Genomic DNA, 132,732 nt, shown 5'->3' with positions numbered 1-132,732 from the left:
GGATGTATTTTATTGCCTCAGTCTGCTTCTGAGCGGCCGAGAACTGTTGGGCGAAGCTCTCGACCGCTCCGCCGAATAGCCCATCCTGTGATATGGGGGCGTCGAGGAAACGTGTTCGCTCGGCGTCGCGCATATCAGACAGGGTGAGCCATAAGTGTCTCTCCTGGACCACATTTGTGGACATCACCTGACCCAGGGAGCGCGCGGTCACCTTCGTCGCCCGGAGAGCGAGGTCGGTGGCGGCACGCAACTCATTGCTGAGCCCTGGATCAGCCCCTCTCTCGTGCATATCGCACAGCAACTTGGCTTGGTAAGCCTGAAGAGTTGCCATGGTATGCAAAGAAGCGGCGGCCTGCCCCGCAGCTCTATAGGACTTCGCCACCAGAGATGACGAAAACCTACAGGCCTTGGAGGGGTGCTTTGGGTCACCACGCCAGGACGAAGCGCTCTGTGGACACAGTTGCATCGCAACAGAACGTTCGACTGGGGGGACCCCAGTGTACCCATGAGCCGCGGCTCCATCGAGAGAGGTGAAGGCGGAAGAGGCCGCCAAACGTTCACGGGAAGACAACGGGGCCTTCCAGGAACGCGCGACCTCTTCATGCACCTCGGGGAAGAAAGGTATTGGAGGAGCGGCCGGACGGGTGTCCGAACGCGCCGCCCCCAAAAACCAATCATCCAACCGCGAACGCTCGGGCTGAGGCGGAGGGTTCCACTCCAGTCCAAGCGCTGCGGCGGCCCGAGAGAGCATGGCTGTCAATTCTGGGTCCGACTCGGGCAATGCTGGGACACCCGAAGGTGGCAGCACAGCCGAATCCTCATCCTCAGATGACTCCAGCCCACCTTGTGATGCGGCGATAGACATCACTTCCTCCTCCGCCGCGCCAAACGCCACAGTCGGGACAGCAGGAGCCGGCCCCGATGTAGACGCCTGAGCGCGGGCCGGGTCAAGTGCCTGAGAGGGGGGTGTGGGCCGAGGAACTAGCGTCGGAGCTTTATTCCACACCGTCACCCTCAGATCACCCTGGTCACCAGCCAAAGTGCCGCCTCCAGAGGAGACCGCAGATTGGGGGGGGACGGAGGGGACTCTCGTTCCGGCATCAGCACGGAATTCACGGAGTCTCGATCGTAGCACTGAGATGGCCAGGTTCCCGCAGAGAGAACATGAGTCATCCACGAGCGCTGCCTGAGCGTGCTGAAAGCCCAAACACGTCACACAGCGCTCGTGCCCGTCGAAAGAAAAAAGCGATCTACCGCACCCAGAAGTGCACGGACGAAACATCCTGAAAAGGACGCGTCACGTGCAAGCTCTTTTATGAGAGGAAACTTCACAGTCGATGCCGAAGCGCCCAGGGAAACACACACCAGCTGGATGCAGACCACTGCACAGATCAGCAGGCAGGAAGTATGCGATCACTGGAACGCGCCGTCACACCAACACCGACTGGAAAGCTGCTCGTCTCGAAGAAGCTGACAGAGTCTCAGAAGGCTGTAGGAGTGAAGAGGTAGGTACTCTTGGCTCCGAAAGCAGAAACATAATGCGATATTGCCTCGTACTTCCTTATATACTCACGCAGTGAGGCGGAGCTACGTATGCAAATTCCGCATGCCCCATGGCATTGGCACGCCATTGGGCGTTTTCTCAAAACTCGAAGTTGATAGGCTTCTAAGCGAAACCCCCATTCGTTAGTCACTAACGTTACGTCGTAGTGACTGAACGAAAGGGAACTGGGAACTCCATTGCTTTCAATGGGAAACCTTTGCCGGTATTCTATCGGTATGAAATCTCGCTGAAGAAGTCTCATTCAGAATACATCGCGATGTTTGGCATCAGTGCACGTGGGCCACATGTTGGTGAGTAGCCATGAATATTTGATATAAAGTATTTTCTGTCGTTATTGATCAGATTATGTTCAGTCACTGCATTATATCTTTAATTTCCACTCAGGCTTCGCTTTTCTTTGCTTTCTAAATCAACACACCTTGCTAATAGGGCGATTAAACACTGTCACGTGACGTGCTATAGACCTTTTAAACAGTTATTCATATTTAATAATAACAACTAGTGTAGTTCCAACGTGGCATTTGTAGTAGAAGCACAATAAAAACAACCTTAGTTGTAATGTGATGATTGTTGTAAATAGACAGTATCCACAACACTTACCATGCTTTTTAATGCCTTTTAATGTAAAATCCAAATATTGTGATGTAAATAGTACTTTGTCCTGTATATAATGTATCTGTTATATATTATGACTTTTTCTCTTTTTTTTTTTTTTTAACCTGAAACGACCAAAAGGGCCTTTCGGACTCAGTCAGCCCATTCTTGTTCATGGAAAAGTAATGGAGAAGACCGAAAGCAGCAACAGCAAATATTTGCAATGGTAAGTATGTGTTGGTTTGAACTCTTTATCAAGCATTTGTTGTTTCTTAAACATATTCTTACAAACCCCATGGCTCAATCAGTGAGAACATGTTCTCAAAGTCTTAATAATTCACAAGATTTAACAAACTGTCATTCATATGATACTCGTACATATTTGTACAAATACTCATACATAATCCTGCAGCTTTTACTCCGACTCCTGCCATTGGCTACAGCCTCAATTCCTGTACATATTTATCATGATTTTTGTAAATCAGTTGCGCCCCTTCTTGGAAAGCAGTCCCAGAAAGAAAAGTTTATATTAGGTCCAATGTATTCTTTAAAATGATTACAAATTGGGCCATTGGGGAGGTCTCTTCACACCTCATGACCTACCTCTGTTTGCAAGAGCGGAAATGCTCACATAACATCAGATATTCAATTATTTTGTCATCAGTTGCACTGCTGATAACGTCCTGTTTGCATGTAAATAATTTACGTGATCAAAAGATCAAGTAAATAATCAACATTTTTAAACAAATTAATATGTGCTACTAAAAATATACTTTTAATAATGGAAATGCACACCTATCAGTGAACTTGTTTCATAAATGTATTTAACATTTAATTATGCAACACTTTTTAAAGAAAGAAACAGTTATGTATGAAATCACAACTTGCATGCAATGTAATGAAATTTCCTTTCTTTCTGTTTTGCAGGATTACTTGCAGATTACTTTTATGAGCCAACCCTCACAAGAGCTACTAGTTAGTTGTAGTGAATCTTGCCGTAATCAGGTAAATAATATTTTTAGTATATCAGTATTTACTCATGAAATGCTCCCCTGAATTGTATGTAAATTCATTTTATTGTAACTGTCTTAATTTATATGTTTCAAAAACAATAGTAATTGCACATAAAGTAAGTGAGACTTTCTTGTTTTACAGCAGAGAAGAAAGACCAGACCCTTATATCGAAGCAAGCTAATCGAATTAGTCCTTTGTTTAGGGTGAGGAAGGAACATGGCCATCTTGTGCCCAAAGACGACAGAAAAGTGCGCAAGTCCATTGGTATGTCTTGTATTGATGTATTGTCTTGCTTTAATATGTAGTACAGAATTTGATGTTGATCTCTCAAAGGACAGCTGTGATCATTCTTTCTATACTCTGATAAAATACACACCATTATTCATGTCTAAATCTTTTTATAACTCCTAAAATGAGCAAATTAGTAATATTTGTTTCCCTTTTTGATACAATTATTATTAAAATGATTGCCTTTTAGCCTAAAGGCTGGAACACTTTTGGCCTTCAATTCTTAAAAATGGCACCGTCTGTTTGTCTTAGATAAAAGCAGACATGTATTGAAGGGTTAAAAAAAGCATTTAGTTGGTATAAACTCCAGGTATTTCTCTATTGTTTTGTAGACCATGGGTGGTTCTGTGTAGCTTTGGAAGATAATGAGTTGTGGCATATATTAGGAATCAAATAGTAAATGTTCTTTGAATTATGTGAAATATCTGGTTAGTTTTTTGGCTTGAAACAAGGCTTTATACTCCACAGACTAAAACACATTGCATTTGTGTTTTAAGATGGATAGCAAGAGAAGGCACACACTTCAGAAGATTCTACAGGAAAAGACTAATGTGCAGCCAAGGAGGAATACAAGAGGCAAAAACTCCAGTCTCTGAGAACTATGCATGGCCATGGGTGCTTCATAAGCATGGTAAGTCTTGTGCCTCTGTACCTATTGTATTGCCGTATTTTAACAATTTTACATTGTGCAGGGCAGGCTATCACAAGTGATGCTCTTGAAACAAGTGACAGAAGAGTATGTTGTCTTAAAAGAAATCTAGCATCACTGGCAAAGGCTAAGAAGAGACCATGCCTTTCTAAAATATATTTTTAAAGATCTGCTGTTTAAAAGGTTGCTGTTGATATGGGTAAAATATTTTTTGTCAGTACTTGGCTAATATAATGTGCTGCAATATTATATACATAATGCTTCAATGTGTATATTATATAATGTACTGACTGCGGCTTTGTAAATTTAAATTAGGAATGGGCAAATCTGGGCCTTTTGAAATGGAGAGTTTACCTCCAAGACTAATCGAGCATGCCTGGAATTTGTAACTAAAGTCTTCAGGTTTACTTATAGATAATTATAGGCAGGCAGGTGGGTTTGAGGTTGGAGCTAAATCTGCAGGACAATGGATGCTGAGGCCCAGAGTAGCCAACCACTGCTTAAATCATGCAGAACATATGCTAACCTGACTACATTAAACTTAATTTGAATTGTGTTTTTTCTTTTACTTTTAGACCAGGACTGGAGAATGCCTGACAATGGGATGTTACAACTTCTTCCTCTGGTTGAGAAAAGGCTACACCACATCAGTGACCACATCATCTGTTTATCAGTTATACACTGTAGGGTACAAGTGGGCAAACTGTTTAGAAGAAGAAGAACAGGATAGAACATGAACATGATAGAGGAAAGAGCAAGAAACCAGTCTAGCTGTGATAATGAATCATTATTTTTCAACACAATATCAAATCTGTTTTCTGTATCATAGTTGACTGGATGGGATTCTGTGGCACTCATTTGTGTGGCTTCAGCAGCTGTGAATAGATTAATATGATGTTAATGTATTTTTGAAGACCCATTTTTATTTATCTTGAATCTAATTTTTCTTTATGCTACTTTATCAACTGTATACTGTATCCTCCAATAAAGAGTTGAGTGATAAAGTATGGTGAATATTGTGTATGGTGTTTTTAAAGTAAATACACATTTTATGAGTTGATTTAGGTTATCAAAGTAATTAACAATATTATTTTACTTAAAACATAAACATTTTTCATCTGGTTATATTATATTTGGTACAACAATGCACCAAAACGTTGCATTTGCATGCTGTGACAATACGCCAGTTTTCAGTGAAATAAAGGGAAGGATTTCAAACACTTCAAGCTTAACTGACGATGATCCATGTTAATAAATCTGGTACATCTACTACTGCAATAAAAATTAAAGCATGCACATTACCGATGTCAGGTACGTGAAAATACATACAATTTTGGCAATGTCTCTTTTGTTATTTTACTTAATGGTGCATTGTCCTATATTTAATAATAATAGTGAAGTGTAAATCTAAATAGTTTTTGTTTACACTGGAAACTGGATAATGGCAAGTTGTTGTGGGTTCATCCATTATATTTATGGGTGTTTATCCATAAAAGAAAATAAATATTAATAATTATATTACATTTCTTTCAAATATTTCTGTATTTCATCAGATGGTCTCACAATACCCATCAAAACCTAATACAAGCATGATGTTAGAATAGAAAAGAGAAAATACTCTGATATTTAAATGTGACTCAAAGTTTGTTGTCCATGATGAGGAGAATAGATCTGTGTATGTTGTACTGTCCTTCCGCCCTCAGGGACCCAGTAGAGGCCCCTGGAAGGGCAAAAAAAAGCACATTTCAAATGGCTGTTACTCAAAGTCTGGTTAGCGTATCACAGAGAAAATTGGCAGGACAACTGCTTATGCTATGTTTACTAAATAATGTTGGGCACAGTTTTCAGACAGATATGGAAAGCTGGCATAAAGGTTTTCTGAAAGTGCTCACAGTAAAATATCAAATTTCAGCCTGCCCCTCATATATGTCATAAATGTTTACACAATGAACATAATTAGATATCCAGTTGTCCATTAAAGATGTCATTTACTTAACATTTATTGTCTCATTATTAAACGTTTTAAACTACATTACCCATATACCTTTGTCAGTGTATCAATGCAATGGGAAACATGGCGCTGTAGTTCATTGAAGTGTGCAGAAATGCTTAGGGTTAGGGTTGGGATCTCGGTAAAGGAGTAATTTCTCACAACATAGCGACACTTTATAGTTAACTTAACGTATTACTAACGTAACAATAACACCAAAACATACTTTGTAACATGAAACGCCGTTTTATATCGGTTAAAAGATAGTCCAATCACAGCGAGTTCTGCGATAAAGTCCTAGCCAATGACAACGCAGCAGAACAGAGGCGTCACACTTACTTGTCCATTTATGGAAAATGATGACAGATCTCATCCGGTTCCAACTGAAGGGATATCCTTAAATATTTAATATTTAGGCTGCTAAATATTTATTTCTTCTAATTAATTAATACAACTCACATTTTAAAACAAAAATCTCCTTTGTGTGGTTAAACTGATGCATAAATATCTCTCTCTCTCTCTCTCTCTCTCTCTCTCTCTCTCTCTCTCTCTATATATATATATATATATATATATATATGTGTGTGTATATATATATATATTATATACATATATTCTTTATGCCATCGTTCACCATCTGAACTCTTGGAATTAAAATAAATGTAACAAAAGCATAATGAATGCACACAATTTTGTAAGCATATTCCAATATTTAATGTCAAACAGTTTAAATACAAATGTAGCGGCCAAACTACTGCACAACAGTATCAAATAACCATGCTGCGGGACAAATAAAAGAAATGAGGTTAAACTTTATCTGAAAATATATTGGTTTCTTGCCTTTAAGAAATAAATAGGCAAAAACATTAAGAACATTTTACATTCTCAACTTTAAAACTATATAAACTATATCCTTGTGATTATTGTTCACTTCTATTGTAACTAAATGAAAGGCCAATTCAAATAGTTAATGATTATTATAAATGTTAACCATTTTCAGTAAGAAAATGCTTTAATAAAATACATTCATGTTACATTTACATTAGCAAGGTAGTGATATTATGATACCATATATTTAGTTATGGTGGACATTTACTATAGTGAATACTATCCCACTGTAATAAAAGGTTTAATGAATACATATTGATTTCAAAAGGTGTTCACTCTCACTATCTTCATTTGTTCAAACAAACACTGTTATACAAATGCATATATATGCAAATATACAAATGCAGATATATACATTGGAATATAGCATCATGAAGTCGATGGCAATAAATATGTCCTTTACTAAAACTCCTGATGAGCACTGATGCTTTTTTGATAAAGGCATAGGCAGACATCGAGTACAGTTTATGAATATTGGTTCTGCATATATCGAAGAGATCATGAAGAGGAGTGGTACTCCACGTGAAGACTTAGAGAAACTGTGACATAGCAAAGGGTGCACCTCACTGGACATATCCTACGCATGCCCAAACAACAACACCCCAAAACAGTTATGAAGTGGACACCACCAGGAAGACGCAAGAGACAGGGAAGACCAAGGAAGACATGAGACAGATGTTTCGTGAAGACCTGAAGAATGCAGGTGTTCCTTGAGAAGATGTGAAGAACGTGGCCATAGATCGAATATGTTGGAGGACACATGTTGCCCAGTGTGCCCAGGACAGGACATGATGATGATGTTGTCCATTTACGTAACTGTAGGATTTCTTTCTGTAAAAAGTGTTGCATAATTAAATGTTAAATACATTTATGAAACAAGTTCACTGATAGGTGTGCATTTCCATTATTAAAAGTATATTTTTAATAGCACATATGAATTTGTTTAAAAATGTTGATTATTCACTTAATCTTTTGATCACGTAAATTATTTACATGCAAACAGGACGTTATCAGCAGTGCAACTGATGACAAAATAATTGAATATCTGATGTTATGTGAGCATTTCCGCTCTTGCAAACAGAGGTAGGTCATGAGGTGTGAAGAGACCTCCCCAATGGCCCAATTTGTAATCATTTTAAAGAATACATTGGACCAATTATAAACTTTTCTTTCTGGGACTGCTTTCCAAGAAGGGGAGCAACTGATTTACAAAAATCATGATAAATATGTACAGGAATTGAGGCTGTAGCCAATGGCAGGAGTCGGAGTAAAAGCTGCAGGATTATGTATGAGTATTTGTACAAATATGTACGAGTATCATATGAATGACAGTTTGTTAAATCTTGTGAATTATTAAGACTTTGAGAACATGTTCTCACTGATTGAGCCATGGGGTTTGTAAGAATATGTTTAAGAAACAACAAATGCTTGATAAAGAGTTCAAACCAACACATACTTACCATTGCAAATATTTGCTGTTGCTGCTTTCGGTCTTCTCCATTACTTTTCCATGAACAAGAATGGGCTGACTGAGTCCGAAAGGCCCTTTTGGTCGTTTCAGGTTAAAAAAAAAAAAAAAGAGAAAAAGTCATAATATATAACAGATACATTATATACAGGACAAAGTACTATTTACATCACAATATTTGGATTTTACATTAAAAGGCATTAAAAAGCATGGTAAGTGTTGTGGATACTGTCTATTTACAACAATCATCACATTACAACTAAGGTTGTTTTTATTGTGCTTCTACTACAAATGCCACGTTGGAACTACACTAGTTGTTATTATTAAATATGAATAACTGTTTAAAAGGTCTATAGCACGTCACGTGACAGTGTTTAATCGCCCTATTAGCAAGGTGTGTTGATTTAGAAAGCAAAGAAAAGCGAAGCCTGAGTGGAAATTAAAGATATAATGCAGTGACTGAACATAATCTGATCAATAACGACAGAAAATACTTTATATCAAATATTCATGGCTACTCACCAACATGTGGCCCACGTGCACTGATGCCAAACATCGCGATGTATTCTGAATGAGACTTCTTCAGCGAGATTTCATACCGATAGAATACCGGCAAAGGTTTCCCATTGAAAGCAATGGAGTTCCCAGTTCGTCTATAGACTGACGCCGAGGGGTATGGCCGTGCCTGTGGCGTCTTCACTATGACGCCGGGGTGCGGAGGGAAACGCAGATCGCTTTTGGGTCTTTTCTTCACACAAATCAATCGTTTGGCCTCGGAACAGTTGGAATACTTGACATTTTTCAATAAAGTGTGCATGTTGTCTGTTATATTCTGTGTTTTATATCATATAACGCAAATGGGTAGGTTAAGGGGCGGGGTTGGGCTACTTTCAAACGTGTCTGAATAGCGTAAATACAAATCAATAAATGTAAATAAAATAATGCTGGCTGATTAAATTGAGAATCATACTCCAACATGTCATAATGGAAACATTATAACCCAATAAATAGTTACATCATGATAACATTCACATGCCCAACACGTCTGTGTATGACGCCAAAGGTGTCTCATTGGAATCACTGCAGTACCCTTAACGTCGAAAAATGCCTTTCAAGGGGTACCCTGTACGTAAAAAAGTGACGACGAGGGGTCCTGACCAAGCGTCAATATGTGACGAGTGGGAGTGAGACTGTGTTGCATTAAGGCAGCATCCTTTTAACAATTTTAATAATAATCATTTACAATCTGTTATTATTGCATCCGGTTAATGTACAAAAATACTCATGTGCAAATAGTGTGTATCTGCCTAAATAAAGTAGCATATAAATAGCCTCTATTTACACATATGGCAAAGAACTGCTACTTTTACATAGTGTAAATAGAAAAATTCGACTTAATATTTGCTCTTCTACAGTGTATAGCCTACATGACTGTAAAAAGCAAGTTTTGTGCAAACTATTTTTTATTACATTGGATCCCAGGACTGAAGCAACAGTTTGTGTAAATCCACTTGGGGTTCAGAGTATTTATTGTTTCCCACATTAATGTCACACTTGTCTAGAACAATTATGTGGTTTTGTTTCATTAATACAGTATATACTTTTTTCTTGATTTACCCCGAAAGAATGGAAGTGAAATGTGACAACATGCCCCATAGGTGGGGTACATTATAACATGACCCAATGACAGCTTAAAATGTTACCTGATATAATCAAAAAAATATACAAGACAAACTAAAATATTTTGTCAATAAAATACAATGATTCACTTTTTAAAATAAAATAATGGCATTTTTTAATCATTAAAAATATACTAATTTTTGAGTCTGACAACAAAGTCAAGTCAATTCAACTTTATTTATATAGCGCTTTTAACAATGTAGATTGTTTCAAAGCAGCTTTACAGTGTTAAACAGGAAAATAATGCAGCATAATTTTATTCAGCTGTATAGCCATTCTGGAGAAAACGCTGATGTCATCAGTTTATTTCAGTTATCACACAGTGACAGTGTGGGCTTTAGATCAATAATTAGATCAGTAATTTAGTTTAAATGGTTAATTTAGTTTATTAATTAGATTTATTTCGATGTTTAGTTGAAAAATGTAGTGTCCCCAACTGAGCAACACAAGCCAGAGGCAACAGACACATCGCTTAATACAGCTATACAGTATAGTTAAAAACATAATAATAATTAATAATGGTAACACTTTAGAATAATGGTCATTAGTTAATATTAGTTAATGTATTAACGAACATGAACTAACCATGAGCAGTACATTTGTTACTGTATTTGTTCATCTTTGTTAACGTTAGTTAATATAAATATAAATGACCATTATTCTAAAGAGTTACCTTAATAATATCTGAACATTAACTCTCAGTCATTATTCACCTTTTCTCATGGTTTCTCAAATAATTCATAAAAGTATAGAATATAATGGCATATTTCTAATAGGGGCTGATTGTAACGCAGTGTTAACACACATCCCATCGCGGCTCGTGTCTTCTGCTGTTAGATCAACATTAAAGAACATCTCAACTGTTAAATAACAGATATAAGATTAAAATATTATCTGATTTGTCTTATTTTAAATAAACACAAAAAAACAGAGATGAAAACTAAACTTAAGTAAGAAATGTACTTTTGCTATGGTTAAATACATGTTCAGTAATATCTTCCAGATATTTTTTTAATTTTGGCGCTATTTTTTCTCTAAATAATGTTGATATGGCAACTAGTAAATACACTGAGTTTCGTCATTCTGGCGTGTGTGGAAAGGGTTAAAACCCAGATAGCAATGAGTCGGCGGACCACCGGCGGTGATCCGGCGGCTGTAGAAGCGTCAGAATTGCGTAATCGCAAACACGTTTGACGGCGCACCGCCGGCGGCAGCCGCTTTTTAAAAGCGGCAGCCGGCTTCCTACCGCCTTCGTTCCGCAGGCAAACCGCCGTTCCGCCGCCTTTATACCAGAAGGCGGCCCGGCGGAGGCAAACGCTTTTTTCGAGCGATCTGCCTCCGCTTATTGTGTAATAAATAATATATATATTTATTTATTTATTATTCATATATTTGTAACATGCAGTTTATGATGGATAATAATTGAACAAACCAGATAAATTCCCATTTGGCATTTTTATTCCACATTTCAAAGTACAGTAACTGTCAATGATACAAGATAATATAAATGAAATATAAATAACAGACAATAAGCTTAAATAGGCCTATAAATAACAAAAACAAACATTTTTACTAAAGAACCTGCATGTTTCCAATTAAATTTTGGTTTAAAAAAAAACAGCCTTACAAGCAAATTATAACACTTACAATATTTGTTAATAACAAAGAGGTCAGCTCTGGGATGAAAATAATTACCATTAAATATTATATCAAATAATGAGGATATTTGGTACCAAAGAATGTGCAGGATACCAAATAAATCGAGGTATAACATCACATTTAACAAGCCATTTCTAACAATAGGATAAATGGTAATAATTTAGAGTAAACCTCTGGAGAAGAATAGAACAGTAGTAGAACAGACCATTATAACAAGCCTGACTATGGGTTCTCCGGTTTCCCCTGACCTCCAGAATGAGGCAGCGCAAATTGGCTTATCTTCAGTGATTTCTTGTGCGCCTATATAAAGGACAAACAACCTCGCCATCCCATATCTATCCAAGGAGCTGCCTTCAAGGCAGGGTCACAGGGAATAAAAAAAAAGTAATTTCCACAGTGAACAGTGTGGATTGGGTGAGTGTAGCCTGAAACTTCTGGCTTCTTTAGGGGTCTTGATGTTACTGACTGCAGGATAAAGAAAGGGTTCCAGGTGTCAGTAGTCAGCCTAGGTGTAAGAGGTCGGCTGTGGGTCCCTCTCAGCTGTGCGCGTCTTTTTCCGCCTTCACGATCAGATGTTCCTTTCAGGTAACGCATAACGTTAACCTGGACCGCCTCATCAGTGGCATCCTGGGTTGCCGGGTTCTTCCGGATGGCTCCTGTAGAAAATACAGATCTGTCATTCCATTTGAATGGCATAAGGCCACACACATCTACTTAAATATATAACAAATTTATATATATTTATATATATATTACTTTGAACAATGGTCTTCAGGAACATGTCTCTAAAACATGCTTTATCCCCTACACCCGTCACGGTTGTATTAATGGAAAGGTGATTAGAGAAGATACTCTGAAGTATTCGCCACACGGTTGTCTTTAGGTCCCTCCCACATTTGATTGCCAAAAACCGAAGCTGAAAATACAAAAAAGTGTTACAAATTACATCTCTGAAGCTTCTCATACATAAATATAAAAATGTGACAGGCTGTGGATTCAGACTGTAGAATATGCAGTGTACAATCTTAAATTTTACTTTTTAGATTACCCTACAGCATTATAAACAAAATCAGCACACTTACTGGAGCTCTTTATCCTGCCTCAAACTGTTGTCAAGCAACGCCAAATGGGTTGTCTAGGGGGAGTAACAGACCCCCTGGCAGGGATAACTCTCCAAAAGACACATTGGCACTGAAATGTTGCCGCATAGTGTCCATTTTGTTGTCCATGCTACGCACAATATCGCCAAACTCTCCAAGACGTCGCAGCATTAGTGTCTGATCTGCACCTACAGGGGTTCACAGAATAAAAGAATAAAGCAGTCAGTCCTGGTCCCTCAACTACTAAACTATGGCATTTACAACTAGGTCTACTACATGTACAGGTGGCCCCAGTGGGAATTAAACCAACAACCACAGGTGTTGTTTGCAAGTTGTACCTGATTGCCCAGTACGAGCAAACGTCGTCAACATTGTCCCAACTTGCTTCACCTGCTCATGAAGTGAGCCGCTGCCATCCGAAGCTACAAAATGAAAGGCATTTGGTAATTTTGGACCTACATCACAGTCAAAAAAGTTAAATTTAAGAAAGAGTGCATGTTCTCACCTGCTCGTGCATTGCTTTCCCTCAGGGCGTGGTTCTCATTCTGGAAATCTACATTAAAAAATATATATATATATATATAAATAAAACAACAACTAAAGGCACAATTTTCCATACTGTTTAAGTTTCCAACAGCTGCAATTTCCTGTTTGTCCATCTCAACTCCTTTCAATATTCTTCTCCTTATAGCCCAGTAACTAGACATTGTGACTAACAATTTATTTACCTTGAAAGCCGAAACGATTGTCCAACAGTAGGTCTCTTGGATGAAGATAACCGATTATGCTCTGGTCAAGGTATCTGCAAGAAAATGTGAACAAAACCGCATTGTTAACGTTAAATACAGAATATACAGTAGCTATGCTGTGGGGGGAAAAACTGGTCAGCCAAATGTGGAACAGTAAAATGTATTCATTCAGTGTAGTGATTCAAGTAAACTGCATAGTCCTCAAACATAAAAAGTACAGCAGTTCAGAGAAATAACTCATAAATCACCTTAAATGCTAGAAGAACAGTAGCAACACAGCACATGTTAGCTAACACTTGCTAAAACTGACCTAGCAGCATGCTTGTTCTGACTAACAAAATAATTTAAATAACCTATATACATCATTCTGTTTTGTTAGAAAACACCAAAAGTTAAACTTAAGTCTTTCTAGATGTAAAGCTTTGGCTAACTTACCTACAGTAGCTAGATACATTTTAACATGTAGAACATGCTTGAACTCAGTGTGTAAAAAAGGAGAAACAGCACGTGTTAGCTAACACTGTGCATTGTGCACTAGACTAGACTAGAAGCGTCCGTGTCGGAACAAACAAATTAAAACAACCTACCGGTATATACATCAAAAATGAACATAATATTGTTACACAAAAAGGAAACATGTACTTACTTAAACGCTCGTAGTCGAGGATATTTTCTGATCTCCTCTCTTCAAATACTAAAACCGTGTGATGAGCGGCCGCTGTTGGTAAATCTGTATGTTTTTCCGGTTTGTCTTCCGTCTTTTTTAGGTATACTGCCCCTCTCGGCCGGTGGAGGTACTTCTCTGTTTGGTTTGGTTTTATTTTTATTTAAATTAGTACATTTATAGACAAGTACAATACAAAAAGAACAATGAGAGAAAAATAATAAAGCATTGTGGTACAGTTCCGAATATGTAGAACAAAGAATAACAACAAATGTAACAATGTATATAAAATAAATAATAAAAATAAGAATTCTGAGATAGAAAATACTTTATAATATTAAGGCAGTCACATGAAATTGAAAAGCTTTCAGGTTTTCTGTTTTTGTAAGCTTTTTGTTTTGCGACCTCATGTTTGAAAGGGTTTCAAAGTATATTGTAAAAATCAGCTTTATAAAAGGTAATATTAGAGGGCTTCTTTTGAGTTATTCTTGTCTTATGAATGTAGAATTTTTCCTAAATAATTAATAATATATTTTTGTTTTTCAGAAAAATATGGGTTTTGAAAACAAAGTAAAATGTCATGAAGTTCTAAGTTCTAATTTTTTGTCATGTCTATTTTAAAGTCAGTCCAAAAAGAAATAGAAAAAGGGCAATACAAAAATAAAAGTGTTCAATATCCTAAAATGAACTTTCAAACTTTCTTAACCCTCCTATTATGCTAAAAAAAAAAAAAAAAAAAGTTTTACATCCATTATGGGTCAAATTGACCAACACTGTTTAAACACACTCAACATGCAAATAATCAAGTGAAAATTTAAATGTAATTTCCTAAACCTAACCTTATCATGGAATCAAGAGTCAAGAATCTGTTATAAACCCTAATGGCTTTGGAGCAAAAAAAACTAATATTTGATATAATTCACATATAGGCTAGGCTATTATGATTTTATAATCGCTTCAAATGTGAGAACTAGTTAAAATGCTGTCAGTTCCACTCTATTTCCCAACAAGCCAAACATAGCCAACGTGGCCAATCCTTGTATATCAAAGCGGCTTGCCGCCAGCCGGCCGCGGTCCATTAGGCGGAGGCAACCGCCAGAGAAAATGAAGCCGGTGGCCCGCCGAATGAAGGCTAGCCGGCCGCGGTCCATTAGGCGGAGGCAACCGCCAGAGAAAATGAAGCCGGTGGCCCGCCGAATGAAGGCTAGTCGGCCGCGGTCCATTAGGCGGAGGCAACCGCCAGAGAAAATGAAGCCGGCGGCCCGCCGAATGAAGGCTAGTCGGCCGCGGTCCATTAGGCGGAGGCAACCGCCAGAGAAAATGAAGCCGGCGGCCCGCCGAATGAAGGCTAGTCGGCCGCGGTCCATTAGGCGGAGGCAACCGCCAGAGAAAATGAAGCCGGCGGCCCGCCGAATGAAGGCTAGCCGGCCGCGGTCCATTAGGCGGAGGCAACCGCCAGAGAAAATGAAGCCGGCGGCCCGCCGAATGAAGGCTAGTCGGCCGCGGTCCATTAGGCGGAGGCAACCGCCAGAGAAAATGAAGCCGGCGGCCCGCCGAATGAAGGCTAGTCGGCCGCGGCATCTCGCAAGAAATGGGAGTGACGTATTCGGCGGCAAACGTTTCATCACCGCCAGCGGGACGCACCTATAGCCGACAGCTTAGGGCCGGCGGCAAAAAGAAGCCGTGCCGATATTTTTTGCTATCTGGGAACATGCGCGTTACAACTAACCCTGTGTTAGATTGTGCCCCGCGCTCCCCTAGAGCTTAAACATATACAGTATGTGAACTAGCATTGTCACTGGAAGCCATCAGAGGCAGAATTTAGTCACGAATAGTATCTTAGCCTTTTGTTAAATATAATTTTTTTTGTTTTTGTTTTTTTTTATCATACACGGTAATTTTATTTATTATGCATGTTTTCTATCACTATTTTAATACCTTTTCTATGTAAAGCACTTTGAATATATATGTATATATATATATATATATATATATATATATATATATATATATATATATATATATATATATATATATATATATATATATATATATATATATATATATATATATCAAGTTTCAAGTTTCAAGTTTTGTTTATTTATATAGCACATTTAAACACAGCAAACATGGCTGACCAAAGTGCTGAACAATACACAAAGAAACAAGGACATAGCCCAACATTTAAGACATAAAATCACAGTGAATTAAAAGCTATAGAGAAAAAGTAGGTTTTAAGAGAAGATTTAAAAGTGGTTACAGGTTATTTAATGATTTGAAGACAAAGAGTAGAATTTTAAAATCAATTCTGAGATGCACAGGTAACCAATGTAGTGATTTTAGAATTGGAGTTACGTGATCAAATTTACACTTTCTTTTGAGGAACTTTGCTGTGGCATTCTGTACTAATTGAAGTCGAGCAATAGAATTTTTGGACATAACAAAGTACAGAGAATTGCAGTAGTCCAAACGAGTTGTAATGAGCGCATGGATAGCAATCTCTAAGGTTTTCTCAGTAAGAGAAGATCTAATCTTAGAGAGAAGACGTAGCTGGAAAAAACAAGAGCTGATCACAGCATTTATTTGTTTGTCAAATTTGAGGTTCTGATCCCAGAAAACACCTAGATTCTTAATGCAGGGTGAAGTAAATGGAGCAAGGTAGTCCAGGTCAATGCTTCTGTTTCCAGAGTCACCCTGAGAGCCAAATACAATAACCTCTGTTTTTGATTCATTCAAAAATAAAACATTTTGAGAAAACCACAGTTTCACTTCATCTAGGCATGCAAAAAGAGATTTCAGAGTAGCATGTTTTAAAGGTAGATAAATTTGGGTATCATCCGCATAGCAGTGAAATGATACACCATGCTTTCTGAATATGGAGCCCAGAGGAAGTAAATACAGGGAAAAAAGGATGGGTGCGAGAATTGAACCCTGCAGCACTCCACAAGAGAGTTGAGCAGGCGAGGAGCAGAAATTACCCAATTTAACAGAAAAACTTCTGTTCGTTAAATACGACTTAAACCAGTTTAGGACAGTTCCCTGAATGCCCACAGAGCATTCTAGTCGTGAGAGGAGAATTTTATGGTCAACTGTACCAAAAGCCGAGGTTAGGTCTAACAATATTAGGATCACGGAGTCACCGGAGTCAGTCGCTACTAGAATATCATTAGAAACCCGCAATAATGCTGACTCAGTGCTGTGCAGAGGTTTAAAACCAGACTGAAAAGTTTCAAAAATATCATTTGAGCTAAGGAAAGATTGAAGTTGAAGAAAAACAGTTTTCTCCAAAGCTTTGGTAATAAAAGGAAGTGTCGAGATAGGTCGAAAGTTATTAAAATCCTTATTGTCAAGTGAAGGTTTCTTGAGGAGAGGTGTGACTGTGGCTTGTTTAAGAGTATCAGGGATAGTCCCGGAGCACAAGCATTTATTTATAAAGGACACCAAACATGGTCCAACGGAGTCAAAAACTTGTTTTAAAATACGGGGAGGAAGAATGTCATGAGAGCAAAAGGAAGGTTTCAAATGTTCAATAATTTCTCTGAGAGACAAAAGATAAACTTGATCAAAAACACTCCATATGGCTGAGGATCGACAGAGTTTACGTGGAACATTAACAGATGGTTGTAACGGAGATCTTAGAGAAGTGATTTTATCACAGAAAAACCTACAGAAACCTTCACATAGTGACACAGAGGGATTTGAAATCACATTAACAGGAGGATTTAGAGCAGTATTTAACACAGAAAATAAAGCTTTAGAACTATGGTGATTTTTTGCAATTAAATGAGAGAAGTACTTAGATTTTGCAGATTTCATAGCTTTCTGAAAACAATCAAAGCAGTTTCTTAGCATTTCATATGAGATTTGTAATTTGTCCCATTTCCATTTTCGCTCAGCTCTTCTACAGGCTCGCCTCAGAGAGCGGATGTTATCATTGAGCCATGGTTCAGTTTTAAGTTTTGACTTCTTTGGTTTTAGAGGAGCAGTGGTATTTAAAACCTCAGAGCAAGCAGTATTAAGCAGACCAAGATGTTGTTCAGCATCCAAGTCAGGTAAAGATGATTCCAGAGACATAGATAAATACACTTCGTTAAAGATGCTAGTGAAGTCATCATGAAACTGGGGGGAAAAGGAACGCGCCCATTGTACAGTAGGAGTAATGTTAGATCTTGATGGAGGAAAAGGCATAGAAAACAATACTGGCATATGATCTGAGATCAGAGTATCAAAAACCTGAGCATCAGTAATGGAAAAACCATGAGAAAGAACCAGGTCCAAAGTATGACCATGAGTATGCGTAGGATCTTTCACCCACTGAACCATGTTAAATGAATCCATGAGATTAAAAAACTCCATTGTTAGAGGTTTTGCCTGACAGCACACATGAATATTAAAATCCCCTAGCAGAAGAATATTATTATAATTAGTTACACATTCACCCACAAAGGCAGTAAATTAATTTATAAAATCTTTCACTAGGTGAGGGGGCCGATAGACCAGCGCTAACAGAACAGGATCATCGCATTCCAATCTCAACAGCTGTACTTCAAAGCTACTGTAGGTTGTAGACGGAACAGAACGACAGTAGCTACTGAAACTGTTTTTCAAAATTACCGCTAGCCCACCTCCGCGGCCAGAGGAGCGAGGAGAGTTAAAAAATGTGCAGCCTGTCGGAATCAAGTCAGAGAAAGGACTCAGATCACCAACCTTCGTCCAAGTTTCAGTGATGCACATAAAGTCCAAGTCGTGGGTAGTAAAAAAGTCATTTAAAAGGAATGTCTTATTATAGCGACCGAGCATTAATCAGAGCCATCCTGGAAAAAGATGCAGAGTCAGAGATAGCGGGAGGAGACACTCTGTTCAAAGAGCGAAGATTCTGAAGCGTGACTCCACCGCGGCGAACACGGAGAGGAGGGTAGCAGGGGATCGTCCAAGGAGATTCCGGGAGAATCGGTCGAAGCCAGCGAGCAGGTGGATCGAACGAACGGCAAGCAGCACAGCGGCCACCGCTTAGATTACGTGTCATAGAGACGAAGCTGGAAGCGCGCCCAGCGTGCAGCTCCATTTTCAGTTTGACAGCAACCCCTCTGCGTTCCCTTTCGAGGGAACTCGCACTGCATCGAGACGACGCTTTGGGGATGCTCCCTTAGCATCAGCGAATCTGAAACCAGAATGCCAACTAGGCCAATCCGATTGGCGTGCGTGATGACGTCATTGTGATGGCATACCCGGAAGTATAAAAGGAGAGCTGGAACGTAATGGCGGTAGTTATTGCTCTTCAGCAAGCGCTATCTGTCAAACTGTCTGTCTATTTACTGTTGTATTGTCAGTGAAAGTGTGTGTGACTGAAAAATGGAAAAATGTGAGAGTGTGAGAGAGTTCAAGCAGTGTGTGCATCCTTGCCCTCGCTACATGTCGGGCTCGGATACACACCTGCTTTGCGTGCACTGCCTGGGCGTTCAGCATGCTCAAGCGGCTCTCGAGGGAGCCGCTTGTGAGCATTGTGAGAGGCTGACGCTCAGGGTGCTCCGCTCTCCCCGTGGTTCTGGACCCGCAGTCGCTGAGGCGGCTCGGCGTCGCAGATCATGGGGCTCACAGCGGGACTTGACAGAGGGTTTCGGGACTGCTGCGGCACTTTCCTGATCCTCCTCTGACAGTTCCGAGGATCTTCCTCCCCGTGTGGAAGCCCGCTCTGCGGCTTCTTCCCCCGGGGTGGGATGTCCGGTGCTTGTTCTCTCTGGTTCCGAGGAGCCAGAGGAACTAGGCACCGAGGCGGGGGATGAAGCGGCAATTGTTTCATCGTTTCATCCACCCGCCCAAGAGGAGCTGGTCGAGGTGTTGACCCGGGCTGTGGCTAAATTAAAAATAAATTGGCCACAAGAGGCTCCGGAAATCCAGCCACCCAGTAGGCTGAATGACCGGTTCCTCTCGCACCGGGTTCAAACACCTCGCCGGGGCCTGCCTTTTTTCCCGGATCTGCACACCGAGGTTGCAGATTTGACTCTCCGCGTCACCAAGGAGACAGCCCGCGCTATCGGCCGCTCCATGGCTTCCATGGTGACTGTGGAGAGACATCTCTGGCTGAATCTGTCGGGGATAAAGGAGAAGGATAGAGCTTTTCTCCTGGACTCCCCGATCTCGCCTTATGGGTTGTTTGGAGACGCGGTTAACGCCGTCGTTTCCAGACACCAGGAGGCGAAGAGACAGTCGGCAGCCTTCCACCAGTACCTCCCTCGCCGCTCTAAGCCGGGGAAGGCTGGCCCTAGCGGGCAGCCTCAGCCGTCATCCAGCTCCTCGCACCGGAAGGTGCAAAAAGAGAGCGTCGCATCTAGAGCCCCTCCCCCGGGAGCCTGGCAACAGAGGCAACGCTCTCAGCAGCAGTCTTCAGCTCCTAAGGGTGATCTACGGAACGTCCTTCAGGCGCGGAAGGCTGCTGGGAAGAAGTCCTAGCTGCGGCAGGGCTTCAAAGAGCGGTCCCCCCCATGGAGAAACAACCGAGGTGGTAATCCCGCCGTCTATGACGCTTCGGGCCACATCGATTTCCCGCGAACGCATGCTGCACCCGCCGCCTCTGGAAAGACCTGCGGCTGGGCAGCTTGCACGTCCGCACACGGAGAACCGTTCCCAGCTACTTCCTGCCGGTCAGCCGCTTCAGGAGGTTGGGAACGGGAACCGTGCAACACCCGACGCCAGCCTCGAGAGGCTGGTTCCCTTAGTAGATTATCTCGGCGCATGGAAATGCCTTCCGAATATTTCTACATGGGTCCTGCGTACTGTAGAAAAGGGTTACAAACTGCAGTTCGGTTCTCCTCCTCCACAATTCAGGGGGTTATACTGGACAGCAGTGGTACCCGAGCAGGTTCGGGTAATGGAGCTAGAAGTAAAAACTATTTTAGCGAAGGAAGCCATAGAGCGTGTTCCTCCGCTGGAAAGAGAGTCCGGGTTCTACAGCCGGTACTTTATAGTTCCCAAAAAGGATGGAGGGTTGCGTCCGATTATAGATCTGAGGGTTTTGAATCTGTCTCTGAGGAGCTTCAGATTCAAAATGCTCACCATTCCCACGATCGTGAGTCAGATCCAGTCCGAGGACTGGTTCGTCACGATAGATCTGAAGGACGCATACTTTCATATCTCCATCCTCCCATGTCAGAGGAAGTATCTGAGGTTCGCTTTCGGGGGCGAAGCGTACCAATATCGAGTGCTTCCCTTTGGCCTAGCCCTCTCCCCACGCACATTCACGAAGTGCATGGATGCAGCCCTGGCTCCATTGAGACTTCAGGGCATCCGTGTACTGAATTATATCGACGACTGGCTCATACTGGCCCAGTCGTAAGAAGTGGCGGTCCGGCATCGAGATGTCGTTCTGAACCACATAAAGTGCCTGGGGCTGAGACTCAACACGAAAAAGAGCGTGTTGACGCCGTCCCAGAGGACAACGTTCCCCGAGGTCGTATGGGATTCGAAGACAATGCGGGCACAATTGTCTCCCGCGCGAGTCGAGACCATACTGGCGATGGTCTCAGGAATAAGGCTAGGCCACAGCATCACTGTGAAGCACTTTCAGAGAGTGCTGGGGCACATGGCAGCAGCGTCCAACATAATACCTTCTGGCCTGCTGAACATGAGACCCCTCCAGTGGTGGCTGAAAAGCAAGGGGTTTTCCCCCAGAGGGAATCCTTTCCGTATGATCAGGGTAACGCGCAAAAGCCTTCGTTCCCTAGTCATATGGAAGAAACCTTGGTTTCTGTCCCAGGGGCCAGTGTTGGGAGCGTCCTGTTGCCGGAAATCCGCTTCAACAGACGCCTCCCTCACTGGTTGGGGCGCGGTCATGGACGGCCGCTTTGCGAGGGGCCCATGGGAGGGCCGTCATTCCTCCTGGCACATAAATTGCCTGGAGATGATGGCGGTCTACAAAGCTCTCAGGAGCTTTTTCCCGGACCTCCGCGGCCAACATGTCCTGGTACGGACAGACAATACGTCTGTCGTAGCGTACATCAACCGCCAGGGGGGATTGAGGTCGCGCCCTCTTTTCAGACTGGCGCGTCAAGTCCTCCTGTGGTCCCAGGGGAAACTATTGTCCATCAGGGCGATATATGTCCCAGGGGTCCAAAATCAGGGAGCAGACATCCTGTCGAGGCAGGGGCTGAGGCCCGGGGAGTGGCGACTCCACCCAGAGGTGGTGGAGGCCATATGCAAGAGGTTCGGCCCAGTGGAAGTGGATCTGTTTGCGTCTCGAGAGACGTCCCACTGTCCTCTGTGGTTTTCCCTCACGCATCCAGCCCCATGGTTCAGACGTGGCCGAGGCTGCGTCTGTACGCATTTCCCCCGATTGCTCTGCTCCCGGGAGTCCTGGAGAGGGTCCGGCAACAGGGGATCAGTCTACTTCTGGTAGCACCCCGTTGGCCGACTCGAGTTTGGTTCTCGGATATCCCAGCTCTGCTAGCAGGTCAGCCGTGGGAGATTCCTCTGAGGAGGGATCTCCTATCTCAGGCGGCGGGTACGATATTTTACCCCCGCCCGGAGATTTGGAACCTATGGGTCTGGCCCCTGAGGGGACCAGGTACATAGAGGCTGGCCTATCGGCGGAGGTGATAGAGACCTTACTCAGTTCCAGGGCTCCGTCTACGAGGAGACTGTACAGCCTCAAGTGGAATGTATTTTCCACTTGGTGCAGGGAGCGTGAGGTGGACCCAGTTAACTGCCCAGTGGCTTCAGTGCTGGAGTTCCTCCAAGATCGCTTCTCTGCAGGGCTTACCCCGTCCACACTCAAGGTGTACATGGCTGCCATTGCGGCTTTCCACGCTCCTATGGGTGATGGGCCTCTGGGTAGGCACCATCTGGTTGTACAATTCCTCCGTGGGGCTCGGAGGATGAGGCCTGCGGCTCATTCCAGAGTTCCAACCAGGGACCTGGCAGTGGTTCTCGAAGGTTTGGCTGAGGCCCCCTTCGAGCCATTGGAGTCGGCCGAACCTGACCCTTAAGGTGGCTTTTTTCCTCACCATTACCTCTCTTAGGAGAGTGGGAGATCTCCAGGCCTTGGCGGTAACGCCAACCTGCCTGGAGTTTGCCCCGGGAGGAGTAAAAGCCATCCTACACCCTAGGCCGGGCTACGTGCCTAAGGTGCCATCAAGGGTGGTCAGGTCTTTGGTTCTGCAGGCATTTCATCCTCCGCCTCACGTGACGGCGGAAGAGGGGAGACTTCACCTACTCTGCCCGGTTAGGGCGCTCAGAGTTTATTTGGCAAAGTCTGCACAGTGGAGGAGATCGCAACAACTGTTGGTGTGTTTTGGCTCACCTAAGAAGGGATTGCCTGCGTCTACTCAGACAATCAGTAATTGGATTGTCCAGGCGATTACCATGGCCTACCAGGTGCGCAGTTTGCCTTCACCTGTGGCCGTGAGGGCTCATTCCACCAGAGGCATGGCCTCTTCGGTGGCCCTTCTTTCTGGGGTCCCCTTGCAGGATATCTGCGAGGCGGCCGGGTGGGCTACCCCACACACGTTCATCAGGTTCTATAGCCTGGATCTCCCTACGACGCCTGGTGCGAGGGTGCTCCAGTCCTAGCTGTGCCCGGTCTCCGGCTTCACACTAGGGCAGGCGCTACCCTTCGGTGTGGCCTAGTGGGTACTCGTTCCCCAAAGCGTCGTCTCGATGCAGTGCGAGTTCCCTCGAAAGGGAACTGCTTGGGTTATGTATATAACCCTTGTTCCCTGAGAAGGGGAACGAGCACTGCATCCCGACGCCACACCTCGGCGCGCCTGGAGCGCATGCTTCAGAGCAATTACTACCGCCATTACGTTCCAGCTCCCCTTTTATACTTCCGGGTATGCCGTCACAATGACGTCATCACGCACGCCAATCGGATTGGCCTAGTTGGCATTCTGGTTTCAGATTCGCTGATGCTAAGGGAGCATCCCCAAAGCGTCGTCTCGATGCAGTGCTCGTTCCCCTTCTCAGGGAACAAGGGTTATATACATAACCCGAGCAGTTTCCCGCGTCTCCTGCGGCGCTTTCTGCGGGGAGCATCATAAGGCCATTCGCGCAGATACTCTGGAATATCCCAGACTGAGTTTGGAAAGCAGTATTGTGATCCAGCCACAGAGTTTCTTTGCTCTGGGTTGTATGTGGCCACAAAAGAGTCCCGAATGTCCAGAAGTAACTGGCGATCGTAAGCCAGAAGTGAGTAGCAGTTTGACACAGATAGAAGCACATAGATTACGTAAAATAGCAGAGACGTCAGACGGCATGCCACAAACACAGGCGCCATCATGATCCATGATCCATTATATATACACTTGCAGTGCCTTGCCTTGAAGGTTTTTAAGAGAACACATACTGTAACAATGAGCAATAAGATAAGAATGTAGAAAATGAGTAATATGATAGGATGAAGTCTCAAAAAAACTTGTTCTCTCTCTCTCTCTCTCTCTCTCTCTCTCTCTCTCTCTCTCTCTATATATATATATATATATATATATATATATATATATATATATATATATATCTTTGATTACCTGTTACATGAGTCTACCAGGGCGATTAAAAAAAGTCAATGATGTCATCATACTCAGTCCAGAGAATCCACCATCATGTACGAAAAACAGCAGGTAAAGATTTAAACAATATTAAACATATTAAACAAATATATATATATATATACATACAGCTGAACACCTGTACTCTTTAAATTACAGCATTTTTACTTCACTGTTTCAGCAGCACAAAAGCATACAACATAGCTCAGCGGCTGTAATTTAAACCATGGGATTGCGATTATTTTAAATGTCAATAATGGCATTATATATTTTTTTAGATTTGACTCTTCCTACTGTTGAGAAAAGTCTTTCTACACTACAGGAAGTCTTTGGCAGTGTGATCCTTATCTTTAAGAGTCTATGTTTGGGAAGACATCAGAGAGGAAGGTGACCAAAACTTCCATGAGGGAAGAGAAAGAGTGGCCATTGTCTATTTTCCTGCACAGTTGGATAATTTGAAAAAAGATAAGTTGAAAGAAAATGCATAGTTCGGCTTCTTCAAATGAAATGGCATATTTTTTTGCAGGGCGTCCTCAGTAGCTCGCCTTTTAAAAAATAAAAATAAAATCAGAGCCAGGCAAAAAAGCAGCTGCTGCACACATTAATCCGCATTGATCCTCTTGGAAGTGGCTGTCCAATTCAGTGATTTGACGGTCTAAAATATCAATCCATAGAATGTTGAGATCAGCATATGGCTGTGGATTTGCCTAAACTACATGAAACCAGAGACTCTTTCAGTCAGGCCGGCTGTCTAACTCTGGTGCTGGTGAATTCTTTTCCATCAGTCATCCATGAACGTTAAAACTTTGGCGAAATAATTTTGCACATTTTCTTGGAACTGTACATACATGATCAGCGATAGGCAGTCAGTGACTGATATTGTGCTGCTCTATAAAGCCCTGGTATAGCAACATCACTGGTCTCAAATAATTTCCCAAATATCACCAACAGAAATACATTTTTATTGAACTTACTGAATTTGCACATTTACTGAATTTGATGCATGAGTGAAGACTGAACTTGTTTTCACAGTACGGCAGTGTTTCTAAAATTACATTAGATAATGTCAGTACTTTGCTGATGGAGCCAGATTTAGAGCTCCACCTTGTATCTGTAAATTGTTCAAGACATCTTCTGTGAGGATAACGCTCCTTCTGGATCTCTGAAACACGGGCATGCCTGTGCGAACCAGTCATGAAAGTGTGCAAAGAGTTCACAGTATCAAAAAAGTAGTGACATGGCCATATACCTTCGTTGCACCACTGTCCTTCCTTGGATGCTCTGACCCAGTCGTCTAGCCGTCACAATCTGGCCCTTGTCAAACTCGCTCAAATCCTTACTCTTGCCCATTTTTCCTGCTTCTAACACATCAACTCTGAGGACAAAATGTTCACTTGCTGCCTAATATATCCCACCCACTAACAGGAGCTGTGATGAAGATGCCGTGATATTTTTTTCACTTTAGTGAAGTTCCTAAACATAATTTTGTGAGGAGTGAACCCATCTAATCCTTCAATTAACTGCCGGAGCATTTAAGCAGCCGCTCACCTTGTTCTGGCATCAGCTGTTTTAGCCTTCCTCCAGCTCACCAACATAATTTAGGCATTTTGCCACCATACTCATCTTCCAAGCATTAGTAGTTCCACTGGGGGAGGTATAAGCTTGAGTTGAAGCTACCAAAGTCACTTAACCTTAATAGCTTAAAGATTATATGGACAAACAAACTCGTGAATTATTTGGTCTATATTTTACTAAAAACTATTTTTGTATCCTTAAATCAAGCTCACATAAGATTTGAACAAAGACTTTTTCAAAAGATAAAATTACACTTTATTTTACTAAATCAGCGTTTTCCAGAAAGATGAAATTCTGAATCACTCCAAAATATTCACAAATAACGTTCTGTACAAAGTTGTGTCCAGGTTAAATATGATTGGGTAACTTTGTTACTTTAAACAATCACGATCAGTTTGCATAAACACAATCTACTGGCAAAACAACCACGACAATAAAATCCAATGGGATTTTTTTATTTTTTATTAAGCATTATTAAGCAACACTACAGGTATTGTTCTAGAGCCCCAGAAGAGAACTGCAGTATGTTAGCGTAGCACAGAAGTTGGCATCGCATTTTCACTGTATCAGCACTTGTAAATGATCAGATTTTACAGTATTCTTCATTGGAACGCAGCATTAAATAAGAATTAAAAATGTATGAAAATGTACCCTCTTAAACACCCACATGGCAAATTTATCTCAGCTGTCATTGTTTTAAGTATACAGTATATAAAATACAATCATGTTTGTAAAGAAAAAAATGAAATATTCAATTTATTTAATTTTGATGATGAAGAGTAATTTAATAATAGGGGAAAAACAGATAACCAATCAAAAAGATTTAGGCTACGTCTACATTAATCCGGGTAGTTTTGAAAACAGAGTTTTCGTTTCAAAACGCTCTCCGTCCACACTAGCACTTTCCAAAAGTTTCGAGTATGAGGTCTCTACGGAACAAGAGTGGGCATTTCCAAATTTGTGGGTGTTTTCAAACTGATGGGTGTTTATAAATCACGCAATGAAAACGATCCTCTTCACCTGACCCCACCCCTAAACTCTACCCACACTGTGACATGAGCAAATCAGGTAACACAGTGGAAAACGGCCCTCTGTTTATGGCCACGCCCACTGGTCTGGTAACTCTTATTACTAACCTGCAGAGACCTATACTTGAAAGTTTCTCATCCACACTGAAACGTCAGTACATGCCAAATTCAACTTACTGCACATGCATAAAACCTCATACAAGCTCACTGAGATGATATAAAGTTATCACACAATTCTTCTGGCAGGATCAATATATTTAGCAAAATAAACTCCCCATTCACTGATGCGTCCAGGTCGCACTCGGTCAACCATTATGTTTGGTCTAAAACGCAACTCCATTCGTGTTTTGCTGCAGGACAGCAAATGTGACTTAACGTTGACTTGTCCTTCACCGTCTCAGTGTGGACGGAAGGCCAAAACAGAGCGAAAAAGATGCGTTTTCAAACATGGTCTTAAATTCACCAGAGATAAGATCGATACATTATATATTTTTACCCTGATTTTGAATTGGAGGGCTGTAGTAATAGCAATAGATTATGAATTCAGAGGATTCCACTCAATTGGCATATTAGTTATGTTATTTTTTTAATTATTTACTGAATAGCAATAATAATGAAATTATTAAATAACACCAGGAATTACAATGGAGCAAGATTTCTCATCTATTACTTAAAACTATTACTATGTCCAAACATCCCCTTTTTACATTTTCTTATAAAATAAATTCAAAGATCACTATTATCCGTACTTACTTACTTAATTTATTGTTTATCTCTCCAAAATGGAATTGAAGTCTGCCGTGGAGCCAAACCATCTGAACAGGGTTGATAGTAACCCCCTGTCTTCCCACATTCAGATTTGAGCTTGAGACAGACAAAACAAAACACTGTATGACATCTAGAGCATGTAACAGATTTACAATTCATTGTGTTGTGGTTGATCAGCATGCCACATGTTATACAAGCACGAACAGCTGGACATTCAATATTTGCAGCATCTTTTAAAATAATATTTGCACAATATCTCAGCAGATCCAGATCATTATTGGTACAGCCTTCATTGTCACATCGATCAGATCGAGCAATTGAACCTTTCCACTCTCTCAAACACTGCCAGCAGAACAAAAAGATTTTGCCCTTATTTACAGAACAAATGGTGCATTGCACGCTGAGATTAGACAAATCTGATCTCTCAATCAACCAGTCACAACCAGGACACTGGAAGAGACAGAAAGAGCACATGAGCTTAACCATACTGATGTTTGTAAGAATGAAACGCTTTAGGAAATATACTCACATTCTTGATGTCTACGATCTTTCTGGTTGCGTTGTTGGCAAGAGTTTCCTCAAAGTACTGCTGTTCTTCAGTTGTGAGTTTGGCTAGTTTACGCACTTCAGTGTAAGACCATTGACCGCTACACATAGGACATCTCAGCTCGGCTTTACCCTGGAATTAAAATGATAGTTCACCCAAAAATTAACAATCTGTCATAATTTCCTCAGAGCTGGCAACAAGGGGGGCATTTGTGGGCCATGACCCTTCAAACGAGTTAATGTGCAACCCCACCCTCATGTCATTCCAAATCCATTAGACTTTCGTCCATACTTGAAACATAAATGAAGATATTTTTAATGAAACCAGAGAGAATTTGGTCCCTATATTGAAAGTATAGCTAACCAAAGCTAAAAAGATAGTTCATAAAATGAATCCACAAACATTGAGCCATTAAATCCAAGTCTTGTTAAGAGAAATAATTTAGTCTATTGCTCAAATTGTATTCACAGTGCTGTATGTATGCTAAACATAAAAGCTTATCATATGTGATGTGTTCTATAAGTATATATGCATGTCGAATGTTGTTAAAATGTTGAAACAATTGACAGAACAGAATATTTGAAAATGAAAACTGCATTAATAATGAAAAACTGCTTATGATTTAAAAACTACACTTACATCAGTCAGCTGTATTCTGCAGTAGTCAGTCAGTGTCTGTGGATCAGTGACGTGACCGCAGGATAATTCAGCTCTTAAAACACCTGGATCATCATCACATGGATCTGAAGGGGAAATTATATGTATGAAACAATTCAAGAAATATCTTTTTACCATTTAAATTACCATTGCTTGTCTTGTCTTTTCTTCCATTCAAGGCCAGAGCACCATTTATTTAATTCAGTTTTTGCTTTTATTTCAACTACTATCATGGTGAGGATTAGGACTCAACAACTAACAATTTTAGGTTCCCATAATGTACAGTGCTTGCTGAGTCAAAGCAGGAAAATGGGCAAGCGTGAGGATTTGAGCGAGTTTGACAAGGGCCAGATTGTGACGGCTAGAGGACTGGGTCAGAACATCTCCAAAACTGCAGCTCTTGTGGGGTGTTCCCGGTCTACAGTGGTCAGTCTCTATCAAAAGTGCTCCAAGGAAGGACCAGTGGAGAACCGGCCACAGGGTCATGAAGGACCAGTGGAGAACCGGCCACAGGGTCATGGAGGACCAGTGGAGAACTGGCCACAGGGTTATGGAGGACCAGTGGAGAACCGGCCACAGGGTCATGGAGGACCAGTGGAGAACCGGCCACAGGGTCATGGAGGACCAGTGGAGAACCGGCCACAGGGTCATGAAGGACCAGTGGAGAACTGGCCACAGGGTTATGGAGGACCAGTGGAGAACCGGCCACAGGGTCATGGAGGACCAGTGGAGAACCGGCCACAGGGTCATGGAGGACCAGTGGAGAACCGGCCACAGGGACATGAAGGACCAGTGGAGAACCGGCCACAGGGTCATGGAGGACCAGTGGAGAACCGGCCACAGGGACATGAAGGACCAGTGGAGAACCGGCCACAGGGTCATGGAGGACCAGTGGAGAACCGGCCACAGGGTCATGGAGGACCAGTGGAGAACCGGCCACAGGGTCATGGAGGACCAGTGGAGAACCGGCCACAGGGTCATGGAGGACCAGTGGAGAACCGGCCACAGGGACATGAAGGACCAGTGGAGAACCGGCCACAGGGTCATGAAGGACCAGTGGAGAACCGGCCACAGGGTCATGAAGGACCAGTGGAGAACCGGCCACAGGGTCATGAAAGACCAGTGGAGAACCGGCCACAGGGTCATGAAGGACCAGTGGAGAACCGGCCACAGGGTCATGGAGGACCAGTGGAGAACCGGCCACAGGGACATGAAGGACCAGTGGAGAACCGGCCACAGGGTCATGGAGGACCAGTGGAGAACCGGCCACAGGGTCATGGAGGACCAGTGGAGAACCGGCCACAGGGTCATGGAGGACCAGTGGAGAACCGGCCACAGGGTCATGACGGACCAGTGGAGAACCGGCCACAGGGTCATGGAGGACCAGTGGAGAACCGGCCACAGGGTCATGAAGGACCAGTGGAGAACCGGCCACAGGGTCATGGAGGACCAGTGGAGAACCGGCCACAGGGTCATGGAGGACCAGTGGAGAACCGGCCACAGGGTCATGGAGGACCAGTGGAGAACCGGCCACAGGGTCATGGAGGACCAGTGGAGAACCGGCCACAGGGTCATGGAGGACCAGTGGAGAACCGGCCACAGGGTCATGAAGGACCAGTGGAGAACCGGCCACAGGGTCATGAAGGACCAGTGGAGAACCGGCCACAGGGTCATGAAAGACCAGTGGAGAACCGGCCACAGGGTCATGAAGGACCAGTGGAGAACCGGCCACAGGATCATGGAGGACCAGTGGAGAACCGGCCACAGGGTCATGGAGGACCAGTGGAGAACCGGCCACAGGGTCATGAAGGACCAGTGGAGAACCGGCCACAGGGTCATGAAGGACCAGTGGAGAACCGGCCACAGGGTCATGGAGGACCAGTGGAGAACCGGCCACAGGGTCATGGAGGACCAGTGGAGAACCGGCCACAGGGTCATGGAGGACCAGTGGAGAACCGGCCACAGGGTCATGGAGGACCAGTGGAGAACCGGCCACAGGGTCATGGAGGACCAGTGGAGAACCGGCCACAGCGTCATGAAGGACCAGTGGAGAAACGGCCACAGGGTCATGAAGGACCAGTGGAGAACCGGCCACAGGGTCATGAAAGACCAGTGGAGAACCGGCCACAGGGTCATGAAGGACCAGTGGAGAACCGGCCACAGGATCATGGAGGACCAGTGGAGAACCGGCCACAGGGTCATGGAGGACCAGTGGAGAACCGGCCACAGGGTCATGGAGGACCAGTGGAGAACCGGCCACAGGGTCATGGAGGACCAGTGGAGAACCGGCCACAGGGTCATGGAGGACCAGTGGAGAACGGGCCACAGGGTCATGAAGGACCAGTGGAGAAACGGCCACAGGGTCATGAAGGACCAGTGGAGAACCGGCCACAGGGTCATGAAAGATCAGTGGAGAACCGGCCACAGGGTCATGAAGGACCAGTGGAGAACCGGCCACAGGATCATGGAGGACCAGTGGAGAACCGGCCACAGGGTCATGGAGGACCAGTGGAGAACCGGCCACAGGGTCATGAAGGACCAGTGGAGAACCGGCCACAGGGTCATGAAGGACCAGTGGAGAACCGGCCACAGGGTCATGGAGGACCAGTGGAGAACCGGCCACAGGGTCATGAAGGACCAGTGGAGAACCGGCCACAGGGTCATGAAGGACCAGTGGAGAACCGGCCACAGGGTCATGAAGGACCAGTGGAGAACCGGCCACAGGGTCATGAAAGACCAGTGGAGAACCGGCCACAGGGTCATGGAGGACCAGTGGAGAACTGGCCACAGGGTCATGAAGGACCAGTGGAGAACCGGCCACAGGGTCATGAAGGACCAGTGGAGAACCGGCCACAGGGTCATGAAGGACCAGTGGAGAACCGGCCACAGGGTCATGGAGGACCAGTGGAGAACCGGCCACAGGGTCATGAAGGACCAGTGGAGAACCGGCCACAGGGTCATGAAGGATCAGTGGAGAACCGGCCACAGGGTCATGGAGGACCAGTGGAGAACCGGCCACAGGGTCATGGAGGACCAGTGGAGAACCGGCCACAGGGTCATGGAGGACCAGTGGAGAACCGGCCACAGGGTCATGAAGGACCAGTGGAGAACCGGCCACAGGGTCATGAAGGACCAGTGGAGAACCGGCCACAGGGTCATGGAGGACCAGTGGAGAACCGGCCACAGGGTCATGGAGGACCAGTGGAGAACCGGCCACAGGGTCATGGAGGACCAGTGGAGAACCGGCCACAGGGTCATGGAGGACCAGTGGAGAACCGGCCACAGGGTCATGGAGGACCAGTGGAGAACCGGCCACAGGGTCATGAAGGACCAGTGGAGAAACGGCCACAGGGTCATGAAGGACCAGTGGAGAACCGGCCACAGGGTCATGAAAGACCAGTGGAGAACCGGCCACAGGGTCATGAAGGACCAGTGGAGAACCGGCCACAGGATCATGGAGGACCAGTGGAGAACCGGCCACAGGGTCATGGAGGACCAGTGGAGAACCGGCCACAGGGTCATGGAGGACCAGTGGAGAACTGGCCACAGGGTCATGGAGGACCAGTGGAGAACCGGCCACAGGGTCATGGAGGACCAGTGGAGAACCGGCCACAGGGTCATGAAGGACCAGTGGAGAAACGGCCACAGGGTCATGAAGGACCAGTGGAGAACCGGCCACAGGGTCATGAAAGACCAGTGGAGAACCGGCCACAGGGTCATGAAGGACCAGTGGAGAACCGGCCACAGGATCATGGAGGACCAGTGGAGAACCGGCCACAGGGTCATGGAGGACCAGTGGAGAACCGGCCACAGGGTCATGAAGGACCAGTGGAGAACCGGCCACAGGGTCATGGAGGACCAGTGGAGAACCGGCCACAGGGTCATGAAGGACCAGTGGAGAACCGGCCACAGGGTCATGAAGGACCAGTGGAGAACCGGCCACAGGGTCATGAAGGACCAGTGGAGAACCGGCCACAGGGTCATGGAGGACCAGTGGAGAACCGGACACAGGGTCATGAAGGACCAGTGGAGAACCGGCCACAGGGTCATGGAGGACCAGTGGAGAACCGGCCACAGGGTCATGGAGGACCAGTGGAGAACCGGCCACAGGGTCATGAAGGACCAGTGGAGAACCGGCCACAGGGTCATGGAGGACCAGTGGAGAACCGGCCACAGGGTCATGAAGGACCAGTGGAGAACCAGCCACAGGGTCATGGAGGACCAGTGGAGAACCGGCCACAGGGTCATGAAGGAACAGTGGAGAACCGGCCACAGGGTCATGGAGGACCAGTGGAGAACCGGCCACAGGGTCATGGAGGACCAGTGGAGAACGGGCCACAGGGTCATGAAGGACCAGTGGAGAAACGGCCACAGGGTCATGAAGGACCAGTGGAGAACCGGCCACAGGGTCATGAAAGATCAGTGGAGAACCGGCCACAGGGTCATGAAGGACCAGTGGAGAACCGGCCACAGGATCATGGAGGACCAGTGGAGAACCGGCCACAGGGTCATGGAGGACCAGTGGAGAACCGGCCACAGGGTCATGAAGGACCAGTGGAGAACCGGCCACAGGGTCATGAAGGACCAGTGGAGAACCGGCCACAGGGTCATGGAGGACCAGTGGAGAACCGGCCACAGGGTCATGAAGGACCAGTGGAGAACCGGCCACAGGGTCATGAAGGACCAGTGGAGAACCGGCCACAGGGTCATGAAGGACCAGTGGAGAACCGGCCACAGGGTCATGAAAGACCAGTGGAGAACCGGCCACAGGGTCATGGAGGACCAGTGGAGAACTGGCCACAGGGTCATGAAGGACCAGTGGAGAACCGGCCACAGGGTCATGAAGGACCAGTGGAGAACCGGCCACAGGGTCATGAAGGACCAGTGGAGAACCGGCCACAGGGTCATGGAGGACCAGTGGAGAACCGGCCACAGGGTCATGAAGGACCAGTGGAGAACCGGCCACAGGGTCATGAAGGATCAGTGGAGAACCGGCCACAGGGTCATGGAGGACCAGTGGAGAACCGGCCACAGGGTCATGGAGGACCAGTGGAGAACCGGCCACAGGGTCATGGAGGACCAGTGGAGAACCGGCCACAGGGTCATGAAGGACCAGTGGAGAACCGGCCACAGGGTCATGAAGGACCAGTGGAGAACCGGCCACAGGGTCATGGAGGACCAGTGGAGAACCGGCCACAGGGTCATGGAGGACCAGTGGAGAACCGGCCACAGGGTCATGGAGGACCAGTGGAGAACCGGCCACAGGGTCATGGAGGACCAGTGGAGAACCGGCCACAGGGTCATGGAGGACCAGTGGAGAACCGGCCACAGGGTCATGAAGGACCAGTGGAGAAACGGCCACAGGGTCATGAAGGACCAGTGGAGAACCGGCCACAGGGTCATGAAAGACCAGTGGAGAACCGGCCACAGGGTCATGAAGGACCAGTGGAGAACCGGCCACAGGATCATGGAGGACCAGTGGAGAACCGGCCACAGGGTCATGGAGGACCAGTGGAGAACCGGCCACAGGGTCATGGAGGACCAGTGGAGAACTGGCCACAGGGTCATGGAGGACCAGTGGAGAACCGGCCACAGGGTCATGGAGGACCAGTGGAGAACCGGCCACAGGGTCATGAAGGACCAGTGGAGAAACGGCCACAGGGTCATGAAGGACCAGTGGAGAACCGGCCACAGGGTCATGAAAGACCAGTGGAGAACCGGCCACAGGGTCATGAAGGACCAGTGGAGAACCGGCCACAGGATCATGGAGGACCAGTGGAGAACCGGCCACAGGGTCATGGAGGACCAGTGGAGAACCGGCCACAGGGTCATGAAGGACCAGTGGAGAACCGGCCACAGGGTCATGGAGGACCAGTGGAGAACCGGCCACAGGGTCATGAAGGACCAGTGGAGAACCGGCCACAGGGTCATGAAGGACCAGTGGAGAACCGGCCACAGGGTCATGAAGGACCAGTGGAGAACCGGCCACAGGGTCATGGAGGACCAGTGGAGAACCGGACACAGGGTCATGAAGGACCAGTGGAGAACCGGCCACAGGGTCATGGAGGACCAGTGGAGAACCGGCCACAGGGTCATGGAGGACCAGTGGAGAACCGGCCACAGGGTCATGAAGGACCAGTGGAGAACCGGCCACAGGGTCATGGAGGACCAGTGGAGAACCGGCCACAGGGTCATGAAGGACCAGTGGAGAACCAGCCACAGGGTCATGGAGGACCAGTGGAGAACCGGCCACAGGGTCATGAAGGACCAGTGGAGAACCGGCCACAGGGTCATGAAGGACCAGTGGAGAACCGGCCACAGGGTCATGAAGGAACAGTGGAGAACCGGCCACAGGGTCATGGAGGACCAGTGGAGAACCGGCCACAGGGTCATGAAGGACCAGTGGAGAACCGGCCACAGGGTCATGAAGGACCAGTGGAGAACCGGCCACAGGGTCATGAAGGAACAGTGGAGAACCGGCCACAGGGTCATGAAGGACCAGTGGAGAACCGGCCACAGGGTCATGAAGGACCAGTGGAGAACCGGCCACAGGGTCATGGAGGACCAGTGGAGAACCGGCCACAGGGTCATGAAGGACCAGTGGAGAACCGGCCACAGGGTCATGAAGGACCAGTGGAGAACCGGCCACAGGGTCATGGAGGACCAGTGGAGAACCGGCCACAGGGTCATGAAGGACCAGTGGAGAACCGGCCACAGGGTCATGAAGGACCAGTGGAGAACCGGCCACAGGGTCATGGAGGACCAGTGGAGAACCGGCCACAGGGTCATGAAGGACCAGTGGAGAACCGGCCACAGGGTCATGAAGGACCAGTGGAGAACCGGCCACAGGGTCATGAAGGACCAGTGGAGAACCGGCCACAGGGTCATGGAGGACCAGTGGAGAACCGGCCACAGGGTCATGAAGGACCAGTGGAGAACCGGCCACAGGGTCATGGGCAGCCAAGGCTCATTGAGACCCGTCAGGGTGCCCATGCTGACCCCTGACCCCGCCCAAAGCACCAACAGTGGCATGTGAGCATCAGAACTGGACCACAGGAGCAATGGAAGAAGGCGGCCTGGCCTGATGATCACGTCTTCTTCTACATCAAGTGGATGGCCGGATGTGTGTGCGTGGCTTACCTGGGGAACACATGGCACCAGGTGCATTATGGGAAGAAGGTGTGGCGGCGGAGGCAGTGATGCTTTGGGCAATGTTCTGCTGGGAAACCTTGGGTCCTCCATCATGTGGATGTGGCTTTGACACGTCTCTCCTACCTAAGCATTGCTGAGCCCATGTCCAGCCTCTCATGGAGACGGTTTTCCCTGTGGCTGTGGCTCTTTCAGCAGATTATGCGCCGCCACAAATGCTTCAGGAATGCTTTGAGGAGCACAACAACCAGTTTGAGGCGTTGACTTGACCTCCAAATTTCACAGATCTCAATCCAATCGAGCATATGTGGGATGTGCTGAACAAACAAGTCCGATCCATGGAGGCACCACCTTACAACTTATAGGATTATAAGGATTATATTTAAAAGGATCTGCCACTAAAATCTTGGTTCCAGATACCCTAGCACACATTCAGGGGTCTAGTGGAGTCCATGCCTTGACGGGTCAGGGCTGAGCAGGGCAGCAAAAGAGGGACCAACACAATGTTAGGAGAGTGGTCATAATATTATGACTGATCGGTGTATATTAGAAATGTTTCGGAATGAGGCAATCATATGATTTGTACATATAAATAACCTAGTTTGTCTAACTGCATCTCTACATTGTACAGACATTACAAGTCAAACAGCTCTGTTCGATTTATCTAAATAAGCAAACATATTATATTATATGGCTCTTAAGATAAAACTTCAGTTGGGTCCTGCAGATTGTAAAAATGGGGTACGCCATTCAGTTCAGACATCGTCCGGCCAGTTTCAACGGGGTTCTGCCCACAATGGTGGGCCGCAAGCAGGCTCTGGTTATGACTAAAGAAGTACAGACTCTTCTGCAAAAAGAGGCTATAGAGAGGGTCCCTCTTCCCAGCAGGGTTTTATAGCTGGTACTTCATGTACCAGCATCATGCCAAAGAAGGATGGGGGGTTGTGTCCCATTTTAGATCTGTGCATTTTCAATCACGCTGTAGCAAAGCTCAAGTTCAAGATGCTTACACTCAAACAGATTGTGTCACAGATCAGGTCCAAGGACTGGTTTGCCACGATAGATCTCAAAGACGCATATTTCCATGTATCCATCCTTCCACAGCACAGGAAGTTCCTGAGGTTTGCTTTCGTGGGAGAAGCGTACCAATATTGGGTGCTTCCATTCGGTTTCTTGGTAACTGACCTGACAGTTGATTACCGAACTCGATGGAGCGGTTTAAGATTTCCTAACTATACAGATAAAATGAGATTTTGTAAGATAGGATAAGAATCCTAAATCAAGTTAAGATTTGCTTCTGTAATACACAATTCGTGAAAAATTCTAAATTAACTTATCATATCTTAAGTTAAGTTAAGACCTAAGATAGAACATTTCTGTAATACGCCCCCTGGTTCCCATGCACATGTAGGGCATCTGTATTCTCAATTACATCGATGACTGGCTGATCCTAGCGCAGTCAGCTCAGATGGCAGTTCAATATCGAGATGTTGTTCTCGCACACATGAGAAAGCTGGGTCTGAGACTGAACTCGAAGAAGAGCGTTTTTTCTTCAGCACAGAGAACTATGTATCTGGGTGTGAGTTAGAATTCCCTCAGCAGTGAAAGGGGTAAAGCTAGACCAGTCCCTCACTGTCAAACAGTATCAGAGACTGTTAAGTCTGATGCAGCAGCGTCCATCGTTATACCTTGTGGCCTGTTGTACATGAGACTGCCTCAAGGTGGCTCAAGACCAAGGGTTTTTCCTTTTCGCATTATCAAGGTTATGCCATCGCACCTTGGTGATGGAGTTCCTTTGGGAGACCTTTGTCAGAGCGGAAATAGACCTGATTGCATGATCAGAGACTTCTCACTGTCATCTGTGGTTCGCCCTTGGGACTGGACGCTATGGTACAGGAGTGGCCGATGCTGCCTCTATATGCATTTCCCCTGATTGCTCTGCTTCTGGGAGTTCTAGAAAGAGTGCGTCGGGACGTTCTGGCCAGTCCGAGTATAGTTCTCAGACATAGTGTCTCTTCTCGAGGGCTCTCCGAAGGAGATTCCGATCAGGAGGAGATGCACACCAATCTTGCACCCTCGTCTGGAGTTGTGGAAACTGTGGGCTTAGCCTCTGAGGGGGCCCAGCTCATAAGATCATGTCTCTCAACTAAGGTTGTGGAGATCATTCTACACTCTAGAGCTCCCTCCACAAGGAAAATGTATTCCTTGAAGCGGGAACTCTTCACTTAATGGTGCGGAGATCACCAGTGGGACCCAGTTAACTACCCAGTGGGTGCAGTGCTGGACTCCCTGCAGGGTTAGCCCCCTCTACATTAAAGGTGTACGTGGCACCCTTAGCTGCTTACCACACTTCTATGGGTGGTGTATCTTTGGGGCGACACCCTCTAATCACTCGTTTCCTTCGTAGCACTTTGAGGTTATGACTTGCGGTTCCCAACCGGGGTGTATTGCGAGCCGATAGAAGAAGTTCCTGAGAAGTTTATCACACTAAAGACAATCCTTCTGCTTGCTATTTGGTCTCAAAAAGAGAATAGGAGACATTCAAGCATTGTCAGTGGCACCATCACGCTTGGACTTTGTGCCCGGTATGGTTAATGGGGCAGCATCCAAGCAGAGCATGAGCAAGTGGGTGGTTGAGGCCATCTCACTGGCTTATGAGGCAGCCGGTCAGCCTTCACCTTTGGCTGTACGGGCCCACTCTACAAGGAGTATGGCTGCTTCAAAAGCACTACTATCAGGGGCATCCCTGCAAGAAGTTTGTGATGCGGCGGGGTGGTCCATTTGTGAAGTTCTACCAACTTGACCTCAACTCTACTCCGGGGGCATGGGTGCTCGTTCTGTATACACACAGGCAGGCATCTGGCTCCTGTGGGGAAGTGGGGACATCGTTCCCACAGCAATGACGCAGCGCAAGGGAACGTCTCGGTTACGTATGTAAATTTAGTTCCATGAATAGGGAACGAGACGCTGCGTCTCTTGGCCATACTCCCTGCATGCCGCGTTTGTCTTGCTTCAGCTTATCCAGAAGCTGACTGTGTTTGGTGCAGGTGTGCTTTATAATTTCCTGGTGGATGACGTCACCCGCCTATAGGGGTGTAACGGATCGCAGTTGATCCGTGATCCATACGGATCACGACCCACGGTTCGGCACGCACGTGACCCGCAGATTTATTGTGCTTTTTTTTTTTAACTTGTGGATTAATCTGAATTGTTTAGCGATCGCAGACTAAAAGCCGATATTGCTTTTTAAGTGATCTCGTTCCTTTAAACTCGATGCTGAGTTTCAGAGAAACACATGTGTTCACGTGAATAGGGCATGTTAATCAGTCAGCAGTGGCTAGCGGAGAAGTAGAAGAACTTGAAAAGCCTCCCGCATCATTCAAATCGCGTGTATGGGAGCATTTTGGCTTCCCCCTAAAATATAATGATGATGGAAGAAGGGTAGGGTGACCACCCGTCCCGCTTTGCGTTGTACCGCAGAGCATTTTCACCCCTTGTCCCGCACGTCGCATATTGAGAAAATGTCCCGCATTTTCATCAGTCTGTTGGTTTTTTATTATATTAAGAAAACATGCATGCGTTCTTTTGCCTTTTTAAGAAAGCATTTCATTTATTATTTTTGCAGCATCGTTTTTCACCTAGATATATTTAACAGCGCTTCGTCAGACGTAACATCCCGCCTTTCACAAATACAACAGCCGTTTTTAAAATCCTATCCAATGGTTGAAAAGAAAGGAGTAAACACGGTCACTAGTAGGTTGTGACGGCTGTCAATCAAAATGTGGAGCGGTGATTCGTTCCATGCAGAAAACGAATGGATAATTCGGTAAATTGGTTATATTCTTAATATATAATATAATATATAAGACTGTCAATGAACTAATTTCATGTTGCTTTATATATTATTTGTTCATTATTGGACTTGGTCAGATCTGATGCCTGCTGCCTTTGGGCTCAGTGATGTTGAATTTAAATGACATGTAAAATGTTACATTGTGATGTAATGGTGTTTTCTGGAAGGGACTAAAGAACAAAGTATTTTTATCATCTGAAAGGCAGAAAACATATGTTTTTATTAAGTTAGATAGACATCGTGTAACAGTTTCAGGTTATGTTTTAGTGTCGGTAACATGTCCCACATTGTCCCACACAAACTTAGTAATTGTCCCACATTTGGTTTGTTTGATGGTGGTCACCCTAAAGAAGGGTGTGGACAAAACTAACAGTATGTAGGCACTGTGGCACGAGAAAGCCATATGAAAGTGGCGCATACATCGAGAATGGCACCTGCTGACGCCCGTTTCACATACTATGTATGCGGTGCGTAATTTTTCCGTACCCATGTTAACGGATACAGCTTTCACACTGCACGTGGCTTCGGTCCGTCAGTGCGTTCCAGGAGTGCGCAGCCATACAGCTGTGCTGATCGTTTCCGATTTTTTGATGTGCTGGCGCTGAATTAAAGTGACAGCGCATCCGCATTAAAACAAACATGTATCGATGCGAAAATCTAGTAATTCCACCACAGATTCATATAATGTAAAGTCTACTCTGTTTTAAAGTCAACACATGGCTTTTTGCCTCGAGTAAAGTAAGGAAAACGGCCTTTAAGTAAATAATGGAGAAATAATGGAGAGCACCTGTCCTTTCTTGGAGGTGGAAAAACAAAGTTCTTTATGACCTGCAGGATTTCTTGTAAAAAGATTTAAAAACGAAAGAAAAGCGTAAGTTTTAATTTAAACTGTTATTTTAACATAGTCTATTGTCTGTTTTGCAATTTGCAGGAGCAACGTAATATATACATCTAAAGAAGGTATTAGGCTATATAAATATATGAATTCAATAAAACGTTGTTTAAGTGTATTGCGTTTAAACATGATATCTATAAAATAGTGTATAGGCCTTCAAAGATAATTGCAATGCTGACAAGTGTGAGAGGTCTACTCTCTCCCTGAGAATGTTGACATCATAATCTTAAAAAGAAAAGAAAAAAAATAGCTCAGGCCCATTTTCACGTCTCAGGTTGTTTTTAGTCAAATTTGATTTATTCAGATGGTTATTTATTTATTTTATTATTATCCAAAAGTTTTCATGTAATAAATGGAAAGCAAATAAAAATAGTCTCCTCCCCCTTTTATTCTGATCCGAAAAATGATCCTATCCGTGACTCATGATCCGTAGTGCGATCCGAACCGTGAGTTTTGCAATCTGTTGCACCACTACCCGCCTATGACGTACTGTCACTCCATTGGACTGATGACATACGTGCTTCACGACACAATCACGCAGAAGCATTCCCACAGCGGTTACGTGGTGTCTCGCTCCCTTTTCAGGGAACTAAGGTTACATACGTAACCGAGACGTTTTCCCCATGGTATTGAAAAGTATACTGAATATTGATATTTTTCAAGGTATTGTAGTTAGAAATTCCAGTATCATGACCACTAATAATGTTGCCTCTGGCTTGGCTTGCTCAGTTGGGGACACATTTTTCTACATTTTTCAACTAAATATCGAAATAAATCTAATTATTAAACTAAATTACTGCTCTAATTGCTGATCTAAAGCCCACACTGTCACTGTATGATAATTGAAATTAACTGATGACATCACCGTTTTCTCCAGAATGGCTATATAGCTGAATAAAATTATGCTGCATTATTTTCCTGTTTAACACTGTAAAGCTGCTTTGATACAATCTACATTGTTAAAAGCGCTATATAAATAAAGTTGACTTGACTAATTCATAAATATCACTGGTTAAAAGTAGTTTTTGAGAAGAGTAATTTGTACTTTTACTTAAGTACTTTTTTGACACCAGTACTTTTACTTGTAACTGAGTTTTATTTCAGCAATGTAACAGTACAAGTACTGAGTATGTGCTATATAAGTTGCTTTGTTCTTGTTTTTAGGTTGACTTTTTAACATTTCTGCCAGGGGCCAACAGATGAAAAATAGCCCTTTGGGCTAATTCTGGCACATTTACATTCGTGTTTATTATGTATGTGTGGACAGCCCCTGTAAACAAATAAACTTAAACTTAAAGGGATAGTTCATCCAAAAATGAAAATTAGCCCATGATTAACTCTCCCTCGAGTCAACCGTTGTGTGTATGACATTCTTCTTTCAGACGAATAAAATCTTCCACGCGGCTCTGGGGTGTTAATAAAGGCCTTCTGAAGCGAATCGATGCGTTTGTGTAAGAAAAAGTTGACATGACAAAGTTTTAAATATGGATATTTTTCTTCCACAAACGCGTTGATTCGCTTCAGAAGGCCTTTATTAACACCCCAGAGCCGCTGGAGCAGTTATATGATGGACAGATGCACTTTTTATGGACTTCAAAAACAGAGCAACTATGAATCCAATTCTAATGCTTGGATTAGCCTGGACTTGTGTAATATAATTCAGATTTTATTCGTCTGAGAGAAGAATGTCATACACACCTCGGATGAGTTGAGGGAGAGGAAATTATGGGCTAATTTTCATTTTTGGGTGAACTATCCCTTAAAGCCACGAGCCGATGCGTCAAACAGATGGAGCTCAATAATTCTTACTAAAATATACTTTTTGATAATATAGTTGTTTTTGGTGAACATGTGCCATATGTAGAAATTCAAACCTTTAAGTAAGTGTATTTTTCTGATAGCAGTAACAGTAAAGTGACATTGTAGGGTAATCAAAATCCTAATAATTAGTCTGTGCTTTTGTTTGTATTTATTTTCATTATAAGTTTAGTGAATTTAACCTCTGCTTTAAAAAGCATGATTTAGTTATTAGATTGTAATGTTACAATGTTAGAATGTAATATGATTTGACCCTTTTTTGCACATAATAATAGGCTATCATAGACTACATGATTACATTCACTGCTTGTGTTCATAGCCTTCAAAATGAACATTGTTTGTAGGACAATATTGGGCAGGATGTGAAATTACTTTTTTATTATTATTAAATAGGCTACAGATGTTTTTTTTGTTTGTTTGTTTGTTTGTTTTTTGTTTTCAAATGGGCCTAGAAAATTTTAGAAAATACTGAGATTATACCACACATCGCCATTCAGCCCCAAAATACAGAGTTTTGGCCATATTGCCCAGCCCTACCCTATGGCATGCTTTAAATGCTGCATTTTTAGCTAAGCAGTAATGATACATTATTATATAATTTGCTAAATGGTTAATTAAAAATTAGTGCATTCGGTCCTGCATTAATTGTGTTTGTTGGTGCCACCAACATTTTTTTTTTTAGTTGAATTAGCTTGCTAATTCAAAGGACAATGCAAATCAGGATTTGAATTTGAATGGCAGCCTGGTGACATTTCCCTAGTGAAAATACAATGACAGATATCAAGCATTAGCATTTTAACTAGTGAAAATTGAATTGTTGATTATCCAGAATTCATATCCTGTGAAAGAATAAAAGTCAAAACGGCTTGCCATAGGTATGGACTATTGTTGCGTTAGTCGTAAGAACCATAAGCGCATCTACTCAAACGTGTATTTCAGGAATTAAAAAAAATATAAACACAGATGTTACATAATTTATCGTAATACACAGACGTAACGTTATTTTGTCTGGTAGTGGCAAAGTGAGCTATAGGCTTCATTTCCTTCAAATATCATGAACAAACTCACCGATATCGTTGCTTTTTCTCACGAGCGTAATGCCGAGGTTACTGTCAGATGTCTCATATCGTTTCTCATTAAATGACATTTTGATTAAGAAAATCTTTTAAATAATTACAAGTTTCTTCATAAGTCTGAGTGACTGACTCACCCAAAACAAGATACTTTCGTTTTACTCTAAACAAGCGGACTTACCCGAAATCACATGACTGATCTGGTAGACTGCGCACTTGGGCGGTGAACTGTCCTGTGAGAAAAATAAAGAGGAGAAATGTGAGACAGTTATCTTCAAAATATTCAATGAAGCAGCACAGGGTTCTATCTCTATAAAGCTGCATTGAGTTGAATGAAGCAGGAAATAGACAGGATAGTGTTCATCTACATGGCAGACTGTCACTATAATCACTGATGCATGATACTATGATCAGAAGAATCTCAAAGAAGAATACAACCCTCAAAATCACAGCATTTATCCGGATCATTAATATCATTAAAATGAATGACAAATCATAAATCATGGCTTTAAAACTGACATAGCCTATTTCATAAGTGAGCAGACTCAAATATAAAAAAAATCGATTCTTTAAGCAGACGCATAACACACAGAAATGATTCCAGAGACGTTATTTGGGTGGATATAAACAGACGGAAACCATGTGAGTTTATTTTTTATTTTTATTATGAATCAATTTAAAAGAACAAAACAATAAACAATATAATTCATATTTACTCATTTTATTTGTCTTATCATTTTATTGTATAATGTGTAAATAATTTTTTGTTGTTCTGAAGACAAAAGGTTTTAAAAGTTACATTTTAATGCTGATTACATTTTTGGTCTCAGCGGTCTAACAGCGCACTTCAAAGTCAAAGTGATCGAGATGGCCAATCAAATGAAAGAAGGCGGGGCTTAGTGTCTATCTGTCAGTCACAACGCATTCGAGAGTTCGTGGAAAGATATAAGTATTAGACAACTGCTTTACGATACAAATGTACGACAGTAATAGACTATCTAGTGATGCACACTTGGCTACTCTACTTTTTATGAAATTTCGCCGTTTTGAAAATACAGCCCTGGAAAAAATTGAGACCACTTAAAGTTCAGAAATCAATGGTAGTCTCTGATTTGATTTTCTGTATGCTGTATGCTATCATTCATGTAGGCTAATTCATACATGAATGTGACGAGACAAGAAACGTTTGCGTTTCAGACACATTAGACATACGAATAAGAGTGAATGCATTTTAAAATAAAATATTACTTGAAAATAGTTAAAATTGATTATGAACATCAATTAGACCTATAATTTATTCCCTTAAATCAATTGTATTTATTTGTTTTTATTATTATTATTATTTGTTGAGTAATAAGGCACATGTATCTAGTGATTCCTGAAGAGCTTGATTAGCTTGTTCAGGTGAGTTTTATCAGATTTGCAGCTAAACTCTGCAGGACAGCGGCCCTCCAGGAACTGAGCTTTACAGCCCTGTTGTAATGTTGAACTGTTCAGACATTAAACACATGCTCTGTCCTGAATCTTCAGTCTTTTATTCTCCAGAGCCGCATGGCATAATGGGATTCATCCTGCATCCACACACACAAACAAAATATTGTCACTACTTCTACATCAAAAGCAAATATCATTCCTCAGTCTTGTGTGTCTTTGGTTGAATGGGTTATTTCAGCATTACTTCACCATTAAGAGATTCTGAGATATTTCATCATTATTTGAAGTCACATCTCTGTGTGTATGGTGGAGCAATGGCTCCATCTACTGGTTTGGTTCAGGTCAGTGCCCCCATAAATCAAATTACAGCATTTCAGATCATTCATTATTTTGTCAGAGCACACAGATATACTTTTGAAAGAACATACTTGCTCAAAAGACAGACAGACCTAAATCTCTATTTATATTCGTTTTTCTGTCCATTTTCTTTCTTTAAACACTTTACTCATTCTCCTCTCAACTGAGACAAAAGCAAGAACTGATGCAAATACTCTGATAATGATGTGATTTCACTGGTATATGGTGGGAAGTGCTATATGACACATTTTCTGAAAGATTACGGAATCTCCAGATCAAAACATGTGCGAAGAAGAAGCAGAAACAAGCGATAGAAGCGTTGCTGACTCACAAGAACAATAACACAATCTTTAAACATTCAGAGAACAAGTAAGAATCAGTTCTAAAAAGAAGGAACGAGAGAAAAGTTTATAAGACTTGTCTAATAGCTTAAAACATACCTTGTACCCCGTTCTGTTAATTTATGGACATAACATTTTTCTTTATTTGTTTAAATTGATATAATACATCTATACATTTATAAATTCCTTCTAAATGTTGCTCTTTCCTAGCTAGTAATGTGCTTCATTAGTTTAAAATGTCCACCCTATTACACTTTGCATTATCTATGTAAAATGTCTATGTAATGTACAATTTCTGAAGCCATCGTCTTTGTCCGGCTTTCAAGACTGCAGTGTGTTGAGGCATTGCTTTTGTTTGTACAGTTTTTTTAGGTGTCTTGTCTGTGTTATGATGTTGTAGTCGTTTTCTTTTATTAGGAGAATTTTTTTAATTGTATGGCACTTTGGTCTACGATATGTTGTTTTTATAGTGCTTTATAAATAATCTAAAACTAAACTAATTAAGCTGGTGCATATTATTCTCAACCTACTCTCTTAAAAAATGAATAGCAAAATGAAATGCAAACAAATTACTTTGAATATTATTGTAGGCAAAGCAATACCACAAGACATCTCAACAATTAATTTAAGCAGTAGCCTTGAATTACAACTAAAGTCTGACTTTCCTGCCATGATTTAGCGGTCCAATATGAAACTATTTTGCAGATAAAATATTCATCAATTTAATCTCTAACCCTCAACACATCTTTTAAAACGTTTTGATCCTTTATACTCTCTTATGGAGTATATAACCAAGTTAACAAGATAATGGGATGTGAATATGAATTTACTCATATATGGTCAGTGTCAGATGTTTTGGAGAAAAATTACACATTTTAAAATAAAGAAATGAACATCAATTATTTGCAAACTGATACAGCACTGTAACTCTCAGAGGCTTTACTGGCCTACAGTTCCTAATTCATCCTTCATTCTTGGCTGCTGTTGTGAAAGACAAGAATGGGTGATTGTTTGGATTAAAGTAGTCCAGAGAAGCTAAAGCTGTATTGTGGACTATAAATAGTTCTAACACACCCTCTATATGGAGTAACTACTCTAGCAAGTGGTGACCCAGAAAGCATGGTAAAATTGATACAATGTTGAATTTTGATCCAAACCATCATTTTGGTTGAGATTGACATTTCAATGTTCAAAGAGTGTTGTGTCAGCATTGAAATTGTGATGAAAGTCGACAGCACACATGGGTGGAGACAGTGATATTGAACTTACAGTGATTTGTAGTTGATGAGCACAAGATCATGCAGGTGTGTGTCTGCAGAACACCAGTGGGTGTTTCCCAATCAGTGGGGTGTTTTCAACCCATAATGGGCATTTTCAACCACATTACCTGTTTTGCTCTAATCCACTGGGGGTTTGGTTTAGGGGTGGGCCTTCATGAGTTTAGCAAGTCTGTTGAAAAATGGAAATTGGTCACTGATTGGTAAATGGCCATTTTGGTTTAGCATGTGTACTTCTCAGTAGCCTAATAATTGATGCTTCTTCATTAGAGAGAAAACACAGGTGCATCCTACAGTCTTGTGTGTTGAACCACCTGACATACATGACTTCTCTTGTACAATTTACCTCATCTACCTTATTACTTCTGTTCCTTTATTTTGCGTGCTTGTTATTTGCGTTTGATTTGTATTGTTACTGACTGTAATTAGAAACATTTTTCAACATTCTTAAAAAATGTATCTTGCTTCAGTAAAGTTTATTCGGAGATTCCTGAATAAAGTTCTAACATCGTTTAACAGATTTCTGCAAGAGTGCAAGAGACATGAACATGAGCAAGAATGTCACACTGCACACAGCCCATGTCTTCATCCATCAGTGCTTGCAGAGCACATTTCTCCACTGAAACACACATTTTAAGTGACTGACATGGCTATTTTGTGATATTTACACTGTGTGCAGAATTATTAGGCACGTTGATTTTCTGATCATATTTTTTTTTCCAGGGACATTTGACCAATTCCAAGCCACAGTAATCCTAATAACTACTATTAATTTAGTATTTAATAAAGTATAAGTGATATATAATTGTTCATGAAGGCTGTAAATGAAAAACACCTTATACTCAGGTGTGCAGAATTATTAGGCATGTTTTCTTTTACAGATAAATTGAGCCAAAAAAGAGATTTATCTCAGACTGAAAAGTCAAAAATTATTAAATGTCATTAAATAATTTAATTTTCATGAACTTATTTCATTGGTTAAGGTTACAGTGACGGGTAGGTTTAGGGATCAGTGTTTGGTCAGTACTGTGATTGACATGACCAATAAAATCATAAATCATCAAGCTGTTCAGAATAGCGCAGACTGTTTGTGTCAGAGCGGCGAAGTAAAAGCCACCTCTTTGTCATTGTCAAAAGTGCTTTTCAGCTTGCACATCAGGGGTGGCCAAGCTTCAAACAGGGGTGGAACTGGCAACCCATGGCCACCCCTTAGCTACGCCCCTGGTTGGAACAACTTGAGGGCGAGTAAATGACGACAGAATTTTCATTTCAGGGTGAACTATCCTTTAAAGTTTTTTTTTTTTTAAAAACCTTAGCTCTTTTATTATTTAAAATGTAACTTGTTATTTGAATGCTATGCAGTTTCATAGAAAATGAACTGAGATGTATGTAATGGTCTATGGTCATAGCTCAGAGGTGTGTATTCCTCTTCATGAAGAGTTTAGCTCAACACACGCCTGAAGTGTTCATTGATCCTAATGACCGGGATTTGCTGCTTCAGGTGTGTTTTATTAAAGCTGGAGATAAACTCGGTGGGAAAAATCAGAGACACTTTCTTTTGTTATTGAAGCGTTAATAGATTTTAGAAAACTAATAAATATATAGAATTTAACGGTACTATAATCATAGTTTGAATATTTTGTGTTGAGAAACTTTTTTTTTTAAGTGAATCATATTGTGCATTCTTGAATGTGACTGTATGTATGACTACTGAATTGACTTTTTCTTAAGTAATATTATATCATGCTTTCTTCTTCAGATTTCAAAGAACCCACAGGAAAAGAGGCAGTCATCTGATGCAGCCAGATCTTTAAACCTAAACCGTTTAGTACCTAGACCGCCTGTAGTTATAATGACATCAGACTTCTGAAACTAGTTTTATTTTTAAAGGTTGTAATGCTTTTGTCCTATTTTTCCCCCCTTTCTTTTTTAAAGAAGGATCTTTTATATATTTTTTGTCACTAATTGTGGTAAACTGTTAAATAAAATTGACTCAACTCTTGAGAAGGTGTCATTTATATTTTAAAAGGTTTTCTCCAAATTTGAAATGGTCCATTGAAGAGTAGTTGAAATATTATTGTTCTATCAACATTAACTTGGTACATCAGATGGCAACATTGTTTTATGTTGTCATTACATTTCAGTTGTATTTTCAGTTTCAACAAAAATGATCTAAAATCAACATCACATTGTAACATTGATTAAACAATATTACCATTGATTATTTGTGTTAATTTCAGTGTTGATTCAATATCAGTGATGTAGAATCCATCATAGTGTAATGTTGATTCAATAGCATTACCATGGATTTTTATTTAACCATTGATTCAACATTAAATGCGGGTGCAAACATGACATTGAACTAACATCAATTCATAATGTTGATTCAATGATTATATATATATATATATATATATATATATATATATATATATATATATATATATATATATATATATATATATATATATATATATATATATATATATATATATATATATATCCCCTGCTGTCTTCCTCCAAATCCACACTTTCGTGACTCAATGCCACTTTGACTGTCAGGTAGAAGTCTGCTCTGGAGCTCATGGAAAAACAGGACATCCTAACGAGGACCGCAAGTGTATATGAAGTGTATTATTTGGGACAGGACCTATATTTTAAATTCAATTCAATTTGTATGCTCATCGTACAGGAATTGAATGGTAGTGTGAAGTAAAATGTAGACCGCAATAAAGTTTTTGAACAGTTGACAGCTCAACCAATCAAACGCTCACATGAGGAATGGGGATTTAGAATATCAGTTCCAAAATCAATGTGTGGGGTTTTGGGTTTTAAAATGGAACATTTCCAAGAGTCTGGTTTGAAGACCCTTCCGGTCATGTGAAAAATAAAGTATCAGGACATAATAATATCAGGACAGGACATAATAATAAAAAATATAATTTGGTCCTTAGCTGGTCTAAAAATTCACAGTTTAGTTGGAACTGATTGGAGAGCAAATAGGGATACATTAATGATCATATACAGGGGAATCATTAGGTGTAATATTGATTATGGCTGTATGGCATAAGGATTAGTAGCAGCGTCTGCTTTAATAAACTGGAGGTTGATCAAGCTAAGGCATTATGAATATGTGGAGGGCAATGAGAACAACACTTATTAGTGCACTTTTATTGAAATGGAGAACACCACATTAGAGTTGAGCATGAATAAATGGTCTCAGAATTAATGGTTTAATTTGCAAAGTTGCCATTTTAGAAATCCTGCAAAGAGTTTATTGGAAGAACGTCTAATTTACTAATGTAACCCCCGTTCCCTGAAGGAGGGAACAGAGACATTACGTCAAAAATGAACTGATGAATTGGGATCTTGTCTGAGAGCCCAATGACCTTTGAGTCTAAACCAATGGACACTGGCCTGTGAGATTTGCATCGTGAAGCGGGTATTATTGTTGGAAAAACTGTTGTTCTGTCATGAGTTTGAATCAAAATTCTTTAATTTTCTCTGAGAGCAAACAACTAAATACCTGCATTCCTGTTTACTGCAGCAAAACTTTGAACTTTGACAAATAAGTTGAGGAATTATCAGCACTACAAATATGCAGCTGGAGCGACATTTAATACGATTGATTCATTCTCACGGAAGTAGTTGTCTCCAGGAAACAAGCTCATGAAAACCTGTTCATTAACTCAACTAAACCCCTTTACATATAATCAGACAGCTCTGTAAGGATCGCCCATCGGCCCAATGACAGAATCCAACAGCCCGAGGGAAGGTATAATGCGTGTGGGACTGTCAGTGCTTCTGTGAAGTTCACTTCATTTAGTAGAATTTAGTGCCAATTTGACTGTAGCTCTTATTCTTAAACTTCATTTTCAAAAGATTATTAAATGTAGACTGTGTTTCTAATTATGAACTAATCAAAACTAATTAGATATTTGAATATTCTGGGAATCCCGTATTTTGAGTTATTTATTCATTAGGGACCCGGTGTGTCACAGAGACTCTCGTTGGCCGGGTCATGATCTCGTCAGTTCTGATCATAGAGAATGCCAACCCATTCTCACTCCCAAGGCGTCAAAATCCGAAGCATGGTCAAGTGCTTTCCGCGTCACAACGAATGAGAGGCCCTTCGAGCCTTTGCAGTCAGCTGAGCTTAAGATCTTGTCTCTGAAGACAATACTCCTGATCGCATTGGCCTCTGTTAAGAGGGTAGGGGACCTGCAGGCATTTCCGGTCGACGAATCGTGCCTGGAATTCGGGCCAGGTGACTCTCAGGTAACTCTGAGACCCCGGCCTGGATATGTGCCCAAGGTTCCCACTACTCCCTTCCGGGACAAGGTGGTAAGCCTGCAAGCGCTGCCTTCGGAGGAGGCAGACCCAGCCCTGGCTTTTCTCTGTCCAGTTCGCGCCCTGCGCATCTATGTTGACAGAACTCAAAGCTTTAGGACCTCAGAGCAACTCTTCATCTGTCACGGAGGCCAGCAGAAGGGAAAGGCTGTCTCCAAGCAGAGGATGGCCCACTGGATAGTGGATGCCATTGTCTTGGCGTATGAATCCCAAGACATGCCGTGCCCGCTCGGGTTAAGAGCCCACTCCGCTAGGGGTGTAGCTTCTTCCTGGGCGCTGGCTCGTGGCGCCTCGCTGACAGACATTTGTAGAGCTGCGGGCTGGGCGACACCTAACACGTTCGTTAGGTTTTATAGCCTATGTGTAGAACCGGTTGCTTCTCGTGTGCTCGCTTCCCATAGTCAGCAACACTGAAGTGCCCGTTCTAAAGTGTCGGCTTGCTGCGCCATTCCCCTCCCTGTGGAACGGACGCGTGCGCTTATATTCTCCAGTCGAGTTCCCCAGGATTGGCGAACCCTGTTGAGTCCTCCACACCCCTCGGCAGTCGGATGTGGCGGAGCGTCCAACGCCAGGTCTAACACTCGTATGCATTGGTGGAACTTGTGTCAGGCTGGGTTCCATATGTCGTGACCCCTACGGCGGTCCCATATGTGTATTCTCCACAGTACAGCTCCCTACGGCGAGCTCGTGTCTTTCCCTCGGCAGAGTTCCTCTGCCGTCCCAGGTACGGTGTTGTTCCCCCGCCTACAATCGGTCGGGGCCACCCCTGGGACTCCCGTATGTTGTGCTGCCCAAGGCCAGCCCATACGTGTTCTCTCCACATTGTAACTCCCTCCGGGCATGATGTGGCTTCCGCAGCGTTCCACCTGGCACGCTTTCCCAGCGTTATCCAATCAGTCTGCTGAGTGGGTCTTGCGGAACAGCACTGTGACTCTCCCTGTATGAATTTCCCCGCCCGCATCAGATCGGGGTCTGTGGGGCTCATCGCTGGGCGCTGGAAGTGGTAGTAACTATGGCATTTTCCAAAGGGATCCCAATTCGTCGGTAATACCGACGTACGTCGTAGTGACCGACTGACAGGGAACGTCTCAGTTATGTATGGTAACCCTCGTTCCCTGAAGGAGGGAATGGAGACGTACGTCTCGTCGCCACAGTTCCTTACCATCACTGCATGGCCGAGTCTCTAGTTCGGCTCCTCATTGAAAAACGTCAGTGCGATGCTCTCGCTTCCTGTTTATACCCGCGGCACGGGGCGGAGCGCGAGATGCAAATCTCGCACGCCAATGACCCATTGGCCTGTTCTCTAAATCTCGAAGCTGATAGGGGCTCTCGTAAGTGATCCCAATTCGTCGGTATTACCGACGTACGTCTCCGTTCCCTCCTTCAGGGAACGAGGGTTACCATACGTAACCGAGACGTTATTCACAATAGAACATAAATAATATATAAAATGTTTAAATGTAGAAATTGTACACTTTTATCCACTAATTGAGCACATTTCAAATTTGATGCCTGCTACAGGTCTCATAAAAGTTGGGACGGGGGCAACAAATGGCTGAAAAAGCAAGAACATTTTAATTCAGCTGGAAGAACATCTAGCAACTATTGATATCAGGTCTGTAACATTTTTAGCTATAAAAGGAATGTCTTAGAGAGGCAGAGTCTCTCAGAAGTGAGGCTGTGAAATCTGTGAAAGACTGCGTATAAATATTGTGGAATACTTTAAAACAATGTTCCTAAACGTCAAATTGCAAAAGCTTTGGAAATCTCATCATCTACAGTGCATCACATCATCAAACGATTCAGAGAAACTGTAGAAATCTCTGTGTGTAGGGGACAAGGCCGAAGACCTTTATTGGCTGCCCGTGGTCTTCAGGCCCTCAGACGGCACTGCAATCCACAATCCACCGTGCCATCTAAAGATGCCAACTAAAGCTTTATCATGCAAAAAGGAAGCCATTTGTGAACTTGGTCCAGAAGCGCTGTCGTGTCCTGTGGGTCAAGGCTCATTTAAAATGGACCGTTTCAAAGTGGAAAAGAGTTTCTATGGTCAGGCGAGTCCAAATTCTTGTTGTAAATCATGGACGCCGTGTCCTCCGGGCTAAAGAAGAGGGAGACCTTCCAGCGAGTTATCAGTGCTCAGCTCAAAAGCCAGCATCTCTGATGGTATGGGGGTGCATAAGTGCATACGGTAAGGGCAGTTTGCATGTTTTGGAAGGCACTATGAATAATGAAAGGTATATAAAGGTTTTAGACAAACATATGCTCCTCTACAGACAACGTCAATTTCAGGGAAGGCCTTGTTTATTTCAGCAGGACAATGCAAAACCACGCACTGCAGCTATTACAACAGCATTATAGAAGAGTAGAAGAGTCCGGTGCTGAACTGGCCTGATCTTTCACCTATAGAGGACATTTGCCGCATCAAATACGTCAAAGACGACCACTAACTCTTCAGCAGCTGGAAACCTCTATCAGGCAAGAATGGGACCAAATTCCAACACCAAAACTCCAGAAACTCATAACCTCAATGCCCAGACGTCTTCAAACTGTTTTGAAAAGAAAAGGAGATTCTACACCATGGTAAACACGTCTCCGTCCAACTATTTCGAGACCTGTAGCAGGCATCAAGCTTGAAATGAGCTCATTTAGTGGATAAAAATACGAAATTTCTCAGTTTAAACATTTGTTATGTTATCTATGTTCTATTGTGAATAACATATTGGCTCATGTGATTTGAAAGTCTTTTAGTTTTCTTTTTATTCAAATTTAAAAAACGTCCCAACTTTTCCGGAATTCGGGTTGTATATCATGTTCTGAAAATAAGGTTACAATACAGATGCCAGTGATATTACTCTATTCTCAACACCAGTTTAGATAGCACAACAAAAACTAATACTAGGCTAATGTAAGTAAAAAAGGTTCTCACGCAATTATTGAAGATAAGTAAACAGCCCTTAATAAAATAAGAAAAAATGCAATAGGACAAATAAATGCAAGAGAACATATGTTGTTATGTCATGACAATAATATATATAATATATATGTCAATATATATATATATATATATATATATATATATATTATATATATATATATATATAAAGTATTGCCAAACTTTCACCAGCATGTCTCCTGTCCCACACGAGGAGCAAACACACTGGATCATTGCTACTCTCCGTTTAAGAACGCCTACAAAGCTCGTTCACAGCCAGCTTTTGGCAAATCGGACCATGCCGCCATTTTCCTCACACCGGAATATAAACAAAGGCTCGTTCAAGAGCCCCCGGTGAGGAGGGAAGTCAAACGCTGGTCATCCCATTCAGAGATCACGCTACAGGCAGCTCTTGATGACGTCGACTGGGACATGTTCCGCGCGAGTTCTGAAGACGTCAGCGAGTTCACAGAAGTGGCGCTCTGCTTTATTAACACACTGACAGAGCAAGCCACACAAACATTAACTATAACGTCCTTCCCTAATCAGAAACCGTGGGTGGACAGTTCAATTCGCACTGCAGTAAACTCGCGCACCACCGCTTACAATGCCGGTCTCCTAACGGGGGATATGAGGGAGTACAAAGCTTCATGTTACGCTCTCCGGCGCGCCGTTAAAGCCGCAAAACTCCGCTATAAAGACCGAGTGGAATCTCATTTCCAACTCAACGACTCCCGGCGGATGTGGCAGGGACTGAGAACCATCTGTGCTTTTGGAACTAAATCCTCTGCAGAGGTGAGAGCTGATCCGTTACTGGTGAACGAGTTAAACTCTTTCTACGCTCGCTTTGATGGTAATCGCGGCAGCGCGACTCCGGCGAGTGACGCGTCAGAGAGAGTCCCTCAGAGCAGCAACGGTCACGTGATCTCTGTCTCGGAGGACGAGGTTCGGAGGGCACTCAAACGTGTGGATGTCAGGAAAGCTGCTGGGCCGGATGGTATTTCAGGTCGTGTTCTGCGGTCCTGTGCTGATCAGCTCGCAGGGCTCTTTACATCCATATTCAACGAGTCCCTTGCTACATCTGTTGTCCCCACCTCCTTCAAACGATCCTCCATCATCCCTGTACCTAAGATCAGTAAACCCTCTTGCCTAAATGACTATCGTCCAGTGGCTCTCACATCTTTAGTCATGAAGGTCTTTGAGAGACTCATTAAAAACAACATTTGCTCCTCCATTCCTGACACTTTGGACCCTCTTCAGTTTGCCTATCGTCCCAATAGATCGACTGAAGATGCCATTTCTCACGTCCTTCACTCCTGCCTCACTCACATCGACAGCAAAAGTGGGAACTATGTCAGGCTGCTATTTATTGACTATAGCTCAGCCTTTAACACCATAGTTCCCATTAAGCTAACACACAAACTCCTGGATCTAGGCCTGAATTCTTCTCTCTGCCTCTGGATTGAAGATTTCCTCACTGGCAGACCCCAGGCGGTGAGAGTAGGCCAGTTCACCTCCACCTCCATCACCCTGAGTGTTGGAGCTCCACAGGGCTGTGTGCTGAGTCCCCTGCTCTACTCTCTCTACACCCATGACTGTTTGTCCACACACAGCTCCACCTCGATCATCAAGTTTGCTGATGATACTGTTGTCCTGGGTCTCATCTCCAACAACAATGAGACGGCATACTTGGACGAAGTGGAGCAACTGACATCATGGTGCCAGGACAACTGTCTCTCTCTGAATGTTAACAAGACCAAAGAACTGATTGTGGACTTCAGGAAGAGACAGCATCGGTCATACTCCCCTCTCATGATCAGCGGGACACCGGTAGAGAGAGTGAGCAGCTTCAAATACCTGGGTGTGAACATCTCCGAGGATCTGACCTGGACTACACACATCCAGACACAGGTGAAAAAAGCCAGGCAAAGACTGTACCACCTGCGCCAGCTGAGGAAATTCAGGGTTTCACCAGCCATCCTGAAAACTTTCTATCGAGGGGCGATAGAAAGTGTCCTGACTCAGTGCATCACAGCGTGGTACGGGAACAGCACCAGTCACGACTGCAAAGCCCTGCAAAGAGTGGTGCGCTTATCCGAGCGCATCTCAGGCTCAGCTCTCCCGTCTCTGCAGGACATCTTCACCAAACGCTGCAGAGGTAGAGCTACTAAAATCATCAGAGACATTAATCACCCTGCAAACTCTCACTTCACCCTGCTGCCATCTGGTAAGCGCTTCCGTAGCCTGATGGCAAAGACTGAAAGACTCAGGAGGAGTTTCTTCCCCCAGGCCATCAGACTCCTGAACTCAGTCACGTGACTCACTTCACCCCCGCACACGCATAAACATACGGTCTTTCAACATTAACATCCACATACTGCAATTGCACTGCACTTTACTTTACGTCCCTATTGTTACTGCGTAACAACCTGTAATAAACCTTGCACATTATACTTCTTTATATATACATATTATATATTTTATGTTAACCACTTATTTTTAAGTCTACAGTTTATCTCACTTATCATCCACATATTTTTTATATTTTTATTTTTATCTTATTTCCTATTTTTATCTTTTACTTGATTTATTTATAATTCTACTTATGTTAATACTTTTTATTCTAACTTTATTCTATTTCTATTTAATTTCTTGTAACTGTTATTTGCACTGTCCATGGAGCGGACCTGTTTACATTTCACTGCCAGTTGTATATTGTGTATATAACTGTGTATGTGACAAATAAAACTCTTGAATCTTGAATCTTGAATATTGGCACATTGCACCTTTAATAACTCTTTTTAACATCAAGCAAGTCCCACTCTTTATTACTCATTTGTCCATGTTTCTTTATCGCTCTCCTGTGTCAATAACTCCTGCCCACTAAAAGCTGCACGGATATCATGGTTTCCACGGGTCTTAAAGTCTTAATTTGACCTTTCACTGTGTCTTAAATTTGAGCAGAATCATGGTATTAATTGAAAAATTACATTTCATGCACTGCAAAAAATGGTGAATATCTTCCTCAGGATTTTTGTTTTCCATTACAAATATCTTAACATCCTTAAATCAAGATATATTTACTTGAAATGCAAAATTAAGTATTGTTTTCTGAAAAATTGAACAACGTGTATGCTGAAAACAAGAACAGACATCTGTCATTGGGTGAAAATGACTTACATTTGAATTAGGTTGATTTTGATGAACACAGATTTGTTCTTGTTTTATTCATAAAATCACTTTAAAGAATTTTTTTTTTTGTGCAAAATTAATAAAAAAGTTATGGCAATCTGCTGGAAATTGTATTTTCAAACTTTGATGTGTCTCTAATACACTCATTGTGTGCTTGAATGTTTAGATTTAGAGAACAGATTGATGCGTGATGTTCCTTTCAGTTTATTTTCTTTAATTGGTCTTAAAAAAGTCTTAAATGTACCTTCATAAAACCTGCAGAAACCCTGAGATATGCATACGTGATATCTAAACAATATGGAAAAGTTAAATCAATTCTACAGTACATATAGTCATATCACCCAGTCCTAGCAAACAGTAATACTTAAGCACATTTGACTAGCTGGTTAATAAAACCAACAACCGTTAACTATCAAATGGACTGGCGCTATTTTTCTTCTTGCCAGTGCTCTTTTATTTCTTCATTTTAACAGAAGGCAAATCTGAATGATACTCAGTTTTAACCTTAGTCAACCATAACATCCACAAAAATAAGTATTTCGAGCACTTTTTGTGATTTTTCGCCTCTTCATGACGGATCACTTCCTGTACTCCTCAGTTGTAATCGCTTTGGATAAAGTCTGCTAAATGAATAAATGAATAAATGTAGATAATGCGGATATGTATTAGTACAGTTTCCCAATCCTCTACAATGCTTGATACTTCTGATTAAGCACAGCATTCAGAGGTCATATAGTTCCCTTTCGAGGGAACTCGCACTGCATCGGGACGACGCTTTGGGGATGCTCCCTTAGCATCAGCGAATCTGAAACCAGAATGCCAACTAGGCCAATCCGATTGGCGTGCGTGATGACGTCATCGTGACGGCATACCCGGAAGTATAAAAGGGGTGCTGGAACGTAATGGCGGTAGTTATTGCTCTTCAGCAAGCGCTATCTGTAAACTGTCTGTCTATTTACTGTTGTTTGTCAGTGAAAGTGTGTGAGAAAGTATGGAAAGTGAGAGAGTGAAAGAATTCAAACAGTGTGTGCATCCGTGTCCCAGGTTCATGTCGGGCTCGGATACACACCTGCTTTGTGTGCACTGCCTGGGCGTCAAGCATGCCCAAGCGGCTCTCGAGGGAGCCGCTTGTGAGCACTGCGAGAAATTGACGCTCAGGGTGCTTCGCTCTCGGCTGGCTGTGTTTGATGAGGCCGGCCAGCCTCGTGAGCCCCGTGGTTCTGGACCCGCAGTCGCTGAGGCGGCTCGGCGTCGCAGATCATGGGGCTCACAGCGGGATTTGTCAGAGGGTTTCGGGACTCTCGCGAGCTATCTCTCACCCGACTCTGCATCGTCCCTCAAGGCTCCGGTTTTGCCCACCAAACCCTGTCGGGATACCTCATCTTTGGTGGGCAAAGCATATATGGCGGCTGGTCGGGCTGGTGGTTCCCTGCACACACTATCAATTCTGCAGGCCTACCAGGCCGACCTCCTTAAATAGTTGGACGAGGGAGATGGTCCCTCTCCGGAGGACATTCTGGAACTGAGGAAGGCTGCAGATTTGTCTCTCCGCGTCACCAAGGAGACGGCCCGTGCTATCGGCCGCTCCATGGCTTCCATGGTGTCTGTGGAGAGACATCTCTGGCTGAATCTGTCGGGGATAAAGGAGAAGGATAGAGCTTTTCTCCTGGACTCCCCGATCTCGCCTTCTGGATTGTTTGGAGACGCGGTTAACACCGTCGTTTCCAGACACCAGGAGGCGAAGAAACAGTCGGCAGCCTTCCACCAGTATCTCCCTCGCCGCTCTAAACCTGGGAAGGCTGGCCCTAGCGGGCAGCCTCAGCCGTCATCCAGCTCCTCGCACCGAAAGGTGCAAAAGGAGAGCGTCGCTTCTAGAGCCCCTCCCCCGGGAGCCTGGCAACAGAGGCGGCGCTCTCAGCAGCAGCCTTCAGCTCCTAAGGGCGATCTTCGGAACGTCCTTCAGGCGCGGAAGGCTGCTGGGAAGAAGTCCTAGCCACGGCAGGGCTTCTAAGAGCGGTCCCCCCCACGGAGAAACAACCGAGGTTGTTTCCTCCGCGGCGCTCTGGGGAAATCGATGTGGTAATCCCGCCGTCTATGACGCTTCGGGCCACATCGATTTCCCGCGAACGCATGCTGCACCAGCCGCCTCTGGAAAGACCTGCGGCTGGTCAGCTCACGCGTCCGCACACGGAGAACCGTTCCCAACTACTTCCTGCCGGTCAGCCGCTTCAGGAGGTTGGGAACGGGAACCGTGTAACACCCGACGCCAGCCTCGAGAGGCTGGTTCCCTTAGTAGATTATTTCGGCGCATGGAAATGCCTTCCGAATATTTCTATGTGGGTCCTGCGTACTGTAGAAAAGGGGTACAAACTGCAGTTCGGTTTTCCTCCTCCACAATTCAGGGGGTTATTCTGGACAGCAGTGATACCCGAGCAGGTTCGGGTAATGGAACTAGAAGTAAAAACTCTTCTAGCGAAGGAAGCCATAGAGCGTGTTCCTCCGTTGGAAAGAGAGTCCGGGTTCTACAGCCGGTACTTTATAGTTCCCAAAAAGGATGGAGGGTTGCGTCCGATTATAGATCTGAGGGTTTTGAATCTGTCTCTGAGGAGCTTCAGGTTCAAAATGCTCACTATTCCCATGATCGTGAGTCAGATCCAGTCCGAGGACTGGTTCGTCACGATAGATCTAAAGGACGCATATTTCCATGTCTCCATCCTCCCATGTCACAGGAAGTACCTGAGGTTCGCTTTCGGGGGCGAAGCGTACCAATATCGAGTGCTTCCCTTTGGCCTAGCCCTCTCCCCACGCACGTTCACGAAGTGCATGGATGCAGCTCTGGCTCCAATGAGACTTCAGGGCATCCGTGTGCTGAATTATATCGACGACTGGCTCATACTGGCCCAGTCGTACGAGGTGGTGGTTCGGCATCGAGATGTCGTTCTGAACCACATGAAATGCTTGGGGCTGAGACTCAACACGAAAAAGAGCGTGTTGACGCCGTCCCGGAGGACTACGTTCCTCGGGGTCGTGTGGGACTCGACAACGATGCGGGCACGATTGTCTCCCGCGCGAGTCGAGACCATACGGGCGATGGTCTCAGGAATAAGGCTAGGCCACAACATCACTGTGAAGCACTTTCAGAGAGTGCTGGGTCACATGGCAGCAGCGTCCAACGTAATACCTTTTGGTCTGCTGTACATGAGACCCATCCAGTGGTGGTTGAAAACCAAGGGGTTTTCCCCCAGAGGGAATCCTTTCCGTATGATCAGGGTAACGCGCAATTGCTCTCGTTCCCTAGCCATATGGAAGAAACCTTGGTTTCTGTCCCAAGGGCCAGTGTTGGGAGCGTCTTGTTGCCGGAAATCCGTTTCAACAGACGCCTCCCTCACTGGCTGGGGCGCGGTCATGGACGGCCGCTTTGCGAGGGGCCCATGGGAGAGCCGTCGTTCCTCCTGGCACATAAATTGCCTGGAGATGATGGCGGTCTACAAAGCTCTCAGGAGCTTTCTCCCGCACCTCCGCGGCCAGCATGTCCTGGTACGGACAGACAATACGTCTGTCGTAGCATACATCAACCGCCAGGGGGGACTGAGGTCGCGCGTTCTGTACAGGATAGCACGCCGAGTCCTCCTGTGGACCCAGGGGAAACTGTTGTCCATCAGGGCAATGTATGTCCCGGGGGTCCAAAATCAGGGAGCAGACATCCTGTCGAGGCAGGGGCTGAGGCCCGGGGAGTGGCGACTCCACCCAGAGGTGGTGGAGGCCATATGCAAGAGGTTCGGCCCAGTGGAAGTGGATCTGTTTGCGTCTCGAGAGACGTCCCACTGTCCACTGTGGTTTTCCCTCACGCATCCAGCTCCGCTGGGGCTGGATGCCATGGTGCAGACGTGGCCGAGGCTGCGTCTGTACGCATTTCCCCCGATTGCTCTGCTCCCGGGAGTCCTGGAAAGGGTCCGTCGACAGGGGGTCAGTCTACTTCTGGTAGCACCCCGTTGGCCGACTCGAGTTTGGTTCTCGGATATCATAGCTCTGCTAGCAGGTCAGCCGTGGGAGATTCCTCTGAGGAGGGATCTCCTATCTCAGGCGGCAGGTACGATATTTTACCCCCGCCCGGAGATTTGGAACCTATGGGTCTGGCCCCTGAGGGGACCAGGTACATAGAGGCTGGCCTATCGGCGGAGGTGATAGAGACCTTACTCAGCTCCAGGGCTCCGTCTACGAGGAGACTGTACAGCCTCAAGTGGAATGTATTTTCCACTTGGTGCAGAGAACGTGAGGTGGACCCAGTTAACTGCCCAGTGGCTTCAGTGCTGGAGTTCCTCCAAGATCGTTTTTCTGCAGGGCTTACCCCGTCCACACTCAAGGTGTACGTGGCTGCCATTGCGGCTTTCCACACTCCTCTGGGTGATGGGCCTCTGGGTAGGCACCAGCTGGTTGTACAATTCCTCCGTGGGGCTCGGAGGATGAGGCCTGTGGCTCGGACCAGAGTTCCAACCTGGGACCTGGCAGTGGTTCTCGAAGGATTGGCTGAGGCCCCCTTCGAACCATTGGAGTCGGCTGGACCAAAGGATCTGACCCTTAAGGTGGCTTTTCTCCTTGCCATTACCTCTCTCAGGAGAGTGGGAGATCTCCAGGCCTTGGCGGTAACGCCGACCTGCCTGGAGTTTGCCCCGGGAGGAGTAAAGGCCATCTTACACCCTAGGCCGGGCTACGTGCCTAAGGTGCCATCAAGGGTGGTCAGGTCATTGGTCCTGCAGGCATTTCATCCTCCGCCTCATGTGACGGCGGAAGAGGGGAGACTTCACCTACTCTGCCCGGTTAGGGCGCTCAGAGTTTATTTGGTGAAGTCTGCACAGTGGAGGAGATCACAACAACTGTTGGTGTGTTTTGGCTCACCTAAGAAGGGATTGCCTGCGTCTACTCAGACAATCAGTAATTGGATTGTCCAGGCGATTACCATGGCCTATCAGGTGCGCAGTTTGCCTTCACCTGTGGCTGTGAGGGCTCATTCCACTAGAGGCATGGCCTCTTCGGTGGCCCTTCTTTCTGGGGTCCCCTTGCAGGATATCTGCGAGGCGGCCGGGTGGGCTACCCCACACACTTTTATCAGGTTTTATAGCCTGGATCTCCCTACGACGCCTGGTGCTAGGGTGCTCCAGTCCTAGCTGTGCCCGGTTTCCGGCTTCACACTAGGGCAGGCGCTACCCTTCGGTGTGGCCTAGTGGGTACTCGTTCCCCAAAGCGTCGTCCCGATGCAGTGCGAGTTCCCTCGAAAGGGAACTGCTCTGGTTATGTATATAACCCTTGTTCCCTGAGAAGGGGAACGAGCACTGCATCCCGACGCCACACCTTGGCGCGCCTGGAGCGCATGCTTCAGAGCAATTACTACCGCCATTACGTTCCAGCTCCCCTTTTATACTTCCGGGTATGCCGTCACGATGACGTCATCACGCACGCCAATCGGATTGGCCTAGTTGGCATTCTGGTTTCAGATTCGCTGATGCTAAGGGAGCATCCCCAAAGCATCGTCCCGATGCAGTGCTCGTTCCCCTTCTCAGGGAACAAGGGTTATATACATAACCCGAGCAGTTCTGAATAATGACTGTATAGCTGACAATGATTCAAGTGAAAGTTGCAGCAGTCGATATCCTCACTCTCGCTTTATTCAAACACAAGTTATGACAGATGTTTGGCTCCATCTTGTGTCTCAGACCCGCAGTCACAGACAGTTACAGTAAAATATTATTGACAGGTCAAGTCAGCTTTATTTCTATAGCACTTAATACAATACTGTTTCAAAGCAGCTTCACAGTGTTAAACAGAGAATCTAGTATTACATGCAATTAACATGTTTAATATGGCATATTTAGTATTATATGGAATGAAGGTTTTTGTACAGAACTCAATCATCTGAATCAAACATGACAATCTATATTGTCTTATCAAAATGTGTTTTTGATTTAAAAGGCTGACTCCAGGATATTTTGTTTATTGCTACTACAGTTTATTGGTATAATATTCTTCTAAAACAGGCAATGTATTGAAGGAAGCATATGATCCTGCAGTGTTTCTGTCATGCAACCACCTCTACATGACAGTACATCTTATGTGTCATTATTGACTTTTATTGTTATAATAAAGTATAGACTACACAGCCCTCAGAAGACAAAATGGCATTGTGTCAGGTGTACATGTAGTTTATATTCAAGGAATGATGCCTGACGCAGAATGAGCGATAATAAAAAACGAAAGATATATCGGGAACTACACGATACACGCATTTAAAATATATATTTAAATTGTGTATTTATTAAAGGTAAGTATTTTTGCATTTTCAAAATACATAAAATAGTTTGTATTAGGCAACTGATTTCCTGTATCAACTAGTTCAGATGCCAGATATTAATGCTTCACTTCACAATAAACTGAGTTGCACATTACATTGAGTTTCTTTCTTTCAAAAACACATTATTTTCAGGAGTTTTAAACTTCACATTGTCAAGAGCACAATATCTTTATTAACACTTCTGAATTCCAGATATCTCTGAGCTCCTGTAATGGCTTATAGTTTTCTAAGCGGATTATTTCTTTCCTGTTGTTTGCATATTTATTATCAGTCATTATCATTTTGACTGTATACATTTATTGCTCTGAATGAGAATTAGACTGATTTTTTCAGTCAGGTAAGAAAACAACAAAATCTCAGTTTAAACAGTGTCTTTTGTTTTGTGAATCATTGTGATTTATGAGATGGTAAAGTGTTCAAATTATTCACAAATAATTCACAAATTATTTCAATTAAGTGTGACATTTAATTTGGCTATAATGTTGGCTAAAATGTATGAATGTATAAATGAAATATATGAAATATTGAAAATAAGAGTAACCTCCTGAACCTAACTAACTTGAACTGATACTGCAATGAGAGCAGAGAAATGATAGAGTCAGTTAAAGGAAAAACTTGCATCAACAAGTTCATTGTGTGAAAGGTCGTCATTCCTCCACCTCCTCCAGATAACATCAATGTAATGAATATAAGAGACTGATCTAATCCTGTAGAAGCTGAGCGTCTCACTGTCATTCAACTCCTGAGATCCAAAGCTCAACTAAATTCATCTGGATCCGTCAGGAAAGACAAAAACAAGCCACTGTAAATTGATGACAAGCTATGAAAAGATGAGAATAAACTTTCATTTCAGACTCATTTTTAATCTACTGTACTATTTTAAGCAGGAAGAACTTAAGATGGATATGTTTTTGGTATATTAAAGACTGGAAAACTGGAATATTTTCACTGTTTTTCTCCTTCAGCTCTCTGACGGTGGGTTCCTGAAAAGCTTCAAAAGTAGTCGCCACGAGGATGTGTTTATGAGTTTTTGAACTGATCGGAAAGGCCACACTGTAAACCCCAATAAGTTGGCAAAACTTAAAAAATTGAAAAATGTGTTGAATTAGCTAGTTATAGCTAGCAAAATTTCCACTACTAAGAATGTTCAAATTGAGATTACATAATCATTTTAAGTTAAATGTATTAATTAACTTAGTCAAAATGTTTGAAATATGTACAACATTGAAATCTGCTTCTGCATATTATAAAGCCAATTGGATAAATTACGCAGCTGTAACTGTGTGTGTGTGTGTGTGTGTGTGTGTGTGTGTGTGTGTGTGTGTGTGTGTGTGTGTGTGTGTGTGTGTGTGTGTGTGTGTGTGTGTGTGTGTGTGTGTGTGTGTGTGTGTGTGTGTGTGTGTGTGTGTGTGTGTGTGTGTGTGTGTGTGTGTGTGTGTGTGTGTGTGTTAGTATGGATGTCAGAGTGTGGTGTGTATGTGTGCAATAAAAAAAAGTACGTGGGTGTGTGTGCTTGTAATATTTGAGAGAGATAAGCTGGCACCATCTGGTAACATTTTTTTTTAAATATTCTTTTTGTAGTTTAATGGCCCTGAGATTAAACATTTAAATGGGTTTAAATGGGGACATATTTATTATTTTGTATACCTAGTGCAAACTGGGAGTGAAATAGTAGTAGTTGGCATTAACACAAGTAAAACCTGTTTATATGTGCGTCAGGTTTGACACGAAAGACTTCCACGTACACCAGTGTGTCCTCGCTCATCTCTTCTGGATGCTTGCTCACTCATTCCTTCCCCCTCTGGTGCACTTACAACTGAGATGTCCTTCAAGATGCCTAAACTATAGTGTTTTAAACGTCAAAAAGAAATGATGGGAACACTTCACAATAAGTTTTGCTGTTTCCCAGATCCAGTTTTCCGGCGCTGGAGAGACCCAAGGGAAGGCCTGAAAATGGAGGCCGTGGTTGCGTTGTTTCTGCTCCATACATGAGAGATAGGAGAGACACTTTCTGACTGTCTCAGTTTGTGTAAATCCACATGGGGTTCAGAGTATTTATGTTTTCCCACATTAATTTCACATGTCTAGTACAATAATGTGGTTTTGTTTCATTAATACAGTGTATACTTTATTCCTGATTTACCCTGAAGAATGTAAGTGAAGTGTGACAACATGCCCCATAGGTGGAGTCACATGACCATATGACAGATTAACATATTATCTGATTTAATCAAAAATATACAAGACAAATTACAATATTTAGTGAATAGAATAAAATGATTAACTTTTTCATATAAAATAATGGCATTTTTTAATCATTAAAAATAAACTAATTTGAGTTTGACAACAAACACACCTACAGCTATACATCATAGTTCAAAACATAATAATAATTAATAACTTCTGAACATTGACTCTCTTAATGTTTTCTCTATATAGTGTTGATATGGCCACTAGTAAATACAGTAGGTTTGATCATCCTGGTGTGTGTGTGTGTGTGTGTGTAAAGTGTTAAACCATGTGTGTTGCAACTAACCCTGTGTTAGATTGTGCCCCGCTCTCCCCTACTCTTCTGTACGGTTGTGTTTTTTGTACCTACTTGATTATAATATAATATAATATAATATAATATAATATAATATAATATAATATAATATAATATAATATAATATAATATAATATAATATAATATAATATAATATAATATATTATATTTAGGGCTGTCAAAAGATTAATCGCGATTAATCTCATCCAAAATAAAAGTTTGTGTTTACACAATATATGTGTGTGTACTCTGTTAATTATTATGTATATATAAAAACACACACAAGCATGTATATATTTAAGAAAAATGTATTATATTTATATATAAAATATTAATATTTATATATAATATAAATTATATAAATGTATATACAGTATATACATGCAAATATTTCTTAAATATATACATGAATGTGTGTGTATTTATATATACATAATAATTAACAGAGTACACACACATATATTGTGTAAACACAAACTTTTATTTTGGATGAGATTAATCGCGATTAATCTTTTGACAGCCCTAATTATATTATAATGTTGTTGAAAATTATTAGGCAAACTTTTGAGAAATTATGTTTTTTTGGTTATAAAAAACAACCAGTGAAATAAATATCAGGCTTTGAAGTAACAATTATATTAAAGTATATGTATTTATTCTTGACAGTGATTTTATAAATAGAATTGCAAATAAGCAAACCATTAATCATTTTTTAATGTAAACATGATACAAAAGGTTCCTTGCAGAACAACTTTTAATATAATCTCAAATCTCATTTGGTTCCACAACTCAATATCAGCGATGCTTCACAGTTTAGAGGAGTTACTGGCAGCACTGGACATGCCTAACTAAAGGTGATAGTTCAGTCTTACTCAGAGGATCTATGCTATAGGAAATATTGATATACACACTGGCTGAACAGGACAAACTTTATCGTTTTGTTTTTATTGAAGGTAAACTCGTTTGGTAATTGTAACACATAATGGCAAAACCCGGAAAATTATACATACAGTAGATACAGTAAGTGCCTATTTACAGCATTTCATCCTTGTGGTCTTTGATATTTGCTGATTTATTAAAATGAATACATGACTTTCCCCATTCAGACACAGTTATTTTATTCTTTATTCTAGAACAGTGGTTCCCAACCACGTTCCTGGAGGACCCCCAACAGTGCACATTTTGGATGTGTCCTTTGTCTGACACATCAGGTCTTGGAGTAGCTACTAATGAGCTGATAACCTGAATCAGGTGTGTTTGATTGAGGAGACATGCAAAATGTGCACTGTTGGGGGTCCTCCAGGAACGTGGTTGGGAACCACTGTTCTAGAACATTATTGTCACAGTGCCTAGCTGTTGTGCCCTAGTTGTCCTTTTGCCCAGTTCTTATCTGGGTTAAACAGCGGGACTGACTTCGTCTCTTTGATTTGAAGTGTCGAATGAAATTCGAAGTGGTGGTGGTTGTATATCAGATATCTCTGCGTTGCAGGCCTTGCATACTGCTGTTCTTTTATATTTTTTGATATTTTTCTTAGATATTTATTAAACAAAAGACAAGTTATTTCAAGTCATTTAATTCAAATCCAAGTCAAGTCTCAAGTCATGAACAACAAGTCAAAGTCAAGTCTTTTATTAAAATTTGTCAAGCAAGTCTCAAGTCCTAAAATTGCGACTTAAGTCTGACTCGAGTCAAATCATGTGACTCAAATCCCCCCTCTGGTTGATTGTCCTGATTATCGTTTGTCAGTCATTTATGTTGTATTTGTTTCTGCATTTGTCATTTGAGGTTTTGTGTTGTCAAGTACTTGGGTCCGTTTTTCGTCCCTCGCTAACTCAGTTAGCTGGAATTGATTGTTGACTATTTGGCGTGATCTCGGATTGTTTGGTTCTTCGAAGCTCATCCTGGACTTGCTGTCATAGCAACAGCTCCGTCATCTTAAACCTGCTCGAGCGGCTTATTTCATCTAAACAGGTTTAGATCGCATCTTTTTAAGCGGCGTTGATACTTAAAATGTGTCCCAATCACTTCTACTTTACATAACAAGCAATCCTCACTGAACCAGGGGCAATAATAATTTTAAATAATAATAATAATATAAAAATGTATTTGAAAATATTATAATGTTGTGTATAATACTATAGACAGCCACTTGATTGAGAGATTTATTTGTGATGGAATCATTATTTTATAATGTTATTTGCAGTCTTACACACACACTGTACAGTTACTCTGAGCCCTGCATTAATCTGAGTGATGCCGGATATTATGGGATGGCTTGATGCAGCACAAGAGATGCAGACTTGATCTTGACCCTTAAGAAACTTTAGTTAATGCTGTCATGTAACAAATTGAATTAAAGATTAAACGAATTGCTAATTACAACATTGAAATAAAAATGTAAAGGGTGTACAAATACTATAAAATCATGAATATAAATAATTGTACATATAATTTATCTATTATAACTTTTATGTTGGTTTGGCTGTTTCCTTTTTTTTTTTTTTTCAAGTTTTTTGCCAGGTGGCTTTTTTAATTATATGATGTCATTATGTTGCTATCTTGCCGCCAGCCAATCGCTGCATTGCTGATCGTGTTTCGATGCATCTGCCCTCTTCAGGAAACACAAGAATGTGCAGTAATCTCATCCAGATATTTTAATCCAATCTGCAAATTCGTTTGAAGAACCAAATTAGCCAGAGATCAGTTATCACGATTAAAAGATCTGGGATCTGTCAAATCATCTCAGACGTATTAAGCGAGTTACGAAGAACAAACCCCTGCTCTTACGACTTTCTTTTGTTTCGTATCTCTGGTGGTTTAGGAACTGTGCCTGTCATTTGGATTTCTCTTTTTCCTTGCCGATTATGTTTTGTGCTAACAATAAAGTTGCACATGGATTTTCCTAAACTATTCTCTGAGCAGTACTAATTTATTGCAACTCAGTGGTGGATTATGAAAAATAGAACGCTGCCATAAAGTAATCATGTTTTAAATCTTGTTTAATAAGTATGCCAAACACTCATTGTCATTAATTACAGTCCAGCAAACACTTCTCCTGATTTTAACTAATGTTTCACAAACAAGCTTTAAAGATTTATTGGAAGCACACTTATGAACAAATATTAAGGTTTCTATTGTCGATAACAAGTTAAATTGGGATCTAAATCATAAGGAGTGTAAGAGCAGTTTAAATAAATGCCTCTGAGGGCCATTAATATTATATAAGATTGTGTGACTCAATTACAGTCACACACTGTAAAGCTGACATCCTGTATGTGTGACATCATGTGCTTTGACTGAACTTCAGGTAATTTGGGCACTGAAAGAGACATATTAATGAAAACATGTAGAGAGCTAGAAATAAACTATAACAGCCAATGGCACTGTGTTTGTAACTCAATGTTTTTTTTCTCCAAACTGGAACTGAAGTCTGTCGTTGAGCCACACCATCTGAGCAGGGTTGACTAGTAGTAGTTAGTGTTTGTCTTCAGACAGACATGTTTGAGCTTGAGACAGAGAAAACACAAGGCTTCATAACATCTACAGCAAAAGGTGATTTTAGTACATGCTTTGTCCTTAAACCACATGTTATACAGGCATGGGCAGCTGGACACAATCTCTCAGCAGATCTATCTCTTGACGCAGGAAGGATTCTCACATCTGTTGGCTCGAGGACGAGGACCTTTCCACTCTCTCAAACACTGCCAGCAGAACTCAAAGGGTTTTCCATTGTTTTTAGTGCAAATGGCACATATAACACTGAGATTATACGGATCTGATCTCTCAGTGAAAGAGTTGCAGCCAGGACACTGGAAAAGATTTAAAAAGTCAATGGTTAAGCTAATGCACAGTCTATAAATTACTCATGTTACGAACAACAACAACAACACTTACATTTCTGATGTCTAGTAACTTCTGTGAAGCAGCTTTCTCCAGAACTTCCTCAAAGTGTTGTCGCTCTTTCAGTGTGAGTTTGGCTAATTTACGGACTTCAATGTAAGGCCATTGTTTATTACACAGAGGGCATCTCAGCTCGGCTTTACCCTGAACATATTACACACAGTAGTTATTTAGATCATAATAGCAGTGTAGAGTAAAGTCACATTCACATATAAATGTGTTTGGAGCTAATGTTGACTGCTTTCAAAATGTGTTGCAATCAAAGATGTTCTTAATAAAATGAAGTTTAAATCAGAAACTACACTTACATCGGCCAGCTGTTTTCTGCAGTGGTCAGTCAGTGTCTGTGGATTAGTGACATGCCCGCAGGATAATTCAGCTCTTAAAGTGTCCAGATCGTTATCACATGGATCTGAAGGGGAAAGGAACATTCAGTTCTAGGCACCTGATTGTAAAAGTGAAGAAAACATTTGAAATCACAGTAGCTACAAAGCAGGAATGTAAAGTGGCATCTATTCAAATGTAATAGACATTTAGTGAAATATTAAGCAGAAAGTTGCATTTATGAGGACTTTTGTTGGGTCATAAGATAATGAACAGTTATAATAACTCATTCAAATGTAATGTTATTGCTAATATATTCCTTAATTTATCATCATATAGCTCAACAATATAATTTGTTCTGTGGTGAAATTTGGTAGTGATAACACTCATACCTCATGAATTTCAATACCTAAATCAAACTCACCGATATCACTGCGTTTCCTCATGAGCTTAATACCGAATCTGCTGTCGGAGAGCTCATATCGTTTCTGATGTGCCATTTTTCAAAAGATATATATCTCCCACACAACCGCAGTGTTCTGCTTCATGCGTCTGCTTGACTGAGTCCTAAGATACTTTCACTTTACACTTGTACTTACCCAAAATCACGTGACTGATCTGGAAGAACAGCCTTCAGGGCAGTGGGTGTTTCACTTCACTGGAAAAATACACTCAATACACAGTAAAGTCTTTGTGTCAGGCAGTGAATCATCAGAAATGTAACTACACGGGTTTGGGCAGTTGGGCCGTGAGTAGATGCAGGAGAGCAGCAGTTTACCTGATATAATCACTCGCCCTTCCTGTAAAGGACCAGAGTGAAAACAGTGAGGAATGAAACTGCCCACAGATGAGAGTTCAACATTATTATAGAATAATGATGAAAACAGTTAATCGAGAGTCCGCTGAAACAGCCTGTGTGTTCCCATCATAATGTTTGTAATGAGGTTATCCTGAATGACAGCGGCTGATCTTGGCCAGAGATGTTTCAGGGACAGTGGATTATCATGGTTTATATGCTGTTGTCAAAATGATTTGGTCAGAATACTGAATGACCGTCGATGAAGAAACACATTTGTGTCCCAGTAATGATCCACTAACTAACCAGATTATACTAACCAGCCAGACCCCAGTCTTTATTCATGTCGCTGAAGTAGTTTCATAGAATGAAATAAATCATGGTAATAAAGTGTGTTTGTTATGGCACTCAATAGAACTTTTTCTCTATTTGTTATCAATCTAACATGTACCTAATGTAAAGTCACTTTTCATAATGTTATCAAAATAATACATAGTTCAGGTATGAAACTCTACCCCAGCGCTGACTGGTTCTTCCAACGCCGTGGCATCAGCCAATCAGGGATGCGTTTCCCAAAAGCATCATTGGCCAACTACGGTCGTCATCAACATAGTTCAATGAGTCTAGAAATCATCGTTCCAACAAACATTCGCAAACAGCATCGCAGAGTTGTGTGGTCTGAACGACAGCTCTCGACCTGTGGTTAGAAGCAGAGTTTCCACTTAAAAAACTCTTATCTTGAGCAAAATAAACAAGCTGACACTCAGTACAATCAATAGGCTTGTTGGACTTCACCCAGCGATGCGCAGACCGATCGGCGGCTGACTTGAAGCAGTGCATGCTGGTTAGAAATTTTGTCTGACTTGAGGCAGCTGTTCCACGATTGGCCAGATTCACCGCATGACAGCGCACATCGTGTTTCGTGTGTGCACAAATCTGTTTTTTATAATAGTTAAACCTCCTTTCATGTAGTCGTGATGTTATATTGTCATGTTTATTAAAATAATACTGATAAAAACGTAGACCCCACTTCATTGATAGTGTAGGCTGATATGTTGAACTCATATCATATGCATCCAGCCTTAGATGTCCAACACACCATATGTCTTTGAATTCAGAATCAGAATCAGAAAGAGCTTTATTGCCAGGATTTTTTCTTGGTGCTGAAGCTTCCAGTGCACATATACAATACAAATACAACAAAGTAATACAAATTCTAAGAAAACAGTTGTGATGAGCTAGTTGATTTCTTCAACGATGCATTGTACGAGGATAGATAAGCAGTGAGTTATATCATTGTATGATAAACGCACTTCAGAAGTGCTTCCTAATCCTCGTACCCTAGCCTGTGATCGCCCTTCTGCGTGATTATGAAAGATTCGGTGACCCTCCTCCTCCCCAGTGCCACCAGTACAGATCTGCTACAGGGATTCCACCATTTTTTTCCAGCCTGTGCTTTGTTTGTTATTTGGACTAAATTGAACAATATGTTATATTTGCTCAGCAGCAGCATCGTAGCTGATCTCGACCGGCAAAATCAAGCTTAATTATATTCCACACCAATAAATGCTGGCTGAAATTATCTACTTCGAGAGTTATGACTGAATTGAATTTCATGACATAAATGGATATGGTAACATTACATGTTTATTCAAAACTAATATGATGTCTTTATCAAAAGTAACATGTTTATTTGAAAGGTACACATACAAACATTACATCCAAAAAACTCTGAGTATGTTAACCCGGAAATTAGGAAAACTCTGGGTTTTCTGTTTCAGAATGGGAGGTATGTTAAACCTGAGAAAGCAGAGTAAGTCAAGCCAGTTTCTAAAAGAGAGGTAACTTATACTCAGAGTCAGTTACCATCAGTGTTGGGGAAAGTTACTTTGAAAAGTAATGCATTACAATATTGCGTTACTCCCTTAAAAAGTAACTAGTTGAGTTACTTTTTAAGAAAAGTAATGCGTTATGTTACTTTTGCATTACTTTTTCTCACCTGGGCTGGGCTTGTTTTTGTTTTGTTTTTTATAACAAAAAAGTTATATTTTTGTGCAACTGTAAAGACCTCTTCATACCAAAATGTAAATAATGCGCCCCAGGCTGAGGTAAAGATGCAGATTCCCTCATGAACTTTAGAGGGCGCAGCTCTGGATAATGGAGAATAGGACGCAGGAGAAAAAAGCTTTACATATAAAAACAAAAATCTAGTAATTTTCATCATCAAAGGTCAGCAGCAAGACACTGGTCAATTAAATATAAAGGTAGATTATGCATAAAAATAGTTGTTTTATTCAACATTTAATTATTGGAGGTTTGCATAGTTCTCTGATTTTGCATTTGACTGATTTGATTCATTTTGAGGAGTACAGAATCTTTATTTAGCAAGTGAGATAAATAAATGCTCACATTTAGTCTAGAACTACAATAACCATCATGATCACACACACACACACACACACACACACACACACACACACACACACACACACACACACACACACACACACTCACTCACTCACTCACACAGACTCACTCACACAGACTCACTCACACACACACACACACACACACACACACACACCTCTGCACTAACTCTCAACATGAGGACAGGAGAGCTGGCAGTCAAACTAATGTGAAAAAGTAACTCAGATATTTTGTTGTAAATTTGAAAAGTAATGCATTACTTTACTAGTTACTTGGAAAAAGTAATATTATTACGTAACTCAAGTTACTTGTAATGCGTTCCCCAACCCTGGTTACCATGGTGACTCTTACTCAGAGTCAGTTACCATGGTGACTCAAACTCGGAGTCAGTTACCATGGTGACTCATACTTGGAGTCAGATACCATGGTGACTTATACTCAGAGTCAGTTACCATGGTGACTTATACTCAGAGTCAGTTACCATGGTGACTTATAATCAGAGTCAGATACCATGGTGACTTATACTCAGAGTCAGTTACCATGGTGACTTATACTCAGAGTCAGTTACCATGGTGACTTATACTCAGAGTCAGTTACTCAGAGTCAGTTACTCAGAGTCAGATACTCAGAGTCAGATACTCAGAGTCAGTTACCATGGTGACTTATACTCAGAGTCAGTTACTCAGAGTCAGATACTCAGAGTCAGATACTCAGAGTCAGATACTCAGAGTCAGTTACCATGGTGACTTATACTCAGAGTCAGTTACTCAGAGTCAGTTACTCAGAGTCAGATACTCAGAGTCAGATACTCAGAGTCAGATACCATGGCTATTTCAATACATGTCGCTGTTATGCTTTAATGTTCTGCTCGTCCGGCACTTTGCAACATACACATAATTGTTTCTGCAGCAAACTGCTTGATTTCGTTGTGTTGTGGCTTGATGTCGTTGTGTTGTGGCTTGATGTCGTGGCTTGATGTCGTTGTGTTGTGGCTTGATTTCGTTGTGTTGTGGCTTGATGTCGTTGTGTTGTGGCTTGATGTGGTTGTGTTGTGGCTTGATGTGGTTGTGTTGTGGCTTGATGTGGTTGTGTTGTGGCTTGATGTCGTTGTGTTGTGGCTTGATGTTGTTGTGTTGTTGCTTGATGTCGTTGTGTTGTGGCTTGATGTCGTTGTGTTATGGCTTGATGTCGTTGTGTTGTGGCTTGATGTCGTTGTGTTGTGGCTTGATGTTGTTGTGTTGTTGCTTGATGTCGTTGTGTTGTGGCTTGATGTTGTTGTGTTGTTGCTTGATGTTGTTGTGTTGTGGCTTGATGTTGTTGTGTTGTGGCTTGATGTTGTTGTGTTGTGGCTTGATGTGGTTGTGTTGTGGCTTGATGTCGTTGTGTTGTGGCTTGAAGTCGTTGTGTTGTGGCTTGATGTTGTTGTGTTGTTACTTGATGTCGTTGTGTTGTGGCTTGATGTTGTTGTGTTGTGGCTTGATGTCGTTGTGTTGTGGCTTGATGTCGTTGTGTTGTTGCTTGATGTCGTTGTGTTGTGGCTTGATGTCGTTGTGTTGTTGCTTGATGACGTTGTGTTGTGGCTTGATGTCGTTGTGTTGTGGCTTAATGTCGTTGTGTTGTGGCTTGATGTCGTTGTGTTGTGGCTTGATGTTGTTGTGTTGTTGCTTGATGTCGTTGTGTAGTGGTTTGATGTGGTTGTGTTGTGGCTTGATGTTGTTGTGTTGTTGCTTGATGTTGTTGTGTAGTGGCTTGATGTCGTTGTGTTGTGGCTTGATGTCGTTGTGTTGTGGCTTGATGTCGTTGTGTTGTGGCTTGATGCCGTTGTGTTGTTGCTTGATGTCGTTGTGTTGTGGCTTGATGTCGTTGTGTTGTGGTTTGATGTTGTTGTGTTGTTGCTTGATGTCGTTGTGTAGTGGCTTGATGTTGTTGTGTTGTGGCTTGATGTCGTTGTGTTGTGGCTTGATGTCGTTGTGTAGTGGCTTGATGTCGTTGTGTTGTGGCTTGATGTCGTTGTGTTGTGGCTTGATGTCATTGTGTTGTGGCTTGATGTTGTTGTGTTGTTGCTTGATGTCGTTGTGTAGTGGCTTGATGTCGTTGTGTTGTGGCGTGATGTCGTTGTGTTGTGTCTTGATTTTGTTGTATCGTGGCTTGATGTCGTTGTGTTGTTGCTTGATGTCGTTGTGTTGTGGCTTGATTTCGTTGTGTTGTGGCTTGATTTCGTTGTGTTGTTGCTTGATGTCGTTGTGTTGTGGCTTGATGTCGTTGTGTTGTGGCTTGATGTTGTTGTGTTGTGGCTTGATGTCATTGTGTTGTGGCTTGATGTCGTTGTGTTGTGGCTTGATGTCGTTGTGTTTTGATGTCGTGTTGTGGCTTGATTTCGTTGTGTTGTGGCTTGATGTCGTTGTGTTGTGGCTTGATGTCGTTGTGTTGTGGCTTGATGTCGTTGTGTTGTGGCTTGATGTCGTTGTGTTGTGGCTTGATTTCGTTGTGTTGTGGCTTGATGTTGTTGTGTTGTGGCTTGATGTCGTTGTGTTGTGGCTTGATGTTGTTGTGTTGTTGCTTGATGTCGTTGTGTTGTTGCTTGATGTCGTTGTGTTGTGGCTTGATGTCGTTGTGTTGTGGCTTGATTTCGTTGTGTTGTGGCTTGATGTTGTTGTGTTGTGGCTTGATGTCGTTGTGTTGTGGCTTGATGTTGTTGTGTTGTTGCTTGATGTCGTTGTGTTGTTGCTTGATGTCGTTGTGTTGTGGCTTGATGTTGTTGTGTTGTTGCTTGATGTTGTTGTGTTGTTGCTTGATGTTGTTGTGTTGTTGCTTGATGTCGTTGTGTTGTGGCTTGATGTCGTTGTGTTGTGGCTTGATGTCGTTGTGTTGTGGCTTGATGTTTTTGTGTAGTTGCTTGATGTTGTTGTGTTGTTGCTTGATGTTGTTGCTTGATGTCGTTGTGTTGTGGCTTGATGTCGTTGTGTAGTGGCTTGATGTCGTTGTGTTGTGGCTTGATTTCGTTGTGTTGTGGCTTGATGTCGTTGTGTTGTGGCTTGATGTCGTTGTGTTGTTGCTTGATGTTGTTGTGTTGTGGCTTGATGTTGTTGTGTTGTGGCTTGATGTCGTTGTGTAGTGGTTTGATGTGGTTGTGTTGTGGCTTGATGTTGTTGTGTTGTTGCTTGATGTTGTTGTGTAGTGGCTTGATGTCGTTGTGTTGTGGCTTGATGTCGTTGTGTTGTGGCTTGATGTCGTTGTGTTGTGGCTTGATGCCGTTGTGTTGTTGCTTGATGTCGTTGTGTAGTGGCTTGATGTTGTTGTGTTGTGGCTTGATGTCGTTGTGTTGTGGCTTGATGTCGTTGTGTAGTGGCTTGATGTCGTTGTGTTGTGGCTTGATGTCGTTGTGTTGTGGCTTGATGTCGTTGTGTTGTGGCTTGATGTTGTTGTGTTGTTGCTTGATGTCGTTGTGTAGTGGCTTGATGTCGTTGTGTTGTGGCTTGATGTCGTTGTGTTGTGTCTTGATTTTGTTGTATCGTGGCTTGATGTCGTTGTGTTGTTGCTTGATGTCGTTGTGTTGTGGCTTGATTTCGTTGTGTTGTGGCTTGATTTCGTTGTGTTGTTGCTTGATGTCGTTGTGTTGTGGCTTGATGTCGCTGTGTTGTGGCTTGATGTTGTTGTGTTGTGGCTTGATGTCATTGTGTTGTGGCTTGATGTCGTTGTGTTGTGGCTTGATGTCGTTGTGTTTTGATGTCGTGTTGTGGCTTGATTTCGTTGTGTTGTGGCTTGATGTCGTTGTGTTGTGGCTTGATGTCGTTGTGTTGTTGCTTGATGTCGTTGTGTTGTGGCTTGATGTCGTTGTGTTGTGGCTTGATTTCGTTGTGTTGTGGCTTGATGTTGTTGTGTTGTGGCTTGATGTCGTTGTGTTGTGGCTTGATGTTGTTGTGTTGTTGCTTGATGTCGTTGTGTTGTGGCTTGATGTCGTTGTGTTGTGGCTTGATTTCGTTGTGTTGTGGCTTGATGTTGTTGTGTTGTGGCTTGATGTCGTTGTGTTGTGGCTTGATGTTGTTGTGTTGTTGCTTGATGTCGTTGTGTTGTTGCTTGATGTCGTTGTGTTGTGGCTTGATGTTGTTGTGTTGTTGCTTGATGTTGTTGTGTTGTTGCTTGATGTTGTTGTGTTGTTGCTTGATGTCGTTGTGTTGTGGCTTGATGTCGTTGTGTTGTGGCTTGATGTTTTTGTGTAGTTGCTTGATGTTGTTGTGTTGTGGCTTGATGTCGTTGTGTTGTTGCTTGATGTCGTTGTGTTGTGGCTTGATGTCGTTGTGTTGTGGCTTGATGTCGTTGTGTTGTGGCTTGATTTCGTTGTGTTGTTGCTTGATGTCGTTGTGTTGTGGCTTGATGTCGTTGTGTTGTTGCTTGATGTTGTTGTGTTGTGGCTTGATGTCGTTGTGTTGTTGCCTGATGTTGTTGTGTTGTGGCCTGATGTCGTTGTGTTGTGGCTTGATGTTGTTGTGTTGTTGCCTGATGTTGTTGTGTTGTGGCTTGATGTCGTTGTGTTGTTGATTGATGTCGTTGTGTTGTGGCTTGATGTCGTTGTGTTGTTGCTTGATGTTGTTGTGTTGTGGCTTGATGTCGTTGTGTTGTTGCCTGATGTTGTTGTGTTGTGGCTTGATGTTGTTGTGTTGTTGCTTGATGTCGTTGTGTTGTTGCTTGATGTTGTTGTGTTGTGGCTTGATGTCGTTGTGTTGTTGCCTGATGTTGTTGTGTTGTTGCTTGATGTTGTTGTGTTGTGGCTTGATGTCGTTGTTTTGTGGCTTGATGTCGTTGTGTTGTGGCTTGATGTGGTTGTGTTGTGGCTTGATGTCGTTGTGTTGTGGCTTGATGTGGTTGTGTTGTGGCTTGATGTCGTTGTGTTGTGGCTTGATGTGGTTGTGTTGTGGCTTGATGTGGTTGTGTTGTGGCTTGATGTGGTTGTGTTGTGGCTTGATGTGGTTGTGTTGTGGCTTGATGTGGTTGTGTTGTGGCTTGATGTGGTTGTGTTGTGGCTTGATGTGGTTGTGTTGTGGCTTGATGTTGTTGTGTTGTTGCTTGATGTCGTTGTGTTGTGGCCTGATGTTGTTGTGTTGTGGCTTGATGTTGTTGTGTTGTGGCTTGATGTCGTTGTGTTGTGGCTTGATGTCGTTGTGTTGTTGCATGATGTCGTTGTGTAGTGGCTTGATGTCGTTGTGTTGTGGCCTGATGTTGTTGTGTTGTGGCTTGATGTGGTTGTGTTGTGGCTTGATGTCGTTGTGTTATGGCTTGATGTCGTTGTGTTGTGGCTTGATGTCGTTGTGTAGTGGCTTGATGTTGTTGTGTTGTGGCTTGATGTCGTTGTGTTGTGGCTTGATGTCGTTGTGTTGTTGCATGATGTCGTTGTTTTGTGGCCTGATGTCGTTGTGTTGTGGCTTGATGTCGTTGTGTAGTGGCTTGATGTCGTTGTGTTGTGGCCTGATGTTGTTGTGTTGTGGCTTGATGTGGTTGTGTTGTGGCTTGATGTCGTTGTGTTATGGCTTGATGTCGTTGTGTTGTGGCTTGATGTCGTTGTGTAGTGGCTTGATGTCGTTGTGTTGTGGCTTGATGTCGTTGTGTTGTGGCTTGATGTCGTTGTGTTATGGCTTGATGTCGTTGTGTTGTGGCTTGATGTCGTTGTGTAGTGACTTGATGTCGTTGTGTAGTGGCTTGATGTCGTTGTGTTGTGGCTTGATGTCGTTGTGTTGTGGCTTGATGTCGTTGTGTTATGGCTTGATGTCGTTGTGTTGTGGCTTGATGTCGTTGTGTAGTGACTTGATGTCGTTGTGTTGTGGCTTGATGTCGTTGTGTTGTGGCTTGATGTGGTTGTGTTGTGGCCTGATGTCGTTGTGTTGTGGCCTGATGTCGTTGTGTTGTGGCTTGATGTTGTTGTGTTGTGGCTTGATGTCGTTGTGTTGTGGCTTGATGTGGTTGTGTTGTGGCTTGATGTCGTTGTGTTATGGCTTGATGTCGTTGTGTTGTGGCTTGATGTCGTTGTGTTATGGCTTGATGTCGTTGTGTTGTGGCTTGATGTCGTTGTGTTGTGGCTTGATGTGGTTGTGTTGTGGCTTGATGTTGTTGTGTTGTTGCTTGATGTCGTTGTGTTGTGGCTTGATGTTGTTGTGTTGTTGCTTGATGTCGTTGTGTTGTGGCCTGATGTTGTTGTGTTGTGGCTTGATGTTGTTGTGTTGTGGCTTGATGTCGTTGTGTTGTGGCTTGATGTTGTTGTGTTGTTGCTTGATGTCGTTGTGTTGTGGCCTGATGTTGTTGTGTTGTTGCTTGATGTCGTTGTGTTGTGGCCTGATGTTGTTGTGTTGTGGCTTGATGTCGTTGTGTTGTGGCCTGATGTTGTTGTGTTGTGGCTTGATGTTGTTGTGTTGTGGCTTGATGTTGTTGTGTTGTGGCTTGATGTTGTTGTGTTGTGGCTTGATGTCGTTGTGTTGTTGCTTGATGTCGTTGTGTTGTGGCTTGATGTCGTTGTGTTGTGGCTTGATGTGGTTGTGTTGTGGCTTGATGTGGTTGTGTTGTGGCCTGATGTTGTTGTGTTGTGGCCTGATGTCGTTGTGTTGTGGCTTGATGTTGTTGTGTTGTGGCTTGATGTGGTTGTGTTGTGGCTTGATGTGGTTGTGTTGTGGCTTGATGTCGTTGTGTTATGGCTTGATGTCGTTGTGTTGTGGCTTGATGTCGTTGTGTTGTGGCTTGATGTGGTTGTGTTGTGGCTTGATGTTGTTGTGTTGTTGCTTGATGTCGTTGTGTTGTGGCCTGATGTTGTTGTGTTGTGGCTTGATGTCGTTGTGTTGTGGCCTGATGTTGTTGTGTTGTGGCTTGATGTTGTTGTGTTGTGGCTTGATGTTGTTGTGTTGTGGCTTGATGTTGTTGTGTTGTGGCTTGATGTCGTTGTGTTGTTGCTTGATGTCGTTGTGTTGTGGCTTGATGTCGTTGTGTTGTGGCTTGATGTGGTTGTGTTGTGGCTTGATGTGGTTGTGTTGTGGCCTGATGTTGTTGTGTTGTGGCCTGATGTCGTTGTGTTGTGGCTTGATGTCGTTGTGTTGTGGCTTGATGTCGTTGTGTTGTGGCTTGATGTGGTTGTGTTGTGGCTTGATGTCGTTGTGTTATGGCTTGATGTCGTTGTGTTGTGGCTTGATGTCGTTGTGTTGTGGCTTGATGTGGTTGTGTTGTGGCTTGATGTTGTTGTGTTGTTGCTTGATGTCGTTGTGTTGTGGCTTGATGTTGTTGTGTTGTTGCTTGATGTCGTTGTGTTGTGGCCTGATGTTGTTGTGTTGTGGCTTGATGTTGTTGTGTTGTTGCTTGATGTCGTTGTGTTGTGGCTTGATGTTGTTGTGTTGTGGCTTGATGTCGTTGTGTTGTGGCTTGATGTTGTTGTGTTGTTGCTTGATGTTGTTGTGTTGTTGCTTGATGTCGTTGTGTTGTGGCCTGATGTTGTTGTGTTGTTGCTTGATGTCGTTGTGTTGTGGCCTGATGTTGTTGTGTTGTGGCTTGATGTCGTTGTGTTGTGGCCTGATGTTGTTGTGTTGTTGCTTGATGTTGTTGTGTTGTGGCTTGATGTTGTTGTGTTGTGGCTTGATGTTGTTTTGTTGTGGCTTGATGTCGTTGTGTTGTTGCTTGATGTCGTTGTGTTGTGGCTTGATGTTGTTGTGTTGTGGCTTGATTTCGTTGTGTTGTTGCTTGATGTCGTTGTGTTGTGGCTTGATTTCGTTGTGTTGTGGCTTGATGTTGTTGTGTTGTGGCTTGATGTCGTTGTGTTGTGGCTTGATGTTGTCGTGTTGTTGCTTGATGTCGTTGTGTTGTTGCTTGATGTCGTTGTGTTGTGGCTTGATGTTGTCGTGTTGTTGCTTGATGTTGTTGTGTTGTGGCTTGATGTCGTTGTGTTGTGGCTTGACGTTGTCGTGTTGTTGCTTGATGTCGTTGTGTTGTGGCTTGATGTTGTTGTGTTGTGGCTTGATGTCGTTGTGTTGTTGCTTGATGTCGTTGTGTTGTGGCTTGATGTTGTTGTGTTGTGGCTTGATGTCGTTGTGTTGTTGCTTGATGTCGTTGTGTTGTGGCTTGATTTCGTTGTGTTGTGGCTTGATGTTGTTGTGTTGTGGCTTGATGTCGTTGTGTTGTGGCTTGATGTTGTCGTGTTGTTGCTTGATGTCGTTGTGTTGTGGCTTGATGTCGTTGTGTTGTTGCTTGATGTTGTTGTGTTGTGGCTTGATGTCGTTGTGTTGTTGCCTGATGTTGTTGTGTTGTGGCTTGATGTTGTTGTGTTGTTGCTTGATGTCGTTGTGTTGTTGCTTGATGTTGTTGTGTTGTGGCTTGATGTCGTTGTGTTGTTGCCTGATGTTGTTGTGTTGTTGCTTGATGTTGTTGTGTTGTGGCTTGATGTCGTTGTTTTGTGGCTTGATGTCGTTGTGTTGTGGCTTGATGTGGTTGTGTTGTGGCTTGATGTCGTTGTGTTGTGGCTTGATGTGGTTGTGTTGTGGCTTGATGTCGTTGTGTTGTGGCTTGATGTGGTTGTGTTGTGGCTTGATGTGGTTGTGTTGTGGCTTGATGTGGTTGTGTTGTGGCTTGATGTGGTTTGTTGTGGCTTGATGTGGTTGTGTTGTGGCTTGATGTGGTTGTGTTGTGGCTTGATGTGGTTGTGTTGTGGCTTGATGTTGTTGTGTTGTTGCTTGATGTCGTTGTGTTGTGGCCTGATGTTGTTGTGTTGTGGCTTGATGTTGTTGTGTTGTGGCTTGATGTCGTTGTGTTGTGGCTTGATGTCGTTGTGTTGTTGCATGATGTCGTTGTGTAGTGGCTTGATGTCGTTGTGTTGTGGCCTGATGTTGTTGTGTTGTGGCTTGATGTGGTTGTGTTGTGGCTTGATGTCGTTGTGTTATGGCTTGATGTCGTTGTGTTGTGGCTTGATGTCGTTGTGTAGTGGCTTGATGTTGTTGTGTTGTGGCTTGATGTCGTTGTGTTGTGGCTTGATGTCGTTGTGTTGTTGCATGATGTCGTTGTTTTGTGGCCTGATGTCGTTGTGTTGTGGCTTGATGTCGTTGTGTAGTGGCTTGATGTCGTTGTGTTGTGGCCTGATGTTGTTGTGTTGTGGCTTGATGTGGTTGTGTTGTGGCTTGATGTCGTTGTGTTATGGCTTGATGTCGTTGTGTTGTGGCTTGATGTCGTTGTGTAGTGGCTTGATGTCGTTGTGTTGTGGCTTGATGTCGTTGTGTTGTGGCTTGATGTCGTTGTGTTATGGCTTGATGTCGTTGTGTTGTGGCTTGATGTCGTTGTGTAGTGACTTGATGTCGTTGTGTAGTGGCTTGATGTCGTTGTGTTGTGGCTTGATGTCGTTGTGTTGTGGCTTGATGTCGTTGTGTTATGGCTTGATGTCGTTGTGTTGTGGCTTGATGTCGTTGTGTAGTGACTTGATGTCGTTGTGTTGTGGCTTGATGTCGTTGTGTTGTGGCTTGATGTGGTTGTGTTGTGGCTTGATGTTGTTGTGTTGTGGCCTGATGTCGTTGTGTTGTGGCTTGATGTTGTTGTGTTGTGGCTTGATGTCGTTGTGTTGTGGCTTGATGTGGTTGTGTTGTGGCTTGATGTCGTTGTGTTATGGCTTGATGTCGTTGTGTTGTGGCTTGATGTTGTTGTGTTATGGCTTGATGTCGTTGTGTTGTGGCTTGATGTCGTTGTGTTGTGGCTTGATGTGGTTGTGTTGTGGCTTGATGTTGTTGTGTTGTTGCTTGATGTCGTTGTGTTGTGGCTTGATGTTGTTGTGTTGTTGCTTGATGTCGTTGTGTTGTGGCCTGATGTTGTTGTGTTGTGGCTTGATGTTGTTGTGTTGTGGCTTGATGTGGTTGTGTTGTGGCTTGATGTTGTTGTGTTGTTGCTTGATGTGGTTGTGTTGTGGCTTGATGTTGTTGTGTTGTTGCTTGATGTCGTTGTGTTGTGGCTTGATGTTGTTGTGTTGTGGCTTGATGTTGTTGTGTTGTTGCTTGATGTCGTTGTGTTGTGGCTTGATGTCGTTGTGTTGTGGCTTGATGTTGTTGTGTTGTTGCTTGATGTCGTTGTGTTGTGGCCTGATGTTGTTGTGTTGTGGCTTGATGTTGTTGTGTTGTGGCTTGATGTCGTTGTGTTGTGGCTTGATGTTGTTGTGTTGTTGCTTGATGTCGTTGTGTTGTGGCCTGATGTTGTTGTGTTGTTGCTTGATGTCGTTGTGTTGTGGCCTGATGTTGTTGTGTTGTGGCTTGATGTCGTTGTGTTGTGGCCTGATGTTGTTGTGTTGTGGCTTGATGTTGTTGTGTTGTGGCTTGATGTTGTTGTGTTGTGGCTTGATGTTGTTGTGTTGTGGCTTGATGTCGTTGTGTTGTTGCTTGATGTCGTTGTGTTGTGGCTTGATGTCGTTGTGTTGTGGCTTGATGTGGTTGTGTTGTGGCTTGATGTGGTTGTGTTGTGGCCTGATGTTGTTGTGTTGTGGCCTGATGTCGTTGTGTTGTGGCTTGATGTTGTTGTGTTGTGGCTTGATGTGGTTGTGTTGTGGCTTGATGTGGTTGTGTTGTGGCTTGATGTCGTTGTGTTATGGCTTGATGTCGTTGTGTTGTGGCTTGATGTCGTTGTGTTGTGGCTTGATGTGGTTGTGTTGTGGCTTGATGTTGTTGTGTTGTTGCTTGATGTCGTTGTGTTGTGGCCTGATGTTGTTGTGTTGTGGCTTGATGTCGTTGTGTTGTGGCCTGATGTTGTTGTGTTGTGGCTTGATGTTGTTGTGTTGTGGCTTGATGTTGTTGTGTTGTGGCTTGATGTTGTTGTGTTGTGGCTTGATGTCGTTGTGTTGTTGCTTGATGTCGTTGTGTTGTGGCTTGATGTCGTTGTGTTGTGGCTTGATGTGGTTGTGTTGTGGCTTGATGTGGTTGTGTTGTGGCCTGATGTTGTTGTGTTGTGGCCTGATGTCGTTGTGTTGTGGCTTGATGTCGTTGTGTTGTGGCTTGATGTCGTTGTGTTGTGGCTTGATGTGGTTGTGTTGTGGCTTGATGTCGTTGTGTTATGGCTTGATGTCGTTGTGTTGTGGCTTGATGTCGTTGTGTTGTGGCTTGATGTGGTTGTGTTGTGGCTTGATGTTGTTGTGTTGTTGCTTGATGTCGTTGTGTTGTGGCTTGATGTTGTTGTGTTGTTGCTTGATGTCGTTGTGTTGTGGCCTGATGTTGTTGTGTTGTGGCTTGATGTTGTTGTGTTGTTGCTTGATGTCGTTGTGTTGTGGCTTGATGTTGTTGTGTTGTGGCTTGATGTCGTTGTGTTGTGGCTTGATGTTGTTGTGTTGTTGCTTGATGTTGTTGTGTTGTTGCTTGATGTCGTTGTGTTGTGGCCTGATGTTGTTGTGTTGTTGCTTGATGTCGTTGTGTTGTGGCCTGATGTTGTTGTGTTGTGGCTTGATGTCGTTGTGTTGTGGCCTGATGTTGTTGTGTTGTTGCTTGATGTTGTTGTGTTGTGGCTTGATGTTGTTGTGTTGTGGCTTGATGTTGTTTTGTTGTGGCTTGATGTCGTTGTGTTGTTGCTTGATGTCGTTGTGTTGTGGCTTGATGTTGTTGTGTTGTGGCTTGATTTCGTTGTGTTGTTGCTTGATGTCGTTGTGTTGTGGCTTGATTTCGTTGTGTTGTGGCTTGATGTTGTTGTGTTGTGGCTTGATGTCGTTGTGTTGTGGCTTGATGTTGTCGTGTTGTTGCTTGATGTCGTTGTGTTGTTGCTTGATGTCGTTGTGTTGTGGCTTGATGTTGTCGTGTTGTTGCTTGATGTTGTTGTGTTGTGGCTTGATGTCGTTGTGTTGTGGCTTGACGTTGTCGTGTTGTTGCTTGATGTCGTTGTGTTGTGGCTTGATGTTGTTGTGTTGTGGCTTGATGTCGTTGTGTTGTTGCTTGATGTCGTTGTGTTGTGGCTTGATGTTGTTGTGTTGTGGCTTGATGTCGTTGTGTTGTTGCTTGATGTCGTTGTGTTGTGGCTTGATTTCGTTGTGTTGTGGCTTGATGTTGTTGTGTTGTGGCTTGATGTCGTTGTGTTGTGGCTTGATGTTGTCGTGTTGTTGCTTGATGTCGTTGTGTTGTTGCTTGATGTCGTTGTGTTGTGGCTTGATGTTGTTGTGTTGTTGCTTGATGTTGTTGTGTTGTTGCTTGATGTTGTTGTGTTGTTGCTTGATGTCGTTGTGTTGTGGCTTGATGTCGTTGTGTTGTGGCTTGATGTCGTTGTGTTGTGTCTTGATGTTTTTGTGTAGTTGCTTGATGTTGTTGTGTTGTTGCTTGATGTTGTGGCTTGATGTCGTTGTGTTGTGGCTTGATGTCGTTGTGTTGTGCCTTGATGTCGTTGTGTTGTGGCTTGATTTCGTTGTGTTGTGGCTTGATGTCGTTGTGTTGTGGCTTGATGTCGTTGTGTTGTTGCTTGATGTTGTTGTGTTGTGGCTTGATGTCGTTGTGTTGTTGCCTGATGTTGTTGTGTTGTGGCTTGATGTTGTTGTGTTGTTGCTTGATGTCGTTGTGTTGTTGCTTGATGTTGTTGTGTTGTGGCTTGATGTTGTTGTGTTATTGCCTGATGTTGTTGTGTTGTTGCTTGATGTCATTGTGTTGTGGCTTGATGTCGTTGTGTTGTGGCTTGATGTGGTTGTGTTGTGGCTTGATGTGGTTGGGTTGTGGCTTGATGTGGTTGTGTTGTGGCTTGATGTGGTTGTGTTGTGGCTTGATGTGGTTGTGTTGTGGCTTGATGTGGTTGTGTTGTGGCTTGATGTGGTTGTGTTGTGGCTTGATGTGGTTGTGTTGTGGCTTGATGTGGTTGTGTTGTTGCTTGATGTCGTTGTGTTGTGGCCTGATGTTGTTGTGTTGTGGCTTGATGTCGTTGTGTTGTGGCTTGATGTGGTTGTGTTGTGGCTTGATGTGGTTGTGTTGTGGCTTGATGTCGTTGTGTTGTGGCTTGATGTGGTTGTGTTGTGGCTTGATGTGGTTGTGTTGTTGCTTGATGTCGTTGTGTTGTGGCCTGATGTTGTTGTGTTGTGGCTTGATGTTGTTGTGTTGTGGCTTGATGTCGTTGTGTTGTTGCTTGATGTCGTTGTGTTGTTGCTTGATGTCGTTGTGTTGTGGCTTGATGTTGTTGTGTTGTTGCCTGATGTCGTTGTGTTGTGGCTTGATGTTGTTGTGTTGTTGCTTGATGTCGTTGTGTTGTGGCTTGATGTCGTTGTGTTGTTGCTTGATGTCGTTGTGTTGTGGCTTGATGTCATTGTGTTGTTGCTTGATGTCGTTGTGTTGTGGCTTGATTTCGTTGTGTTGTGGCTTGATGTCGTTGTGTTGTGGCTTGATGTTGTTGTGTTGTTGCCTGATGTCGTTGTGTTGTGGCTTGATGTTGTTGTGTTGTTGCTTGATGTTGTTGTGTTGTTGCTTGATGTTGTTGTGTTGTGGCTTGATGTTGTTGTGTTGTGGCTTGATGTCGTTGTGTTGTGGCGTGATGTTGTTGTGTTGTGGCTTGATGTTGTTGTGTTGTGGCTTGATGTCGTTGTGTTGTTGCATGATGTCGTTGTGTTGTGGCTTGATGTTGTTGTGTTGTGGCTTGATGTCGTTGTGTTGTTGCATGATGTCGTTGTGTTGTGGCTTGATGTTGTTGTGTTGTGGCTTGATGTGGTTGTGTTGTGGCTTGATGTGGTTGTGTTGTGGCTTGATGTCGTTGTGTTGTGGCTTGATGTCGTTGTGTTGTTGCCTGATGTCGTTGTGTTGTGGCTTGATGTTGTTGTGTTGTTGCCTGATGTCGTTGTGTTGTTGCTTGATGTTGTTGTGTTGTTGCTTGATGTCGTTGTGTTGTTGCTTGATGTTGTTGTGTTGTTGCCTGATGTCGTTGTGTTGTTGCTTGATGTCGTTGTGTTGTGGCTTGATGTCGTTGTGTTGTGGCGTGATGTTGTTGTGTTGTGGCTTGATGTTGTTGTGTTGTGGCTTGATGTGGTTGTGTTGTGGCTTGATGTGGTTGTGTTGTGGCTTGATGTGGTTGTGTTGTGGCTTGATGTCGTTGTGTTGTGGCTTGATGTCGTTGTGTTATGGCTTGATGTCGTTGTGTTGTTGCTTGATGTTGTTGTGTTGTGGCTTGATGTGGTTGTGTTGTGGCTTGATGTTGTTGTGTTGTTGCTTGATGTCGTTGTGTTGTGGCTTGATGTTGTTGTGTTGTTGCTTGATGTCGTTGTGTTGTGGCCTGATGTTGTTGTGTTGTGGCTTGATGTTGTTGTGTTGTGGCTTGATGTGGTTGTGTTGTGGCTTGATGTTGTTGTGTTGTGGCTTGATGTGGTTGTGTTGTGGCTTGATGTTGTTGTGTTGTTGCTTGATGTCGTTGTGTTGTGGCTTGATGTTGTTGTGTTGTGGCTTGATGTTGTTGTGTTGTTGCTTGATGTCGTTGTGTTGTGGCTTGATGTCGTTGTGTTGTGGCTTGATGTTGTTGTGTTGTTGCTTGATGTCGTTGTGTTGTGGCCTGATGTTGTTGTGTTGTGGCTTGATGTTGTTGTGTTGTGGCTTGATGTCGTTGTGTTGTGGCTTGATGTTGTTGTGTTGTTGCTTGATGTCGTTGTGTTGTGGCCTGATGTTGTTGTGTTGTTGCTTGATGTCGTTGTGTTGTGGCCTGATGTTGTTGTGTTGTGGCTTGATGTCGTTGTGTTGTGGCCTGATGTTGTTGTGTTGTGGCTTGATGTTGTTGTGTTGTGGCTTGATGTTGTTGTGTTGTGGCTTGATGTTGTTGTGTTGTGGCTTGATGTCGTTGTGTTGTTGCTTGATGTCGTTGTGTTGTGGCTTGATGTCGTTGTGTTGTGGCTTGATGTGGTTGTGTTGTGGCTTGATGTGGTTGTGTTGTGGCCTGATGTTGTTGTGTTGTGGCCTGATGTCGTTGTGTTGTGGCTTGATGTTGTTGTGTTGTGGCTTGATGTGGTTGTGTTGTGGCTTGATGTGGTTGTGTTGTGGCTTGATGTCGTTGTGTTATGGCTTGATGTCGTTGTGTTGTGGCTTGATGTCGTTGTGTTGTGGCTTGATGTGGTTGTGTTGTGGCTTGATGTTGTTGTGTTGTTGCTTGATGTCGTTGTGTTGTGGCCTGATGTTGTTGTGTTGTGGCTTGATGTCGTTGTGTTGTGGCCTGATGTTGTTGTGTTGTGGCTTGATGTTGTTGTGTTGTGGCTTGATGTTGTTGTGTTGTGGCTTGATGTTGTTGTGTTGTGGCTTGATGTCGTTGTGTTGTTGCTTGATGTCGTTGTGTTGTGGCTTGATGTCGTTGTGTTGTGGCTTGATGTGGTTGTGTTGTGGCTTGATGTGGTTGTGTTGTGGCCTGATGTTGTTGTGTTGTGGCCTGATGTCGTTGTGTTGTGGCTTGATGTCGTTGTGTTGTGGCTTGATGTCGTTGTGTTGTGGCTTGATGTGGTTGTGTTGTGGCTTGATGTCGTTGTGTTATGGCTTGATGTCGTTGTGTTGTGGCTTGATGTCGTTGTGTTGTGGCTTGATGTGGTTGTGTTGTGGCTTGATGTTGTTGTGTTGTTGCTTGATGTCGTTGTGTTGTGGCTTGATGTTGTTGTGTTGTTGCTTGATGTCGTTGTGTTGTGGCCTGATGTTGTTGTGTTGTGGCTTGATGTTGTTGTGTTGTTGCTTGATGTCGTTGTGTTGTGGCTTGATGTTGTTGTGTTGTGGCTTGATGTCGTTGTGTTGTGGCTTGATGTTGTTGTGTTGTTGCTTGATGTTGTTGTGTTGTTGCTTGATGTCGTTGTGTTGTGGCCTGATGTTGTTGTGTTGTTGCTTGATGTCGTTGTGTTGTGGCCTGATGTTGTTGTGTTGTGGCTTGATGTCGTTGTGTTGTGGCCTGATGTTGTTGTGTTGTTGCTTGATGTTGTTGTGTTGTGGCTTGATGTTGTTGTGTTGTGGCTTGATGTTGTTTTGTTGTGGCTTGATGTCGTTGTGTTGTTGCTTGATGTCGTTGTGTTGTGGCTTGATGTTGTTGTGTTGTGGCTTGATTTCGTTGTGTTGTTGCTTGATGTCGTTGTGTTGTGGCTTGATTTCGTTGTGTTGTGGCTTGATGTTGTTGTGTTGTGGCTTGATGTCGTTGTGTTGTGGCTTGATGTTGTCGTGTTGTTGCTTGATGTCGTTGTGTTGTTGCTTGATGTCGTTGTGTTGTGGCTTGATGTTGTCGTGTTGTTGCTTGATGTTGTTGTGTTGTGGCTTGATGTCGTTGTGTTGTGGCTTGACGTTGTCGTGTTGTTGCTTGATGTCGTTGTGTTGTGGCTTGATGTTGTTGTGTTGTGGCTTGATGTCGTTGTGTTGTTGCTTGATGTCGTTGTGTTGTGGCTTGATGTTGTTGTGTTGTGGCTTGATGTCGTTGTGTTGTTGCTTGATGTCGTTGTGTTGTGGCTTGATTTCGTTGTGTTGTGGCTTGATGTTGTTGTGTTGTGGCTTGATGTCGTTGTGTTGTGGCTTGATGTTGTCGTGTTGTTGCTTGATGTCGTTGTGTTGTTGCTTGATGTCGTTGTGTTGTGGCTTGATGTTGTTGTGTTGTTGCTTGATGTTGTTGTGTTGTTGCTTGATGTTGTTGTGTTGTTGCTTGATGTCGTTGTGTTGTGGCTTGATGTCGTTGTGTTGTGGCTTGATGTCGTTGTGTTGTGTCTTGATGTTTTTGTGTAGTTGCTTGATGTTGTTGTGTTGTTGCTTGATGTTGTGGCTTGATGTCGTTGTGTTGTGGCTTGATGTCGTTGTGTTGTGCCTTGATGTCGTTGTGTTGTGGCTTGATTTCGTTGTGTTGTGGCTTGATGTCGTTGTGTTGTGGCTTGATGTCGTTGTGTTGTTGCTTGATGTTGTTGTGTTGTGGCTTGATGTCGTTGTGTTGTTGCCTGATGTTGTTGTGTTGTGGCTTGATGTTGTTGTGTTGTTGCTTGATGTCGTTGTGTTGTTGCTTGATGTTGTTGTGTTGTGGCTTGATGTTGTTGTGTTATTGCCTGATGTTGTTGTGTTGTTGCTTGATGTCATTGTGTTGTGGCTTGATGTCGTTGTGTTGTGGCTTGATGTGGTTGTGTTGTGGCTTGATGTGGTTGGGTTGTGGCTTGATGTGGTTGTGTTGTGGCTTGATGTGGTTGTGTTGTGGCTTGATGTGGTTGTGTTGTGGCTTGATGTGGTTGTGTTGTGGCTTGATGTGGTTGTGTTGTGGCTTGATGTGGTTGTGTTGTGGCTTGATGTGGTTGTGTTGTTGCTTGATGTCGTTGTGTTGTGGCCTGATGTTGTTGTGTTGTGGCTTGATGTCGTTGTGTTGTGGCTTGATGTGGTTGTGTTGTGGCTTGATGTGGTTGTGTTGTGGCTTGATGTCGTTGTGTTGTGGCTTGATGTGGTTGTGTTGTGGCTTGATGTGGTTGTGTTGTTGCTTGATGTCGTTGTGTTGTGGCCTGATGTTGTTGTGTTGTGGCTTGATGTTGTTGTGTTGTGGCTTGATGTCGTTGTGTTGTTGCTTGATGTCGTTGTGTTGTTGCTTGATGTCGTTGTGTTGTGGCTTGATGTTGTTGTGTTGTTGCCTGATGTCGTTGTGTTGTGGCTTGATGTTGTTGTGTTGTTGCTTGATGTCGTTGTGTTGTGGCTTGATGTCGTTGTGTTGTTGCTTGATGTCGTTGTGTTGTGGCTTGATGTCATTGTGTTGTTGCTTGATGTCGTTGTGTTGTGGCTTGATTTCGTTGTGTTGTGGCTTGATGTCGTTGTGTTGTGGCTTGATGTTGTTGTGTTGTTGCCTGATGTCGTTGTGTTGTGGCTTGATGTTGTTGTGTTGTTGCTTGATGTTGTTGTGTTGTTGCTTGATGTTGTTGTGTTGTGGCTTGATGTTGTTGTGTTGTGGCTTGATGTCGTTGTGTTGTGGCGTGATGTTGTTGTGTTGTGGCTTGATGTTGTTGTGTTGTGGCTTGATGTCGTTGTGTTGTTGCATGATGTCGTTGTGTTGTGGCTTGATGTTGTTGTGTTGTGGCTTGATGTCGTTGTGTTGTTGCATGATGTCGTTGTGTTGTGGCTTGATGTTGTTGTGTTGTGGCTTGATGTGGTTGTGTTGTGGCTTGATGTGGTTGTGTTGTGGCTTGATGTCGTTGTGTTGTGGCTTGATGTCGTTGTGTTGTTGCCTGATGTCGTTGTGTTGTGGCTTGATGTTGTTGTGTTGTTGCCTGATGTCGTTGTGTTGTTGCTTGATGTTGTTGTGTTGTTGCTTGATGTCGTTGTGTTGTTGCTTGATGTTGTTGTGTTGTTGCCTGATGTCGTTGTGTTGTTGCTTGATGTCGTTGTGTTGTGGCTTGATGTCGTTGTGTTGTGGCGTGATGTTGTTGTGTTGTGGCTTGATGTTGTTGTGTTGTGGCTTGATGTGGTTGTGTTGTGGCTTGATGTGGTTGTGTTGTGGCTTGATGTGGTTGTGTTGTGGCTTGATGTCGTTGTGTTGTGGCTTGATGTCGTTGTGTTGTGGCTTGATGTCGTTGTGTTGTTGCTTGATGTTGTTGTGTTGTTGCTTGATGTTGTTGTGTTGTGGCCTGATGTCGTTGTGTTGTGGCTTGATGTTGTTGTGTTGTTGCTTGATGTTGTTGTGTTGTTGCTTGATGTTGTTGTGTTGTTGCCTGATGTCGTTGTGTTGTGGCTTGATGTTGTTGTGTTGTTGCTTGATGTTGTTGTGTTGTGTTGTGTTGTGGCTTGATGTTGTTGTGTTGTGTTGTGTTGTGTTGTGTTGTGTTGTGTTGTGTTGTGTTGTGTTGTGGCTTGATGTTGTTGTGTTGTGTTGTGTTGTGGCTTGATGTTGTTGTGTTGTGTTGTGTTGTGTTGTGTTGTGTTGTGGCTTGATGTTGTTGTGTTGTGTTGTGTTGTGTTGTGGCTTGATGTCGTTGTGTTGTGTTGTGTTGTGTTGTGGCTTGATGTTGTTGTGTTGTGTTGTGTTGTGTTGTGGCTTGATGTTGTTGTGTTGTGTTGTGTTGTGTTGTGTTGTGTTGTGGCTTGATGTTGTTGTGTTGTGTTGTGTTGTGTTGTGTTGTGTTGTGTTGGGGCTTGATGTTGTTGTGTTGTGTTGTGTTGGGGCTTGATGTTGTTGTGTTGTGTTGTGTTGTGTTGTGGCTTGATGTTGTTGTGTTGTGTTGTGTTGTGTTGTGTTGTGTTGTGTTGTGGCTTGATGTTGTTGTGTTGTGTTGTGTTGTGTTGTGTTGTGTTGGGGCTTGATGTTGTTGTGTTGTGTTGTGTTGGGGCTTGATGTTGTTGTGTTGTGTTGTGTTGTGTTGTGTTGTGTTGTGTTGTGTTGGGGCTTGATGTTGTTGTGTTGTGGCTTGATGTCGTTGTGTTGTTGCCTGATGTTGTTGTGTTGTGGCTTGATGTTGTTGTGTTGTTGCTTGATGTCGTTGTGTTGTTGCTTGATGTTGTTGTGTTGTGGCTTGATGTCGTTGTGTTGTTGCCTGATGTTGTTGTGTTGTTGCTTGATGTTGTTGTGTTGTGGCTTGATGTCGTTGTTTTGTGGCTTGATGTCGTTGTGTTGTGGCTTGATGTGGTTGTGTTGTGGCTTGATGTCGTTGTGTTGTGGCTTGATGTGGTTGTGTTGTGGCTTGATGTCGTTGTGTTGTGGCTTGATGTGGTTGTGTTGTGGCTTGATGTGGTTGTGTTGTGGCTTGATGTGGTTGTGTTGTGGCTTGATGTGGTTTGTTGTGGCTTGATGTGGTTGTGTTGTGGCTTGATGTGGTTGTGTTGTGGCTTGATGTGGTTGTGTTGTGGCTTGATGTTGTTGTGTTGTTGCTTGATGTCGTTGTGTTGTGGCCTGATGTTGTTGTGTTGTGGCTTGATGTTGTTGTGTTGTGGCTTGATGTCGTTGTGTTGTGGCTTGATGTCGTTGTGTTGTTGCATGATGTCGTTGTGTAGTGGCTTGATGTCGTTGTGTTGTGGCCTGATGTTGTTGTGTTGTGGCTTGATGTGGTTGTGTTGTGGCTTGATGTCGTTGTGTTATGGCTTGATGTCGTTGTGTTGTGGCTTGATGTCGTTGTGTAGTGGCTTGATGTTGTTGTGTTGTGGCTTGATGTCGTTGTGTTGTGGCTTGATGTCGTTGTGTTGTTGCATGATGTCGTTGTTTTGTGGCCTGATGTCGTTGTGTTGTGGCTTGATGTCGTTGTGTAGTGGCTTGATGTCGTTGTGTTGTGGCCTGATGTTGTTGTGTTGTGGCTTGATGTGGTTGTGTTGTGGCTTGATGTCGTTGTGTTATGGCTTGATGTCGTTGTGTTGTGGCTTGATGTCGTTGTGTAGTGGCTTGATGTCGTTGTGTTGTGGCTTGATGTCGTTGTGTTGTGGCTTGATGTCGTTGTGTTATGGCTTGATGTCGTTGTGTTGTGGCTTGATGTCGTTGTGTAGTGACTTGATGTCGTTGTGTAGTGGCTTGATGTCGTTGTGTTGTGGCTTGATGTCGTTGTGTTGTGGCTTGATGTCGTTGTGTTATGGCTTGATGTCGTTGTGTTGTGGCTTGATGTCGTTGTGTAGTGACTTGATGTCGTTGTGTTGTGGCTTGATGTCGTTGTGTTGTGGCTTGATGTGGTTGTGTTGTGGCCTGATGTCGTTGTGTTGTGGCCTGATGTCGTTGTGTTGTGGCTTGATGTTGTTGTGTTGTGGCTTGATGTCGTTGTGTTGTGGCTTGATGTGGTTGTGTTGTGGCTTGATGTCGTTGTGTTATGGCTTGATGTCGTTGTGTTGTGGCTTGATGTTGTTGTGTTATGGCTTGATGTCGTTGTGTTGTGGCTTGATGTCGTTGTGTTGTGGCTTGATGTGGTTGTGTTGTGGCTTGATGTTGTTGTGTTGTTGCTTGATGTCGTTGTGTTGTGGCTTGATGTTGTTGTGTTGTTGCTTGATGTCGTTGTGTTGTGGCCTGATGTTGTTGTGTTGTGGCTTGATGTTGTTGTGTTGTGGCTTGATGTGGTTGTGTTGTGGCTTGATGTTGTTGTGTTGTGGCTTGATGTGGTTGTGTTGTGGCTTGATGTTGTTGTGTTGTTGCTTGATGTCGTTGTGTTGTGGCTTGATGTTGTTGTGTTGTGGCTTGATGTTGTTGTGTTGTTGCTTGATGTCGTTGTGTTGTGGCTTGATGTCGTTGTGTTGTGGCTTGATGTTGTTGTGTTGTTGCTTGATGTCGTTGTGTTGTGGCCTGATGTTGTTGTGTTGTGGCTTGATGTTGTTGTGTTGTGGCTTGATGTCGTTGTGTTGTGGCTTGATGTTGTTGTGTTGTTGCTTGATGTCGTTGTGTTGTGGCCTGATGTTGTTGTGTTGTTGCTTGATGTCGTTGTGTTGTGGCCTGATGTTGTTGTGTTGTGGCTTGATGTCGTTGTGTTGTGGCCTGATGTTGTTGTGTTGTGGCTTGATGTTGTTGTGTTGTGGCTTGATGTTGTTGTGTTGTGGCTTGATGTTGTTGTGTTGTGGCTTGATGTCGTTGTGTTGTTGCTTGATGTCGTTGTGTTGTGGCTTGATGTCGTTGTGTTGTGGCTTGATGTGGTTGTGTTGTGGCTTGATGTGGTTGTGTTGTGGCCTGATGTTGTTGTGTTGTGGCCTGATGTCGTTGTGTTGTGGCTTGATGTTGTTGTGTTGTGGCTTGATGTGGTTGTGTTGTGGCTTGATGTGGTTGTGTTGTGGCTTGATGTCGTTGTGTTATGGCTTGATGTCGTTGTGTTGTGGCTTGATGTCGTTGTGTTGTGGCTTGATGTGGTTGTGTTGTGGCTTGATGTTGTTGTGTTGTTGCTTGATGTCGTTGTGTTGTGGCCTGATGTTGTTGTGTTGTGGCTTGATGTCGTTGTGTTGTGGCCTGATGTTGTTGTGTTGTGGCTTGATGTTGTTGTGTTGTGGCTTGATGTTGTTGTGTTGTGGCTTGATGTTGTTGTGTTGTGGCTTGATGTCGTTGTGTTGTTGCTTGATGTCGTTGTGTTGTGGCTTGATGTCGTTGTGTTGTGGCTTGATGTGGTTGTGTTGTGGCTTGATGTGGTTGTGTTGTGGCCTGATGTTGTTGTGTTGTGGCCTGATGTCGTTGTGTTGTGGCTTGATGTCGTTGTGTTGTGGCTTGATGTCGTTGTGTTGTGGCTTGATGTGGTTGTGTTGTGGCTTGATGTCGTTGTGTTATGGCTTGATGTCGTTGTGTTGTGGCTTGATGTCGTTGTGTTGTGGCTTGATGTGGTTGTGTTGTGGCTTGATGTTGTTGTGTTGTTGCTTGATGTCGTTGTGTTGTGGCTTGATGTTGTTGTGTTGTTGCTTGATGTCGTTGTGTTGTGGCCTGATGTTGTTGTGTTGTGGCTTGATGTTGTTGTGTTGTTGCTTGATGTCGTTGTGTTGTGGCTTGATGTTGTTGTGTTGTGGCTTGATGTCGTTGTGTTGTGGCTTGATGTTGTTGTGTTGTTGCTTGATGTTGTTGTGTTGTTGCTTGATGTCGTTGTGTTGTGGCCTGATGTTGTTGTGTTGTTGCTTGATGTCGTTGTGTTGTGGCCTGATGTTGTTGTGTTGTGGCTTGATGTCGTTGTGTTGTGGCCTGATGTTGTTGTGTTGTTGCTTGATGTTGTTGTGTTGTGGCTTGATGTTGTTGTGTTGTGGCTTGATGTTGTTTTGTTGTGGCTTGATGTCGTTGTGTTGTTGCTTGATGTCGTTGTGTTGTGGCTTGATGTTGTTGTGTTGTGGCTTGATTTCGTTGTGTTGTTGCTTGATGTCGTTGTGTTGTGGCTTGATTTCGTTGTGTTGTGGCTTGATGTTGTTGTGTTGTGGCTTGATGTCGTTGTGTTGTGGCTTGATGTTGTCGTGTTGTTGCTTGATGTCGTTGTGTTGTTGCTTGATGTCGTTGTGTTGTGGCTTGATGTTGTCGTGTTGTTGCTTGATGTTGTTGTGTTGTGGCTTGATGTCGTTGTGTTGTGGCTTGACGTTGTCGTGTTGTTGCTTGATGTCGTTGTGTTGTGGCTTGATGTTGTTGTGTTGTGGCTTGATGTCGTTGTGTTGTTGCTTGATGTCGTTGTGTTGTGGCTTGATGTTGTTGTGTTGTGGCTTGATGTCGTTGTGTTGTTGCTTGATGTCGTTGTGTTGTGGCTTGATTTCGTTGTGTTGTGGCTTGATGTTGTTGTGTTGTGGCTTGATGTCGTTGTGTTGTGGCTTGATGTTGTCGTGTTGTTGCTTGATGTCGTTGTGTTGTTGCTTGATGTCGTTGTGTTGTGGCTTGATGTTGTTGTGTTGTTGCTTGATGTTGTTGTGTTGTTGCTTGATGTTGTTGTGTTGTTGCTTGATGTCGTTGTGTTGTGGCTTGATGTCGTTGTGTTGTGGCTTGATGTCGTTGTGTTGTGTCTTGATGTTTTTGTGTAGTTGCTTGATGTTGTTGTGTTGTTGCTTGATGTTGTGGCTTGATGTCGTTGTGTTGTGGCTTGATGTCGTTGTGTTGTGCCTTGATGTCGTTGTGTTGTGGCTTGATTTCGTTGTGTTGTGGCTTGATGTCGTTGTGTTGTGGCTTGATGTCGTTGTGTTGTTGCTTGATGTTGTTGTGTTGTGGCTTGATGTCGTTGTGTTGTTGCCTGATGTTGTTGTGTTGTGGCTTGATGTTGTTGTGTTGTTGCTTGATGTCGTTGTGTTGTTGCTTGATGTTGTTGTGTTGTGGCTTGATGTTGTTGTGTTATTGCCTGATGTTGTTGTGTTGTTGCTTGATGTCATTGTGTTGTGGCTTGATGTCGTTGTGTTGTGGCTTGATGTGGTTGTGTTGTGGCTTGATGTGGTTGGGTTGTGGCTTGATGTGGTTGTGTTGTGGCTTGATGTGGTTGTGTTGTGGCTTGATGTGGTTGTGTTGTGGCTTGATGTGGTTGTGTTGTGGCTTGATGTGGTTGTGTTGTGGCTTGATGTGGTTGTGTTGTGGCTTGATGTGGTTGTGTTGTTGCTTGATGTCGTTGTGTTGTGGCCTGATGTTGTTGTGTTGTGGCTTGATGTCGTTGTGTTGTGGCTTGATGTGGTTGTGTTGTGGCTTGATGTGGTTGTGTTGTGGCTTGATGTCGTTGTGTTGTGGCTTGATGTGGTTGTGTTGTGGCTTGATGTGGTTGTGTTGTTGCTTGATGTCGTTGTGTTGTGGCCTGATGTTGTTGTGTTGTGGCTTGATGTTGTTGTGTTGTGGCTTGATGTCGTTGTGTTGTTGCTTGATGTCGTTGTGTTGTTGCTTGATGTCGTTGTGTTGTGGCTTGATGTTGTTGTGTTGTTGCCTGATGTCGTTGTGTTGTGGCTTGATGTTGTTGTGTTGTTGCTTGATGTCGTTGTGTTGTGGCTTGATGTCGTTGTGTTGTTGCTTGATGTCGTTGTGTTGTGGCTTGATGTCATTGTGTTGTTGCTTGATGTCGTTGTGTTGTGGCTTGATTTCGTTGTGTTGTGGCTTGATGTCGTTGTGTTGTGGCTTGATGTTGTTGTGTTGTTGCCTGATGTCGTTGTGTTGTGGCTTGATGTTGTTGTGTTGTTGCTTGATGTTGTTGTGTTGTTGCTTGATGTTGTTGTGTTGTGGCTTGATGTTGTTGTGTTGTGGCTTGATGTCGTTGTGTTGTGGCGTGATGTTGTTGTGTTGTGGCTTGATGTTGTTGTGTTGTGGCTTGATGTCGTTGTGTTGTTGCATGATGTCGTTGTGTTGTGGCTTGATGTTGTTGTGTTGTGGCTTGATGTCGTTGTGTTGTTGCATGATGTCGTTGTGTTGTGGCTTGATGTTGTTGTGTTGTGGCTTGATGTGGTTGTGTTGTGGCTTGATGTGGTTGTGTTGTGGCTTGATGTCGTTGTGTTGTGGCTTGATGTCGTTGTGTTGTTGCCTGATGTCGTTGTGTTGTGGCTTGATGTTGTTGTGTTGTTGCCTGATGTCGTTGTGTTGTTGCTTGATGTTGTTGTGTTGTTGCTTGATGTCGTTGTGTTGTTGCTTGATGTTGTTGTGTTGTTGCCTGATGTCGTTGTGTTGTTGCTTGATGTCGTTGTGTTGTGGCTTGATGTCGTTGTGTTGTGGCGTGATGTTGTTGTGTTGTGGCTTGATGTTGTTGTGTTGTGGCTTGATGTGGTTGTGTTGTGGCTTGATGTGGTTGTGTTGTGGCTTGATGTGGTTGTGTTGTGGCTTGATGTCGTTGTGTTGTGGCTTGATGTCGTTGTGTTGTGGCTTGATGTCGTTGTGTTGTTGCTTGATGTTGTTGTGTTGTTGCTTGATGTTGTTGTGTTGTGGCCTGATGTCGTTGTGTTGTGGCTTGATGTTGTTGTGTTGTTGCTTGATGTTGTTGTGTTGTTGCTTGATGTTGTTGTGTTGTTGCCTGATGTCGTTGTGTTGTGGCTTGATGTTGTTGTGTTGTTGCTTGATGTTGTTGTGTTGTGTTGTGTTGTGGCTTGATGTTGTTGTGTTGTGTTGTGTTGTGTTGTGTTGTGTTGTGTTGTGTTGTGGCTTGATGTTGTTGTGTTGTGTTGTGTTGTGGCTTGATGTTGTTGTGTTGTGTTGTGTTGTGTTGTGTTGTGTTGTGGCTTGATGTTGTTGTGTTGTGTTGTGTTGTGTTGTGGCTTGATGTCGTTGTGTTGTGTTGTGTTGTGTTGTGGCTTGATGTTGTTGTGTTGTGTTGTGTTGTGTTGTGGCTTGATGTTGTTGTGTTGTGTTGTGTTGTGTTGTGTTGTGTTGTGGCTTGATGTTGTTGTGTTGTGTTGTGTTGTGTTGTGTTGTGTTGTGTTGGGGCTTGATGTTGTTGTGTTGTGTTGTGTTGGGGCTTGATGTTGTTGTGTTGTGTTGTGTTGTGTTGTGGCTTGATGTTGTTGTGTTGTGTTGTGTTGTGTTGTGTTGTGTTGTGGCTTGATGTTGTTGTGTTGTGTTGTGTTGTGTTGTGTTGTGTTGGGGCTTGATGTTGTTGTGTTGTGTTGTGTTGGGGCTTGATGTTGTTGTGTTGTGTTGTGTTGTGTTGTGTTGTGTTGTGTTGTGTTGGGGCTTGATGTTGTTGTGTTGTGTTGTGTTGTGTTGTGCACTACTGGGCCACCGTAGAAAACCTGTTTTGAGAGAGCCTGAATGTTGTTTCCATTAACGAGAACATGAACAGTTTCTGTTGAGTCATGGTGCTGGAGTGATTGAACACACTGAGGTCGGAAGTGGGACATTTAACTCGGATATTCCCACCTCCGACTTCTCAGCAGGGAGAAAAAGCTTTTCATCACAGTCTTCATTAATGAAACAAACCCTAATCCAGTGATATAGAGCAGTGAGTGTAAACTCATCTACATGCTGTAACTCAGTCTGTCCATGGATTCAGTTCTGGGAATGACTTGTCTAGGTGGAATTAAGCCTGTAAGGTGAATCAAACATTTCAATAAAAGTTTCACATCTGTACATATTAAAACTCTTCACTGTCAGTGAATGAATAACAAACAGTGAAACTGTCAAAATGTTTTCTACATCTTAATGAAAAAAAGATTAAATCTGCCATGTAAGCCATTAGCAATGATTTAACGTCTAAATGAACTGTAAGTATAAGAAAGTCATACTGTACCTCCTCCTCCACCAGGCATTTTCTGCACAAAGACAATAACAGATAAGTGTGTAACTTTGTAAAACCCAAGTGTCCGATGGTCATTCAGTGGATCATTTCCAAAAATCACCCGCAAGTCATCTGGGCCTGACATTAATGAAATACAGTAAGATACATTATTATAATGACACACTGACGTGTGAATGTTTCAATAATTTAGACCTCTACAAAGACAAAAACATTTGCTCAGATTGTTTTATCTCTGAAGAGTAATAATTCATAATTCACCTTCAGTCACATCAGGATATGAAGATGTGAATTTCAGCTTCAGCTCTAGGACGGTGGTGTTCTCAAACTCTTCTAATGAATCCGCCACATCCAATGGTTTATTCTTCCTGCTATTGTAGAGGATATGGACCCGATGCACTTTTTTGTCTATTTGGGCATATGAGAGAAAAAACATGGAGAAATAAAAAAATCAGTTTCAGGAGTTCAGTGAAATTTCCCATCAGGAGCATCAGTTTGCTTGTGTATTTACTTTTTGTGTCAATATATGGATATAATAAGATATGACATTTCTTCAACATTCAAAGAATGTGAAATTATGATTTAGTTTATCAGTTTTTAGCTAAAGATAAAAACAAGATTGTGCACTTTAAATACATAAGCAATGATTTAGCCTAAATGAAGATGAATTGAGTGTGTACCTCCTCCTCCTCCAGGCATTCTCATCACGACCATCAGAGCAGATAAAAGAGTCAGTTTATAAGACCCGAGTGTCCGACCGTCTTCCAGCAGATCACTTCCAAATATCACCCGCAAGTGTTTTAGGTCTGACGACAAAATAAAACAATTCTGACATGTTGACCAGTACATTTTGTAATATTTCAAGTTCTGCTTTTAAACAGACTGATATAAAAGGACACTGTAGTTTATACTGTACTCATACTGAAATACATCATTCACATGATTTGTTTTGATCTGTGGAGTGGTAATAATGAATGTTTCACCTATGCCAGCTGCTGCAGGAACTGAAGATCTGAATTTCCACTTCAGTTTTATGATGGTGGTGTTATTAAACTCTTCAAATGAATCCGCCACGTCTAAGAGTTCAGGAGTCTTGTCATTGTAGTTCATGAGGACCTGATAAACTATGGCGTCGAATCGGCATGTGAGATAAAACAACAGTTTCAGGAGTTCAGTGACATTAAACATCAGCATCAGGAGCATCAGTGTGCTTATGTATTTACTTATTACTTTAAAGAAAGAAATCTAATCAACAGAATAAGAAATTGTGTGATTATCTTTATCAATCTTTGTCTATTGATAAAAGAATGACACACTTTAAAAACATAAGCAATGATTTAATGTGTAAATGTGTAATTATATGTGAGTGTGTACCTCCTCCTCCAGGCATTATCAGCACAACCATCACAACAGATAAAGGAGTAATATTATAAAACCCAAGAGTCTGATGGTCTTCCAGCAGATCATTCCCAAATATCAACTTTATGTAAAACTGGTCTGACAAAAGAAGATAAAAACATTATGCATTATGAAGAACAACCTAAACTGACCAGTGAATGGTACAATAGTTTAATGTTGTTTTTACAGACTGATTTGAGTTTAACTTAGTCTGTCATAAAACATCAACAGAAAAAGCAACATTTACACGTGTTTTATCTCTGAAGAGTAGATCATAAATATTTAACCTACCGGTTCCTCCAAAAACCTCAGATGCGATCCTCTCCCTCAGATCCCTGACTACGGTGTTCTCAAACTCTTCCAATGAATCCGCCACATTAAAGAGTTCACTCCTCATGTTGTAGTTGAGGAGGATCTGGAACACCATTGTGATTCTGTTCTGATCAAACACCTCCAGAAACAGGGAAGAAACAGGGATCGCTCGGTTACTGTGAGCCGAAAGATTAAAGCAGTTGTGCACTTTCACCTTCAGCTCAGAGCAATGCTTTCAAATGGGCGTGTTTAAAACAGCACCAAGAAGAGTTCAGTTCAGAAGTCTTGAGTGATTGAATACTGTCAGAAAGTGTTTAATACGTCTGTGTGTGTTATACGTTTATAAATGGTGACGTGTTTGTCTTCAGTCCTGCACGCTTTGACTCTTTTAACTCTTTTAACTCCGGTCTGAAAGGCTCCGACTGACCGGACAGATGTGCTGATTCCTCCTGCTGAAATCTGCTCAGATGTGACTCTGTTTAGTTCATGTTTTAACCTGAAGCTGGTCTGACTGGTTTCCTCACGCTCTGAGGTATTTCGTTTCTAGGGTAAAGGCTCATTTCTGAACTTCTACACACACTAATGTCTTCACTAGAGCGGTTCACTTCGGTCAGTAGATTCATGGGCTCCTGCAGGATTATATCACACAGAACTAGAGCCACCCCAGAGGTCAATGTTGCTGTCCGCAAATATAGCAAATAAATCAATTATTTCTTTAATACTATACTTTTTGTGGTCTAGTGCAATTACAATTAATTCATTGCCAAACTTTAATAAGTGAATTATATTATCAGAAAACTAAACACATTTCGTGTTGTCAGGCTTTTATTAGTGTTTAATGGATAAAACATCAGAGCTGTGATCTCGGGTTTATGGCCGCTGTAAATTTGACCGGCCACTCTTGATCCTTCAAAACTCTCCAGAAACAATCAGAGAAAAGCATCAAAAGATGTAAGAGTCTTCATTGTCCATCCCTACTCAATAGTTTTAGGCCTTTTTGCAAATATTTCGATCCAGTTTAGCTGATTTAGAGAGCATTTACTCATTTTGAGCTGGTTACATTTACATTTATGCATTTGGCAGACGCTTTTATCCAAAGCAACTTACATTGCATTCAAGATACACATTTTACATTTTGTCACTTCTCACTTTCCCTGGGAATCGAGCCCATGACCTTGACATTCCTAGCACCACGCCCTACAGTTTGAGCTACAGGAAAGCTAAGTCATTCTAAGTCATTAACTATCTGTAATGTCATGTGTGGAAAAAGCATCAATTAAAACTAAACTAGCCAATCAGATTTATTATCAGATTTCCACTAGCCAATCAGATTTATTTTCACTCATCATCACCACTACAGCCAATGGCACAGATCCTCAGCAGAGACACGAGAACCAGACCGGACCTCCACACTGACCCTTCGGCTCCACACTGACCCTTCGGCTCCAAACTGACCCTTTGACCCTTCGGCTTCACCCTGACCCTTCGGCTCCACACTGACCCTTCGGCTCCACACTGACCCTTCGGCTCCAAACTGACCCTTTGACCCTTCGGCTTCACCCTGACCCTTCGGCTCCACACTGACCCTTCGGCTCCACACTGACCCTTCGGCTCCACACTGACCCTTTGACCCTTCGGCTTCACCCTTTGACCCTTCGGCTTCACCCTGACCCTTCGGCTCCACACTGACCCTTCGGCTCCACACTGACCCTTCGGCTCCACACTGACCCTTTGACCCTTCGGCTTCACCCTGGCCTGATGAATCCATCTTCAAGCACACAAGTGTAAGTGAAGCAGATGTGATCAGGAACCCTGGGCATCTTTATTGTGTTTGTGATATCATGCTTGATATTTTTGATGGTCCCTTTTGAACATTGTGTTGACTATAAGTAACTTTGCTACTACATGTCAACTAACTCTCACTAGAGTATTAGTAGACCGTCTGCTTAATATCTGCTAACTCTTTATTGTGATGGTCCTCCGACAGACATTACACTGACTATAAGTAACTTTGCAACTACATGTCAACTTATTCTAACCCTAACCCTACCAGTCTACTAATACATTACTAATACTCTAGTGAGAGTTAGTAGACATGTTGGTGCAACGCTACTTATAGTCAACAGAATGTTCAAAAGGGACCATCGAAATAAAGTGTAGCCGATATTTCTTCACTCATTATATATGGAAATCACTGCCCTTATATTTTCTCTTGCAGGGGATTTTATTAGTGAAGGGTTTGTTATAATTATTATCGATCAGTCTATGTATGTTTTCTTTGTTATGAATGTATGATTGTGTTTTCCAGTATCCACTGGTCATTTATGAGTCTGTCGTGACAGTGAACTTGCTCTGGTTGTCCTGTGTGGGAATGATCAACAGCTTTATAAAGTAAAGAGAAGAACTGATGTTCACTGAGTAAAGAAGCCTTGATCTCAGCAGAAGAGACCACATGAGTTACAAGATCTCTCAGTACAAGATCATCTCTGGCCAGATGTCTGAAGCTGTGGAGGAACAAATGACATATCATCAAAACACAAGATAAAGGCATAGGAAGTAAGTATATATTTGATGATTTTGAGTGTGTGTTCACACACGTTTGACCAGTGTGATCCGGTCCTGGTCCCGTTTGGAAGAGGTGGGCTCAGGATCGGTTTGACTGGACTCGGATATAGTTCTTCATCGGTTTATTTAGGTTTATAACGGGTCTGGTTATTACCTTTTTTTAAATGACCAAAGACATGACAACATTGTAAGGGTTGAAAAGAAAAGGGAACAAAAATATACAAAAACCAAAGCCAAACATACACTCTAAAAAAAAAAGGTTCTATACGGCACCAAAAATGGTTCTTGGCTCGTAATCATAGGGGAACCTTTTTTAGTGCTATATAGCACCTCTGAAGAACCAAAATTGGTGCTATATGGCACTAAAAAAGGTTCCCCTATGATTACGAGCCAAGAACCTTTTCTGGTGCCGTATAGAACCTTTTTTTTTTAGAGTGTATATTGTACGCAGATAAAAATAACAAATACACACTTCTTGTGATATTGATTGCATTTTACCTGTGGTATATTCAGTGGAGAACTTAATGAAAAGAAGAAAAAGAGTTAATTGATAGTAATAATAATTAAGAAAGAGAGAGAGAGAGAGAGAGAGAGAGAGAGAGAGAGAGAGAGAAGAAAAAAGGGATTACAAATGATGCAGAGATAAAATCTTTCAATATACAAAGATGTCTAGATGTGAATAGTTAAGTACTAATAATGATGATGTTGATAAAATATTAATAATAATAATAAATAAATAAATAATTGCTGATAATAATATATTAGTAGGCCTAATAATAATAATAATAATATATATATATATATATATATATATATATATATATATATATATATATATATATATATATATATATATATATATATACCAATATTATATAAACACATTTCATATGATTTAAATTATTTTTACCGTTATTTTCAGTTGGTTCAGTTAGAAAGTAAAGAAAAAGCCTGATAAATAAATGATAAAAGTAGATAAAAGTTTAAACCAGGCAGGTTGGACGCCAACAAGGGCATCCGTAAGTATCAGATCTATATGTTAACAATACTCTTATGACATTTGAGGAAATAGTCAATACATACAAAATTCCTACAAAACGTTTCTTTAAGTATTTACAAATAAGAAATGTCGTACTCAAATAATTCTCTGGATATGCCAACATTGTCTATCTTAGAAAAAGAAATGACACGAAATTGTTCTAGTCAAGGTTTAATTTCCTCATTATACAGTATTCTGGTGTCAGGATCAAAGGACTCTTCAATCTATAAACTGGAAGCCTGGAAATTGGATATCAATGAGGATATTCAGATGGAGGACTGGAAGCTCAGTCACAGACAATCAACACACGTCTGAAACTGCTACAATATAAGTGGTTGATGCAGATTTATATAACTCCAGTGGTATTGCATAAATATAATGGAAATGTCCCTGACACTTGCTTACGATGTAGCACATTTAAAGGTACACTGTAAGCAATTGCTCTAAATTTACAGCCAATTTGCAACATTAAAATACTGTTTTCATGTTAAACAGTTTAGTACTGTAGTTAGCAATGCTTTGGGGGTTGCTTAACTTGGAGCAACAGGACTGAGGCCCTAAACAGTATGCTGATGTTTTAAATTACAGGACATTACAGTATTTTTTGGAAACTGAGTGTTGACTGGGGAATTTGGAGCACGGTCAGATGTTTGATACAACGTTAGTCTTTTAAATTGAGGCTACTGCTTTTGGTCAATTTTCTTTAAAAAATACAGAAATAATTTTGCCATTGCCATTAACTCCTGGAGGGACTTCAGGACCCTTCATTTGGATAGGAGATTTTCCAGAAGAGGACGCACAATTTAGATGACGTGCTGCACATCATTGAGTGTCCTTTATCAACATCCATCGGGTCTTGCATCTACAAATTAAACGGTAATTAAAATCTTATTCCTATTGCCAAGAATGTTTGATATCAAACTGATGCTCAGGAGCTTGTCTTGCTAGGGATTTGAACATGTCATTTAACAGTGAGGCTTAGATTTGAATAGCCAAAACATTATTACTTTTGGGTAGTTTTTTTGTTTAATTTTGGTAACATTTGCAGTAGAACTCCCCAAGATCTGTAAAAATAAAATTGTTACCCTTTAAATTTTGAATGCCGAATCTATTTAGCAGTTTGACTGTAGGTACTTCATAAGCCTATTCACCTCTAGGTTACTCTCCCCTAGTGTTTACTCATTGACCTTTTATAATTTTTCTTCTTAAAATCTTATTATGGTAAGCATAATGTATTTGTTCCCTACAGGTGTCTGCCACTACATATTCAACCTTCAGTATCAAGATGCGCAGGCAGTCTGTGCTTTGGAATTCATTCAGAGGTAAAACCCCTTCATTACTTGTCATAATTATATGGATATATACAACTAAATTAAATTAAATTAAAATGTTTGTATTTTTTGGTGTGAAATGGTATTAGTACTGTACATTTCAAGCCACAGCACACACACACACACACCTAGACACGCACGCACGCATGCACACAGACACACACACACACACACACACACACACACACACACACACACACACACACACACACACACACACACTCTGGATATTTAGTTGGACTATAGGCTTTATTATAATTCTATTTGATGTCACTTCTATATGTCATTCAAGTCCACTCTATTTGTGCAATGAAGAAAGACAAAAAAAGACATTTAATTTAATGTACACAAAACAGTATGTTGTTGCAACCCCACTCTGATCTTAGACTATTTTGATTTCAGGCGCTTTATTGGTATAAATCCAGCGAGAGGGACAAAGGCCAAAAGGGGCAAGGTTGTCTCCAAGAAGAAAGGTGTGATCGTCCTGAAGAATCGTCTTCTGCAGTCAATATACATGTCGCCATGCTACTGAACAATCTCTTTGACTTTGAATGGAACTTCATATAGATCGGTGAGCTCTTTAATCTCGCTCTCTTTGTTTTGACAGTCTTGCCAAATTAAGCCACAAAAGAACTGGTATTATTAACTTTATAAGAATTAGCCTGGAGTGTATACTGTACATTCCTGATGTTATTGTATTTATTATTATGATTGTTTGTTGTTGTTTGACAGTGGCAACACTGGAGTAATGCTGCAGAGAGGAACAGCTGCTACTAAAGTGATGGTCATCTCTCCTGGATCCATAATGTAAAAATACAAGCCTACCTCACAGGACAATTTGAAGAGGTAACCTAAAATGAAATGAACCCTAAATGTTTTTATTGATGCATACTGTCAAAATGTTCTACTGTACTTTAATAGTTTCAAAATGGCCTTAATGCACATTTTCAAAATGTTACTTCTTAAGTTTGTTTTCCAAATGTTGCCAATTCTGCTAAATGAAAGTATGTTTTTACAGACAGCAGAGAATACATTGCAGATTACATATGAAAATCTTCTAAATTGACTTTTAATCTAACTCACAGGACTATTTTAAGAGGAAAAACATGAGCCTGTGGGCTTTTTTTCCCCAAAAACGTGCCAACGATGCTTGTATGCTGAATTTTCTTGCTCATATAATCAAAAAGGTCTTAATGTTCCTTAAATAGTCTTAATAGTGACTTAAAAGTCTTCAAACTTATGTCTTAAATACATTTTTTTTAACTATCTAGTCAACCCTTCCCGTTTGGTTAGGGTTAAGATCAGTCTCTGACGAGCAATTTAAGAATTTAAAGGGTTAGTTCACTCAAAAATGAAAATGACCCCATGATTTACTCACCCTCAAGTCATCCTAGGTGTATATGACATTCTTCTTTCAGACGAATACAATCAGAGTTATATTAAACATGTCCTGCTCTTCCAAGCTTTATAATGGCAGTGATTTTTCAGTTTTTTAAGTCCATAAAAGTGCATCTGTTCATCATATAACTGCTCCACACGGCTCCAGGGGGTTAATAAAGGGCTTCTGAAGTGAATCAATGCATTTGTGTAAGAAAAATATCCATATTTAAAACTTTATATATAAATGTAAGTTATCTAGCTTCCGGCCAATCGTCTTCTGTTTTTTCAACTAATGGGAAAAGTGTTGTGCCTCTCGCAATTCAAAATGCTTACGCTACATCTAACACCAGTTACGTTCGTCAGACATAGCGTAAGCATTATGAAATGAAGAATCTGAAAGAAGAATGTCATATACACCTAGGATGACTTGAGAGTGAGTAAATCATGGGCTAATTTTCATTTTTGGGTGAACTAACCCTTTAAGTTTATTGCCATAGTCTAAAGCAGACACTAGGCTGTTTCTGTTTGCTACTAGAAATCTCTTCTTTGATGTTTATTTTCTTCTATATTTTTTGTTTTTGTATTCATGTTGACATTGACATTGCTCTTTGGAATAAAGGTATTTGATTTTGAAGTTTGTATTCCTTATTTTGCATAATATTCACAATAATGCATATCTTAAGCAATTAGCCCCAAGAATAATAAAGTTAATTGCTATCAATATTGAATGATATGAAACTGTTAAATCTATTGTATTTCTAATACAGTAAAAAAAAAAAAAAAAAAATGCAGCATATTTCTGATTATTTGGAAATTATTTGGAAATTGACCTTCTCACATATTACTGTAGACAGGCACATCTACTGTGCCTACAGTAAACTGTGAGAAGTTAAAGTAACAACCTAAACAATATTATTGTAATTTCCAAATACTCACAGAAATATGCTGCATTTAAATCATTTAACAGTGCGACTACATTGTGAACAGTGTGAAATCATTTAACAGTGCGACTACAGAAATATACTGTATTTCTGGTTTACAGACTACTACTGTAAAGTCATTTTACGTATGATTACCGTAAAAATTACGGTATATTGCTGGCGTCTTTGCTGCCAGCTCTTTACTGTAAATTATAGAAATACAGAAATATACTGTTCCCTTTCGAGGGAACTCGCACTGCATCGGGACGACGCTTTGGGGATGCTCCCTTAGCATCAGCGAATCTGAAACCAGAATGCCAACTAGGCCAATCCGATTGGCGTGCGTGATGACGTCATCGTGACGGCATACCCGGAAGTATAAAAGGGTTGCTGGAGCGTAATGGCGGTAGTTATTGCTCTTCAGCATAGCGCTATCTGTTACTGTCTGTCTATTTACTGTTGTTTGTCAGTGAAAGTGTGTGAGAAAAGTAAAATGGAAAGTGTGAGAGTGAATGAATTCAAGCAGTGTGTGCATCCGTGTCCCAGGTTCATGTCGGGCTCGGATACACACCTGCTTTGTGTGCACTGCCTGGGCGTCCAGCATGCCCAAGCGGCTCTCGAGGGAGCCGCTTGTGAGCACTGCGAAAAACTGACGCTCAGGGTGCTTCGCTCTCGGCTGGCTGCGTTTGATGAGGCCGGCCAGCCTCGTGAGCCTCGTGGTTCTGGACCCGCAGTCGCTGAGGCGGCTCGGCGTCGCAGATCATGGGGCTCACAGCGGGATTTGTCAGAGGGTTTCGGGACTGCTGCGGCACTTTCCCGATCCTCCTCTGACAGTTCCGAGGATCTTCCTCCCCGTGTGGAAGCCCGCGCTGCGGCTTCTTCCCCCGGGGTGGGAGGTCCGATGCTTGTTCTCTCCGGTTCCGAGGAGCCGGAGGAAATAGGCACCGAGGCGGGGGATGAAGCAGGAATTGTTTCATCGCTTCATCCACCCGCCCAAGAGGAGCTGGTCGAGGTGTTGGCCCGGGCAGTGGTCAAATTAAATATAAGTTGGCCACAAGAGGCTCCGGAAATCCAGCTACCCAGCAGGCTGGATGACCGGTTCCTCTCACACCGGGTTCAAACACCTCGCCGGGGCCTGCCTTTTTTCCCGGATCTACACACCGAGGTGTGTAGATCATGGAAACGGCCCTATTCTTCGCGTGTTTGCAATCCCCCAGTATTGGACTATTCCAATGTTCTGGGGGCACGCGAGGCGGGCTATGGGGCGATGCCTCGGGTGGAGGAAGCTCTCGCGAGCTATCTTTCACCCGACTCTGCATCGTCCCTTAAGGCTCCGGTTTTGCCCACCAAACCCTGTCGGGACACCTCATCTTTGGTGGGCAAAGCATATATGGCGGCTGGTCGGGCTGGTGGTTCCCTGCACACATTATCAATTCTGCAGGCCTACCAGGCCGACCTCCTTAAAGAGTTGGACGAGGGAGATGGTCCCTCTCCGGAGGACATTCTGGAACTGAGGAAGGCTGCAGATTTGTCTCTCCGAGTCACCAAGGAGACGGCCCGCGCTATCGGCCGCTCCATGGCTTCCATGGTGACAGTGGAGAGACATCTCTGGCTGAATCTGTCGGGGATAAAGGAGAAGGATAGAGCTTTTCTCCTGGACTCCCCGATCTCGCCTTCTGGGTTGTTTGGAGACGCGGTTAACACCGTCGTTTCCAGACACCAGGAGGCGAAGAAACAGTCAGCAGCCTTCCACCAGTATCTCCCTCGCCGCTCTAAACCTGGGAAGGCTGGCCCTAGCGGGCAGCCTCAGCCGTCATCCAGCTCCTCGCACCGGAAGGTGCAAAAGGAGAGCGTCGCTTCTAGAGCCCCTCCCCCGGGAGCCTGGCAACAGAGGCGGCGCTCTCAGCAGCAACCTTCAGCCCCTAAAGGCGATCTTCGGAACGTCCTTCAGGCGCGGAAGGCTGCTGGGAAGAAGTCCTAGCCACGGCTGGGCTTCTAAGAGCGGTCCCCCCCGCGGAGAAACAACCGAGGTTGTTTCCTCCGCGGCGCTCTGGGAAAATCGATGTGGTAATCCCGCCGTCTATGACGCTTCGGGCCACATCGATTTCCCGCGAACGCATGCTGCACCAGCCGCCTCTGGAAAGACCTGCGGCTGGTCAGCTCGCGCGTCCGCACACGGAGAACCGTTCCCAACTACTTCCTGCCGGTCAGCCGCTTCAGGAGGTTGGGAACGGGAACCGTGTAACACCCGACGCCAGCCTCGAGAGGCTGGTTCCCTTAGTAGATTATTTCGGCGCATGGAAATGCCTTCCGAATATTTCTACATGGGTCCTGCGTACTGTAGAAAAGGGGTACAAACTGCAGTTCGGTTTTCCTCCTCCACAATTCAGGGGGTTATACTGGACAGCAGTGATACCCGAGCAGGTTCGGGTAATGGAACTAGAAGTAAAAACTCTTCTAGCGAAGGAAGCCATAGAGCGTGTTTCTCCGCTGGAAAGAGAGTCCGGGTTCTACAGCCGGTACTTTATAGTTCCCAAAAAGGATGGAGGGTTGCGTCCGATTATAGATCTGAGGGTTTTGAATCTGTCTCTGAGGAGCTTCAGGTTCAAAATGCTCACTATTCCCATGATCGTGAGTCAGATCCAGTCCGAGGACTGGTTCGTCACGATAGATCTAAAGGACGCATATTTCCATGTCTCCATCCTTCCATGTCACAGGAAGTACCTGAGGTTCGCTTTCGGGGGCGAAGCGTACCAGTATCGAGTGCTTCCCTTTGGCCTAGCCCTCTCCCCACGCACGTTCACGAAGTGCATGGATGCAGCTCTGGCTCCAATGAGACTTCAGGGCATCCGTGTGCTGAATTATATCGACGACTGGCTCATACTGGCCCAGTCGTACGAGGTGGCGGTTCGGCATCGAGATGTCGTTCTGAACCACATGAAATGCTTGGGGCTGAGACTCAACACGAAAAAGAGCGTGTTGACGCCGTCCCAGAGGACTACGTTCCTCGGGGTCGTGTGGGACTCGACAACGATGCGGGCACGATTGTCTCCCGCGCGAGTCGAGACCATACAGGCGATGGTCTCAGGAATAAGGCTAGGCCACAACATCACTGTGAAGCACTTTCAGAGAGTGCTGGGTCACATGGCAGCAGCGTCCAACATAATACCTTTTGGCCTGCTATACATGAGACCCATCCAGTGGTGGTTGAAAACCAAGGGGTTTTCCCCCAGAGGGAATCCTTTCCGTATGATCAGGGTAACGCGCAAATGCTCTCGTTCCCTAGCCATATGGAAGAAACCTTGGTTTCTGTCCCGAGGGCCAGTGTTGGGAGCGTCTTGTTGCCGGAAATCCGTTTCAACAGACGCCTCCCTCACTGGCTGGGGCGCGGTCATGGACGGCCGCTTTGCGAGGGGCCCATGGGAGAGCCGTCATTCCTCCTGGCATATAAATTGCCTGGAGATGATGGCGGTATACAAAGCTCTCAGGAGCTTTCTCCCGCACCTCCGAGGCCAGCACGTCCTGGTACGGACAGACAATACGTCTGTCGTAGCGTACATCAACCGCCAGGGAGGACTGAGGTCGCGCTTTCTGTACAAGACAGCACGCCAAGTCCTCCTGTGGACCCAGGGGAAACTGTTGTCCATCAGGGCAATGTATGTCCCGGGGGTCCAAAATCAGGGAGCAGACATCCTGTCGAGGCAGGGGCTGAGGCCCGGGGAGTGGCGACTCCACCCAGAGGTGGTGGAGGCCATATGCAAGAGGTTCGGCCCAGTGGAAGTGGATCTGTTTGCGTCTCGAGAGACGTCCCACTGTCCACTGTGGTTTTCCCTCACGCATCCAGCTCCGCTGGGGCTGGATGCCATGGTGCAGACGTGGCCGAGGCTGCGTCTGTACGCATTTCCCCCGATTGCTCTGCTCCCGGGAGTCCTGGAAAGGGTCCGTCGACAGGGGGTCAGTCTACTTCTGGTAGCACCCCGTTGGCCGACTCGAGTTTGGTTCGCGGATATCATAGCTCTGCTAGCAGGTCAGCCGTGGGAGATTCCTCTGAGGAGGGATCTCCTATCTCAGGCGGCGGGTACGATATTTTACCCCCGCCCGGAGATTTGGAACCTGTGGGTCTGGCCCCTGAGGGGACCAGGTTCATAGAGGCTGGCCTATCGGCAGACGTGATAGAGACCTTACTCAGCTCCAGGGCTCCGTCTACGAGGAGACTGTACAGCCTCAAGTGGAATGTATTTTCCACTTGGTGCAGAGAACGTGAGGTGGACCCAGTTAACTGCCCAGTGGCTTCAGTGCTGGAGTTCCTCCAAGATCGTTTCTCTGCAGGGCTTACCCCGTCCACACTCAAGGTGTACGTGGCTGCCATTGCGGCTTTCCACACTCCTTTGGGTGATGGGCCTCTGGGTAGGCACCAGCTGGTTGTACAATTCCTCCGTGGGGCTCGGAGGATGAGGCCTGCGGCTCGGTCCAGAGTTCCAACCTGGGACCTGGCAGTGGTTCTCGAAGGATTGGCTGAGGCCCCCTTCGAACCATTGGAGTCGGCCGGACCGAAGGATCTGACCCTTAAGGTGGCTTTTCTCCTTGCCATTACCTCTCTCAGGAGAGTGGGAGATCTCCAGGCCTTGGCGGTAACGCCAACCTGCCTGGAGTTTGCCCCGGGAGGAGTAAAGGCCATCTTACACCCTAGGCCGGGCTACGTGCCTAAGGTGCCATCAAGGGTGGTCAGGTCATTGGTCCTGCAGGCATTTCATCCTCCGCCTCATGTGACGGCGGAAGAAGGGAGGCTTCACCTACTCTGCCCGGTGAGGGCTCTAAGAGTTTATCTGGCGAAGTCTGCACAGTGGAGGAGATCACAACAACTGTTGGTGTGTTTTGGCTCACCTAAGAAGGGATTGCCTGCGTCTACTCAGACAATCAGTAATTGGATTGTCCAGGCGATTACCATGGCCTATCAGGTGCGCAGTTTGCCTTCACCTGTGGCTGTGAGGGCTCATTCCACCAGAGGCATGGCCTCTTCGGTGGCCCTTCTTTCTGGGGTCCCCTTGCAGGATATCTGCGAGGCGGCCGGGTGGGCTACCCCACACACTTTTATCAGGTTTTATAGCCTGGATCTCCCTACGACGCCTGGTGCGAGGGTGCTCCAGTCCTAGCTGTGCCCGGTTTCCGGCTTCACACTAGGGCAGGCGCTACCCTTCGGTGTGGCCTAGTGGGTACTCGTTCCCCAAAGCGTCGTCCCGATGCAGTGCGAGTTCCCTCGAAAGGGAACTGCTCGGGTTATGTATATAACCCTTGTTCCCTGAGAAGGGGAACGAGCACTGCATCCCGACGCCACACCTTGGCGCGCCTGGAGCGCATGCTTCAGAGCAATTACTACCGCCATTACGCTCCAGCAACCCTTTTATACTTCCGGGTATGCCGTCACGATGACGTCATCACGCACGCCAATCGGATTGGCCTAGTTGGCATTCTGGTTTCAGATTCGCTGATGCTAAGGGAGCATCCCCAAAGCGTCGTCCCGATGCAGTGCTCGTTCCCCTTCTCAGGGAACAAGGGTTATATACATAACCCGAGCAGTTTTCCTGGTTTACAGACTACTACCGTAAAGTAATTTTACGTATAATTACCGTAAAAATTACGGTATACTGCTGGCGTCTCTGCTGCCAGCTCTTTACTGTTATTTTACAGTGAAATTTTTTACAGTGTACATTATATCATGGCATATGGGAGCAGGGCTGGACTGGTAATCTGGCATAGGCCTACCGGGCATTTTCCCGGTGGGCCGACGCACTTTGGGGCCGATACAAGGTTATTTATTTATTTATTTATTTGCCACGGACTGGCCCATCATGCAGGGACAGCGGCCCATTGGTTTGTCTTCTGAATTGACAGGCCAAAGCGAGAGAGACCTTCCCTCCTCCATAGACTGTGTCCATATTAGGCGATGTTTAAAAATTTGGGCGCATGAAACTGCAAAAGGCGAATATCCGCGCAACAGCGCTGACGAACGTGCGCTGCGTTTCTGCTGCTCTATGAAGTGATGAACCGGCACTTTGACTCCGAATGTTGTTTTATACAATCGTGTGATATGGGAACATTAAAGGTTCTGTGGTGAATCAGCTGAAAACAGCCGCGACCATGTAAATACATCACGAGGTAAATTGGAAAACAGCAATACACACAACTACAAACTTGTCACTCTAGCACAACCAAATTCAATAGTTTATTATTTATTTATTTTCGAAACCATATACCTATGATAATGAGGAGCATGATTTTACCTGTGACTACCATGCCCATACAGTTAAACGAAACTGACCTACAGTTAAACTTAGTTAAAATGTCATTACACTAATGGCGTGGCGTAGGCGGACCTGGACCCTGTGGCGTAGGCGGACCTGGACCCTGTGGCGTAGGCGGACCTGGACCCTGTGGCGTAGGCGGACCTGGACCCTGTGGCGTAGGCGGACCTGGACCCTGTGGCGTAGGCGGACCTGGACCCTGTGGCGTAGGCGGACCTGGACCCTGTGGCGTAGGCGGACCTGGACCCTGTGGCGTGGGCGGACCTGGACCCTGTGGCGTAGGCGGACCTGGACCCTGTGGCGTAGGCGGACCTGGACCCTGTGGCGTAGGCGGACCTGGACCCTGTGGCGTAGGTGGACCTGGACCCTGTGGCGTAGGCGGACCTGGACCCTGTGGCGTAGGCGGACCTGGACCCTGTGGCGTAGGCGGACCTGGACCCTGTGGCGTAGGCGGACCTGGACCCTGTGGCGTGGGCGGACCTGGACCCTGTGGCGTAGGCGGACCTGGACCCTGTGGCGTAGGCGGACCTGGACCCTGTGGCGTAGGCGGACCTGGACCCTGTGTTCTTTCGTTTGAAAGCCACGTTTCTAGCATCTGTAAAACTGCTTTCTACCATCTTAAAAATATATCTAAATTACGGCACATGCTCTCAATGCAAAATGCTGAACAGTTAGTTCATGCGTTCATGACCTCAAGGTTAGATTATTGTAATGCTCTACTGGGTGGTTGCCCTGCTCGCTTAATAAATAAACTCCAGCTGGTCCAAAACGCAGCAGCTCGAGTTCTTACTAGAACCAGGAAGTATGACCATATTAGCCCAGTTCTGTCAACACTGCACTGGCTGCCTATTAAACATCACATAAATTTTAAAATCTTACTTATTACTTACAAAGCACTAAATGGTTTAGCTCCCCAATACTTGAGCGAGCTCTTAACATATTATACTCCATCACGTCTACTGCGGTCTCAAAATTCTGGCCAGTTGATAATACCGAGAATATCCAAATCAACTGCAGGCGGTCGATCGTTTTCCTATTTAGCACCTAAACTCTGGAACTCTTCCTAACATTGTTCGGGAAGCAGACACACTCTGTAAGTTTAAATCTAGACTAAAAACACATCTCTTTACTGTGGCATACACATAAAACACTTTTTCAATGAAATGATTGTTAGGCTGCATTAACTAGGTCAGCCGGAACCGGGAACACTTCCCATAACACCTGATGTACTCGTTACATCATCAGAAGAATGGCATCTACGCTAATGATAGTCTCTCTGTTTATCCCGAGGTTTACTGCAGTCAGCTGGATCCGGGCCGTATCCAGATCAGATGGTGGACCTGCGCCCAGAGAAGACCAACACAAGACCCCGAAGTGTCTGGGAGACCGTGATTAGACTCCCCCTGAAACTGCCTCATCGACACGGCATCTCAATAAACCCGTCTCCAGCGTGTTGCCTCCGATCATTCGAATATTGCACTTTAATAATTATTTAATCAACATCATCCTCAATAAACCCGTCTCCAGCATGTTGCCCCCGGTCCCTCGAATATTCTGATCTATTATGACCTCCGAGCTGTAAAACTGCCAGAATAATAATAATAATAATACGCTGTTTGTTAATTGGCCAGAGGAGAACTGGTACCCCGACTGAGCCTGGTTTCTCCCAAGGTTTATTTTTCTCCATTAGGTCACCTAATGGGGTTTTGGTTTCCTTGCCACTGTTGCCTCTGGCTTGGCGTGCTCAGTTGGGGACACTAAATTTTTCAACTAAACATCGAAATACATCTAAATAATAAACTAAATTAACCATTTAAACTAAATTACTGATCAAATTATTAATCTAAAGCCCACACTGTCACTGTATGATACTTGAAATTTTTCCAGAATGGCTATACAGCTGAATAAAATTATGCTGCATTATTTTCCTGTTTAACACTGTAAAGCTGCTTTGAAACAATCTACATTGTTAAAAGCGCTATATAAATAAAGTTGACTTGACTTGACTTGGCGTAGGCGGACCTGGACCCTGTGGCGTAGGCGGACCTGGACCCTGTGGCGTAGGCGGACCTGGACCCTGTGGCGTAGGCGGACCTGGACCCTGTGGCGTAGGCGGACCTGGACCCTGTGGCGTAGGCGGACCTGGACCCTGTGGCGTAGGCGGACCTGGACCCTGTGGCGTAGGCGGACCTGGACCCTGTGGCGTAGGCGGACCTGGACCCTGTGGCGTAGGCGGACCTGGACCCTGTGGCGTAGGCGGACCTGGACCCTGTGGCGTAGGCGGACCTGGACCCTGTGGCGTAGGCGGACCTGGACCCTGTGGCGTAGGCGGACCTGGACCCTGTGGCGTGGGCGGACCTGGACCCTGTGGCGTGGGCGGACCTGGACCCTGTGGCGTGGGCGGACCTGGACCCTGTGGCGTGGGCGGACCTGGACCCTGTGGCGTGGGCGGACCTGGACCCTGTGGCGTGGGCGGACCTGGACCCTGTGGCGTGGGCGGACCTGGACCCTGTGGCGTAGGCGGACCTGGACCCTGTGGCGTAGGCGGACCTGGACCCTGTGGCGTAGGCGGACCAGGACCCTGTGGCGTAGGCGGACCTGGACCCTGTGGCGTAGGCGGACCTGGACCCTGTGGCGTAGGCGGACCTGGACCCTGTGGCGTAGGCGGACCTGGACCCTGTGGCGTGGGCGGACCTGGACCCTGTGGCGTGGGCGGCCATGGCGGCAACGGCAGTTCTACAGGCCATGGCAGTAATGGCGGTTCAGGGGGCCACAGAGGCGTGGCCTTCATGGCCTCCATGTACCCCTTGCCCCCCCCCAAAATTTTCTTGGGCGGGACAGCGGGGCCGTGGGCTGGAGCCTGGACGGGGCCGTGGGCTGGAGCCTGGACGGGGCCTTGGGCTGGAGCCTGGACGGGGCCTTGGGCTGGAGCCTGGACGGGGCCTTGGGCTGGAGCCTGGACGGGGCCTTGGGCTGGAGCCTGGACGGGGCCTTGGGCTGGAGCCTGGACGGGGCCTTGGGCTGGAGCCTGGACGTGGGCTGGAGCCTGGACGTGGGCTGGAGCCTGGACGTGGGCTGGAGCATGGACGTGGGCTGGAGCATGGACGTGGGCTGGAGCATGGACGTGGGCTGGAGCATGGACGTGGGCTGGAGCATGGACGTGGGCTGGAGCGTGGACGTGGCTATAATAGTCCTTTGCCTCTCCTACCGTCCAATCTGAGCCACTTAGAAACAAAATAAAATCAATGCATTGCCAGAAGCTGCAGGGGTGTTCCTCTGATGGCATGAGGGCTGCAATGTCAGAGTCCAAACCGGAACAAAAGCACCTCTTAAGTAAGGTCTCATTCCAGGGCAACAAATCCATGAACCGAATAAAGTCTCTGACATAGTCCCCTATGGGACGCTGGCCTTGACAAGGGTGGGCAATGGTAACTGCTGGGTTCATAATGGCGGTCTGTTATTCTGTAACATACGGTCCACTGGAGGCAAATGTTCAGAACCCATGTGCAGCATTTATTTATCCAAACATAAATCCTAACATAACTCAAAACTTGGCAAAACAACAAACAAAACTTGGCTTGACAATAAACTTGGCTTGATTAAACATAACAGACTTGAGAACACTCACCACCAACGGGTACAACATTAATAACAGACAAAGACACATGGCAAACATGAGGGCTTAAATACACACACAGACTAATGACAAGACAAGTGACACCTGTGAACAGTGATGAGACAATGAACCAATGACAGGACAAGACACAAGATCACATGAGGGCATGGGATTCACATGACACTGAAACATGACAAAACCAGGAAGTGCATGACAAGACTGTGAACATGACACTAAAACAAAGCAAGAACATGATAAACTAAAACATGAACAAGGAACAATGAACATGAACCATCACCAAAACACCCTGTGACAGATCCCCCCCTCTATGGGCGGCCCCTGACGCCCAAACAACACCAACACATCAATAACCTAACAAAGAGTCTTAACAAAAAGTCTTGGGGGGCGGTCTTGGGGGAGGGATGGTGGGCCAGGCCCGTGCAGGGGCACCGGACCCAGACATGATATATATCACCAATTTTGGTGCTTCAGAGGTTCTTCAGCGGTTCTTCAGAAGTTCTTCACCATTTCTTTGACTAAGGTGCTATATAGAACCTCTGAAGAACCGCTGAAGAACCACTGAAGCACCAAAATTGGTGCTATATAGCACTAAAAAAGGTTCCCCTATCATTACGAGCCAAGAACCATTTTTGGTGCCATATAGAACCTTTTTTTTTTTTTTAGAGTGTAGTGTAATTAAATTATAATTCAACAAAACAGCTTTAAAGCCTGGATCCCATGCATTAAAGGGATAGTTCACCCAAAAATGAAAATTCTGTCATCATTTACTCACCCTCAAGTTGTTCCAAACCTGTATGAGTTTCTTTGTTCTGCTGAACACAAAAGAAGATATTTTGAAGAATGTTTGTAACCAAGCAGATAGAGCAACTATTGACTATCATAGTAGGAAAAAAAATACTATGGTAGTCAATAGTTGATCTATCTGCTTGGTTACAAACATTCTTCACACATCTTCTTTTGTGTTCAGCAGAACAAAGAAACTCATACAGGTTTGGAACAACTTGAGAGTGAGTAAATGATTTTAAAAGCAGTAAATTCACTTTAATGTATCCTAGCTCAAAATCAGTGGTTTACTGTCAGGTGCATTTCTGTGTGACAAAAGTGCAATATTACGTTTGTTATCTGCATTTGCAGTAAATTCGATAATATCCATCATTAGTTGTCCCTGTCCTAGATTTATTTATTTACTCCAATTTAAGGCCCTAACCCCAGTTAAAACATTCAAGAGGAACTCATGGGCCGGATGGGCTGGATTTGCCATGGCCGAATTTTAGCCCCAGTCCAGCCCTGTATGGGAGTATGTGTCACAGGGTGTTTGGTGTTGGTTCATGTTCATTGTTCCTTGTTCATGTTTTAGTTTATCATGTTCTTGCTTTGTTTTAGTGTCATGTTCACAGTCTTGTCATGCACTTCCTGGTTTTTTAATAACCGCAACGTTAATAACCAATAACGGTTATTAACGTTGTACCCGTTGGTGGTGAGTGTTCTCAAGTCTGTTATGTTTAATCAAGCCAAGTTTATTGTCAAGCCAAGTTTTGTTTGTTGTTTTGCCAAGTTTTGAGTTATGTTAGGATTTATGTTTGGATAAATAAATGCTGCACATGGGTTCTGAACATTTGCCTCCAGTGGACCGTATGTTACAGAATAACAGACCGCCATTATGAACCCAGCAGTTACCATTGCCCACCCTTGTCAAGGCCAGCGTCCCATAGGGGACTATGTCAGAGACTTTATTCGGTTCATGGATTTGTTGCCCTGGAATGAGACCTTACTTAAGAGGTGCTTTTGTTCCGGTTTGGACTCTGACATTGCAGCCCTCATGCCATCAGAGGAACACCCCTGCAGCTTCTGGCAATGCATTGATTTTATTTTGTTTCTAAGTGGCTCAGATTGGACGGTAGGAGAGGCAAAGGACTATTATAGCCACGTCCATGCTCCAGCCCACGTCCATGCTCCAGCCCACGTCCATGCTCCAGCCCACGTCCATGCTCCAGCCCACGTCCATGCTCCAGCCCACGTCCAGGCTCCAGCCCACGTCCAGGCTCCAGCCCACGTCCAGGCTCCAGCCCACGTCCAGGCTCCAGCCCAAGGCCCCGTCCATGCTCCAGCCCACGTCCATGCTCCAGCCCACGTCCATGCTCCAGCCCACGTCCATGCTCCAGCCCACGTCCATGCTCCAGCCCACGTCCAGGCTCCAGCCCACGTCCAGGCTCCAGCCCAAGGCCCCGTCCAGGCTCCAGCCCAAGGCCCCGTCCAGGCTCCAGCCCAAGGCCCCGTCCAGGCTCCAGCCCACGGCCCCGTCCAGGCTCCAGCCCACGGCCCCGTCCAGGCTCCAGCCCACGGCCCCGTCCAGGCTCCAGCCCACGGCCCCGTCCAGGCTCCAGCCCACGGCCCCGTCCAGGCTCCAGCCCACGGCCCCGTCCAGGCTCCAGCCCACGGCCCCGCTGTCCCGCCCAAGAAAATTTTGGGGGGGGGCAAGGGGTACATGGAGGCCATGAAGGCCACGCCTCTGTGGCCCCCTGAACCGCCATTACTGCCATGGCCTGTAGAACTGCCGTTGCCGCCATGGCCGCCCACGCCACAGGGTCCAGGTCCGCCCACGCCACAGGGTCCAGGTCCGCCCACGCCACAGGGTCCAGGTCCGCCCACGCCACAGGGTCCAGGTCCGCCCACGCCACAGGGTCCAGGTCCGCCCACGCCACAGGGTCCAGGTCCGCCTACGCCACAGGGTCCAGGTCCGCCTACGCCACAGGGTCCAGGTCCGCCTACGCCACAGGGTCCAGGTCCGCCTACGCCACAGGGTCCAGGTCCGCCTACGCCACAGGGTCCAGGTCCGCCTACGCCACAGGGTCCAGGTCCGCCTACGCCACAGGGTCCAGGTCCGCCTACGCCACAGGGTCCAGGTCCGCCTACGCCACAGGGTCCAGGTCCGCCTACGCCACAGGGTCCAGGTCCGCCCACGCCACAGGGTCCAGGTCCGCCCACGCCACAGGGTCCAGGTCCGCCCACGCCACAGGGTCCAGGTCCGCCTACGCCACAGGGTCCAGGTCCGCCTACGCCACAGGGTCCAGGTCCGCCTACGCCACAGGGTCCAGGTCCGCCCACGCCACAGGGTCCAGGTCCGCCCACGCCTCAGGGTCCAGGTCCGCCCACGCCTCAGGGTCCAGGTCCGCCCACGCCTCAGGGTCCAGGTCCGCCCACGCCTCAGGGTCCAGGTCCGCCCACGCCTCAGGGTCCAGGTCCGCCCACGCTCCCAGGCCCGTCCAGGTCATGTCTGGGTCCGGTGCCCCTGCACGGGCCTGGCCCACCATCCCTCCCCCAAGACCGCCCCCCAAGACTTTTTGTTAAGACTCTTTGTTAGGTTATTGATGTGTTGGTGTTGTTTGGGCGTCAGGGGCCGCCCATAGAGGGGGGGATCTGTCACAGGGTGTTTTGGTGATGGTTCATGTTCATTGTTCCTTGTTCATGTTTTAGTTTATCATGTTCTTGCTTTGTTTTAGTGTCATGTTCACAGTCTTGTCATGCACTTCCTGGTTTTGTCATGTTTCAGTGTCATGTGAATCCCATGCCCTCATGTGATCTTGTGTCTTGTCCTGTCATTGGTTCATTGTCTCATCACTGTTCACAGGTGTCACTTGTCTTGTCATTAGTCTGTGTGTGTATTTAAGCCCTCATGTTTGCCATGTGTCTTTGTCTGTTATTAACGTTGTACCCGTTGGTGGTGAGTGTTCTCAAGTCTGTTATGTTTAATCAAGCCAAGTTTATTGTCAAGCCAAGTTTATTGTCAAGCCAAGTTTATTGTCAAGCCAAGTTTATTGTCAAGCCAAGTTTTGTTTGTTGTTTTGAGTTGTTAGGATTTATGTTTGGATAAATAAATGCTGCACATGGGTTCTGAACATTTGCCTCCAGTGGACCGTATGTTACAGTATGAAGAAGTTACACATTTTTGGAAAGGTGTGAAAGAAATGATAGAGAAGATCCTGCATGTTAATATTCCACTGTCACCTTTACTTTTTTTTTTAAATTTCATTTATATCCTAAAGAGATCAGTTTAAAAAAAAGATTATATATTTATGACTATAGGTATTCTTCAAGCAAAACGGCCTATTTCTTTAAATTGGAAAAGTATTTGTGCTCCAAGTATAGGACGTTGGCTAAAAGAAATGGTAACAAATACGTCAAAAAGATTCCTTTTATATTTTAAGGAATAAATATACAGTTTTTGATGGAGTTTGGGGACCTTTCAGATCATTCTTAAAACATGGTGGAGTAGGAAAGGTGTTAATAGAAGACAAAGAAAAGAGGAGGTATCGAATATCAATGTAAAATACTGAGAAGCTTTGGTTTTTTCTTTTTTTTCTGTTTTGTTTTGTTTTGTTAAAAGATAAGTTGTGTTATTCTGTCATGTGAGTGTATATATCATTGTTGTCAGCAGTGTGTCCTCAAAAAACAAGGCAAGGGAGGAAAGTGTTAATGTTACACCAGAGATGTTGGGAGAGAAAAAAAGAGCAAAAGATGAAAAATAGAAAATAAAAGATAGAAGAGAGGGATAAAAGCAAGGATATGTGACTAAGATATTTGTGGTTATTACTTTATTGATGAAGAGAAAGCTGCACATCTGCTCAACATCATCAAGAGGAACAACAGAACAGTGGAAGAGAAGACCTTTATTAATACACAACGTTTTACAATGGAGATGTTTTAAAGCAGCTTTACAGCGATAACAGGAAAATAATGCAGCGGTTGGGTTAAACGTTTGCTTAAAACAACCCAATTGCTTATTTTTAACCCAGCATTTTTTAGAGTGTAGAGAAGCTCTAGAGGAGAATCGTGTCAGTTCAGTATTTGAACACATTATTATTGAGTTGATTTATCCGTACAGCCGCTCTGGAGAAAACAGTAATCGCTCGGTTCAGTTCTCATACAGCACCGTCAGATCAATAATACTGGTGAATATTAACACATTTAAGAATATTATATTTTACACACAATCACAAAACCCTCAGTTCATCTGCTCATTGTGACTGTTTCAAAAGAGTTTGACTTGGAGAAGTTTATGTTTCCTCTGTCCCAGAGCGTTTTTGGATCCATTTACACTTAGTTTAATCAGTGATAACACTGGATATTTGTTCTCTGTGCTTTTGTCAGTTAGATGAAGGCTCAAGAGGATTAACAAACCACAGATTGTCGATTTTACTGCGATTCGGGATAAGGATTCGGCTTGTTCATTGTTCTGTAATATATATTTTCCATGGATTCAGACCTGGGCAATCTAAATTCTATGAGAGACAATTTATAAATACGGTTAAAAAAAGACAAGTCATGAACATTGATAAATAAATGTCATTATTCTTCATACTCATGGATTTGTGTCAATGTGAATGATAAATAAAAAATATATTTCTTTGACATGCACAGGATATAAATTCTTAATATTTAGCATATGATAAAATAATTAAATAATCATCAAACCTAATTTTAAAACAATAATCAATGCATTAATGTCTCAATGAAGTGTCAGCATGTGAAATCATAAATCATACCTGGTCCTCCTCCTCCACCAGGCATTTTCAGCACAAAGAAAAGAACAGATAAGTGTTTGATTTTATAAAACTCAAGTGTTTTCTCATCTTCCAGTGGATCTTTCCCAAAAATAACCCTTAGGACATCTGGATCTGACAAAAAGAAGAGAAAACATGACACCAAATGACGTTACAGATGAATATCAAAATAGTGTGTACATTTAGAAAGACTCCAGAAACAACAGAAGTGTTTATGAGCAGATGATTATCTGTGATGTGTTTATTGCAGTTAAACTCTTTGTGTTCATGGCAAAAGAAGAAAGCTCATGTCATTGCTCTGTGTTATCTCTGGTATGGAGTAAAGTGATATTACCAGGTCCTCCAGGAATCTTCTCTTTGAATTTCATCTTCAGTTCCCTGATGGTGGTTTTATTAAACTCCTCTTCTGAATCCGCCACTGCTAATGGTTTATTCTTCTTATCATTAAAGTTGATGAGGACCTGAAACACCATTCTGAGTCTGGTTTAGCAGAGAATGACCACGAACAGAGAAGATAAGGAATCGTTCGATCGCTGTAAGTTAAATCTTAAAAGCGATGGTGCAGTTTCACTTTCACCTTGAGTTCCTGTGTGTAAAGAGGCGTGTTTAACTGAACATGACCTGGAAGAGCAGCTGGACAGAAGACAGATGGCAGGAAAACAGAGGAAACATCCATCTGAACATTATAAGCCCATGTGTTTATTTAGCTTTGTTTTGTCTATTAATGACAGTGGGAATGTCCAACAGTTCTGTTCTGACTTCACTGGAGGAAATGCTGTGGCTGTGAAATATATCTTTATAATTGTGTGCAAAATGCCGGTGAGAACTTTTGTCTGACACGTCACTGCAGTCTTTATTTCTTTTCTTTTTCAAACATACATGTAACATTTCAGAAGATACAAATGTTTCACATATAATTCTCTAAAGAATGCGTAGCATCATAAAACATTTATAACACTTTAAATATCAGGATATCCTATGGTATCAACATTCATATCAACAATATTTAAGACAAATATTCATATATTAAAGAGGTTAGACAACAGAAAATGGTATAGGTGTATAATCAAAATAAAGAAGAACAATTTATTTCTTTGTAAATGTCCGTAGTTCTTATTGTTTTGTGGTTTGAAAGTCCTTGAAAGGTTTCAAAATAAACCTTCAGCCGTGAAATGGGTGTTCCCTTTCAAAAGCTACACTCAATGCTGCATAAGCTTATGCAAATGGGGATGTCTTTGACATAACCAGCTGTGAAAATAGTGTGAAAACACGTCAATGAAATTGACCCGGGAGGTATTTATAGCCTCGGCCGGTGACGTCATAGGCGCACCTGCTGCACAAGGCTATAAATAGATGAGCTTCAGCTGGAGCAAACCAGATCTTTTTGTTTTCAGACCAACTCTGTGTTATGGTGTGTTACAAAGTCTCTGAACAAAAATTCTCTCTCTCTTTCAAGACTCAACTCGAGATCTTTGTTAGGAGTTAGTTTTCAACATGGCAGTGTGCAGATTTCTCTCTTTCTCATCTCTGTTACAAAGAAACATTAGTGGAAAGAGTTCTAGTTAAATCTGATCAGTTGGAGACCAGTCAGCAGAGTAAAACGCTGTATATCCATGTTCTCTTTCAAATAACAGAACTGGATGCACACGTTTATTGCTGTGTGTGTTTGGGGAAGAGCATGCGGTCGCTGCATTGAGTCAGACGAGTGCGAGCATTGCAAGCCTTTACAGTTAGAATGCTTTATGCTCGTCTTGGCTACTTTCAGTCCGCACCAGTTTTCGGAGCTCTCGAATGGGTTTGTTGACGAGCAAGAGACGGGTCCGTCCCTTTCGTTTGCTTGCTCAACAAATGCATGTTTCCCCGCGTGATCCCGAAGCGCGCTCCAGCGTTTCTTCGGCTCGCGCGGGGAATGATGATGAATCTCTGGGTCCGCGGACCTCGAGCAGCCGCCTGCGATCATTCCTCACATGATAGTGAATCCATACGAGGAATTTATCGAGGTGGTTGTTCGCGCGGTGGCCAGGGCAGTTTGTCTGGTACCGTGAATGAGAGATCCCCGAAAGCAGTGAGCTTGAGGTTTCTGTCTAGAAAAAAAAAAAAACATTTACTTCACGTGTTTTTGTACCCTTGACTTCGACATTTTCGACTATCATGGGTGCGAAATCGCGTGGATATGTTAGAATACCCCAGGTGGGAGACGCTCACGAACTATCTCTCGCCTGGGTCTGCATTTTCATTAAAGAGACATACCTCCCCATAAAGCCATGTAGAAAATAAACGTCGGCTGTCATGGGCAAAGCTTATATATATGAATTATATATTATATATTATTTTATATGGAATATATATATATATAATATATTATTTTATATGGAATATGTATTGTATATGATTTATATAAGAATAATAAATATAAGGGGACAGGCTGGTGCTGTGCTGCACACAATGGCTGTCTTGCAGGCATATCAGGCTGACCTTCTGAAGGATTTGAGTGGTTCATTTGGTGACTCAGTTAACTGTAGTGGCCAGATTTAAAGGAGTGGAAGAAACTTGAAGTGTTCACTCAGTTTCTTCCTCAATGCACTCAAGGGGAGGGGCTGTCAGCCACATAACCTCTCTTCGGTCCTTCAAGATTCAGGGGGGTAATAAGCAGAGTGTGGCGAGTGGCGCTCTCCCTCGTAAAGACTGGAGACCGGCTCGTCATCCTCAACAACCTCCCAGGGCAGACCTCGGGACTGTCATCAATATAAGAGGTCCAGTGGTCTGGTGCCCAGTCTGCCCCCACGGGACAGGGCATGTCAAACATTTGCTTGCCCCACCCAGTTATCCTCAAAACCACTCCATCCCCGCCGCCTCTGGTGATTCGGGGGGGCAGTGGTTTCCAGTGAAATGTTAGACGTTCAGTGTTTAAATCCTGCTATCATCCAGGACATAGAACGTCTAACATCCCCTCAACAGGAAGTGTTAAAATTGTCACTCTCAGAGTCTCAGGCAGCGTGTGAACTTCTGCCAGGCGTTTCTGCATGGGTGTTAAGCACGGTAAAAATTAGTAAACTAATTTATTTGTCATCCTCCTTGTTTGAACGGCGTGGTCTCCACTTCCGTGAAGGCGGAGTTGGCGTTCGTACTGTCACAAGTGACAGCTGTTACTTCCTGGTCCCCAGTAGGGTGGGGGGGGGTGTCCAATCTCAGATCTTCGAGGCTTAAACCGTGAAGCAGTTAAAGTACTCAAGGTTAAGATGTTACAGTGAAGGCGGTCGTGTCGCATATTCAACATTGTGATTGGATTCGGCACGATTGATCCGAAGGACGCATGTATTCACATATAAATATTGCCACAACACAGGAAGTTCCTGAGTTTCGCTCTTGGGGGCAAAAGCTTACCAATTTCGGGTCTTCCATTTGGCTAGCCTTGTAACCGCACATAAACAAAATATATGGATGTATTACCGGCTCCATTGGGATTCCGGGGCATTCAAATTTTGAATTACAAAGGCGATTGCTAAAATTAGCACAATCACATGAGATGGTGCTTCAACACAGAGTATTGGCTCATCTAGTTTCTCTAGGGTTGAGACTCAACACCAAGAAAAGTGTTCTTTCTCCTGCCCAGAGAACGACTTATCTAGGGTTTTTTTCGGTTTTTGGTCACAAGGTGGGCACAATGGTTTCCCGCTTGAATCAAGACCATTCAGTATTCCCTGAGCAAAGTCAGGCTAGACCAAGATCTTACTGATCATCAGCACCAGAGTGTTAGGTCTAATGGCATCAGCATCCACGGGTTTCCCTTTGGGGTTGTTGCACATAAGACCGTTTCAGTTGTGGCTCAAAGCCAGAGGACTTAGGGCCAATCCTCAGGCAAATAAAGTGGCGCGCCATGTGGCTTCGTACACTAACTATGTGGTTCAGACCCCGGTTTTTGCCTTGGGTCCCACTCTAGGCGTACCTTGTCGTCGCAAGTTACTAACGACGGCCGCTTCCCTGACGGGCTGGGGTGCGGCCTTAAGTGGTCGTCCAGCCCAACGGGAATGGGAGGGTCATCAACTCAGTTGGCACATCAACTGCCTCGAGTTGACGGCTGTATTTCTGGCCCTGAAATACTTTCTCCCCCAATTGAGGGGCTGTCATGTCCTAGTGCGGGTGGACAGTACAGCTAAATATCTCGTATATAATCACCAGGGGGGTCTGTGCTCACGCTATCAGAATAGCGAGACAGATTTTTCTCTGGGCTCAGAACAAGTTCCTGTCACTCGAGCAGTGTACATTCAAGGGCGGTTGAATGTGGGAGCAGATTTACTGTCCAGACAGAGTTACAGATGGGGGGGTGGAAACTCCACCCAGAAGTAGTCAAGCAGATCTGGATCAGATTTTACAGAGCTGACCACAGGGAGTGGACCTCTTCGCCTCTTCTCAGACAGCGCAATGTCCCTGCTTCTCTCTGTCACCCAGCCCCGCTGGGTCTGGATGTGATGGTTCATACATGGCCCAAAATGTGTCTGTATGCCCTCCTTCCAGTCGCTCTGCTCCTGGGAGTTCTAGCCGGGGTTCGCCAACAAGGGTCTTGCTTCTTATCGATAGCGCTGCGTTGGTCGAACAGGGTTTGGTTCTCGGAGATAGTGTCTCTCCTCAACGGCTCGCCTTGGGCGATTCCGGCGAGGAGGGACCTTCTGTCTCAGGCAGAGGGCACGATATTCCATTCCAGGCCCGACCTGTGGAACCTTCATGTTTGGCCCCTGAAGGGCACCAACTGAGGGACACGGGGCTTTCGCCTGCAGTTATTGAGACCATCCTAAGTGCTAGAGCTTCCTCCACTCGGAAGTTTATGCTAATAAATGGGGTGTCTTTGAAAGGTGGTGTACGACACAATGTAGATTCAGTCAACTGCCAGGTAACTTCAGTTCTGGATTTTCTGCAAGAAAAGTTGTCATCAGGCACCTGCCCCTCCACTCTCAGGGTTCATGTGGCCGCTCTTTCGGCTTGCCACGCCTTGGTGGATGGGGTGCCGCTCGGGAGACATCCTCTACTCGCTCGCTTCATTCGTGGGGTAGGCGGTTGAGGCCACCTGTTAGAACCAAGATCCCTTCATGGGACTTAGCTTTAGTCTTCGAGGGTCTGGTTGAGACCCCCTTTGAAACATTAGCTTGCCCCTCCACTCTCAGGGTTTATGTGGCCGCTCTTTTGGCTTGCCACACCCTGGTGGATGGGGTGCCGCTTGGGAGGCGTCTTCTGCCTGCTCACTTTGTTGTGCCAGGCAGTTGTGGCCTCCATTAAGAGCCAAGATCCCTTCATGGGACTTAGTTTTAGCCCTCGAGGGTCTGGTTGAGACCCCCTTTGAAACATTAGCTTGCCCCTCCACTCTCAGGGTTTATGTGGCCGCTCTTTTGGCTTGCCACGCCCTGGTGGATGGGGTGCCGCTTGGGAGGCGTCTTCTGCCTGCTCACTTTGTTGTGCCAGGCAGTTGTGGCCTCCATTAAGAGCCAAGATCCCTTCATGGGACTTAGTTTTAGCCCTCGAGGGTCTGGTTGAGACCCCCTTTGAACCTCTAGAATCAGCGTATGACGAACTTCTGACTCTAAAGATGGTTTTTCTTATGGCTATAACTTCTCTGAAAAGAACTGGGGACATGCAGGCTCTGTCATTATCGCCATCCTGCTTAGACTTTGCCCCAGGTTTGGTGAAAGTGATTTTGCATCCCCACCCTGACTACCTGCCTAAGGTTCCTTTGTCGACTGTACATCCTGTCACTCTTGAAACCTTCTACCCTCTGCCGTTCACAACGCCGGATCAGGAGAAACTTCATAGACTGTGTCCAGTCCATGCTCTTCAGGCCTACGTCCACCGCACTAGCCAGTGGCGTAAGTCAGAGCAACTGTTTGTTTGCCATGGGGGCCGTAACAGAGGTTCTGCCACCATCAAACAATGTCACATTGGGTCAGGGATGCTACTGCTCTTGCCTATGAGGTGCGCGGTCAATCTTCACCTATAGGATTAAGGGCTCACTCCTCCAGGGGAGTCGCCTCTTCTACTGCGTTAGCAAGGGGTGCTCCCTTACAAAGTGTTTTTGATGCGGCAGGTTGGTCCTCTCCGCACACATTCTTAAGACTTTATAGCTTGGATGCTCATGCCACTCCGGGCTCTCATGTCCTTGAGTCGACATCACAGGCTAATGCCTGAGGCTTCTTGCGTTCTTGTGCACACCTACACAACCGTAAGGGGTCCAGGCACCATCAAGCACGGCGGCGTGGGTATTCTCGTTCCCATTTGCATAAGCTTATGCAGCATTGAGTGTAGCTTTTGAAAGGGAACACTTGGGGTTACTTGACTGTAACCTGTAGAAGATTTTATTAGTTAAAAATTAGCAGTTTAAGGCTAATGAAAAGACACTATTATGTTCAAATGTGTAATGATGTTTCAAGGGTGGTCAAATGGTTGCTGACTGTGGTTAAAAGTGTGCTGACTTTGAGAATGCCCTTTAGAAGGACAGGAACAGAATTAGAACTTAGAATGTGGCCATATGTGAGCCAGGTGGGGTGGTGGTTACCATGTTAGGAAGACAACTATGGTATATATATGACAGAAAATTCAAGTAGCAGGAGGGCCGGTGGCTGACGGCCCTCCGGCTTCATTGCTGTGTTTGGTGTGAATAAAGCCTCTTCTGGAATCACTAATCCTTTGTGAAGAAATTTTTATAAGAAGAGAATTCTTCAACATATTTGGCGACCCCGGCAGGACTGGCTCAGGAGCTGATAAAGAACCGCGGCAGGGTGTTCCTGGACGAATCAGCACAAACAAGTGGTCACGGTAAGCAGTTTTTGCTTAAAGTCTGTGTTATTCGCCAGAGATGTACCTGTTGTGGTGAGACAGCTTCTCCAAATTTAAAGAACTGAAAAGGATTTTTGATTTCAGAATAAATGCATGCTGTAGAATTTCTAACAAAAAGGCCTTGGGGATAAGAAAATATGTAGAAGCGTAAATTAGGTTATGTGTATTCTTGTCAAGCCAGATAGTTTTTTTAATTGAGCTTTATCGTGTTGAGGAAGTGTATCGATAAGGTTTTAATTGTGTTTTATCGTGTTGAGGAAGTGTATCGATAAATTTGAAAAAAAAAAGGTTTTAATTGAGCTTTATCATGTTGGGGAAGTGTATTGATAAGGTTTTAATTGTGTTTTATCATGTTGAGGAAGTGTATTGATAAAACTTGATAAAAAGGTTTTAATTGTGCTTTATCGTGTTGAGGAAGTGTATCGATAAGGTTTTAATTGTGTTTTATCGTGTTGAGGAAGTGTATCGATAAATTTGAAAAAAAGGTTTGAATTGTGCTTTATCATGTTGGGGAAGTGTATTGATAAATTGGACA

At 43.9% G+C, this 132,732-nt stretch overlaps 3 protein-coding genes across 4 annotated transcripts; all 3 read right to left on the bottom strand.

The window, feature by feature from the left end:
• Positions 1 to 11,572: 11,572 nt before the first annotated feature.
• LOC307121313 (E3 ubiquitin-protein ligase RNF19B-like) lies at positions 11,573 to 44,388 on the bottom strand. Of its 2 annotated transcripts, XR_013815940.1 has the most exons (11): positions 44,201 to 44,388; positions 29,400 to 29,503; positions 28,743 to 28,892; positions 28,203 to 28,663; positions 14,290 to 14,445; positions 13,623 to 13,696; positions 13,400 to 13,447; positions 13,233 to 13,316; positions 12,877 to 13,082; positions 12,551 to 12,710; positions 11,573 to 12,450 (listed from the first exon to the last, which is right to left on the bottom strand). XR_013815940.1 is itself a non-coding variant. In XM_079808831.1 (4 exons), exons 1-4 carry the CDS (start codon positions 44,277 to 44,279, stop codon positions 28,208 to 28,210), a joined length of 789 nt encoding a protein of 262 aa, XP_079664957.1. In that variant the 5' UTR covers positions 44,280 to 44,388; the 3' UTR covers positions 26,654 to 28,207. The 2 variants fall into 2 exon arrangements, 1 of the variants encoding a protein (XP_079664957.1); XM_079808831.1 differs by lacking the exons at positions 11,573 to 12,450; positions 12,551 to 12,710; positions 12,877 to 13,082; ... (2 more) ...; positions 13,623 to 13,696; positions 14,290 to 14,445 and having other exon boundaries at positions 26,654 to 28,663.
• A 24,746-nt stretch (positions 44,389 to 69,134) lies between these two features.
• On the bottom strand, positions 69,135 to 71,867 carry LOC307121395 (uncharacterized protein). Its single transcript, XM_079808984.1, has 4 exons — positions 71,632 to 71,867; positions 71,192 to 71,295; positions 70,878 to 71,027; positions 69,135 to 70,792 (listed from the first exon to the last, which is right to left on the bottom strand). Exons 1-4 carry the CDS (start codon positions 71,705 to 71,707, stop codon positions 70,613 to 70,615), a joined length of 510 nt encoding a protein of 169 aa, XP_079665110.1. The 5' UTR covers positions 71,708 to 71,867; the 3' UTR covers positions 69,135 to 70,612.
• A 52,527-nt stretch (positions 71,868 to 124,394) lies between these two features.
• On the bottom strand, positions 124,395 to 125,955 carry LOC307121840 (uncharacterized protein). Its single transcript, XM_079809599.1, has 3 exons — positions 125,710 to 125,955; positions 125,358 to 125,489; positions 124,395 to 125,093 (listed from the first exon to the last, which is right to left on the bottom strand). Exons 1-3 carry the CDS (start codon positions 125,846 to 125,848, stop codon positions 125,008 to 125,010), a joined length of 357 nt encoding a protein of 118 aa, XP_079665725.1. The 5' UTR covers positions 125,849 to 125,955; the 3' UTR covers positions 124,395 to 125,007.
• Positions 125,956 to 132,732: the final 6,777 nt, after the last annotated feature.

Source organism: Gobio gobio (genome assembly GCF_949357685.1).
Source record: "Gobio gobio genome assembly, chromosome: 25".
NCBI classification, from domain to species: Eukaryota; Metazoa; Chordata; class Actinopteri; order Cypriniformes; family Gobionidae; genus Gobio; species Gobio gobio.
This window is presented reverse-complemented; position numbering and strand designations above follow the sequence as displayed.

What these genes read in the sequence shown, in the direction of transcription:
- LOC307121840 (XM_079809599.1), bottom strand. Translation starts at nt 125,848, where the DNA reads ATGGTGTTTCAGGTCCTCATCAACTTTAATGATAAGAAGAATAAACCA. An exon ending in GAAGATTCCTGGAGGACCTG is followed by an intron (nt 125,490 to 125,709) that starts GTAATATCACTT and finishes TCTTTTTGTCAG; the next exon opens with ATCCAGATGTCCTAAGGGTT. An exon ending in TGGTGGAGGAGGAGGACCAG is followed by an intron (nt 125,094 to 125,357) that starts GTATGATTTATG and finishes TGTCTCTCATAG; the next exon opens with AATTTAGATTGCCCAGGTCT.
- LOC307121395 (XM_079808984.1), bottom strand. Translation starts at nt 71,707, where the DNA reads ATGGCACATCAGAAACGATATGAGCTCTCCGACAGCAGATTCGGTATT. An exon ending in GAGGAAACGCAGTGATATCG is followed by an intron (nt 71,296 to 71,631) that starts GTGAGTTTGATT and finishes TTTCCCCTTCAG; the next exon opens with ATCCATGTGATAACGATCTG. An exon ending in GCAGAAAACAGCTGGCCGAT is followed by an intron (nt 71,028 to 71,191) that starts GTAAGTGTAGTT and finishes TAATATGTTCAG; the next exon opens with GGTAAAGCCGAGCTGAGATG.
- LOC307121313 (XM_079808831.1), bottom strand. Translation starts at nt 44,279, where the DNA reads ATGTCATTTAATGAGAAACGATATGAGACATCTGACAGTAACCTCGGC. An exon ending in GAGAAAAAGCAACGATATCG is followed by an intron (nt 29,504 to 44,200) that starts GTGAGTTTGTTC and finishes TTTCCCCTTCAG; the next exon opens with ATCCATGTGATGATGATCCA. An exon ending in GCAGAATACAGCTGACTGAT is followed by an intron (nt 28,893 to 29,399) that starts GTAAGTGTAGTT and finishes TTTTAATTCCAG; the next exon opens with GGTAAAGCCGAGCTGAGATG.